This window comes from Hyperoodon ampullatus (assembly GCF_949752795.1).
Source record: "Hyperoodon ampullatus genome assembly, chromosome: 16".
Classification (NCBI taxonomy): Eukaryota; Metazoa; Chordata; class Mammalia; order Artiodactyla; family Ziphiidae; genus Hyperoodon; species Hyperoodon ampullatus.
In genome coordinates this window covers 26884766-27028944 of record NC_136929.1, presented here as the reverse complement: position 1 = coordinate 27028944, position 144179 = coordinate 26884766, and the positions used below count along the sequence as shown (strand labels likewise).

The following is a 144179-nucleotide window of genomic DNA, read 5'->3' as shown; positions in this document are numbered from 1 at the left end:
GCTGGATAGCAGATGCTGGCGGGTAGAGAAATGTATTCTAGTCTCTTATTTCTCTCATTTTCTCTTTATAGCTGGACCTCAACTTATTAAAAAAAATAAAAAGCCCACACCCTTGAGGGAGAGTATTCCTGGGGCTTTGGAATTCAACATCTTTGTCCTGACTTCACCCCTACCAGTTGTGCAACCAGAGCCTTGGCCTCTGTAAGTAAGCATGGTCTTCATGCATGTATGACAGGTTGTAACAAGAGTTGTAGTGATGTATACAAGGTACATGAACGGGCACATGGTGACTTCTCTTCTTTTCTTTTCTTTTTCTTTTTTTTTTTGTGGTACATGGGCCTCTCACTGTTGTGGCCTCTCCCGTTGCAGAGCACAGGTTCCGGATGTGCAGGCTCAGCGGCCATGGCTCACGGGCCCAGCCGCTCCACGGCATGTGGCATCCTCCCAGACCGGGGCACAAACCTGCATCCCCTGCATCGGCAGGTGGACTCTCAACCACTGCGCCACGAGGGAAGCCCCAATATTACTTTTTGACCCAGTATTGGAAACTAGGTTTTGGCCTCCTTCTGGGAACCATAATTTCCATTTATGGAAATTAGATTCCAATCTTATTACTAATATTCCTAGTACCTCTCTCTACCTGTAGGATCACTCCTTGCTATTGCCAGACTCACTCCTACCTAAAAAGGTCCTGGCAGCATCCCCAAATCCCACCATACAGGCTGGGTCTCTTGTTCTGAGACACCTCCCTCTTGTTGATGATTGCCCTCCTAGTTCTCCAGGCATTGGTTTTGGGAGGATCAGAATCTTCAGCTGTGGCCAGCTGTTGCTAGTCCTGCAGCTACACTCTGGATTGCCACATTGATTTAAAGTAATATCTTTCCATAGCTCACATTTAGCATTGTGATGTATTTTATACCCCACACATATTTTTGTATCTTAGGGAAAATGCAATTAATGTGATGCTAGATAAAATTTTTTTGAAAGCTTTATTTTGCTCAAAAGAGTCAAAGTTGTGAGCTATCTATTTAACTATGGCTATTGAATGCCTTGGTTCATAATGTCACAGTGTTTTTACAAAATATTTGTGTTTTTATTTCTCTGGTTAAGAGGGAAAGTTGAGTGCCTAAAGAATTTACAAGAATAAAATATTTAATGTTTAATGGCCTTGAAATAAGTTTTATTCCCCCCTAAAACATTGTTAGTCATAGACACACTTTCAGCTTTATATTCTTTTTTAAAAAATCTGTATTTTAGGTTTATCTTGTATGGGACTCTCTGTGCTTCCTGGACTTGACTATTTTCTTTCCCATGTTAGGGAAGCTTTTGACTATAATCTCTTCAAATATTTTCTCAGACCCTTTCTCTTTCTCTTCTTCTTCTGGGACCCCTATAATTCGAATGTTGGTGTGTTTAACATTGTCCCAGAGGTCTCTGAGACTGTCCTCAAATCTTTTCATTCTTTTTTCTTCATTCTGCTCTGCAGTAGTTATTTCCACTATTTTATCTTCCAGGTCACTTATCTGTTCTTCTGCTTCAGTTATTCTGCTACTAATTCCTTCTAGAGAATTTTTAATTTCATTTATTGTGTTGTTCATCACTGTTTGTTTGCTCTTTAGTTCTTTTAGGTCCTTGTTAAACGTTTCTTGTATTTTCTCCATTCTGTTTCCAAGATTTGGATCATCTCTACTATCATTACTTTGAAATCTTTTTCAGGTAGCTTGCTTATTTCCTCTTTATTTATTTGATCTTGTGGGTTTTTATCTTGTTCCTTCATCTGCAACATATTTCTCTGTCTTCTCATTTTGTCTAACTTACTGTGTTTGAGGTCTCCTTTCCACAGACTGCAGGGTTGTAGTTCCTCTTGCTTCTGGTGTCTGCCCCCAGTGGGAGAGGTTGGTCCAGTGTCTTGTGTAGGCTTCCTGGTGGGTGGGACTGGTGCCTGTGTTCTGATGAGTGGAGCTGGATCTTGTCCTCCTGATGGGCAGGGCTGCATCAAGTGGTGTGTTTTGGGGTGTCTGTGGGCTTAGTATGAGTTTAGGCAGCCTGTCTGCTGATGGGCAGGCTTGTGTTCCTGCCTTGCTTGTTGTTTAGTGTGGGGCATTCAGCACTGGAGCCTGCAGTCAGTTGGGTGGAGCCGGGTCTTGGGCATATACCCAGAAAAAGAACATAATTCAAAAAGACACATGCGGGCTTCCCTGGTGCCGCAGTGGTTGAGAATCTGCCCACCAATGCAGGGGACACAGGTTCAAGCCCTGGTCTGGGAAGATCCCACATGCCGCGGAGCAACTGGGCCCATGAGCCACAACTACTGAGCCTGTGCATCTGGAGCTTGCGCTCCACAACAAGAGAGGCTGTGACAGTGAGAAGCCCACGCACCGCGATGAAGAGTGGCCCCCACTCGCCACAACTAGAGAAAGCCCTCGCACAGCAACAAAAACCCAACACAGCCAAAAATAAATAAATAAATGAATTTAAAAAAAAAGTTGGCATGCTTCACCATCCCTAAATTTATATATATATATATATATATATATATATATATATATATATATATATAAAGACCCATGCACCCTAATATTCATTGCAGCACTATTTACAATAGCCAGGACATGGAAGCAACCTAAATGTCCATCAACAGAGGAATGGATAAAGAATATGTGGTGCATATATACAATGGAATATTACTTAGCCATAAAAAGGAATAAATTGGGTCATTTGTAGAGACATGGATGGACCTAGAAACTATCATACAGGGTGAAGTAAGTCAGAAAGAGAAAAACAAATATCATACATTAATGCATATATGTGGAATCTGAAAAAATTGGTATAGATGATCTTATTTACAAAGCAGAAATAGAGACACAAACGTAGAGAAAAAATGTATGGATACCAAGGGGAAAGGGCAAGGTAGGATGAATTGGGAGATTGGGATTAACATATATACACTATTGATACTATACATAAAATAGATAACTAATGAGAACCTGCTGTATAGCACAGGGAACTCTACTCAGTGCTCTGTGGTGACCTAAATGAGAAGGAAATCCAAAAAAGAGGGGATACATGTATACATATAGCTATATACGTATAGCTATATATAGCTGATTCACTTTGCTGTACAGTATAAACTAACATAATATTGTAAAGCAACTACACTTCTATAAAAAGTCTGTATTTTAATGTATAGTAAAGTTTTTAAAATACATCAAGGTTTGTATTCTTCCTTAAGCAGAATCCTTGAAAGGGCACGTGATGGGTCACAGATTTTGTTTTTAAAAATCTGACTGTGTTAAATAAAATAGAAAAATAAATTAAAGATGAAAATTTAAGTTTAAAATTATATGACCATTATCCAGCTACAACAACTGCAAAGAGAGAAAAGATGCAAGTTTCTCTTCTCTTTTTTAATGCAATAGATGCAAAGTTCTTGACAATAAAATGAACCTAAATACATACTAGATAATAATCAACTCCCTCTCTCCACTCTGGCTCATCCCCAGTCACTGCATGGATGAAACATACCCTCTTCTCAAACCTCCCATCAGAGGAGTAAGAAACATGTTATGTATGGTAAGCAAAAAATAAAGTTCTTTTTCTCTCCTATTGCTTCATCCTCTCAGTAACCCAGGTGTTGTAGCCAGCCCAGTGTTCACCAGAACAGATGACCAGGGAAGCCATCACAGTCATCTGAGGGGTGCCCCTTCCCTAAAATAGGTTTCCCACTGCCTGCCACGTGGCAGAGTTCTGCCACTGGAGATTAATTTGGGGGGGGGGGGTTAGGCTCTTTATTTCCAAGCGTGAGCTATAATAATTATATTAAAAAATTTTTATCTTTCAGAGTATAAGACCTTCAGGTCCTAAAATATAAGACAGAGGGACTTTAAGCTGGCTAGGAGATAGAGCTGAAGCGTAAAGGAAAAGAAGACCTAGATAATAAAATGAACTTATTTGTAAAACAGAAACAAATTTACAGTCATAGAAAACAAACTTATAGTTACCAAAGGGGAAAGAGCGGGAGAGGGATAAACTAGGAGTTTGGGATTAGCAGATACAAACTACCATATATAAAATACATAAGCAACAAAGACCTACTGTATAGCACAGGGAACTATATTCAATATCTTGTAATAAACTATAATGGAAAAGAATATGAAAATCAATATATATAAGATGAATATATATAATGAAATGTATAATGAATATATATCTATAAAAGTGAATCACTTTGCTGTACACCAGAAACTAACAACAACATTGTAAATCAACTATGCTTCAATTTAAAAAAAAAAGAAGAAGACCTAGCCCATTGAGAAGGGCTACAGGGAGAACATGTAGATGGTGGGGGACTCAAAAGGACAAGTGTCTCTTTCCTTCTTTTCTTTCCTTTCTTGCTCTCTTTAGTCTGCTTTGAGTGAGTGGCCCCTAGGACCACCCGATCACACCAGCACATTCAGGCTTTTCTCAGCCAGGTAGTAGCAAGTGAAATTCTATCCTTGTAACTCTTTAGTCTTATTCTCTGTCTTTAAAGCAAAAATCCAGAGAACAAAGAAACTCAATCTTTTTATTTATGTTTTATACCTTGATATTTTAAGTTACACTAATAGAAAAGAAGCCAGAATCCATAATTATTTGGGAAAAAGCATGAGGAAAGGAGAGAGATCTTTATTAAGCTTATGTCAAAATATAACTTGTGGGCTTCCCTGGTGGCACAGTGGTTGGGAGTCCGCCTGCCGATGTAGGGGATGCAGGTTCATGCCCCGGTCCGGGAAGATCCCACATGCCGCAGAGCGGCTGGGCCCGTGAGCCATGGCCGCTGAGCCTGCGTGTCCGGAGCCTGTGCTCCGCAATGGGAGAGGCCACACAGTGAGAGGCCCGCATACCCCCCAAAAAAAAAAAAATATATATATATATATATATATATATATCACTTGCTTTGAAGTTTCTAAAGATGAAAAATTACAGTGCATTGCATATAACTTTGTATCATTATAATAGCTGATTTTTTTCATATATGCTTCTAAACACTTCTTTTTAAAACACTTTTGCTTTAAAGTAATGTCCTTTCAGAACTCATATTGATTATTATTATATATTTTAGAGAACCTAGTATATTTTTCTGTCTCAGAAAAACATAATTGAACATAATGGAAATTGAACACTAAGTGAAAGTTGTGGGAAAGCCTTATTTTGTCCTGAAAGATTGAAGCTGTGAGGTATTTGAGGGTGGGATGCATTTAACGCCATAGTTAGTGCCATATGTACATGATTCTGAACGCTTTACATTTATGATCAGTACAATGATGGATAAGGCAGGCACTACTACTGTCCCCATTTTACAGGTAGGGAGACAGACGGTTGAATTATTCCAGAGCCACAGAGCTGGGGTTTGAACTCAGGTAGTCCAGAGTCATGATCAGGAGCAGTACTTTATGTCACCTCTTTGGGACAACCTTGTGACTATGGAGAAAGGAATATTCGAGGATGAATCTTATTTTATAATGAGCTTCCTCTGCTGGGAAATGTATTTTTTTATTCAACTCTACAGGGAAAGGAAAAAAGCAAAAAAAAAAAAAACACTAGAGTCTATCATTATATTCCCTTGATATACATGCTCATTTGTCACATTTCCCTGATGTTTCCCTAGTCATTATAGGGAAACGGTGGTCTAAGCTTAGCTCCTTCAGCCCAGCCCTGCACTGTGGTTGTGTCTGGACCTGGTGAAGGGAGTTTGCATGACAGACTGGAGAACTTCCTGAGAAAGGACTTCTCACAGGCAGACAAGATACCCAGTTTAAAAAAAAAAAAGCCTTAGCTCTCGGCAAAGAGGGCCAATTCCAAATACAGCATGAGATTTGGCTTCATCCATTTATCTCCTAACCTAGATGCTCATGGAATCATGTCCGCATCCTGCGAGGGCTGTGGGGCTGTTTCAGTAGGAACTTTGTGAGACTTTGTGCTCCTCAGGGCACAAGGGGCACCCTGATTTGATTCTTCTACCTTTCTGAGAAAGGGGTTCTCTCTCCGCCGGATGCAGAGCCCTATGTGACATGCTGATGAGTCCAGCAGCACATGCCGTGGGCACCTCCAGAGGAGCACATTGGTGGTGCTGCACCGGGATGATGGCGGGCTGCCCAGTGAGAGTTGAAGCAAGAACCCACCTCTTGCTTCAAACTATATTTCACCTTATCAAAATATACATGTTCTTGGCTCCAGGTCATGGGGACAGGGACATCACTGGATAGTATGGTAGTTAGAAATGGTGGCTTTGGAATGAGAAAATGTAAGTTGAAATCCTGGATTTGCCACTTGCCACTTCTGTGACCTTAGAGAAATCACTTAACCACTCTAAGCCTCAGTATTCTCATCTATAAAATGGGGATAATGACAGGTTCTACTTTGCACAATGGTTGATTTAAGTTAGGGACTGGCCAAGAGGAAGAACTGAGGATAGTATGTAATTAACTGCATACCATTTAAAATGTAACTATTTTAAAATTTAAAGGCTATTTTTATGTATGGCTTGTGCGCCATACACAGACAGGCAATGGACCGGATTTGGCCTCTGGACTGTAGTTTGCTAACCCCTTTATTAAATGAATGAGCTACCTTGATGCCTGGCACATAATAGTAGTAGCTCATATGACTACCATTATTCCTTAAGGCTCTTGCACTCAAGTAAAGCAAATCTTGAAAGCGAACCCAGAGGCTGGTTAAATTATGTACTTACCAATGACAGAGAATTTTTATTTTCTTAGCAATAGAACCTCCCCCTATTCCCTCAAACCTATGCAGGGATTTTCTTCCTTCCTCCCACCCTTCCTTCCTTCCTTCCTCTTCTCTCTCTCTCTCTTTCTTTTTCTTTTTCTTTTTTGAATGAAGACTTTCATAAAAGTTCTGACACAGAAACTCCCAAGAGGCAGTCTTTGGAAACAACAGATGACATGTTTTTTTTGTTTTTTGTTTTTTGTTTTTGCTGTATGCGGGCCTCTCACTGCTGTGGCCTCTCCCGTTGCGGAGCACAAGCTCCGGACGCGCAGGCTCAGTGGCCATGGCTCACGGGCCCAGCCGCTCCACGGCATGTGGGATCTTCCCGGACCGGGGCACAAACCCGTATCCCCTGCATCGGCAGGCGGACTCTCAACCACTGCGCCACCAGGGAAGCCCAGATGACATGTTTTTTAAGGTGGGAAGGAACAGCTAACTTCTGATTGTCTTTCCTTTCCTTTTTTTTTACTTGTTGGGGTTTCCAAACTGAGAGTGAAAGCTGAATTGTTCAGTACAACAAAAGAAATGATAAGGATTGTGTGTTTGTTGGCAGATGGGTATAGAGTTAAGGAGATGGAGAGATACTTGGATTGGAAAGGGGCCTTGAGGAAAGAACAAGTGTGGTTTAAATAAATATTTTAAAATATTACACTGAAAACTTTTCCCTATTTTCCCCCAAACTTGCATTATTTGCTCATGTTTTGTTAAGCTGGATCTCTTTTAGGGTGAGAAAATAGGGAATGTGAGAAGGGTCTCACTAGGGACAAAGGGCAAAGCCACAGTCAACCATGGAGTCTGGTCACCTGAGTTTCATGCAGTTTAGTTCATTGATTGAGAACACAGTTTAGGAGTCAGATAGAACTGGTTCCAACCTAAAACTCCAGTTTTTTTTTTTCTTTCTTTTTTTTTAATTAACAGTACAAGTTGGGAAAGCTACTTGACTTTTATCAGCGTTAATACATTTGTAAAATAAGTAAAACTCATTGTTTTCCTAATGAAATAATGTCTGTAAAACATTTAGAACAGAATCTGCTAAGGAATGCATGCCCTTGAAGGGCTAATTATTATTGTACATCTTAACAGTGTACACTGGGAGACATTGCTGGTGGGAATTGCAAGTAATCAGGCCAAGCAGCTCCTCTGAGGGCAAAGGCTATGGACTCTACAGGTGGAAGTCAGAGGCAAGAAGACCACAATGGCATAAAGTATCAGTGATGAATGTTTCTGAAACTCTTCTGTAAAAGTCACCCAAAAGCAAATGAGGGAAGCCTGTAGTCCTGGGCTCTGGTGGAGCAGATCGAAACAAACCCCAGACATGGGATATCAGATAAGAAGAGGTTCCATGTTTAGACTTGTTGGCTCACCCCAGAAGTCCCAGTGATGGCTGACAGCACTTGCCTATTGAATCTTTTGGATTAGATAATTCTCTGTGATGGGGGCATCCTATGCATTGAAGAGTATTTAGCAGCATCCCTGGCTTCTACCGGAGAGAAGCTAGTAGCACCTCCTCCGGGTAGGAAAACTGAATATGTCTTATTAGCTAGGTAGCCTAACGTCCCCTGGGGAACAAAATCATCCCTGGTTGAGCAACACCGATCTATGTGGACAGTTTCATTCTCCTCTAAGGACTTTCAGAAATAACTGTACTGGGTGGACTTTATGGAAAACTAAAGGCTCTTCAGGAGCAGATGGGGGACAAGCTGGTGAAACACAAGTTACACATACAGGATACAAAAGCTGAAGGATATGCACACAAGAGTAAGCTGTATAGGGCTTTTTCAGGATGTGTGATTTCTTTTCTCAGTCTCAGCACAGAATTGAATATCCTGAAGTATAAGCTGTTAAGTGTTAGCTTCTGAATCCCAAAAGTCTAGAGACCTTCTAATGCCATCTTTGGCCCTTAGGGCCTTTACATTTGCTGTTCCTTTGCTTAAAAACCTCCTCCCTGAGGACCAGTGCTTCCACAGCCACCTTTTTTTGCTCTACCATTGTATCCTGTGACGGTTCATTTTATGTGTCAACCTGACTGGGTCATGGCGTGCCCAGATATTTGGTCAAACACTATTCTAGGTGTGTCTGGGAGGGTGTTTTTGGATAAGATTAACATCTGAGTTTGTAGATTGAGTAAAGCAGACTGCTTTCCCTAATGTGGGTGGGCCTCATCCAATCAGTCGAAGGTCTGAATCGAACCAAAACCCTCTTTCAAGTAAGAGGCCACTCCTCCTGCCTGATTGGTTGAGATGGACCACCAGTCTTTTCCTACTTTTAGACTCAAACAGAAATATCAGTTCTTGTTGGGTCTAGAGGATGCTAGCTTTCTAACTGGAACAGCTTTCCTGGTTCTCAGGCACTCAGACATGGACCGGAACTACACTATTGGCTCTTGGGTCTCCAGCTGTCCAACTTCAGATCTTGGGACTTTTCAGCCTCTACAATCACATGAGTCAGTTCCTTATAATAATCTCTCTATATACATGGAGATGTATATATGTATAATGTCCTGTTTCTCTGTAGAATCCTAATATACAACTGCCGCTCCCCCTTCCTTGACCAACTCCTCTGCATCTTTCCTCTCTCAGCCTAAATATTATCTCTGAGTATCCTTCCCTGAACCTTTAGATTGACTAGATGCCACTTCTTTGGACTCTAGCCTGCTTAGTGGTCTATTGCAGCCTTTAAAGTTTCCTCAAGGAAGAAACCATATCTTGTTCCCTCATGTGATTCCACGGCCTAGCGTGGTGTCTTACAGAGAGCTGGCAAGCACAAGGAATTTGTTGAATAAATGCTTAATTGCTTCGTAGGAAGTAAGCGTGGCTTGAATAATCATATTTTTATGCTGTTTAAAAATCTCTCTATATTTCAGCTACTACTTAGGAACAAGAACCATTTTATTAACAAAGCACCGTAGAAGTCATTGCTATTTCATTTTTTTTTTTTTTTTTTTTTTTTTGTGGTACGCGGGCCTCTCACCATTGTGGCCTCTCCCGTTGCGGAGCACAGGCTCCGGACGCGCAGGCTCAGCGGCCATGGCTCACGGACCCAGCCACTCTGTGGCATGTGGGATCTTCCTGGACCGGGGCACGAACCCGTGTCTCCTGCATCGGCAGGCAGACTCCCAACCACTGCGCCACCAGGGAAGCCCCATTGCTATTTCTTGAAACCAAAAAAAAAAAAAAAGTGCTATCAGATTTAGAAGCAACCTGGTGAGTGGGAAAGGATCCACTAATGAGGCTGAAACCTACTCTAAAATGTGAACGTTGAAGAGCCCTTACCTCACTTTGGGTCGAATAGTGTTCTCTTCTGTATTTTTTAAAGATTGTATTTGGAAACTATTTTCCCCATTTTATGCCCTGTTATTTATTATCCTGCTCAGTGGATTTTTGCATTAGAGGTCTATTCCTGCCCGGTTAGCCCTGAGGGAAAGGATGATACAGAACTCTCATATGTCTCTGTTACTATGTATTATTACTTGGAAAATGTCAAGGCAAATGCCATGTAAATAAATAAAATGCTCCAGACGCTTTAGCTCTCACTGCTAAGCAGTGGGGGGAAAAGAGCAAATGTTTAAGTTTTAAGAGATAGACTTAATAAGAAGCTGCCATTTTCCATAGCGTGGGAGAAAAAGCATATTCTCCTCAAGCATGTGTAATCTGGCACTGAGGATTAATAGAATACTACTGAGTCTGGCTTTGTTTTTTGTTTGCTGTTATTTGGTTTTGTCACAGCCTGGCAGTCTCAGTTCTATTGAATTTAGTGTATATATTCAGCTATCAAGTAACAAAATTAATCTATTGAAAGGATTTTTATCTTTTATTAGGAGAGGCTAGGCAAAGCTGTTTCATTTTCCATTACTCTGGGGACTCACTTTTGGTTAATCTCTTTCTGATTTCCCCAATCATGTGGAGAATCAGTAAAATCCAGTCAGATTCACCTTCCTCTAAACTCCACATGAGGGAACTCAGTTACTTTCAGACAGGGTGAATCTCCTCCCATGTACTCTCTTTAGGGTAGGGTATGGGGAGCTTCAATCTATTTATATCTTCTGGGCAGCTGAGGGCTGACATGTAAATGTGGAGATTGTCAACACAAAGAACATAGTGTAATTATTTGGAGAAAATTACAGAGTGCACTTTTTCCCCCCAGAAGGGTTGAGAATTGAGTGTTCTGGTGAAATGAACATCTTTGACAATAGAGACTCACCACACTGTCCCGAATGCTACCCGTACTTGCTATACATGGATTACAATCTTCACACAATTAATATCCTAGACCTTGGAAGACACTGTTCTAGTCACATACTATGTGACAGCTACTCACCAAAGATGGCCTCTAACGAACCATGCCTCCCAATATTCAAGATCTTGTACTGCCCTCTTCACATTGAAGCTGAGCTGATCCTGTGACTTGCTTTCCCAATAGAATGGGGTAGAAGTGACAATGTGTTTGCATTTCCGAAAGCCTGAGCAGTCATGTAACAGGTCATATTGTTCTGAAGGAGAGACCTCATGAAGATACTATATAGGAAGGATATATGAAGAGAAGGCACTCTGAGTCTGTATGGAAATAGAGACAGAGACCAAAAAAGATAGAGAGGGAGAGGGAGAGAGAGACAGAGAGAGAGGAAGAAATCCAGCTGCCCCAGTATCCCACCTAAGCCTAGCTATCCCTGCCAAGGTGCCAGGCACATGAATGAAGCCATTTTGGACATTCCATCTTTGAAACTGAATATGCAGCCACTATTTGACTGAAGTTGCCTGAGGAACTACAGGCAAGACCAGCAGAAGAACCATACAGCTGACCTCCAGTCAACCCACAGAATCATGAGAAATAACGGAATGAGTGTTAAGACACTAGGTTTTGAGGTGATTTGTTATGCAGTCATAGATAACCAAAGTAGGAACCCTAAGACCCTAAAATAATTTAGTTCAGTCATCCTTATACTATAGGTGAGGAAACTGAAGACCAGAGCAGCGAACTCATTTGACCAAGTTACCAAGTAACTTAGAAAAAATGCTGGGATTAGAACTCACATCTCTGGATTTCAGTTAAGACGTCTGTTCATTTTACTATGCTGAGTTACTTTAAATACATGAACACTTAAAACATCTCTGTGACCCAGGAATTTCACTTTTGAGAACGTATCATTGGGAAATAAAGAAAAAACATTGTGTCTAAAGATGTTCACGTATTATTTATAATAACAGTTGGAAACAAAGTGTAAGTCAAAACATAGAGGCACAGTTAAGAAATTTGTCTACACTTAAACAAATAGCATGTGGCTATTAAAAGTGATGCCTTTGAATAGCATGAAAAACACATGATATAATGTTAAGTGAAAAAAGTGGAGCACAACGAAAGCAGGACACAAAATGCTTTATGTGTCCTTAAAGTTAGTGTCCTTTCTTTCCCAAAGACTAGACAGATGAAGCATATTGAAAAGGTATCACCAAAAAATTAATCATAATTAATAGGAAGTAGTAAGACTAAAGGATACATTTTCAGCCATTTTTCCTGTATTATTTCCATATTTTCATAAATGTATTGGAAAAAATAAATGTGTACTGTAGAGTAAAACTCTACTGATTTTAATTTAATGTTTTTTATTTATTTATTTTGAAATTAATGTCTTTTATTTAAAAGACACTTTTGGGGTTTCTATGCCCTTTGAACAATACTTGTCATTTTACTGTCCTTTGCTGACAGAGGAGAAAAGGAATATAGTGTGTGATTTATTGCTTCTCCTATGGGTTCTTAATATGATCCTGATGTCAGCTTAATTTAATCTGTGTTTTTCATACAAAAGAATGGAACAAAATAAAATTCCATTCTAGTTATTTATATTCTTTGCTTTTTTCCCTCAATTCTACACAATCAGACTGTAAATAGTATTGCAAATACAAAATGTATGTTGTTCGCTATATGAGAAAATTAAAATATTCAATGATTACTTTAACTTGGTATTCCTCTTCCTATTTTCCATAACCAGTTTTTAAACTTAGAATGGATTAGTTCAAAAACGAAAACTGCCTGTCTCCTTAGTTACTGCTGTTGAAAGTTGTTACTAGCCTCTTATTCATTAATTAATTTACAGGTGAGTTGTTCACTCCAATGCCTACACAACAAACCTATTCTCAAATTATTTATTTTTATTGCTAAAATTTTACAGTTGGTATGATATATTGGAGAATAAAATATTAAAATTAAAGCAATTTTTATTTGTTAGCAACTATTTTAACATGTGAAATCTGATTAACACTTGAAAATCTAATTTAGATGTTCTAAATCAGCTTTTAAATATGGATTCTCAAGTCCCCGTCTTTATTGCTGTTGCTTACGCTTTTAATTTCCCCAGTGCCTGGCTGTAACCCAGAACAGGTTTAAATACAGTTCCAATATCTGAAAAGGCTGATAATTTGAATCATAATACTATGGTGTAATAAGTAAAACAGGGAAGAAATACCTCTTAGGCAGGAAAGATAGGTCTGGGCCCAAGGACAGTCTCCTCCTGCATAAGTATTAGGCAGAAGGCAAAGCCACCTCCTTGTTTTGCACGTAATGAGGTCATGAGGCATGGAGGAATGGCATCGAAAACAGAAACTTTGTAGCATCTGACGAATGGCATGTGAAACAGAAACTTTGTAGCATCTGAGCAAGAAACTCTTGACCATGAAAACTATGGAGCATGCGCTTTGAGGTAGGCGATAGACAGGCTTTGGGTTGACCTGCTGCAACCTGTTTCACGGGACTTGGAGATAAACTACTGTTGGACTATGAGCCCTGATTGGGTGAAAGACAAAGCACCCCCCTCCCCGCCCCACCCCGAAATTCCGTCATTTTTGTGGTCAAGGAGATTTCCCAGCCCAACACATGCGCAGAGGGGGTCTCAAGTTACCCTCTAGTAACCTTGGCCACATTGTAATATCCTTGTAATATCATTAGCATTGCCGTTTTGACCTCCTCCCTCACCCCCTCCCTGTGGTTTTCACTTAGGTGTTCATGGGAAAGATCAAGAAAGGAGCTTGGGGCTTCCCTGGTGGCACAGTAGTTGAGAGTCCGCCTGCCGATGCAGGGGACACGGGTTGATGCCCCGGTCCGGGAAGATCCCACATGCCGCGGAGTGGCTGGGCCCGTGAGCCATGGCCGCTGAGCCTGCGCGTCCGGAGCCTGTGCTCCGCAACGGGAGAGGCCACAGCAGTGAGAGGCCCGCGTACCGCAAAAAAAAAAAAAAAATTTATACCTTAGATTTACTCTGTGTAGCCTACCTTGAGTCTGCATACTACTACATATATAATAACAGTTATCAAAGAAGATATCTGCTAGAAGTTGTAGACTGGACATGATACTCAGACAAGTTCTGGTGCCTGTCCAGTTCTTATTTCCTCCAGGAGAACTGTCATCCACACAGGGGAGTGCCCCTGAAGACAGATTTTAAAAATATGTGACTCTATCCCTCACTACAGATGACTGGATTATAGGGAAACACGTGCTCAGCTGGGCCAGTTATACTCTCTCCCCCCTGATTTTGGAGTTGGGACACAGCAATTTGGGCCAAGTGTGCGTGCCAGACATTGAGGGACATGCAAACTTAGTGTTCTGGGGCTGAAGCTAAGGCAGCCATAGGGCGATTACTCTGCGACAACATGAACTGAGAGATAAGCAGAGAGAACTGATCTTCAGCACGAAGCAGGATAACTAGAGACAATGGGGAAAAGATAGCTGGATTTTCAATTCTGGACAACAGCCGTTGTTCCTAAAAGCTTCCCGGTTCTGGCTCTAGCTCTTGGCCAGCCCTGGCCGTGTTGCTGCCACTGCTCTGTCTCAGAGGTTACACTGAGTCTTTAGAGTATGTTCCACTCTTTTTCTTAACTTACTATGCGAATCTGTTTCTTGCCACCAAAAAAGCTTTGCCTAAGTCAACAGCCTTTTTCGAATTTATAGTAATGTGTAAATGCCAGCTTTGCCAGTGGTATTCCGTAGGAGACACTAAGCTCTTTGGTTGTATGCTTTGAAGGGCAGGGCCCTTATCTTACCAATTATTTATAGGTCATAGCACAGTGCAGAATATAGAGTAAGTGCTCCCCCGAGCTGTGCTTAATTAAATGAACAAGGGCGGCTTAAATGAAAATTTGGTATATCTGCACCACCCATTTTGTGATTTGCCCAATTATTCTTGATACCAATGGATTGTTTTCATATTTTTTTACTTGTTTCTTTACATTTGTAGACTGTACAATTGTCTTCTGCCAGCGTAGCTCTAAAGTGTTTATGTCATTAAATCACACATGAGGGGAAGCTTGTGTTCTCATTTAACTTTCAATCCAGACATTTATAAGGGCTCTGAAAAACAAAGAACCCTCTAGGCTACTGTAATGTTCATGGCCTTTTCCCACCTTGCAAGTTTTCATAGATACCTTATTTGGAGTTTGTTATAGGTCAGATGAACTGAATGGATGAGATTTTCTTTCTCCCAGAGTAAGAGGCCATTATCTTTCATAGAGGATTCAGTCAGTAACAACCAGAATGCCCCCTGCCCTTTCCTTTTTAGTTGAATAAATCACGGTCATGACAGTTCATCCATTTTTCCTTTGATCCTGATCTTCATTGAATCATACTGAACTGTTTTCCACAAACAGTGATTTTTCTGCACCTAGGGGTGGAAATGGTGGCCATAGGGAAGGGGAGGGAAGTAGACAAGGTCAAGGGAAGAGGGGATAGTATTGAATTTTACTATTTGAAATATAAAGAATTCCTGGAGAAGAGCAATGGAGATTAATGTAGGGACACTTTGAAATTAAGAAATCAATTTTTTTTCACTTTTTCTCTGCTCTCAAACAGTTATTGTAATCATCTATCTTTATCCATTGATATGTTTGCTAAGTAGGCATTAACATCGATATATCAATGTTAGACAAGATGAAAGTTGTCTGCTAACTTGTGTCTAATGAGTTCTGAGTCATTTTTTTCATGAAAACCACAAAATCAAAGAAAAAATTCTGGAGCTGGAAGAACTTCTGGAATTACATAATAATTATTCATTTTGTCATGAATATTAATATTTGTTTCAATTCCATCTTATTCAAACATTTCATTTCATTTTGTACATGAGAAATACAAGGCTTCATGATGAAATAACATTAATTGAAAGTTAGTGGCTAAACCCAGATCTTCTGACTCAATGCCTTCCCCGGTACATGACAATAACATTTCCTCAGAATTTTTGATGTTTATTTGTGATGACTAGTATACATATTTCTACGTTTACCTGAGTGTATAACATTAAATATCCTTCAGTCTTGGAATTTGTTCCTCTAGGGATGAATTTATTGCTCTGAAACCAATCTATAAATTAATTCTGCTAGTTGGCATATTCATACATAATGGGCACTTACTCTGGTTTCTAGAAGAAATCTGGTTGAAAAATAATTTTGTGAAAGTTGAATAATGTATGATTAGAGAATTTTGCAGTACTCTTCCTTTCCTGCTTTCTGTCATTATAAGTAAGTTTTCTTGGTTAAAGAAAAATAAGTGAGAGTAAATATTTAGAAAAATGTCTGACCTAACTTAAACTTCAAAGTTTACTTATTTCAAAGATATGAATTTGACATTCATTCTAGGCAAAATCTTGACTGGATATTTAAAAGACTATGAATATTTAAGGAATAACTACTAGGATATCACATGAATTTCCTAAGACATTTGGAAGAAGTCACATCCAACTAAACTCATGTCCCTCTTTCATGGGCTTACCTTATTGAATAGTCAAGAGTATATAATAGGTAGATGACAAACATTTAGAGGCCTTTGCAAAGCATTTGATAAGTTTTCTTATGAGATTTTAGTGAAAGAGATTGGAAAATATGGACTAGATTTAAAACAAATAGATTTGAAAAGAGTTGAATAATTTTATTCAAAATTGTTCAAGTAATAATTATCTTGTAGCTATCATTTATTGAGCACTTACTATGTGCCAGGCATTGTACTAAATATATCTGTTATCTCATTTAATATTTAATGTGATATTTAATGTAACCTACAAGAGATATATTCTGATTTTACAGACGAGGAAACTGCAGGTTAGGGAGTAAGTAAACTTTTCCAAAGTTACTCAACAAGCAAAAAGCGATGTCAATACATGAACATAAGTTGTTTGACTCCAAGACCTTACTCCTTACTACTAGATTAACATAATATTAGTGGAAGAGCCTAGTTTAGTTCAGTTGAATTATTCTCCTTGAATGAAATGTGGAGGGCATACCCCAGTGATTATAATATCATATCATTTTATTGATATTAAACTATAAATCATTTATTTTTATTTCTTATAGTTTTGCTTGATTTATTCCATTAATAACATTTTATTGGGCACTTAGGCTTTGAATGACAGAATCAGGATCTAGAATGATATTGAAAATTGGTATTATGAAGTTGAAATGAACAAGATACATTTTAACAAATATAAATGTAAGAACTACTGGCTCTTGGGTCCAAGAAAGCAAAGTATGAACCTGAGAGAAACAATGTATGTGGCTTAGCATATGTGAGACTCTGATTCATAATGAAAATATATATTTGTTTTTTGTCCCTGGCACAGAGCTCCTAAAACCCTTGGAATTTCTTAAGCAGTGAGAGCAATCAAGGTGTCTTTTGTTATGTTAACGAGGTAACTCTGGTAAGCTCCTAGGTAACCCACAGAGGGGCGAGATGGTTGCCAGGAGAACCAAGCAAGTGATTAGAGGGTTAGAACTTTCAATCCTATTCTGAATTCCTGGGAGGGAGAGAGGTTGGAGGTTGAATCAATTGCAAATGGCCAGTGATTTAATCAATCATGCCTATGTAATGATACCTTCATAAAACCTCAAAAGAATGGAGTCCATAGAGCTTCCAACCGGTGAACATGCAGAGATTCTCGGAGAGTGGACTGCTGGGAGAGGGCATGGAGACATAGCCCCCCTTCTTACATACCTTGCCTTATGCATATTTTCCATCTGGCTGTTCTGGAGTGATATCCAATAAACTGGTAATCTAGTAAGTAGTGTTCTTTCTGAGTTCTATGAATCACTTTAGTAATTAATTCAAGCTGAAGAGGGGGTTGTGGGAACCTCTGATTTACAGCCAGTCAGAAGCCAGAAGTGGGGGCAGTCTTGTAGGACTGAGTCCTTACCCTGTGAGACCTGAGGCTATCTCCAGGTAGATAGTGTCAGAATTAATGACTTGGTCAGAGCTAATGGCTTGATGGTGTAGAAAAAAAACCACACACACACTGGAGCATGTGTGAAAAAGACTTTGGGGTTTTGGTTTATAGTCAGTTCCAAGAGAGGCAACGCTTTGATGTGGGAGCTCAGAGAACTTCTGTGATCACAAGGGTATTATTAGGGGGACTTCCCTGGTGGCGCAGTGGTTAAGAATCCGCCTGCCAGTGCAGGGGACACGGGTTCGATCCCTGGTTTGGGAAGATCCCACATGCCATGGAGCAACTAAGCCTGAGCGCCACAAGAGCCACAATTACTGAGCCCATGTGCCACAACTACTGAAGCCCGTGTGCCTAGAGCCCATGCTCTGCAACAAGAGAAGCCACCACCATGAGAAGCCCATGCAACGCAACGAAGAGTAGCCCCCGCTCACCACAACTAGAGAAAGCCCGCGCGCAGCAACGAAGACCCAACGCAGCCAAAAATAAATTAAAAAACAAAACCAAACCAAAAAAACCCCAACAGTATTTATAGAACAGTGAAGGGGGCAGTGCCAGACTGTTTTCCACTGATTGCACTGAACACCTCTGGAATTTTTAGTTCTAGGTGCTATAAAGTATATGGATATGTGTGCATATGAAATTGCTAAAAGGGCTGAAATCCTGTCATAGAGAAAATAAATGAGGAATGTTTTGGTGGGGGAGAATAGCATTATAGCTATCTTTAAATATTAAGAGATCTTCCAAGTGGAATGTGGCCAGATACTGGTATACTAAGGAGAGGGTTTGGGCCTATGGATGATAACAAAAACAGTTTTTTGTTTTAACAGGAGGAAGACATTTTTGATAGTGCCATTTCAAGACGGCATGGGCTGCCCCATTAGGAGGTGGATATTTAGCCGTAGAGGCATTCAAGCAGACACAAAACAGCAAATGTCAGAATTTTGATCAACAAATACAAATTATCTCCTTCCTAAGAGAACTCTAACTTATGTGGTAAGTCTATAACTTTGGATACAAAGGGCTGAAGATGCCAGGTGTTACAGATAGTCTCAAAGGCAGCCAGGGCAGACTTACTTCTATTGGTATTTCTATGCTGTTCAACCTACTTAATTTGCTGGTGCAAAATATTTTGCATATTTGAAAATAGGACTTTACAAATATTTGCCCAGAATAACTGTGGCTTGCTCTAATAAAATGTTCCTAGACTTTATAAAAATTTAGTAGAGAAAACAAAGTAGTCAATCTGGTAAAAAACATATGGAAAAATATGGCTGTGTGCCATATATCATACGATATCATTTTATATGTGGAATCTAAAAAATGATACAAATGAACTTATTTACAAAACAGAAACAGACTCACAGACATAGAAAACAAACTTGTGGGTACCAAAGGGGATGGGGGGAGATAAATTAGTAGTTTGGGATTAACATATAAACACTACCATAGATAAAATACGTAAACAACAAGGACATACTGTATAGCACAGGGAACTATACTCAGTATCTTGTAATACCTATAATGGAAAAGAATCTGAAAGAGAATATCCTATCTATTTATCTACCTATCTATCTATCTGAGTCACTTTGCTGTACACTTGAAACTAACACAACATTGTAAATTAACTATACTTCAATTTAAAAAATCATTAAAAAAAAAATATGGACTTCCTTGGTGGCGCAGTAGTTAAGAATCCACCTGCCAATGCAGGGTACACGGGTTCAAGCCCTGGTCCAGGAAGATCCCACATGCCGCAGAGCAACTAAGCCCATGAGCCACAACTACTGAGCCTGTGCTCTAGAGACTGCGAGCCACAACTACTGAGCCCGCGAGCCACAACTACTGAGCCCACGTGCCACAACTACTGAATCCTGCACATCTAGAGCCTGTGCTCCGCAACAAGAGAAGCCACCACAATGAGAAGTCCGTGCACACAATGAAGAGTAGCCCCTGCTCGCCGCAACTAGAGAAAGCCCACGTGCAGCAACAAAGACCCAATGCAGCCAAAAATAAATAAATTAATTAAATTAAAAAAAAAAAGAAAAATATGACTATGTGCCACATCTCTCCCAGTCCCAGTCTGGTCCCTTCTTCTTATTAATTTATTTTTGTTTGTTTAATTCAAATGAATTAGAATCAGTAAACAGCATTTACAAAGGAACTTCTGGGAATCATAGTTGTCCTTTTTATTTATTAGATGGTCATATAAACTGCGGTGTATCCATCTGCTAAAAGTCATGTTTTCATGGTGTTTTGAATCAGAGAATGGCTGCTCTTCCATGCGGTTTGATCCTCCTCTTCGGGGAGCACACATTACAGTCATGCTTTTTTAGAGAAAAAGTATCAAAAAGTGGTTTGTCTTGTGACTTTTTGACTTCTCCTCATCCCCTTCCAGCCACAATCTTCTCCCTCCTTCCAGACTCTGGGACTTGAATGTATAATTGCAGCCCGTTGTCTGCAACGTAATTATAGCCTCATTGACTTGTTGCACAGCAGAATGACAAGAGTGCTGGCTGTCAGACAGGGTCAGAGGTCAGCCATTACCCCACGGATTGCAGGCAGCAGCCTCATCAGGATTCTCGGGAAGTCTCTTCTCAGCCGTGGGACGGGTCTGCAGCTGCCTGTGTGCCTCAGCAGATGACTCCTTGCATGAAAACACAGACTGTTTTCAAGACACAACATCCCAAGATGCCATTTGACTTCTTGTTTTCTTATTAAAGACATAACCATTCTGAAGTGAAAGAAGCTATTTTCTTGTGCTTTCCATATAAATTTCAAGCGGGATCTGTACATAGCCAGCATTAAAATATTACATCTATTTTCCTTCATACAGTTAAGATTTTAAAATAATATTTAAAAAGAAAGTTAAATCAGGAGGCTACATTAGGATGGAAACTGCTATGTACTAAACAGGAAAATAACTTGGGCACAAACAAATGAATTGTATTCATACTGAAAATCCTATAGATCCTGTAAATAAAGGATCATAAAATCATGATGTAAGAAAATAAAAAGCACATCATGTGTCAGTTAACCTAATCTTACAGGTGATAAAAGAATATTCCTTAAACAACATTTCTTATGTTTCATCTAGTCTGGATTTAAGTCTCTGATGGGATGCAAACTCAGATATATTTTTAGAGAAGGAATGTCTTAATATTACTGAAAGATCGTTCAATCCCATTTTCAAACATTTGAAATATTTCACATAACTGATATTTTCAAAACTTTAAACAGACATACTGATCTAACTCACGGTAATTTCAATGAATAAATCTGACAGAAAATATAATTGAGAATTTGCTCATCGAGTTTTCAGATTATACTAAACTAAGTGACAATGTTAATGTCTGAGAAGCCAGGATAAAATATAACACGACCTTGAAAAAAGTGTTTAATCTAAAAAAGGGGACATTTAGTAAGGTGGATGGGGGACAATAAAGTTTAAACACAAACATAATGGGGGTGGGGAAATAACCCAGTAAGTTTTGTTGTTAATGCACTAAATAAGAGGTATGAATAAAATACTTTTATGAAACATGTTGATGTGATATCAGGATTGAGTAAACGTGTTAGACATCAGGAAGCATTCCTACTATTCTATTTTTACAAAAAGAGACTATTGTATTTCATTTCTATGACTTCATTTCATTACATTATTCATGTCAGGGAGCTGTAGTGACCTCATTTAGTCACAGTTTAGAGCAGCATTTTAAACCTTAGAAAGCCAGCAGGTCATCAGAGAAAAGTCATTTTTAGGTTTACCAGGCTGAGGTGCAAACATAGAAATCAGGATGTGGTATAACACTGAGTAAGCAAACAGGAAGGGAAAGCAGTAAGAAACCTAAGGCAGGCTGAGTTAGATGGCCGCGGCAGGGTCAGAGACAGAGGAAGTGAGAATCAGGCTGTCAAACCAGAGGTGTGAGCACCAGGGGTCACAGTGAGTGTGTGGGAAGTCCCAGTCCAGTCCTCTGCCTGCAACAGGGGTGTATGAGACATAGACAATTCCAAAGATGTGGTTGTACGACCTCCTTCACCTGATCTTTCTGGTTAATGCTAAGAGAACTACCACCATTACATATGTCCATCATAACAATAAAAGTCTCCTTTATGAGGGCTTACTATGTGCCAGGACGTAGGATAGGGATTCATTTATTCATTCATTCCTTTATTCTATAACTATGTATTGAGCCTAGAATGTGCCTGGTACTGTGATAGTATTAGGATACGATGGTGAGTAAAACAACATTGTCCTCAATCTCATAGCAAGGGTGAGACAGATATTAATCATATGGTGTAGGGCCTTCCCTGGTGGCGCAGTGGTTAAGAATCCGCCTGCTAATGCGGGGGACACGGGTTCGAGCCCTGGTCTGGGAGAATCCCACATGCCGCGGAGCAACTAGGTCCGTGCACCATAGCTACTGAGCCTGCTCTCTAGAGCCCGCGGATCACAGCTGCTGAGCCCGCGTGCCACAGCTGCTGAAGCCCGCGCACCTAGAGCCTGTTCTCCTCAACAGGAGAGGACACCGCAGTGAGAGGCCTGCGCACCGCAACGAGCAGCAGCTCCTCTCGCTGCAACTAGGGGAAGCCTGCGCGCAGCAACGAAGACCCAACGCAGCCAAAAATAAATAAATAAATTTTAAAAAAATCATATGGTGTATATAACCTAAATAAATAGAAATATACATATAATGAAAAGATGTGATAAGTGCTATTAACAATAGAAAAGGACGCCTAGGAGACCTGGGGCCCTGACTTGCTCTGAGAAAGTGCTGCAATGTGAATGATGAGTGGAAAGAGCTAGAGAAAGAGGAGAGAACGGGTTCTCTGGACAGAGAACAGTTCTTGGAGGATGTGAGAGCCAGTGAGGTATCTGGAAGAGTTCCACAAAGAAGACTGGGGATGTGGAAAGAGGCCAGATCACACAGGACCTAGCAGAGTATCTCAAGGAATGACAGGAAACTGTTGAAGGCTTTCAAGTACTGATATAACATGATCTACTTTTTCTTATGATAACCCTGGCTACAGCGTGAAGAATGCGTTGGAACAAATATACAAACTAGTTAAGGAGTCAGTGGCTTGGCTCATCATGAGAAAGATAGGGAATAATAATTTACGCAGTGCTTGCAACCTAGTAGGATCCTCATTTTACAGAGGAATAATAGATAGAGGCTTGGAGAGGTTAATTTCCAAAGTCACTCACTTACAGTGGGAGAGATTAACTCTTTCATGTTTAATCTTTCTAGTTACATAACTCATTGAGGCAAGATTCAAAGAAATGTAGAATTGGAATGGGAACTTAGATCCTATGTAAATTAATTCATTGATTCATTCAGATATTTGTTGAGTGGCTGTTCTAGACACATATTGAAAAAGTCCCTCTTCTTTTTTATTTATTTATTTATTTATTTATTTATTTTTTATTTTTTTTATTAGTTTCTGCTTTATAACAAAGTGAATCAGTCATACATACACATCTGTTCCCACATCCCTTCCCTATTGCGTCTCCCTCCCTCCCACCCTCCCCATCCCACCCCTCCAGGTGGTCACAAAGCACCGAGCTGATCTCCCTGTACTCTGCGGCTGCTTCCCACTATCTATCTACCTTACGTTTGGTAGTGTATATATGTCCATGCCTCTCTTTCGCTTTGTCACAGCTTACCCTTCACCCTCCCCATATCCTCAAGTCCATTCTCAAGTAGGTCTGTGTCTTTATTCCCGTTTTACCCCTAGGTTCTTCATGACATTTTTTTTTTTTTAATTCCATATATATGTGTTAGCATACGGTATTTGTCTTTCTCTTTCTGACTTACTTCACTCTGTATGACAGACTCTAGGTCTATCCACCTCATTACAAATAGCTCAGTTTCGTTCCTTTTTATGGCTGAGTAATATTCCATTGTATATATGTGCCACATCTTCTTTATCCATTCATCCGATGATGGACACTTAGGTTGTTTCCAGCTCCGGGCTATTGTGAATAGAGCTGCAATGAACATTTTGGTACATGTCTCTTTTTGAATTATGGTTTTCTCAGGGTATATGCCTAGTAGTGGGATTGCTGGGTCATATGGTAGTTCTATTTGTAGTTTTTTAAGGAACCTCCATACTGTTCTCCATAGTGGCTGTACCAATTCACATTCCCACCAGCAGTGCAAGAGTGTTCCCTTTTCTCCACAACCTCTCCAGCATTTATTGTTTCTAGATTTCTTGATGATGGCCATTCTGACTGGTGTGAGATGATATCTCATTGTAGTTTTGATTTGCATTTCTCTAATGATTAATGATGTTGAGCATTCTTTCATGTGTTTGTTGGCAGTCTGTATATCTTCTTTGGAGAAATGCCTATTTAAGTCTTCTGCCCATTTTTGGATTGGGTTGTTTGTTTTTTTGCTATTGAGCTGCATGAGCTGTTTATAAATTTTGGAGATTAATCCTTTGTCAGTTGCTTCATTTGCAAATATTTTCTCCCATTCTGAGGGTTGTCTTTTGGTCTTGTTTATGGTTTCCTTTGCTGTGCAAAAGCTTTGAAGTTTCATTAGGTCCCATTTGTTTATCTTTGTTTTTAATTCCATTTCTCTAGGAGGTGGGTCCAAAAGGATCTTGCTGTGATTTATGTCATAGAGTGTTTTACCTATGTTTTCCTCTAAGAGTTTGATAGTTTCCGGCCTTACATTTAGGTCTTTAATCCATTTTGAGCTTATTTTTGTGTATGGTGTTAGGGAATGATCTAATCTCATACTTTTACATGTCCCTGTCCAGTTTTCCCAGCACCACTTATTGAAGAGGCTGTCCTTTCTCCACTGTACATTCCTGCCTCCTTTATCAAAGATAAGTTGGCCATATGTGCGTGGGTTTATCTCTGGGCTTTCTATCCTGATCCACTGATCTATCTTTCTGTTTTTATGCCAGTACCACACTGTCTTAATTACTGTAGCTTTGTAGTATAGTCTGAAGTCAGGGAGCCTGATTCCTCCAGCTCCGTTTTTCGTTCTCAAGATTGCTTTGGCTATTCGGGGTCTTTTGTTTTTCCAAACAAATTTTGAAATTTTTTGTTCTAGTTCTGTGAAAAATGCCAGTGGTAGTTTGATAGGGATTGCATTGAATCTGTAGATTGCTTTGGGTAGTAGAGTCATTTTCACAATATTGATTCTTCCAATCCAGGAGCATGGTATATCTCTCCATCTATTTGTATCCTCTTTAATTTCTTTCATCAGTGTCTTATAATTTTCTGCATAAAGGTCTTTTGTCTCCTTAGGTAGGTTTATTCCTAGATATTTTATTCTTTTTGTTGCAATGGTAAATGGGAGTGTTTTCTTGATTTCATTTTCAGATTTTTCATCATTAGTGTACAGGAATGCCAGAGATTTCTGTGCATTAATTTTGTATCCTGCTACTTTACCAAATTCATTGATTAGCTCTAGTAGTTTTTCGGTAGCATCTTTAGGATTCTCTATGTATAGTATCATGTCATCTGCAAACAGTGACAGCTTTACTTCTTCTTTTCCAATTTGGATTCCTTTTATTTCCTTTTCTTCTCTGATTGCTGTGGCTAAAACTTCCAAAACTAGGTTGAATAAGAGTGGTGAGAGTGGGCAGCCTTGTCTTGTTCCTGATCTTAGTGGAAATGGTTTCAGTTTTTCACCATTGAGGACAATGTTGGCTGTGGGTGTGTCATATATGGCCTTTATTATGTTGAGGAAAGTTCCCTCTATGCCTACTTTCTGCAGGGTTTTTATCATAAATGGGTGTTGAATTTTGTCAAAAGCTTTCTCTGCATCTATTGAGATGATCATATGGTTTTTCTCCTTCAACTTGTTAATATGGTGTATCACATTGATTGATTTGCGTATATTGAAGAATCCTTGCATTCCTGGAATAAACCCCACTTGATCATGGTGTATGATCCTTTTAATGTGCTGTTGCATTCTGTTTGCTAGTATTTTGTTGAGGATTTTTGCATCTATGTTCATCAGTGATATTGGCCTGTAGTTTTCTTTCTTTGTGACATCCTTGCCTGGTTTTGGTATCAAGGTGATGGTGGCCTCGTAGAATGAGTTTGGGAGTGTTCCTTCCTCTGATATTGTTTGGAAGAGTTTGAGAAGGATGGGTGTTAGCTCTTCTCTAAATGTTTGATTGAATTCGCCTGTGAAGCCATCTGGTCCTGGGCTTTTGTTTGATGGAAGATTTTTAATCACAGTTTCAATTTCAGTGCTTGTGATTGGTCTATTCATATTTTCTATTTCTTCCTGAGTCAGTCTTGGTAGGTTGTGCATTTCTAAGAATTTGTCCATTTCCTCCAGGTTGTCCATTTTATTGGCATAGAGTTGCTTATAGTAATCTCTCATGATCTTTTGTATTTCTGCAGTGTCAGTTGTTACTTCTCCTTTTTCATTTCTATTTCTATTGATGTGAGTCTTCTCCCTTCTTTTCTTGATGAGTCTGGCTAATGGTTTGTCAATTTTGTTTATCTTCTCAAAGAACCAGCTTTTAGTTTGGTTGATCTTTGCTATTGTTTCCTTCATTTCTTTTTCATTTATTTCTGATCTGATCTTTATGATTTCTTTCCTTCTGCTAACTTTGGGGGTTTTTTGTTCTTCTTTCTCTAATTGCTTTAGGTGCAGGGTCAGGTTGTTTACTCGAAATGTTTCCTATTTCTTAAGGTGGGATTGTATTGCTATAAACTTCCCCCTTAGAACTGCTTTTGCTGCGTCCCATAGGTTTTGGGTCGTCGTGTCTCCATTGTCATTTGTTTCTAGGTATTTTTTAATTTCCTCTTTGATTTCTTCAGTGATCACTTCGTTATTGAGTAGTGTATTGTTTAGCCTCCATGTGTTTGTATTTTTTACAGATCTTTTCCTGTAATTGATGTCTAGTCTCATAGCATTGTGGTTGGAAAAGATACTTGATACAATTTCAATTTTCTTAAATTTACCAAGGCTTGATTTGTGACCCAAGATATGATCTATCCTGGAGAATGTTCCATGAGCACTTGAGAAAAATGTGTATTCTGTTGTTTTTGGATGGAATGTCCTATAAATATCAACTAAGTCCATCTTGTTTAATGTATCATTTAAAGCTTGTGTTTCCTTATTTATTTTCATTTTGGATGATCTGTCCATTGGTGAAAGTGGGGTGTTAAAGTCCCCTACTATGATTGTGTTACTGTCGATTTCCCCTTTTATGGCTGTTAGTATTTGCCTTATGTATTGAGGTGCTCCTATGTTGGGTGCATAAATATTTACAATTGTTATATCTTCTTCTTGGATCGATCCCTTTATCGTTATGTAGTGTCCTTCTTTGTCTCTTCTAATAGTCTTTATTTTAAAGTCTATTTTGTCTGATATAAGAATTGCTACTCCAGCTTTCTTTTGATTTCCATTTGCATGGAATATCTTTTTCCATCCCCTTACTTTCAATCTGTATGTGTCTCTAGGTCTGAAGTGGGTCTCTTGTAGACAGCATATATATGGGTCTTGTTTTTGTATCCATTCAGCCACTCTGTGTCTTTTGGTGGGAGCATTTAGTCCATTTACATTTAAGGTAATTATTGATATGTATGTTTCTATTCCCATTTCCTTAATTGCTTTGGGTTCGTTATTGTAGGTATAGTCCTTCTGTTGTGTTTCTTGCCTAGAGAAGCTCCTTTAGCATTTGTTGTAAAGCTGGTTTGGTGGTGCTGAACTCTCTCAGCTTTTGCTTGTCTGTAAACGTTTTAATTTCTCCATCAAATCTGAATGAGATCCTTGCTGGGTAGAGTAATCTTGGTTGCAGGTTTCTCTCCTTCATCACTTTAATTATGTCCTGCCACTCCCTTCTGGCTTGTAGAGTTTCTGCTGAGAGATCAGCTGTTAACCTGATGGGGATTCCCTTGTGTGTTATTTGTTGTTTTTCCCTTGCTGCTTTTAATATGATTTCTTTGTATTTAATTTTTGACAGTTTGATTAATATGTGTCTTGGCGTATTTCTCCTTGGATTTATTCTGTATGGGACTCTCTGTGCCTCCTGGACTTGATTAACTATTTCCTTTCCCATATTAGGGAAGTTTTCAACTATAATCTCTTCAAATATTTTCTCAGTCCCTTTCTTTTTCTCTTCTTCTTCTGGAACCCCTATAATTCGAATGTTGGTGCGTTTAATGTTGTCCCAGAGGTCTCTGAGACTGTCCTCTATTCTTTTCATTCTTTTTTCTTTATTTTGCTCTGCATCAGTTATTTCCACTATTTTATCTTCCACCTCACTTATCCGTTCTTCTGCCTCAGTTATTCTGCTATTGATCCCATCTAGAGTATTTTTCATTTCATTTATTGTGTTTTTAATCGATGCTTGATTCATCTTTAGTTCTTCTAGGTCCTTGTTAACTGTTTCTTGCATTTTGTCTATCCTATTTCCAAGATTTTGGATCATCTTTACTATCATTATTCTGAATTCTTTTTCAGGTAGACTGCCTATTACCTCTTCATTTGTTAGGTCTGGTAGGTTTTTATCTTGCTCCTTCACCTGCTGTGTGTTTTTCTGTCTTCTCATTTTGCTTATGTTACTGTGTTTGGGGTCTCCTTTTTGCAGGCTGCAGATTCGTAGTTCCCGTTGTTTTTGGTATCTGTCCCCCGTGGCTAAGGTTGTTTCAGTAGGTTGTGTAGGCTTCCTGGTGGGGGGGACTAATGCCTGTGTTCTGGTGGTTGAGGCTCGATCTTGTCTTTCTGGTGGACAGGTCCACATCTGGTGGTGTGTTTTGGAGTGCCTGTGGCCTTATTATGTTTTTAGGTAGTCTCTCTGCTAATGGGTGGGGTTGTGTTCCTGCCTTGCTAGTTGCTTGGCATAGGGTGACCAGCACTGTAGTTTGCTGGTCGTTGACTGAAGCTGGGTGCTGGTGTTGAGATGGAGATCCCTGGGAGATTTTCGCTGCTTGATATTATGTGGAGCTGGGAAGTCTCTTGTGGACCCGTGTCCTGAGGTTGGCTCTCCCACTTCAGAGGCACAGCACTGACTCCTGGCTGCAGCACCACGAGCCTTTCATCCACCCAGGTATGTGGGGAGTTTCTTGCCTTTTGGGGGGTCTGAGGTCTTCTGTCAGCGTTCAGTAGGTGTTCTGTTGGAGTTGTTCCACGTGTAGATGAATTTCTGATGTATCTGTGGGGAGGAAGGTGATCTCCGCGTCTTACTCTTCTGCCATCTTCCTCTTCCCTCTAACCAAGTGTTTTAATTGACATCAGAAGATCAAAACAAGAAACCCAGGAGACGTTGGGAACCCAGGACCTGTCGGGATTGAGGAGATACAAGGTGATGCAGGAAGCTGAGGAGGAGGAGGAGGAAGAGTCGAAAAAGTCCCTCTTCTAATAAAGCTTTTGAGTGGATGAAAATGGTAATGGATTAAAAAAACTAGCTACCTAAATGTCAGTGATACAATGATAGCAATAAAACAAGGTCATGTGATAGGCAATGATGGAATGGTTCCTTTTGTTCAGTGGTAGCGAGAAAGGCTTCCTAAAACCAGAAAATGAAGCCAGTCTGAAAGAGGGCAACAGAAAGAGCCTTTCAGGCAGAGGGGATTGCTGAGACAAAGACCATGAGATGGGGACAAGCATGACATATTTGAGGGACAAGAAGAACCTCAGGGTGGCTAGAGTATCAGGGAGAGTGGCACAGGATGTCTGAAGAGATCATTAGGGTCCAGGTTCCAAAGGACCTTGTAAGTGTGGGGTTTAGATTTTATTCCAATTGAATGAGAAGCTTTGGGAAGGTTATTAAAGAAAACAAGGTACAGAAGACAGGATATGATTCCAGTTTTAAATGATCACTGCAGCTGCCATGAGGAGGGTAGATTGTAGCAGGCAACACTGGATGCTGGGAATGTCATCAGCAAGCTGCCTCATATGCCTCCCAGATAAGAGATGATGGGGGCACTGACTAGGTGGCAGAGCAGTGGAATTGGAAACAAGTGAATGTTTGAAGACTTCTTTATTATGGAAAATTTCAAATATATACAAAATCAGAGAAAATGGTAAAGTAAAATCTGATATATCCATGACTCACAGTTAACCATTATCAACTCATTGCCAATTTTGTTTCTTCTATACCTCATCAACTTCTTTAGATTTTCTTGCAGCAAATAGTATGCCATTTCATCCATAAATATTACAATATGAATCTCCAGTAGACAAGGGTTTATATTTTGAACAGAACACTAATTTATACCTAAAAGTGAACAATAATTAATTCCTAATGTTATCAAATGTCCCTATCAGTGCTCAAATTTCTTTGTCTTATGAATTTTTTTTCAAAGTTTGTTTGAGTCAAGGTCCTCATGTTCCTATACTGCATTTGGTTGATGTGTCTTCTCTCTCTCTGTGTCTCCCTCCCCCACCCCCCACCTCTCTCTCTCTCCATATATATATATATATATAAATTTCTTTTCCCTGTAATTTAATTGTTGAAGAATTTGTTGAAGATTTTATTAATTGCATTATAATGGTGTCATTTTACATGTTCCTCTATCCCCTGTATCTTTTGAAAACTGGCATTTAGAGTGAGAATTTTAATTGGATTAAAGTTTGATTTTTTTCTTTCCTTAGGCAAGTGTACTTCCCTCAGGAGGCATATAACATCTGATTGTCTCTTGATGCTAGCAATTGCTGATAACCATTGTTCAGATACTTTAATTAATTAGTGGTGCAAAACAGTGGTAATGTTGCTATAATTCTATTATTCAGAAGTAGATTGTTTTAAAAAAATTTTAAAGATAGTGTGAACAAGATCGCTGATGGAATTTTGATAACAGGGCAAGAAAGAGAGAAATTGGGAATGACTCCTAGGCTTTTGGCTTGAAAAATTACATTGAGAGTACTGCCAATTACTGACTTGGGGAAGGCTGAGATAACAGGTTTGGGATATGTGAAGAATGAAAAGTGAAGGATTACATAGCTTATGAAAATTGAAGTGTCTGTGTAAAGAAGGCAGACTAGAATTTAGAAAAGGGATCAGAACTGTATAGCATAGTCAGCCTGCATACTGCTGTTTAAAGATGACTAAGATTACCTAGGGGGGAAGCATTTAGAAGGAGAAGAAAAAAGTTTTGAAGACTTTTAAGGAATGCTGAGCAATTAATCCCTAAGTAGAACCATGTTGAGAGTTGAACCGAAAGGCCAACACATCTCAGAAGGCCTCTTCATGTTCACCAGTATAAACTGGAGAAAAGTATGTCCCGTTTGCTCCACAGAGGAGAAACACGCTAGTTTAGGCTTGCTTCGGGATAAGTAGTACTAACCCACAAAAGGCAAAACAGGCCCTTGTGGCACACACCTGAGACGTGACATCAGGAAGAATCTGTTGTTTGTCCGCAAGGTAATAACCATTGCAAAGCCCTACAGCGAGAGGAGTTATAAACCCCATCCCTACTGTGGTATTGCACTTGGTGTTATAGCTGTGATTATGTTACATGGTGAAAGGCATTTTGCAGATGTAATTAAGGTTACTAATCTGTTGACTTTACACTAGGGAGATTATTGAGTGAGCCTAACCTAATCACAGGAGCCCTTTAAAAGCAGAGTTTTTTCATGGTGGCAGAAAAGAAGTCAGAGAGATTCTAAGTGTGAGAAGGATTGGAGAAGGTATTGCTGGCTTGAAGGTAGAGGGGGCCACATGGTAAGGAATATGGGTCACCAAGGAAATAGAGACCTCAGTGTGATAACCACAAAGGACTGAATTCTGCCGACAATTTGAATAAGGTTGGAAGTGTGTCCTCCTGGGCCTTCAGATAACAGGGCAGCCTGGCTGATACCTTGATTTTTTGCTCTTCTGTGACTCTAAACAGAGAATCCAGTTGAGCCTGCCTGGTCTTCTGACTTCCAGAACTGTGAGGTAAAGAATGGGTGGTACTTTAAGTCTTGAAGTTGTGGTAGTTTGTTACTCAGTGGTAGAAAACTCATATGCCTATGCTATGCTGGGCACTGTAACAGACGGCTACAAGGTATGCGACGATAACTGTGCATGAATCCTGCTTTCAGGCTGCAGGCCTAGGATGGTTCAGTCATTCATTTATGGAAACAGAGGAGGTGGAACTAGATTGTATCTTGAGAGTCCAACCAGCTCTTCTCTTCTGTGTGGAAACAAGCAGCCACAGACCTCGTTCTTTCTTCTGTTCTTCCCCTTCACTGAACACACACTTAGAAGTCACAGGATGAACTGACACACAGCACTTAAACTTGTCTGTATTGATATAGAATCATTGACTTAAGCTGGAATGTTGTAAGATGAACAATATTAACATTTGCTCAAAATCGTTATTTTTAAAAGTATCCAAAATCTACTAAAAGCACAGAATAAGTACACTATCATCCAGGTACAGTATTTTGGTGTTCTCTTCTCAATGTACAAATATGAACGTGAGTGGATGGTGGGCCACAAGGTAGAGACAACCTGAGTCCCTGTATCATGACACGGAAGATTGCAGGCTGATCAGGGACACCTACAGTGGACTATTAAGTGTCAAATAAATTTCACTGTGTTAAACTAAGAAGTGTGTGTGTGTGTATGTGTGTGTATGTAAAAAATAAATGGTAACAATTCTGCAAACTTTGATCTTTATAATCTGAAAGTTTCACGTATCTGATCAAAATCCTCTTATAGGACATCAAGATGTCACTAGTACTTCAAATTCATGTTATAAAAAGAAAACATAAAAATTACATGCAACTTGGCTTTTTATTTTGCAGAAATAAAGTATATCTTTACTTATAATGTGTCATTTTCAGATCACTCTTTGTACCCCTTTATTTTGTTATAAAAATAGTAACGAGAGCTTCCCTGGTGGCGCAGTGATTGAGGGTCCGCCTGCCGATGCAGGGAACGCGGGTTCGTGCCCCGGTCCCGGAGGATCCCACATGCCGCGGAGCAGCTGGGCCTGTCAGCCATGGCCGCTGGGCCTGCGCGTTCAGAGCCTGTGCTCCGCAGCGGGAGAGGCCACAGCAGTGAGAGGCCCACGTACCGCACAAAAAAAAAAAAAATATATATATATATATATATATATATATATATATATATATATTAATGAGATAATTTTTAGCTCTAAGTAAAGAATTTCCAAGGTTATTAAGCAGTTTTTATTTGTTGTTGACCCCATAACACATAGCTAAATTTCCATCCACTTTAATAATTATTTGATCCCCCAAAACAAGCATGATGTAACAAGTATAAACAAAATCTGTGGTCAACAGGTAATATTTTCTCTTTACATAATTAATTGAAAGTAAATCAATAAGCAAACTCACTTAAATGTAAAAAATAATTTTCTTTAATTATACAGTAATGGATATTATGACAGGTTATAAATAAACTCTGTAATAAATATTTAATAGTAAACTAACCTAAAATGAAATGTTTTCTTACTAAAGGCCACCTCTTTCCCATGTACCACACAAAAATATTGAATGACTTAAAAAATATTTACAAGAATTCACAAGATTATATACATATGTTTTAAAAATTTATTTTATTTTCATTTGTTTATTTTTTTTGCGGTACGAGGGCCTCTCACTTTGTCCCCTCCTCCCGTGGTCCCCTCCTCCCCTCCGTCCATATTTGATGAGAACCCACTATGGGTCAGGCGCTGTTCAAAGCTCAGGCATTGTACTGTGAACACGACCCCTGACCACAAAGAACATTAGGTCTAGTGAGTAAAACAGACAAGTAGCAACTTAAGTGACATTTATAATGCGGGGCGCTGTACGCTAAGATAGAGAGCAAAAAGGATGATAAGGAAACAGACGGCAGACGCAGCCAACCCAGACTGAGGAGGTGAGAAAGCCTCTCCCAAAACCTGTCTATGTTGGAGCCCCAGTGCTGCTGGACAGCTGGCCAAGCAGAGTTCAGGAAGTTGCCTAGACGAGAGTACAGCAGGGGTTGCAGGTACAGTGCAGGGCATTGGAGCTGGAGCTGTAAGCAGAAGCCAGGTACCTTATAAGCCATGGACCTTACATACCTTATTAAGAACTTTAGACTTCATCCTGGAGCAATGGGGAGCTAAGAAAGGATTTTAGCAGGAAAACAACACGTTTGGTTTGTGTGGTAGGAAGGTGACTCCTGCTGTACATAGGGAAAGTGGAGGTGGGCTGTCCCATTACCAGTGGTGGAAGGAATCCAGGAAGACATAATGATGGCCAAACTAGGGTATTGGCTGTGGATGTGGAAGAAGTGGACAGATTCTAGAGACATAAAAAGGGCATCAATTGGATTCTGTGAGTTTAGAAAAAGAGGTGGGAGTGGAAGTCCTTTTGTATTATACTTTATAATCACATATTTTAAGACTGAGTGGGTTTCTATTCCACTCTTTTGAGACCAGGCCCTTTTTTTCATGCTAGCCCCTCATCTGATCCCAAACTGGGGATTCTAGTCCTATCTCTGACCTACATGTAAAGAGAAAAGTCATCCAAGCCTCTTGGTGCTGTCCCACATCTAATCTCCCTCTTCCATCTAGGGGCCAGAGCAGCCCAAGTTTGCATTTCAAATATGGTTGTTTTAGTGTATGATTGTTCCTCATTCTTGTTATGTATTAGGAGTTTAAAAGTTACTCATGACGACCTAGAGGGGTGTGATAGGGAGGGTGGGAGGGAGGCTCAGGAGGGAGGGGATATAGGGATACATGTATGCATGTGGCAGATTCACTTTGTTGTACAACAGAAACTAACACAGTATTGTGAAGCAATTACACTCCAATAAAGATATATTAAAAAATAAAAATAAAAGTTATTCATAATTTGAGACAGTGGATCTTAACACATCCCAACAGATGAAGGTTTTTGTGTAAACCTCTCCCCGCTCCTTTCAGACTCGCGCTGTGTTCTCCAATACTCCATGTAACAGCAACCACATTTTAATGCAATGACAGCTATGAAAAAAATAAAACTATCAGTCACTGTCAGATACTTTATAAATGGAGACAGAGGAGGGGTTCTGTTCTCTGTGTAACAAGGACTGAGGAGAAAGGTCAGTGATAGATCATGTGGTTTAGGATTTCCCCTTAAGCAATCTTCTGCTAAGACTTGCTCACAGTGTGGAAGCTTTTGTCTGGACAAGGACTCTGACGACTGCTCCTCCACTGAACGCTACAGAGATTTTAAGTCTCTGCTCTGTACCGTATTGAAGAAAGGAAAGAATGCCTCTCAAGTGGATTTGGAGAAAAAATTAATTTTTGCCATTCATGATGGCGAAGAACTAATATTAACAGTTGTTTAACTTATGAAAAATTAATTAGATGACATAAATATGTATGTGGGAAAAAGAAAATCTATCAATGGGTGGTTTGAGGATTCAGAAGCCCACTTAAATTGATAACAAAAGGTATTTTGTGCAGCAGGTCACATTTGGGGTGGGCTTTTGTCCCTCCTTTGTGCCTGAAAATGATGAATACAGAATTGTTCTTATGCAATTCCCTGGTAGTGAGGGATAGTCATTTCAGTAGAGTTTATCACTATGTACTTGTCTGCTGTTTGGACGCATAGAAGGCAATTGACAAAAATTTAATAGAAAAGTCGGAGAACTGAACTGGAATGTCTGAATACTGAACCCATGTGCCTGGCAACACAGCAGAGTCTCATAATGCGTCCTTCTCCCAGATCTCATGAGAAAAGAACAAACACAGTGATCCAGGAATTCAAACCCATACATGTAATGTAAAAAGGAAACAACAGACTGATGCCAAAAGAAGTTTAGATTTATTTTTTTTAAATCTTGTAGAGTGATAAAACATATTTTCTTACATAATATCAGTCTTAATGGACTATTTAATTTACTGTACTTTTTTTCTGGTTAGCTTCATCTTTTCCATACCAAGAAATATAGGCAGTGGCAATCCCCTTGAATAGTTGCAAATTGGAGCAGAATGGGTTGGAAATGTTTAATGTTGCTTTGAAAGACACATTGTAACTATGACTATCAATTAGTAGTATGTCCTTTTTAAAAGTTCCATAAATCTATTTTTGGAACAATGTGGGATACAGTAATTAAATGTAAATAAATATAGTTTAAATTCAAAATAATTTATTTCTAATTTAAATTCTATAATGAAACAAAAATAAATTATAACTGAGGAAATCTTAGCTATTCTAAGTTAATGATATATTTATCTTTGGTTCCAATCTTGATGCATATGATTGGAATCTTTAGTATAAATTAAATTATATTCTTCAATTAGTACACCATAGATGGTTAAGCATTAAATGAAAAATCTCAAATTCCTGGTACTACCTGACTTTCTATAGCTGATGTCTTTTACTGTTTTCCTTAATCTCAAAAAATATATATATTTTATTTAATTAAAGAAAATAGCTTAATTAACACTAAGCAACAGTGTCTCTAATAAAATTGAAAGAAATTAATGAGTTTGTCCTGGAATTAGAGAGACTCTTAAAAGGAAAGTACAGGGCTTCCTTGGTGGCGCAGTGGTTGAGAGTCCGCCTGCCGATGCAGGGGACATGGGTTCGTGCCCTGGTCCAGGAAGATCCCACATGCCGCGGAGTGGCTGGGCCCGTGAGCCATGGCCGCTGAGCCTGCGCATCTGGAGCCTGTGCTGCGCAACGGGAGAGGCCACAACAGTGAGAGGCCCGCGTACTGCAAAAAAAAAAAACAAACAAACAAAAAAAAAAAAAACAAAAAAAAAAAAGGAAAGTACAAATACAAATACCTAAAGGATAGTCTAAAATCAAGAGAATACTTTCGCCTGCATATTCTAGCAAGCAGGTAGGCATTTATAATCCCAGCTTAGTGTGACTTCTTTTTTGGGGGGGAGGCATGTCCAAGGGCTTCACTGTGGTATGGAATATGGAACATGCAGTATACAACTGATTTTCATGGTGATATTACCATTGAAATTTTATCATACATCTTTGGTTCTACTGAAGAAAAAATATGGATAAAAGTGTTAATTGCATCTGTGCTGTCAATTCTAAGGGCCTGTTTTAATTCACAGATGCCCAAACAGTACCTTAAAACTGAGTGACTGAAATGTGTCTCATTATATTCTGGGCCTTTGCAGTGTCAAATCTACAGAGACAAGTGCACCTGGAGACAAATGACCAGACACCATAAAACAGAAGCTTAATTATGTTCACTTACATTTTCAAATTATTCCCAACAAAGTACCTTGGGTAGGTGCTACATCGATCAAGGCAAGTTTCTAATTTCATATTCACAGTAATGTTCTCCTGTAAACTCCTCTAATAAGGCCCTAACTAAGTTTTCCTTGTGACCTCACTTAGCTGAAATATTGCAGGCTGTGTGTTTTGTAGTGTCTCCAATTAATTTATGACCTTGGTGCTGCCTGGGCACAATGAGACAAGTGAAGGGTGGAGATCAGATTTAATTTTGAATTTCCGGACGGCTGCTGGTTTGTATCTCAACTTGAACATTACTTAAACATGTTATTTTTGGTCAATGACTTTTTATGCAGCATACTGGGCAAATGTAATTAAGTGGGCTAAGTTTTGTTCTCAGCTGTCATCTGAGTTCTTGCATAGGAACTTGGAATCTCAACAGGAAACACCTGTATGGTAGCTGTATACCAATCCTTTCCAGAGAATTAATACATAACGTTGTTCCTGAGCCTCACAAGCTCTTCCCCAAATAGAAATGCTCAGCTGCATTTGAAGGCTGCATTTTTAATTATTACTAAAAAATCAACCTCTTGGCTTAGAAGTGAATCTTTTTATGAGGGTATATTACACTTAGCTATAGGAATGGTCAGCCACATCATTCATTTATTTCATCATTCAATTTTAGAAAATCTGTATTCAACCAACCTGTACTGAATGCCTACTCTGTGTAAGGATTGTGAAGGTATACACAGAGAAATCAGATCTAGGTCCCACCCTCATGAGAGATTAACAAGAAAAATATTATTTTCTTAAATAGAGCCCAATTAATCCCTTCTTAGAGACAACCAGCTGATATTTGGATAGGCCGTTTGTTTTGTAAAAAATCGGTTGAAATCATGCTGTTAAAACACAATGTGAGGGCTTCCGTGGTGGCGCAGTGGTTAAGAATCCACCTGCCAATGCAGGGGACACAGGTCCAAGCCCTGGTCCAGGAAGATCCCACATGCCGCGGAGCAACTAAACCCATGCGACACAACCACTGAGGCTGCACTCTAGAGCCCACGTGCCACAACTACTGAAGCCCGTGAGCCACAACTACTGAGCCCGCGTGCTGCAACTACTGAAGGCCATGCACCTAGAGCCTGTGCTCCGCAACAAGAGAAGCCACCACAATGAGAAGCCCACGCACCGCAATTAAGAGTAGTCCCCACTCGCTGCAACTAGAGAAACTCTGCATGCAGCAATGAAGACCCAACACAGCCATAAATAAATCTATATTTTAAAAAAGATTAAACAAGAATCTTTCTTGCCTACAAGAGAATTATACTTAAAAAAAGAAGAACACAATGTGAGCTTCTGTTTTTGGCAATATAGAGATTAAACATAATTTTAAAACTCAAAGAATCTAGAAATGAAGAATACACATAACAAAACTATTCTTTGAATTTCATAGCTGAACTCCAGATGAAGTTGGAGAAACCCTCAAAGCCAAAAAACTAAGAGGGTTTGAGGGCTTCCCTGGTGGCGCAGTGGTTGAGAGTCCGCCTGCCAATGCAGGGGACACGGGGTCGTGCCCTGGTCCAGGAAGATCCCACATGCCGCGGAACGGCTAGGCCCGTGAGCCATGGCCGCTGAGCCTCCACGTCCGGAGCCTGTGCTCCGCAACGGGAGATGCCACAACAGTGAGAGGCCCACTTACCGCAAAAAAAAAACAAAAACAAACAAAACTAAGAGGGTTTGAAAACAAAAGTGATAACTCAAGTTGAACATGAAGCTGCAGTTATCCTGGTAAAATTTGAGGTTTACCTTACTTAGAGGTTTGGGGTTTTTTTTTTTTTTGTTACTTCTTGAGGTTTGGGTTTTAATAGCTCAGTGGGCTTAGGAAATAAGGCCTTGAGCTCAAGCAAGGACATCAAAATTGAGATCCCAGCATAAAGTTGAAGGTCTTGAAAAGTTGTATCCTTAGTGACAGGGTAGACCAGAAAGCTCATCTGTTGCAATAGAGAAATGGCAGGGATATTATATCAGTGTCCACCTCAGCTCAGGATAGGACAAAAAGTTTCGCCAAGAACCTGCAAGTACTGACTGCCCTCATTCAAGTTTAGTATTTGAATTTACTATAACAGACATATCTAGATAACATTAAGCTAAGAAATTAATTTGACGTGACCAGTGATCAATAGTGCCCTATGCAGTATAAACGAAGCAAACACAGTTCCAGTCAATAGTGATACATGTTTAGCCTAGACCTCACAGCATCCCTACATAGAAATCATCAGGTTATAATAAAAAATTAGTATTCATATCCAAAATATACAAAGAACTGTTAAAATTCAACACTAAGAGAACAATCAATGCAATTAAAAATGGGCAAAAGATCTGAATAGGCACCTCATCAAAGAAAATACATGGATGCCAACTATAATAGCTATGAAGAGATGCTCCATATCATATGTCACTAGGGAACTGCAAATTAAAACAACGAGATACCACTACACACCTATTAGACTGGCGAAAATCCAAACATCGACAACACCAAATGACAAGGAGAATGTGGAGCAACAGGGATTCTCATTCATAGTTGGCGGGAATGCACAATGGTTTAGAAACTTTGAAAGACAGTTTGGGAGTTTCATACAAAGCTTAACATAGTCATACCATATGATCCAGCAATGACATTCCTAGGTATTTACCAAAATGGGTTGAAAACTTATATTCACACAAATACCTGCATACAGATGTTTATAGCAGCTTGAATTGTCATTGCCAAAACTTGGAAGCAACCAAAATGGATAAACAAACTGTGATACATTTCTACAATGGAGTATTCAGTGATTAAAAGAAATGAGCTATTGATCCATTAAGAGACATGGAGAAATCTTAAAAGAACACATGTACTTCAGTAAAATTTTAAAAAGTCCAAAAATATTTTAAAAAGCATACTGCAAACGAAAGAGGCCAGACTGAAAAGCCTATGCACTACTATATATTGATAATTTCAACAATGTAACATTCTGGAAAAGACAAGTGCAAAAGAGATAGTAAGGCATTAGTGATAGTCAGAGATTCAGGGGGAGGGAGGAGGAGAGATGAGTGGTGGAGCACTGAGGATTTTTAAGACAGTGAAACTATTCTGTGTAATACTGAAATGATGGATATATATGACATTATACGTTTCTCAAAATCCATAGAACTGCATAATACAGAGTGCACCCTAATGTAAACTATGGATTTTAGTTAATAATAATGTAGCAACATTGTTTTTAATCAGTTATAGCAAATGCACCACACTAATGTATAATGTGAATAACAGGGGAAACTGTGTGCGTGGGCAGGGGAGGAGGCATATGGGAATTCACTGTACTTCTCATTGTTTTTTACAAGTCTAAAACTTCTCTAAAAAATAAAGTTGATTAATTTTTTTAAAATTACAAAACACATAAAGAAAGAAGCTACCATAAAGGGGAGTCAACTGGAACAGTTAAAAGAGACATGGCACCTTGGTAATATCAAATAAGTGATTTATTAGAATATAAAATTAGAGTGTTTGAAATGTTTAATGGGCAAATATTAAAGTGATCAAGAAATAAGAAAAGATGAAGAAAAAAAAGAATCAGGATTATTTGAAAATTAGCCAATAGGTATTCTAGGAATTGAAATGAAAAACTTAGTGAGAACACTAGACTTCCACTTTTCAGCCAAGGTGGAATAACAGGGACTATATTTAACATCCCACCTGAACCAACTTAAAAAAATGAACAAAATATAAGAAACAATGGTTTTCAAGACACTAGATATCAGATATCAAGGGACACTGATACATGTGAGACAAGAAACAAATAAGGTGAATCCTATGGTTGCTTGAGATTACTGTCTTGAGAAAGTTTCCAAGCCATGGTGCAGGGAAGGGGAACCCAAGCAGAACCCAGCAGGCTCCCTGAGTTCAGGAGATGGAACTGATAGTCCTGGGAGACCAAGGTAGCTAGATACTGCAGGATAGACAACCTGAAAGGAGAGAGCTGTACAGACGGAACACTGGAGTTCTGCAGAGGAGCCCCCTCGAGTATTCAGCAGAATTCTGCCTATGCATGCAGGGAAACTACTGGAGGCTGGAGCTCTTGAACCACTCAGAAGGATTAGAAGTGACAATGCCTGATGCTTATAGAGGGCTGAGAATAGTGTCTGTCCCACTAAGCTAAGTGAAAAGTCCCAAAATTTAAAGGACATTTGGTAAAGTATAGAGAAGAATCTTGCCTCAGTAATATGGAATAAAGAACCCTAGACTGAGCACAGCTTCAGTTTTACCCAACAAAGTTTTTAAATGAGACCAAAATGATCAAACTGTTTCCAAGTAACCTAATTAGATCCCAGATAGAGCTCATAACTGTTTTTGGGAACACAAAATGCCCAGCATTCAATAAAGCAAAATTCAAAGTGCCCTGAATCAAATAAAAAATTTACCAGGCATGCAAAAAAGCAGGAAAATTCCATTCATAATGCGGAGATAAATCAATCAGTTGAAACTAACCCAGAAATGACACAGATGTTTGATCTAGCAAACAAAAACTTCAAAACAATTATTAAAACTGTGTTCCATATGTTCAAAAAGTTGTGGAGACATAAAAAGGACCTAAATCAAACTTCCAGAGATAAAACTTACATGTGTTAAGCAAAAATTATATTGGATGGGATTAATAACTATTAGACACAGGAAAAAAAATATGAGTAAACTTGAAGACATACCAATATAAACTATCCAAAATGAAAACCAGAGAGATGAGAGAATTAGTACAAAACAAAACAACAAAAAAAACAAACAGAGCCTTAGTGAACTGCAGGACAACTTCAAGTGGCTTAATATATACATAATTGGAATCCCTTCAGAAGAGTACAGAGCAGGAGACAAAAAAATTATTTGAAGAAGTAATGGCCAAAAGTTTCCCAAACTTGATGATAATTATAAATTTATAGATGAAAGGATCACAATGAAGCCCAGGCATAAGAAACATAAAGAAAACTACATCAATGCACATCATAATAAAATTGCTCAAAAGCAGTCACACAGAAAAGTCTTAAAAGTGGGCAAAGAAAAAAACACATATTACAGTAGAGAAACAAAGATAAGCAAACTGGAGTTAGAAACAATGTAAATGACAGTGGAATAATATCTAAAATACTGACAGGAAAAAAACAAACAAAACTGTAAGCCTAGACTTCTATACCAAATCAAAATAAAGTTCAAAAATGAAGATTAAAAAAACTTCTTTTTCAGATATAAAAAGGTGAGAGAACTCACTGCCAACAGAGTCTCACCACAAGAAATATTAAGAAGAGTTCTCTTTTTGGTGGAGCTAATGGCAGACTCTAGGAGGGCTCATGCCAAGGAGTACTTCCCAGAACTTCTGCTGCCAGTGTCCTTGTCCTCAAAGCCATACACAGCCAACACCAGCCTCTGCAGGAGACCCTCCAACATTAGCAGGAAACTTGCACAAGCCCCTTAGATACCCTCATCCACCAGAGGGCAGACAGAAGAAGCAAGAAGAACTATGTGGAACAATAGAACAAAAACCACGTTCACAGAAAGATAGACAAGATGAAAAGGCAGAGGGTTAGGTACAAGATGAAGGAACAAGATAAAACCCCAGAAAAACAACTAAATGAAGTGGAGATAGGCAACCTTCCAGAAAAAGAATTCAGAATAATGAGAGTGAAGATGATCAAGGACCTCAAAAAAAGAATGGAGGCAAAGATCGAGAAGATGCAAGAAATGTTTAACAAAGACCTAGAAGAATTAAAGAACAAACAAACAGACATGAACAATACAATAACTGAAATGAAAACTACATTAGAAGGAATCAATAGCAGAATAACTGAGGCAGAAGAACGGATAAGTGACCAGGAAGACAAAATGGTGGGATTCACTGCTGTGGAACAGAAAAAAGAAAAAAGAATGAAAAGAAATGAAGACAGCCTAAGAGACTTCTGGGACAACATTAAATGCAACAACATTCGTATTATAGGGGTCCCAGAAGGAGAAGAGAGAGAGAAAGGACCAGAGAAAATATTTGAAGAGATTATAGTCGAAAACTTCACTAACATGGGAAAGCAAATAGCCACCCAAGTCCAGGAAGCACAGCGAGTCCCATACAGTATAAGTCCAAGGAGAAATACGCCGAGACACATAGTAATCAAATTGGCAAAAATTAAAGACAAAGAAAAATTATCGAAAGCAGCAAGGGAAAAATGACAAAATATATACAAGGGAACTCTCATAAGGTTAACAGCTGATTTCTCAGCAGAAACTCAACAAGCCAGAAGGGAGTGGCATGATATACTTAAAGTGATGAAAGGGAAGAACCTACAGCCAAGATTACCCTACCTGGCAAATATCTCATTCAGATTTGATGGAGAAATCAAAAGCTTTACAGACAAGCAAAAGCTAAGAAAATTCAGCACCACCAAACCAGGTCTACAACAAATGCTAAAGGAACTTCTCTAAGTGGAAAACACAAGAGAAGAAAAGGACCTACAAAAACAAACCCAAAACAATTAAGAAAATAGTCATAGGAACATACATATCAATAATTACCTTAAACGGGAATGGATTAAATGCTCCAACCAAAAGACACAGCTTGCTGAATGGATACAAAAACAAGACCCATATATATGCTGTCTACAAGAGACCCACTTCAGACCTAGGGACACATACAGACTGAAAGTGAGGGAATGGAAAAAGACATTCCAAGCAAATGGAATACAAAGGAAAGCTGGAGTAGCATTACTCATATCAGATAAAATAGGCTTTAAAATAAGGAATGTTACAAGAGACAAGGAAGGACACTACATAATAATCAAGGGATCAATCCAAGAAGAAGATACAACAATTATAAATATATATGCACCCAACATAGGAGCACCTCAATACATAAGGCAACTACTAACAGCTATAAAAGAGGAAATCGACAGTAACACAATAATAGTGGGGGACTTTAACACCTCACTTACACCAATGGACAGATCATCCAAAATGAAGATAAATAAGGAAACAGAAGCTTTAAATGACACAATAAACCAGATAGATTTAATTGATCTTTATAAGTCATTCCATCCAAAAACAGCAGATTACACTTTCTTCTCAAGTGTGCATGGAACATTCTCCAGGATACATCACATTTTGGGTCACAAATCAGGCCTCAGTAAATTTAAGAAAATTGAAATCATATCAAGCATCTTTTCTGACCACAACGCTATGAGGTTAGAAATGAATTACAGGGAAAAAAACGTAAAACACACAAACACGTGGAGTCTAAACAATATGTTACTAAATAACCAAGAGATCACTGAAGAAATCAGAGGAAATCAAAAAATACCTAGAGACAAATGACAATGAAAACACCATGATCCAAAACCTATGTGATGCAGCATAAGCAGTTCTAAGAGAGACGTTTACAGCTATACAAGCCTACCTCAAGAAACAAGAAAAATCTCAAATAAACAATCTAAACTTACACCTAAAGGAACTAGAGAAAGAAGAACAAACAAAAGCCAAAGTTAGCAGAAGGAAAGAAATCATAAAGATATGAGCAGAAATAAATGAAATAGAAACAAAGAAAACAATAGCAAAGATCAATAAAACTAAAAGCTGGTTCTTTGAGAAGATAAACAAAATTGGTAAACCATTAGCCAGACTCATCAAGAAAAAGAGGGAGGGCTTCCCTGGTGGCGCAGTGGTTGAGAGTCTGCCTGCCGACGCAGGGGATACAGGTTCGTGCCCTGGTCTGGGAAGATCCCACATGCCGCGGAGCCACAAGGCCCGTGAGCCACAATTACTGAGCCTGCGCGTCTGGAGCCTGTGCTCCGCAGCAAGAGAGGCCGCGACAGTGAGAGGCCCGCGCACTGCGATGAAGAGTGGTCCCCACTTGCCGCAAGTGGAGAAAGTCTTCGCACAGAAGACGAAGACCCAACATAGCCATAAAATAAATTAAAAAAAAAAAAAAAAAAAAGAAAAAGAGGGAGAGGACAAATCAATAAAATTAGAAACGAAAAAGGAGAAGTTACAACAGACACCACAGAAATACAAAGCATCCTAAGAGACTACTACAAGCAACTCTAGGCCAATAAAATGGACAACCTGGAAGAAATGGACAAATTCTTAGAAAGGTATAACCTTCCAAGACTGAACCAGGAAGAAATAGAAAATATGAACAGACCGATCACAAGGAATGACATTGAAACTGTGATTAAAAATCTTCCAACAAACAAAAGTCCAGGACCAGGTGGCTTCACATGTGAATTCTATCAAACATTTAGAGAAGAGCTAACACCCATCCTTCTCAAACTCTTCCAAAAAATTGCAGAGGAAGGAACACTCCCAAACTCATTCTATGAGGCCACTATCACCTTGATACCAAAACCAGACAAAGATACTACAAAAAAGAGAAAATTACACACCAATATCACTGATGAATATAGATGCAAAAATCCTCAACAAAATACTAGCAAACAGAATTCAACAACACATTAAAAGGATCATACACCATGATCAAGTGGGATTTATCCCAGGAATGCAAGGATTCTTCAATATATGCAAATCAATCATTGTGATACACCATATTATCAAATTGGTGAATAAAAACCATATGATCATCTCAATAGATACAGAAAAAGATTTTGACAAAATTCCACACCCATTTATGATAAAAACTCTCCAGAAAGTGGGCATAGAGGGAAAGTATGTCAACATAATAAAGGCCATATACGACAAACCCACAGCAAACATCATTCCCAATGATGAAAAACTGTAAGCATTTCGTCTAAGATCAGGAACAATACAAGGATGTCCACTCTCACCACTATTATTCAACATAGTTTTGGAAGTCCTAGCCATGGCAATCAGAGAAGAAAAAGAAATAAAAGGAATACAAATTGGAAAAGAAGAAGTAAAACTGTCACTGTTTGCAGATGACATGATACTATACATAGGGAATCCTAAAAATGCCACCAGAAAACTACTAGAGCTAATCAATGAATTTGGTAAAGTTGCAGGATGCAAATTAATGCACAGAAATCTCTTTCATTCCTATACACTAATGATAAAAAATCTGAAAGAGAAATTAAGGAAACACTCGCATTTACCATTGCAACAAAAAGAATAAAATACCTAGGAATAAACCTACCTAGGGAGACAAAAGACCTGTATGCAGAAAACTATAAGACACTGATGAAAGAAATTAAAGATGATGTCAACAGATGGAGAGATATACCATGTTCTTGGATTGGAAGAATCAATATTGTGTAAATGACTATACTACTCAAAGCAATCTACAGATTCAATGCAATCCTTATCAAATTACCAATGGCATTTTTTCCAGAATTAGAACAAAAAATCTTAAAATTTGTATGGAGACACAAAAGACCCCAAATAGCCAAAGCAGTCTTGAGGGAAAAAAACGGAGCGGGAGGAATCAGACTCCCTGACTTCAGACTACTACAAAGCTACAGTAATCAAGACAATATGGTACTGGCAAAAAAACAGAAACATAGATCAATGGAACAAGATTCAAAGCCCAGAGATAAACCCACGCACCTATGGAGAAAAGACAGTCTCTTCAATAAGTGGTGCTGGGAAAACTGGACAGCTACATGTAAAAGGATGAAATTAGAACACTCGCTAACCATAGACAAAAATAAACTCAAAATGGATTAAAGACCTAAATATAAGACAGGACACCAGGGCCTCCCTGGTGGCGCAGTGGTTGAGAGTCCGCCTGCCGATGCAGGGGATACGGGTTCGTGCCCCGGTCTGGGAGGATCCCATATGCCGCGGAGCAGCTGGGCCCGTGAGCCATGGCTGCTGAGCCTGCGCATCCGGAGCCTGTGCTCCGCAACGGGAGAGGCCACAACAGTGAGAGGCCCGCGTACCACAAAAAAAAAAAAAAAAAAAAAAAAAAAAAAAAAAAAAAAGACAGGACACCATAAAACTCTTAGAGAAAACATAGGAAGAACACTCTTTGACATAAATCACAGCAAGATCTTTTTTGATCCACCTCCTAGAGTAATGGAATAAAAACAAAAATAAACAAATGGGACCCAATGAAACTTACAAGCTTTTGCAAAGCAAAGGAAACCATAAACAAGATGAAAAGACAACCCTCAGAATGGGAGAAAATATTTTCAAATGAATCAACGGACAAAGGATTAACCTCCAAAATATATAAACAGCTCATGCAGCTCAATATTAAAGAAACAAACAACCCAATCAAAAATGGGCAGAAGACCTAAATACACATTCTCCAAAGAAGACATACAGATGGCCAAGAAGCACATGAAAAGCTGCTCAACATCATTAATTATTAGAAAAATGCAAATGAAAACTACAATGAGGTATTACCTCACACCAGTTAGAATGGGCATCATCAGAAAATCTACAAACAACAAATGCTGGACACGGTGTGGAGAAAAGGGAAACCTCTTGCACTGTTGGTGGGAATGTAAATTGTTACAGCCACTATGGAGAACAGTATGGAGGTTCCTTAAAAAACTAAAAATAGGGGGCTTCCCTGGTGGTGCAGTGGTTGAGAGTCTGCCTGGTTGAGAGTCTGCCTGCCAATGCAGGGGACACGGGTTCGTGCCCTGGTCCAGGAAGATCCCACATGCCACGGAGCGGCTAGGCCCGTGAGCCATGGCTGCTGAGCCTGCGCGTCCGGAGCCTGTGCTCTGCAACGGGAGAGGCCACAACAGTGAGGGGCCTGTGTACCACAAAAAAAAAAAAAAAAAAAAAAACTAAAAATAGAATTACCATATGACCCAGCAATCCCACTACTGGGCATATACCCAGAGAAAACCATAATTCAAAAAGACACATGCACCCCAATGTTCATTGCAGCGCTATTTACAGTAGCCAGGTCATGGAAGCAACCTAAATGCCCATCGACCGATGAATGGATAAAGAAGATGTGGTACATATATACAATGGAATATTACTCAGCCATAAAGAGGAACGAAATTGGGTCATTTGTAGAGACATGGATGGATCTAGAGACTGTCACAAAGAGTGAAGTAAGTCAGAAAGAGAAAAACAAATATCGTATATTAATGCATATATGTGGAACCTAGAAATATGGTACAGATGAACCAGTTTGCAAGGCAGAAATTGAGACACAGGTGTAGAGAACAAACGTATGGACACCAAGGAGGGAGAGCAGTTGGGGATGATGGTGGTGGTTTGATGAATTGGGAGATTGGGATTGACATGTATACACTGATGTGTATAAAATTGATAACTAATAAGAACCTGCCGTTTCAAAAAATAAACAAAATAAAATTCAAAAAAAAGAAATGCCACATTCTAAAAATTTTTAAGTTCTTGAAATCATCAAAAATTTACTTTGAACTAAAGTACCAATTTTTAGATTACAAAAAGTCTTGACATCAATTATCACAAGCTTTTAATTAATGTCTCAAACAAAGAATAACCATCAGCATATTAATTAACTGACATTTAAAAAATATTAGTATAGTATCAACTTTTAACATTTATTTTAATTGAAGCCACCGCCTTCCATTGTATTAATTAGCATCTGTCATAAAATAATGTTTTACTGAATGATTTTCACACTTTTGTGTTTTTCAAAGTATTATCACTGTCAATATTTTCAACACAGCTATATTTGTATATAATGTACAATTTGTGTGTATAATGTATGTGTGTATATGTATGTATATATATGTAAATAAGTACTTTATGCAATAAAGTATCATTTAGTTAATAAAGCATTGGTCATCACAATATAAAGTTACAACAAAAATAAAGAAGAGTTCTTAAGACAAAAGGAAAATGATACAAGGATCTGTAGATCTACACAAAGGAGTGAAGAGCAATCGAAATGGGAACTACATAGTTAAACATACATCCAGTCTTTCTTATTATTTAAATCTCTTTAAAAGATAATTGACAGATTAGACAAGATAATGACAATGTTGTATGGGTTTTACATCATACATAAAAAGCACAGAGGTCAGTAAGGAAAAAACTGACAATACTATTGCACGTTTCTTATATGTTCAGTGGCATAATATTACTTAGAGATAAACTGGAGACTAAAAAATGTATAGTCTAAAGAAACACTAAAACAACAAAAACCAAGAGAAGGTAAAATCAAATCATTTAAAATGTTTAATCTAGAAGAAGGTAGAAAAAGAGAAAAGAGAACAAAGAACAGATTGGGACAAATAGAAAACACTTAGCAGGAAGAAAGATTTGAACCTAATCATACTGATAGTCACTAAGTAAATGCAGAGATACATCATGATCATGAGTCCGAAACTGAATATGGTTAATGTTAATTCTCCCTAAACTGATCTCTACATTTAATACAAGCCAAATAGAATTCCCAACAGGCTATTTTGTAGAAATTGACAAAATTATTTACAAATTAATATGGAAATGCAAAGAATCTAAAAGAGCCTAAACAATTTTGAAAAAGAAGGACTAACACCACCCGATTTCAAGAGTTATAAATCTACTCAAATCAGGACAGCATTGTATCAAGAAAGAAAAACAGACCAATAGAACATGATATAGAGTCCAGAAACAGACCCACACATATATGGGAAATGGATTCAGATGAAGGTGCAAAGGCAACTCAGTGGAAAAGGAACAATCCCTCTAACAAGTGGCGTTATAACAGTTGGACATTCATGTGCAAATAAGAAAGAAAAGAAGGAAGGAAGGGAGGGAGGGACAGAGGGAGGAAGGAAGGAAGGAAGGAGGGAAGAAAAGAGAGAACTTTAATCCATATCTCACACCATATACAAAACTTAACTAAAAATGAGTCATGAACTAAACATAAAGCATAAAACTACACAGATGATAGATAAACACATGTAAAGATGCTCAACTTTAATCATTAAGTACATGCAACTTAAAACCACAATGACATACCACTACACACCTAGAAGAATGACTAAAATCTGAAGAGATTGACCATAACAAGTATTTGCAAGGATGTGGAGGAACTGGAACACAACTATATTGGAAAACATTTTGGCAGCCTCTTAAAACGGTAAACAGTTAGATATTGAAATCATTAAGAATGATGACAATTGTATAGGATAAAGCGCATGCGCACGCACACACACACACACACACACAAAACTTTTAAGGACTGACATGAATAGCCCTGGGATTTGTAGATATGTTTAACAAAAGCACAGTGACTAATCTTCTAATATGATGACAAGAGCTTCAAAAATGAGGCTTTTTCAGGAAGTAAGGAAGGGCAAGCATCTGGAAGTGCCAATGAGGAGCAAGACATGCACTTAATCATCTCCAGATCCAAAGGCAAGAAGACTGTGGAGAAAAAAGCTCTGCTGGAGAGAGCTTCCAGGGAAGAGTATCTCTGGGGACAGCCAGGGCTCCCTCAGAGCAGGAAGGTCAAGGAAAACATAGGGAAAAGAGACAGAACATATAGAGAATGTTGATGACGACAGACTGTGAGTTCCAAGAAATGCTGACAGAATTGTTTATGAAGAGACGCTGTTTATCTGAGGACTATGAATAGATTTTATTTTGTAAACTGTGTACGAAGGCAGATGTTTATGTGTAAACTGTGCCTGTGGTTATGTTCCCATTCAATGAAGACATTTTCTAGAACACTTACCTAAAACATTAAAAGAGAAGAGGGTTCTGTCAGAATATGCACTTATACATAGTCCCAACCCGGAGCACACTCCATGTCTGTTACTTGTATTTTGATTGCTTGAAGAGAACTTTGAATAGAGTCTTAATACTCACATAATATATATTATACATTAAGTATACTGCAATAAAAACAGTAATCGTGGCTATACCATTTAATTTTGCATATTATTCTGTCCGTCAATTTATGTTTTGTTTTTATGATTCTCATTAAAACCATAACAGTGTTTAAGAATTTTTTTTACCAACTTTTGTTTGAGCAATGGTCATTGCTTAAACACAGGCCTATATAGAACCTGCCAATTATTTGTCAAAGTTCTTAGAATAAGTACGTTTGTCATTGTTTTATTGCTTCTATCATCATAGGTATCACAGTGGGTAGTGAAACTTAACACACCTTTAAAATTGTTCTGAGTTCTAATAGCAGTTTGTAGGAGAAACTTCCCTTCAAAAAAAAAGTCGTGTTTGAAGCCTAAATTCATCCAACAGATAATAATCAGGGGTGTAGTGTATGCTTGACTCTCTACTAGGCAATGAGAATGCAGGAATGAGAAACACAAAGTCCTCAAGGGCCAGAAGGTCACCCTCTGGTGGTGGTGAGGACAGTGAAAGGGATCAGAGAAGTCAACAGTTAACATCAAAATAAATAAATGTCGTAATTAGAGATATGTACAAAGATCCATGGGGACCCAGAGAGAAAAGACAGAGAGAGAAAGAGAGACAGAGACAGACAGAGAGGGGTAGAGAGAGTGGGGTAGGGGAGAATCTCTATTCAGGGGAAAGCTCCTCAATGAAAAGGGATGTAATAGATGGAGCTAAATTTAAAAAACAATTAAAAAAATGTTAAAAAAATTTTTTTTATACAGGAGGTTCTTATTAGTCATCAGTTTTGTACACATCAGCGTATACATGTCAATCCCAATCTCCCAATTCATCACACCACCACCACTCCCACCACTTTCCCCCCTTGGTGTCCATACGTTTGTTCTCTACATCTGTGTCTCTATTTCTGCACGGCAAACCGGTTCATCTATACCATTTTTCTAGGTCCCACATATATGCGTTAATATACGATATTTGTTTTTCTCTTTCTTACTTCACTCTGTGTGATAGTCTCTAGATCCATCCATGTCTCTACAAATGACCCAATTTCGTTCCTCTTTATGGCTGAGTAATATTCCATTGTATATATGTACCACATCTTCTTTATCCATTCATCGGTCGATGGGCATTTAGGTTGCTTCCATGACCTGGCTATTGTAAATAGCACAGCAATGAACATTGGGGCGCGTGTGTCTTTTTGAATTATGGTTTTCTCTGGGTATATGCCCAGTAAGGGGATTGCTGGGTCACATGGTAATTTTATTTTTAGTTTTTTAAGGAACCTCCATACTGTTCTCCACAGTGGCTGTATCAATTTACATTCCCACCAACAATGCATGAGGGTTCCCTTTTCTCCACACCCTCTCCAGCATTTGTTGTTTGTAGATTTTCTGATGATGCCCATTCTAACTGGTGTGAGGTGATACCTCATTGTAGTTTTGACTTGCATTTCTCTAATAATTAGTGATGTTGAGCAGCTTTTCATGCGCTTCTTTGCTATCTGTATGTCTTCTTTGGAGATATGTCTGTTTAGGTCTTCTGCCCATTTTTTTGATTGGGTTGTTTGTTGTTTTAATATTGAGCTGCATGAGCTGTTTATATATTTTGGAGATTAAGCCTTTGTCCATTGATTCGTTTGCAAATATTCTTTCCCATTCTGAGGGTTGTCTTTTCATCTTGTTTGTAGTTTCCTTTGCTTTGCAAAAGCTTGTAAGTTTCATTGGGTCCCATTTGTTTATTTTTGTTTTTATTTCCATTACTCTAGGAGGTGGATCAAAAAAGATCTTGCTGTGATTTATGTCAGAGTGTTCTTCCTATGTTTTCTCTAAGAGTTTTATAGTGTCTGGTCTTACATTTAGGTCTCTAATCCATTTTGAGTTTATTTTTGTGTATGGTGTTAGGGAGTGTTCTAATTTCATCCTTTTACATGTAGCTGTTCAGTTTTCCCAGCACCACTTATTGAAGAGACTGTCTTTTCTCCATTGTATATCCTTGCCTCCTTTGTCATAGATTAGTTGACCATAGGTATGTGGGTTTATCTCTGGGCTTTCTATCCTGTTCCACTAATCTGTATTTCTGTTTTTGTGCCCATACCATATTGTCTTGATTACTGTAGCTTTGTAGTATAGTCTGAAGTCAGGGAGTCTAATTCCTCCAGCTCTGTTTTTTTCCCTCAAGACTGCTTTGGCTATTTGGGGTCTTTTGTGTCTCCATACAAATTTTAAGATTTTTTGTTCTAATTCTGGAAAAAATGCCATTGGTAATTTGATAGGGATTGCATGGAATCTGTAGATTGCTTTGGGTAGTAAAGTCATTTTCACAATATTGATTCTTCCAAAACTTTTTATTTTTTATTTATTGAAGTATAGTTGATTTACAGTGCTGTGTCCGGTTCTTGTGTACAGCAAGATGATTCAAACATATATGTATATATGAATATATTTCTTTTTCAGATTCTTACAGACATAGAAAACAAACTTATGGTTACCAAACAAAGGGGGGTTGGGATAAATTAGGAGTTTGGGATTAGCAGATACACATTACTGAAAAACAAATAATAATCATCATCATGGTAGGAGGGAGATGCTCAGGACAGAAAACCCAATGGGAGAGGAGAGGGGCTCAGGCCAAGAGAGCTGAAGGAGGAGATGCTCTCAACACACTGCCCAGCAAAATGAAAGGAGAATGTGCCAAGAGACCAGGATGAGGAGGCACTAATGCAAATGGCATTACTACCCGGCTGGGAGGCAGGGCACAGCGGAAGACAAGACTTCCTAAGGTCAGTCTAGGGGGAGAAGCAGGACTCACGCCAGCCCACCTGGGGTGGAAAACGGCAGCAGCAAAGTGCGGTTCTTACCTGTGCAGAAGCTCAGGAGGATCCGGCCCGGTGTGGGGTCGTGGCTGTGAAGAGCAGTGCCTGGCAGGGAAGCTGGACTCCAAACAGAAGCCTGAGAATGGTGTCTGCTGCTGGGCCGAGACTCTGGAGTAAATGGCAGCAAAAGTTCAGACCTCTGAGTCCTGGAAGCTCTAGGAAGCAGATGGCACATTGGAGCATTCTGGGTCTGGGCAGCCTCTTCCTGGTGGGGCTACTTCTTGGCACGTTTTCCCCCTGAACCACGGTCTGAGTTTGTCCCCTGACCGGGCCAGTGCACCTTGTGAGTCCCGTGGCGGCCTTGCTCCCGGGTGCACAGCATCGATTTTGGCCCTTCTGGGCCACCATCCTCTGAGGTCTGAGTGGGAACCCCGGCTGCCTCCGAGGTCAGAGCCTCTTCACCTGCACACCGTTTAGAGAGGGCAGGTCAGTCTCCCCAGGGATGATGAAAATGGAGGCTGCGGTGGAGGAAGCTTTCATGCTGCCGAGAAGCTCAGTGGTGCCGGGTCACTGGAGACTGGCAGAATCTGGGCAACAGGACCAGGGGTGCCAGTCCTGCCGGTATCCATAGCAGCAGGGGTAACCTCGTTCTTAGGCCCACCGGCCGCCTCACCCTGCAAGAATTCAGACTGCTGCTGCTTCTCTCTTCCTCCCAGCCTGACTAGGTGGCCATGACGCCAAGTTCTCAGAAACGAGACACTTCGCTGCTAACGCCGGCTCAGGTGGAGCCCGCGGCAGCGGAGCGAGGCAGCTGGGTGGACTCTGGTCGAATCTTCGCTTCTGATTGGTGAGCCGGCTGTCGCAAGACTCTTCTGTTTTCCCAGAGCGGTCCAACCCAGATCCTTCTGGCCGCAAACGGGAGAGTGTGCACTGCCGCTTTAGAACCCGCCCGGGACTGGTCAGTAATATGAATATTCTCAGTCTTTAAAATAGCCCCAAAAGTGTGTGACTGTGTATAGGAGGGTCGAGCTCTTTCGAGTGACCCCAAATCAGCATGTCAGCATCATTCTGGTGGCTCCAACTCAAGAAATCACTTAAAAGAAATGCCGCACTGGTCAGAAAAAAATAATCCCCTAGCTAGGTCGTCCTCATGGAATCTGGTCAGAACACCGGGTCTATGGATGACCCTAGAGGAGACAGCCCTGGGACTCCTCCTGGCATCTGTATCACCGCCTGCCAAAGTGGTATGGGTTTAAGAGTTGAAGCTTGGCTTTCCGGAAGGTGAGAAACGGGATGAGGGCTACGCTGTTCTTGAAATGTTCGGCACTGTCGCCTCTGTAGTTCCCAGGCATTAGCGGGAGTTTTAAAAATTTAGCTCAAGATGTTGAATATGGTTCTCCGTGCTACACAGTAGGACTTTTTTGTGTATATATATATGTGTGTGTGTGTGTGTGTGTGTGTGTGTGTGTGTGTGTGTGTATACATGGAAAAGTGTATCTGGGGTTTTGGAAGTTTGGAAGACTGCTTCGGCCCACCTGGCCCACTGAGGCACAGGCAAGGATTGCCTGGGATTAAGAGTGGTACTGCCCTTAAATATACAACATTTGTATAGACTACATAGTAATCTAGTAATGAGTGTATGCTCATTTATTTGACCTTGTTTCATTCTTGGCCACAGATGTCTAGTTTCTGTTCATATAAATATATTCTGACGCACAGACTTTAACATTTAGACATTTATGTTAGTTATTATTACAAAAAGTTTGCATGTTTAGTACCCAAAACAGAAAAGCAAATGTAAGAAAACTTGCACCTGAATTTCCACACACCCATAGGTAACTACTGGAAATGTTTAAATATATGTTGGCAGAATGGCCATTCACGTAAAAAACAAAAACAAAAAACCCCTAGATACACACACACACACACACACACACACACACACACGTATATATAAACAAAAAAGGCCTACCATGTAGCATGGGCAACCGTATTCAACATCTTGAGCTAAATTTTTTTTTTTTTTTTTTTTTTTTTTGTGGTATGTGGGCCTCTCACTGTTGTGGCCTCTCCCATTGTGGAGCACAGGCTCCGGACGCGCAGGCTCAGTGGCCATGGCTCACGGGCCTAGCCGCTCTGTGGCATGTGGGATCTTCCCGGACCGGGGCACGAACCTGTGTCCCCTGCATCAGCAGGCGGACTCTCAACCACTGCGCCACCAGGGAAGCCCTTGAGCTAAATTTTTAAAGCTGGCTTGCCATGTAGAAAAGGCAGAGTGAGGAGAGGGTATTCCAAAAGAAGGGGGTGCTATGTCCAAAAGTAGTACAGAGTGATGAGGTACAATAATTGTCGTTCAGTATGGCTGGAATATGTAATTAATAGGGGGGAGCAATGGACATGAGGCTCAAAAAGAAGATAGCAATCAATCATGAGGGGCTCTGCCTGCTGTGGGATTTGTTCATCTCTTGGTGACGGATGGACTTTGAAGGATTTTTTTTTTAAGCAGGGAAGGGGCAAAACTAGATTCATATTTTCGAAGATCATTTTGGCAGTCATCATCATGGAGTTACTGACTGCTTGTTTTAAATACATTATTATGGTTAATCCTGAAAATCACAGTGTGAATGAAATATTATTATTTTCCACATTTCACAAATAAATGATTAGGGAACTTGTCTAAGGTCACTCATCTATTAAGTGAAAAAGCAGGGATTCAAACCAGGGCAGTTTGAACTAAGCTCCCTCACTCCTAACCACTACATTTCATTGCTTCTGAGTAAATTCTAGTGAAGTGTGGGTGATCAGGGATGGGCAAAGAGATTATTGAAATAAAATAGGTAAGAAAGTGGTTGATAAGAAACAAATCAGTTCAAGGAATATTTAGGAGGAGAGTTTCCTAGTACCTGATTTTGAATTGGATCCACCAGCATTTGAAATGTGTGAGAAGTATGTTGAGAAATATTTTATATTTTTAAGTAAAAAGTATTATTATTGTGTTATGCTATAACTTTTATGCAAGTTTTCTTGCTCATTCTCTGGGGCTACATTGTGATAACTCAGCTTCTTTGCTGTGTGGTTAGCTTAAGTATTACTGTACAATCAGTGCAGATCACTATGGCCAACTGTGTTATTTTGAATTTATATGAGCTTCTCTAATATGAGACAATGTATAGACACACTATATCATTAAAGTTTTTCTTTTCATAAATATTTATGGTTTTGTTCAGCTTTTATCTTTCTCATAAAATGTGTGTTCCTTTTGGGAAAGAAATATTTGGTGGCTTTAATAGGCTGGCTACCCTAAATCAAGTAGTTTGTTCAGCACTTTCTTGGGCTCATTAGGAACACCTGCAATAGTTTGTTGTTTTGAAAGTTACATTTGCATTGTAGAAGTACTTTTTCTAGTTTTTTATAGTCAGTAGGTGTAATTTTAAATTTATGTATGAAACATTAAGTACCAAGAGTGTTTAAATATCTGGTGATCTGGTTTCCTTCTGATATTTCATTACAGCATGCCTTAAATAATTACATCTAGCTCTGCATAGCTCCCCCTCTAACTCAGTGAAAAAGGCAATGTCACATGACCAACCTAGACATTCCAGCCTACCTGTTACCCATTGTCTGACCAGTCTTAGCTTCTACTTCATACCCTTACTCATTTTTCTTGGTTACAATGACTGCCTTGCTTTTCCTCAAACAAGCCAAACAAGCCAAACATGCCGGGCCTTTGCAATTGCTATTCTCACTATCTGGGATGCTCTATCCTACAGTATGCATATGGCTGGCTCCCTCACTCCCTTCAAGCCTTTGCTTAAAATCTCTCCTGATGACATAGGCCTCCCAAACCACCGTATACGTAGTACTTCTTTCAAAATTCTCCTTCTTACCCTGTTTCATTTAGGTTCATTGCACTTATCCTCACCAGATATATTGTATTGATACATATGCTTGTCTATTTGTCTGTCTCCTAGCACTAAGATGTTGAATAGAAAAAAGCTTACGTCTGTGTGTCTCTCCTTTACTACTCACACAGAACACTTCACTTCAGACACTTCTGATCACCAAATGTGTGTGTGGTTTTCCCAAACCAAGCAATTCTCTGTAACCCTAACATGTGTCCTACAGTTCAACTTGATTCTGCCACTTAAGGTCGGATCCCATAGGTTAAGGGCTCAGCCTTACAAGACAGCCACCTCCTCTCCACCTGCATCGGACACTGGTTGCAAGTCAAGGTTGTCACCTGGGCTTATGACAACTGGCTATGCTTTGGAGGTTCCCACTGACCCCCTCCTCAGTTTTGATTAGTTTGCTGGAGCTGCCTTCAGAAGTCGGGAAAACAGTTGACTTACTAGATTACCGGTTTCGTATAAAAGGATTTAAGTCAGGAACAGCCAGATGGAAGAGACTCATAGGGCAAGGGATGTGGTAAGGGGCACGAAGCTTCCATGCCCTCTCTGAGCTTGCTGCTCTCTCCACACCTCCGCGTGTTCACCAACTTGGAAGCTCTCTGAACCCTTCTCCCCAATACCTTGGGGATTTTTATGGATACGTCATCACATAGGTATGCTCAGTCATTAATTCAGTTTCTAGGCCTTGCTCCGGAGAAGAGAGCAGGTGATGAATGTTCCAAACTTATGATCATGGCTTGGTCTTCTTGGTGACAGGCCCCTATCCAGATGCCCAGCAAGAGTCACCTCATTAGAACAAAAGACACTCCTATCACCCAGGAAATTCCAAGGGATTTGGGAGCTCAGTGTCAGGAACCAGGATCAAAGACCAAATATTAGAACAAAGGATGTTCCTAGTGTTCTTATCACTTAGGAAATTACAAGAGTTTTAGGAGCTCTATGCCAAGAACTGGGGGCAGAGATATATATATATATATGTATTTTTTTCTATTACCTCACCAATGTAATCTCCATTAAGTTAATACCTAAAGCATAATATTCACTGACTCTGAATAGAAAAAAAAATCTATTAATAAATGGACAATAGGAAATCTTTTTCTCCTTAAATACACTGCTTCTCTAAACTTGTTTAAAGTGGTTCAATATTCTTTTTCAATTACCATATCCTGACAACATAGGAGGGATATTTAATGTTAGGAATAATCTATCCAGGGATAATTGCAAATTTTTAAGTTAAGTCAGTAAGGCATAGACTTGGCATTGTTTAGTTTTTAATATACCATTAATCTCTTTGAAAACAAAATGATGCATTTTTGCAAAATAAAAACCATATCAAACCTATCTATCTAGTCTATCTACTAAAACATGAAGAAATTTTAGGCCATCATTAAGAAACTTCTTATATTGTCAGTACACACTTTGTGCCATATGGTTTCTTAAGAACTAAGTATTTTTTCTTGATGATAGCTAATGGAAGAATCTACAGAACCAAATTGCCAAGTTGGCAGAGTGGGAGTGAGAGAAGGAGTTAATTAAGGTTTCATCTGTTGCTATCTGGGCAGGTGGCCATTTCATTAACCCAGACTGAAACTCAGATTGAAAGTTCAAGATATGATTGCTGGAAAAAAGAGTAGAGATGGAATAATATGTTGCTTTTGAGGTACTGTTGCCCAGTTATAGTTTTCCAGTGAGAGGCAATCAGAATTATAGAGCTAAATGTTAGGAGTATATTCTGGAAATAAAAATTTTACAACTATCAGAATATATACTGTCATTGATGCATAAGGGTTGTTACTTGGGGGGGGAGGTGTATATGTCAAGATAAGAAGGTGAGGAATATTGTGTAATAAATGCTTAACCCACTAACTGAATCATTCTTACCCCCATTGTAATAATTTATTTTTCTTTACCTGCATTCATATTCTTCTGTTCTTTGCTGTATGTTTTTGATGAATTCCCTTTTTTCTCCCTCAATCAGTTATGCTAGTTGTTTTTATTTTATTAATTTATTCAAATAATTGACTTTTAGTTAAATCTCAATAGTCTTTTTGTTTGCTTTCCATTTCTTTTATTTCTACACTTATTTTATAATTTTGGTTCTTCTACCTCCTTTGGGTTTATTCTGTTGTTATTTTTCTGGCATTGAGTTGAATGCTATGGAAAGAGAAAATTATAAATCCCATTTTCTTTAATACAGAAATTATAAATTTTATGTTCCTTGATTCAGGTTTTGATTTTGTTAAATTCTATTTGGGTGTTAAATCATGGTTGAAACCAAAGACTGAGAGCCTCTAATTAGCACTCGTCAGTGAAAAGCTTTGGCAGAATAAAAGATTGTTGGAAATAGTACAATGTATGTTGGTTAGCTATTGGCACAAAAATGCTGCACAGCCAGCTACCCCCAAAACTCAGGGACTTAAAACAGTCATCATCTATTCTTATAAATTTGTAGGTTCACTGATCTATGGGCTTAGCTGAGTGACTCTGTTAATCTCAGCTGGGCTTGCTTTTGTGTCTAGGGTTCAGCTAGAGGTTAGCTAATCTAGGCTGTATGCCTAGATGTGGTGGTTGAACTCTACTCAACTAGACATGTTCTTCTCAAGGTGATGGCAAAGGTGCAAAAGAGCTAGCTCAAGAAGGCAAGCACTTTCCAAGTCTTTGGTCACATGACACCCAATACCATTCCATTGCAAGTCATGTGACCGAACCCACAGTCCAAGGTGAAACCACATAGTCCTCTTTTGTCAGACTACAAAATCTCTTGTAACAGGGCATGGATACAGAAAAATGAAGAACCAGAGTCTTTGCTGCTAAAACACACACACATCCCATATATAGCTTGATTGAGTAAATAAAAGCTTGACAGTATGAAGAAAATAAATCTAACCTATGCTGATATAAAAGACACTTTCTATCAAATTTTAAAATACTTTGAATGTTGTAACCATCCTTTTTTTATATCCTTGTCATCATAAATGTCTTTGTTCCTTTTCTTTTTCAGAAGTCCCACTGAATGTTCATCAAGATTTAATCTTATCTCCTGTGAAATTAACTGTTCATCTCAAAGCCACACATGTCAATTGGTGGTGAAGAAAACACCATTAAATCAGCATCTATAATTGGATGTAGAAAATTAGTATTCCATTGTTAGAAGGAAATATCCTAGATGCTGTCTGTGATATTAATATTGATAATTCAATTTTTGTTTCTTGGTATTTGTCAGGTGTGTTCTTTTTTTTCTCTTTCTTTAACTTTTTGAGTCATTTCATTTTAGAAGTGTTTTCATTTTTTAATAGTCTGGTCAGATATCTTTTAGTCAGAAAATTTAATCCACCAATTTTTATTGTGGTTATTCATTTATTTGGAATCCTATCTACCTTCCAATTTTTTCCTTTTCTCTTTGCCTTCTCTTTTTGTTTGTTTTTGTTTCACATTTCCCCTCTTCTTTCTGCTTTCTATTGGACTGGTAATTTTTTTCCCCTTGCTAGTTTGGAAGCTATAGATTATATTTCTACTCTATTTTCACATACATACTTGACTATAACTTTCTCTAACTCAAATGTTTTTCTCTATCTTTTGCTTCTTCTTGTATGAGACAAGGTACTAAATTGAATCTCCCTCCTGTTCCCTATCCACCTCCATCTGATTGGTGTACCTTTGAATGTAATCAATCTCTATTACTTTATGAGATTTCTCTCTTCATCTTTGGTAACTTGCATTTTCACCATGGTGAATTTAAACATGGCTTTATTTTTATTTGACCTGCTTGGCACTCAGTATTCATGGTCTGAATACTCATATATTTATAAAAATGTTTAAAATTATTAGCTACTTGCTCTCTAAATATTGTCTTTTCTGCCAGTCCCTCTATTCTCTTTTTCTGGAGTCCCATTTAATACGTGTTTGAATCCTCTCATGCCATTTTCCATCACTATTAACTATGCTTTTATAATTTTAATCTCTATCCTGCTGCAATGCTCTGGAAGAACATCTCAGTATTTTTTCCTTTTTCACTAATTTTCTCTATTTCTGGGTCCAGTGTAGAGATTTTTGGTGTTTTTTAAAATTTCAATTACTGTATTATTTATTTGTACTATTTTTACTTCACTATTTTTCATTTTCTGTTCTCTTTGTTCTTATCCTATATTTTCCCTTTTTATCCAGTGGACTTATGCCTTCTTATATCTCTTTGAAGATCCTTAACGTACATACTTTAAATTGATTTTCATATTGCTCAATTATTTTTTCATTTTATTAGATTGAATTCTTCTCATGGCTGTTGTTCCTACATTGGTTTTCATCATGAATTTTGGAATATTGTTTTCCAGGTTCATCTTGACTGGAAGTCTGTCATGTTCTGTAGTGTGTCTTAGAACCTCTATCTCACGGTGATATTGTAAATAGTGCAAATCCAGATGCCAGACTCATGGGTGGTATAGTCTCTGCCCTGATTTCTAGGCCCTACTTACTTCCTCTTGTTTCTCTAGTGATACAGTTTTATAAAAGTTCTAACCATCATCGGTTCACATAGATGGTGAGCACCCCTGTTCTGAGCTTCAGCTCACGGCAGGGAGAACTCACTGAAGCTCCAAGTTTTAGGTTGTGTGTTCTGGCATAGTCTCATCTTGTATATGGCACTTTTAATTTTTATTACCAGAGCCAAAACTGTCAGCAGTCTCTACATGTTTCCAGTTTTGGAACCAGCAAATCCCACCTACTGCTTTGTATTTCTTTTCCATTTATGATCAGGAAATTGTACATCTTGTCTTTGAGAGTGGTTTTAACTTTCCAGTTTCTTTTACTTTGTTTCAATTAAAATTCATATGGGAAATGGGTATGAATTTGTGAACTTAATTAACACTGCTCATTTTTTGATAAGTTGGAAATGGCAGAGATATTTAATTAAACTTTTTTATTCTGAATATCACAGCTGCTCTTATTTAGGCAAGTGGTTCTGTGGCACTTGGATAGGCAATGAAATAGAGTTTGGTGTAATTCCTCCACAAAATAAGAATAGAACAGCCTAGCTACTTTTTGAAATACATAGTGTATTGTATATACCCTGTTCAATTCAAATATTTGTCTACTGAGGTTAATGACATTCTATTTCATTTTATTTATTGGAGACCTGGGCTGAATATTTCATTCCCTCCCAAAGACTAGATGTTCTCAATGTAACATTCAGGGAGCAGGACCCAATATGCTCTGAGTATGCTTTGGAACCTTGTTATAAAAGATTAATGATCTTTCATTCAACAGGGTTTTTTTTTGTCTTCCTTCAAATGTTCACGTGACCGATAGCTTATCCATGTGCATTGTACATTACAAATGAACTTGTCAGAAAAGGAATTATAGATGTCCGGGAACCAGAGATAACTTAACCTCAGGACCCATTTCCCATGCCCCACCCCTGGATAATGTGCAGAGTGTTCTTTCCTTAGGAAGAAAAGGTTTTCATTATTGTCAGACAATGATTATTGTAGTAAGTTGGTCCCAGGATTATAGAGATTTTTACATATTTTAAGGTTTACTTTGCTTTTTTGCTGGGAGTAATACCATTGCAATAAATGCAATATGGGTGGTTGTCCTTAAGCCCCTAATGTGAGAATAGCATGTTTGAGGACATGTTTGTAATGGAAAACTAAAGATCATGGATTGGATTGCTTTCCAAAGGGGGATGAAAAGTAGAATGGTTGCAAACACCCTCCACCCAGAGCAACTTCATTTTAGAACATTTCCTATTTCTCTGAAGTTGACAGTTACCATTTTACATAGCATGTAAACCATCTTTAAACAAAAATTCAAATTGTTAAACAGCTCTCATTATTGTACAGAATTTTTAGCAACAAAACCATGGGGAAAAAGTATTTCATGGGTATAAAATAGGAGAGGCAATATTAACCAAAATTGAGATTGAGTTAAATTAGGAGGTTTTCTCTTATTCAATAAGCCCAAACATTAGATGCTCATAAAAGAAGATGATGAGGACAGTCCAAACACGCTCATAGCTCCCCACATACACTGTTAATCAGAGGAGAGTTGTCAGACTGGGAGACAGAGGAGTCAGGAAAAGGGAACCTGGGATTCCAGTCCTCCTAAACACAGTGGCTGCTCCACAGTTTCTGAAAAGAAGGGTTTAAAGCTATTTTTGTATAACACTTTTTCATTCAATATAGAAAAGCATCAGTTATCCATATCAAAGATTGTGGGGAAGGAGGCAGTTGGAGATTACAGGTCCCTCACTTTCTTCCCCCATCTAATGCCACCAGGTGCTACTAGCTGTAAACACAACAGCGCCTGAAAAAAAAGAGTCTGTATATTTTGTGTCCCATAAGCTGTCCTTCAGTCTCACTCACTGAGTGATAAGAAAATGCAAAAAGCCTGTATTGACAAGTTAAACGTTTCAGCCAGTCTATGAAACAAGACAAGAGAAAGATGTCCGAACTTGGGACATCCGAAATATGATCTTGGGAAGATTAAAACAGAGTAGGTCAAGCCACAGTCTGTGTGGGTCACCACCAGTGCAAATGAGCAGATGTATGGTGTCCTTGTCCTAAATTGCTATAATAGGTAAGGTTGACGTAAAAAGCAATAAGCCAGTTTTATAAGTATTCAGATGCACCAAACACAACCAAAAATGTGAGAGAAATATCTAATAGACATTTTTTGGAGGTAAGAATGGGATTATATTGTTTAAATTGGGACCAGATGAAAATCAAAGTGTTCTCCTCCTGCCTAAATGGGAAAGGTTTCAAAATAAATTTGGTAACTCAAAAATAAAGATTTTTACATTAGACATGAGATAACTCTGAGATAACCAATGAGCTAACTTTCTAATAAATATAGATTTAAAAAAATTATCAGTATTCTTGACTGCATGAAATTTTTGTTTTAAATAATTTTGAAATGGTTCTTTATTCATAAACTTGATGCAAGTTTACAAAATTTACCGTACATTGCCAAATAAATCTGCAATGAAAAATAAGGTATCCCCCCAAAAAATCCAGAAAACAAAGCATGGGGGGGGGGCTTGGGGTAGTGGTGTGATGAATTAGGAGATTGGGATTGACATGTATACAGTAATATGTATAAAATAGATAACTATAAGAACCTGCTGTATAAAAAATTAAATTAAATTTAAAAAAATTGAATTACCATCTGATCCAGCAAAATTCCACTTCTGGTTATATACCCAAAACAATTGAAAGCAAGGTCTAAAAGAGATACATGTGCCCTCATATCCATAGTGAAACGGGAGGGAAGGGGGCAGGGCACAACCTAAAAAAAAAAAATCAAAAAAAAAAACAAAGCACGCCAAATGTGCAGCTACAAAAAGTATCCACAAAAAGCTCACAGTTGCCTGTCATTCATAAATAATTTTGAAAATAAATACTTTTTTAAAAAGTCTTTTATTTAAAAAATTATTTATTTATTTGGTTGTACCGGGTCTTAGATGCAGAAGGTGGGCTCCTTAGTTGTGGCTCACTGGCTCCTTAGCTGCAGCAGGCAGGCTCCTTAGTTGTGGCTCCAGGACTTCTTAGTTGCAGCATGTGGGCTCCTTAGTTGTGGCTCCTGGACTCCTTAGTTGTAGCACGCGAACTCTTAGTTGCGGCATGCATGTGGGATCTAGTTCCCTGACCAGAGTTCGAACCAGGGCCCCCTGCATTGGGAATGTGGAGTCTCATCCACTGCACCACAAGGGAAGTCCCATGAATATATATGAAATAACTAGTAAGATTTAGACTCTGTTAATTGGAAATTTGGTGGGCTTATTTTAATGGCCAAGGATGCTGGATTGGCCAAAGAACAGTACTGAAATCTTTTAAATAAGTATCTTTCACTAAATATAATTGTCCATGTTTAATTATTACTCTTTTCTCCTTTTTGACCAAGGCACTGTATGTATATAAGGGAGCACAGGCTCTGTAGACAGACCTGTTGTGTGACCTTCAGCAAGTTATTTAACCTCTCTGTGCTTCATTTTCTTATATATAAAATGAAGATAATAGTACTTATGTCAAGGACTGGTAAATATTAAAAGTTTTAATATGCTTAAAATATACATAAGGTGCCTGGCACATATATATATAAGTTTTAAATAAATAAGAACTACAAAGATAATTGCATTTTACCTTCACATATTTTTTTTTAGTTTTTTTATGAATATTTTCATGTATACTATTAATTACAATATTTCTGTAAAATAACCATTGTTAACCTTATTTTTTGAATATGAGACAACAAAAGAGGTTGTTCAAAGCCAATGAGCCAATAAGAACCAAATTTAGAAACAGAGTTCAGGCCCCCTGGTTTCTGCTCCAGGATGCAACCCCCTGTCCCTTGAAAACTGAGTTTTAATTAAGTCTAAGTCACACACACACACACACACACACACACAAAATGTGAGAGAGAACTTTGGATAAGCAAGGAAAATAATCTCACTAAGAATGAACTTCAAAGAAGAGAAGTTGTTATTACAACACGGCCAGAGAAGTGGACAGAGCACAAGGAGGAATCCAAAGGAGTCCACCAGCTTGTTTCATTTTATTTCTCAGTATATTGAGCACAATGTCCATCTGTGGCTAAGGAAGAGACCCAAGCCCTGAGTCTGTGCTAAGGGGATCCTGAGTCTGTGCTAAGGGAATCTTGAAAGTCTTCCCCAGGGTGGTCAGTACTTTGCTGCGAGGCCAATGGAGCCACAGACCCCGATACCCGCTGGGTGAAGGCAAGGCCGTGACTGTTCATAATTAAATCATTTGTAACCCTTTATCTTGTTTTGGTTCTTAGAAACAAATCAAGGACACCACAAACAGAATGTAAATTGGCCTTTGTAGTCTTGCCCTCTGGTATAATTAGCAGATGTCTGGTCATAAGGCAGACCAGTGCAGGAAAAATCTATTTACGTAATGAAATATGCTATTTCCACATTTACTGGAAAGTGCTTCTTCAAGTTCCTGTGTTCCTCTTGTTGAGATGGCTTGGAAAGGGGGTGTTTTACCATGTTGATTCCAGCATAGAATCCCTGGACCTGGAGTCTTCAAATTATAAAGGAACATTTAAAAAATATCAACAAATGAAATGGAAATGTAATATATGTTGTGAGCTTTCCTAAGGGAGTCTTTCCTTAGATCTACAATCATGAAAACACTGACAGCATGGATTAAAAAAATGCAACTTTAATATTCAATAAATACAGCATCTTTTGTTAGAACAAATGTTTGAAACTTGAGGTATATGGGGAAGAGAGAGAGAGAGAGACTTTCAATTGAAAATGTTGGGAATCTTTCCCTAGTAAACAACAAAGGCAGGCCATTTTCAGATGGAAGAGAAAAAGAGATGAAGGTACGAAGGTTCAGAGACTCATAAAGGAGGAGAGAAACACCGGGAGTATAAACTCGGTAGGCACTGTCACAAAGACTTAGCAAGGTCTGGAAAGCAACGTTTCAGTGCAACTTGGAATTAGAAGAGAGAGATGCTAAATTTTGTTTGGTTACCCAAGTCTTCTCTCATTTCATATGCCAAAGTACACTTCATTGAAAAAGGTGGAAAAGATTTCTAGCAGTATTTTATAGGATCTCTTTATAATCAAAAATGTTCAGAAGTAGAAAGCATAGCCATCTGTAAGCTGGCAATCTGCCAATTAATGTAAAGTTTACAATCAAATTTAGCTATACATAAAGTAATAAAATTTAAAGTGCGATATCATAAAGCTAAGAATATAAAACCAATAATTTAAAAAAAAATAGCAGCTATGCTGAGATTATCACAGCCCTGGTGGTACTGCTGAAATATTAAGAGTAAGACTTGTGTCCATGATCAGTGTTGTTTAGAGTATGATTAAATAAAAAAATTCCAGGCAGATTTCTTTTAAAGCTTAGATAAGATGGATAATTTTATAAAAAAATACTTCTGACTCAAATTGACCCCAATAGAGAGAAAACCTAAAAAGACCAGTTGCCACAGAATAAAAGGGAAAGTAGTTAAAAAGCAAGTGACCTTGATGGCTTCATGCAAGACTTGCTTCATCCTCAAAAGTACACTTTAAAAATCATATAATCTCAATGTTCCTTAATTATTTGATTGCAGGGGAAAAGAGGTAAAACTTTTAAGTTTATCTAAAAATTAGTAAAAGATTTTTTTCCCAAAACTTGACAGATTTCACCAAAAAGAGAAAACTGCAGACCAAGCCCACCTATTACTATCTGAGTAAAAATCTTAGATCAATTACTAGCAAATAAAATTCAACAATGCATTAAAAACTTAAACATTCTTACCAAGTAAGATTTATTCTAAGAATTGAAGAGTGGTTAAATATTAGAAAATCCATTAATAAAACCTAACACATTAACAGAGTTATGATTTTAAAAAAATCTTATGGGCATTTCTGTTCTTCATAGATGCAAGAAAGGCATTGGACAAAATTCAACACCTATCATGTTTAAAAACAAAAGCACTCAATAAAGTTAGAATTGATGAATAAATCCTTAATGTGGCCATGTATATTATAAGCCTCTGTTGAGCTGGACTGAGTTATATATGCTTCTCAGTACTACATAAACACTTTAAAAATTGAGGGAAAGTATTACATGGATTTAAAAAATGAAAAATAGTATTAAAGAAAAAAATTTTTTTCAATATTAAAAAACAGAGCAACAAATCCATAAGATCTTTTAAAGCTGAAGTACACTGGGAACTAGGCAGAACCTGGAGAGGGAGACAAACCCCAAGAGAATCTGAAGTGACATCAGTAGGGCCTGGAGGCCTTCACCAGAGCTCTTCCTAAAACGTGAGTCCATAATGAGTGAAAGGGAGCAAGGGGCGCCCTCTGCCACTTGAACTTCCAACAACAGTGTTTCTTTTGTTTTTTTATTCGCCTCCAGTTTTTGATAGTTTGGGTGTCTCTAGAGTGATATTGATAATTTTTGATATACTGTTTTTCACAAGAATCAGTTTAAGAAGTGTAATGTAAAGAGAAGTCCATACATTATTAATCTTAATACCCTGTCAGTAAGATCCAGGTTTGCTTCCTTCTACCTCACTTAAATATTTTTTTCCCTATTCCTTTGCTGTGATTTACACATTACTCCGAAACTTTTGTCTTCCTGGAATTCTTTTAAAAATTATCACATCTTGTCAATAATTTTTAAATATGACAATTCAATTTACTTTGTAATGAGAAACTGTAAAAGTATTTTGAGAATTTGAAAGTGATATATAAGGAAAATGTTTTGTAAGTATATTTCAATTTCACATATAACAGAAGGTTAAGGATAGCAAAGATGTTGGTAATTTTGCATCAGCATGTATGCTATTTGTCATGATTGTGTAAACACTTCTAATCCATTACTTCATTTTTCTAGCCTCTTTTGGACAGACATACAGAGAAAGGAGGATTAACATTCCTCTGAATACAAAAACTTGGGATATTCTTTCCCTTTAGTTGAGGGAAAAGTGCAAATGGCACAGGAAAAGAATCAATGGTCTGTAACACAGACATCTCGTCAGGTTGACAGTTTGAGTCAACCACAGGGGCAACGCCACTGGATGGTGCATTTCCTGAGAGTGGGTACCACATCTGTTTTAGGCACTGCCATGTCCCTAAGGCCTAGCAGTGTGCCTGGCACATGCTGGATTAGTGATGTTGGATGAATGAATGAATGATTGTTAATGATTTGACAAAGTTGACAACCTTTTCCTCTTAAATATTCTCCCCATGCCACACTGAACGTCACATAATATAACCTTCTTTGCAGAGGAATGTCTTTCCTCAGTCAATGCTAAGTAAGTAATACAGACTGACTACAAAAAAACTCCTATTCAAGTTAGAATGAATGTCACCAAAGCCATTTGACTTAGCCATATCAAAGTTAGGAGTCAGACAAGAGGTTTCCATGTTGAGGAAGCAAATCAATGAGGAATTAAAGAAAGTGTCTAGTTAACAAACTCAAAATTTGTAATAAAAAAACTGAGCATCATCTGAAAATTGTAAGCTTTTTAAACAAACAGAAGGACATGGAGGTAAATGTTTCTAATTAGATTCATTTATCTAAAGTCTTTCGCTTTCCTTAGTAGCTTGAGGCTCACAGCATAAGGTCAATGTGAGATTAGTGATAAAATACACAGGATTGTAGAGTTCGTAACACAGCCTGCTTGGGAGGATGTTACGTGCATGGCCCACAGGCAGGAGTGTTTATTTCAGCCGGTGACAAACATGACAAATGACATGCCACTCTGACATCATTGCTACTGGTCACTAGAAATGCTGGCTGAACATCATCCCAGAACCCAATTCCCACCGGTCCACTGCCAAACAATTTGAATAAATCCAGGCAAGTTTACAATTTTTGCTTTGGCTGAAAAATATTTCTTTCCCTTGGCTGTCTAAATAACTTCAGAGTATTTGAGGGTGGACTGTCACCTCCCATGTCTGAAAAGTACTGTTAGTCTTTTTAAAAACATCTGTATTGAAATATTACTCACATATCATACAATCCACCCATGGCTTTTAATATTTTCAGAGAGGGCTTCCCTGGTGGCGCAGTGGTTGAGAGTCCGCCTGCCGATGCAGGGGACACGGGTTCGTGCCCTGGTCCGGCAGGATCCCACATGCCGCGGAGCGGCTGGGCCCGTGAGCCATGGCCGCTGAGCCTGTGAGTCCGGAGCCTGTGCTCCACAATGGGAGAGGCCACAGCAGTGAGAGGCCCACGTACCGCAAAAAAAAAAAAAAATTTTTTTTCAGAGGTGTGCAACCATGACCACAATCAACTTGAGAACATTTGCATCACCCTAAGAAAAAATTGCACACTCCTGGTCACCTCCCCATCTTCGTACCCCAGCTCTAGGCAAGCACTAATGATTCCCCTCCCGGCTCTGAGGCTTGTTATTTGCTTGTTTATTTGTTTAGTGACACGCTAAACTGTTTTAGTGAAGTTCTCTCTGTTTTAGTGAAGTTCTCTTCTGAAGTGTGAAACCCTGGGTGTCTGAGAGGGCACAGCCACACAGTTATCTGAGATGACAGCATTTTTAGCAGGGTTCTGTTTGAGTGTCTCCTTTCCTGATCATTCGGCCTCATCTGGTATCACACCCACCTGTTAGACACCACCAATTACCAGCTGATTACTCGATAGTTTTTGACAATGCCCTGAGGCATAAATAGCTCTGTAGTCTGATCCGATTAAATTCAGACAAGAGTATATTTTTGAGAACAGTCTTTATCTTTTGTACTCAGGAGGGTACTTCTTAGTTATCTCTGTTTCTCTCTGGTGAACTAGCTGGCCTGTAGTAAAGCTTTTTACTCCTAATTAAGAGAAGCTATTGTTTTCAAGAACACCCTTAGTCTTGAACCTCACCAAACTCTATTTCTAATAATGACTTTATCATTTCCTTTGGAAAAAGCTTCAGAGGTCTCTTAGAAACTGCTTCTCAACCTGGGCAAAATCTCTCACTCCTATTCCAGGGCAAGCTGCAGCAGTTAGCCTCTGGTCCTCTGGTCCTTTGACCTGACTCTCCTGGTGTGGAACTTCTGCTCTATGATTGAGTTGATGTCAGGGTGATTAGGACCCCAGTATTCTTGCCAGCCATGGCTGGAGAAGACCTTCCAGGTTCTAAGTGAGGGCTAGGTGAACCTCTCAGTAACTCTCAGCCAGCCTCCAGTAATACCTGGAATTTATCCTCTGCAACTTGGAGTTGGAGGGAATGAGAAATTCTGGTGATGAAACCAAAGGGGGCCCTGTGGGGTGCCCAGGCACAGAGGCCTTTTATTTTCTAAGCTCATCAGCACAAACAGAGCTTTATTTAATTACAAGTGATGTAACGTATGTACACATTTGTTTCCCTTCCAAGTTTAACTGCTAAAATTACCCTTACAGAGATTACATTGTAAATTGTATTTCATTAGTAATATATTAAATTTGCCTGTCAATTGACACATTCTGTATGGAGCCTTAAAATGATGTTTTGAGAGTTTATTTACAATCATTGAAAGCAACAGTTCTGTCAAACAGGTAATTACAGCTCTTTAAACTCACAACATACATATATTTAAACATTTAAATAGAAATCTATTTTCTTCAAAAGTAATTTTCTACTGCTTTTTCATAGAAATATGAAAAGACAGCATCTGTACTTTAAAAACCTATATTTAACCCAAATCAAGATTTTTCTACAAATGATACCTCTTTCCAAAAAGTTTAAAAGATATCACAAAATAATGTGATGTTAAACCAAATAATTTCACCATGGCCTACTACTTTACTTTTAAGAAATACTGTGCAGTATTTCTTTTTAAACTTTCATGCTAGATTTCAACTGTGTATATGCTATGTAAACATACCAGATTAATCCAAGTCATTCATATTTATGCAGTAGACTGTCATATATGACCAGTTACTATATAAACTGTCATACCACAATTGCAAAATGGTAAAAGGCAATCTTTATGAAAACTTAAGAATACTTTAGTAAAAGGCAACCAACGTCACTCTAATTTTCTATAAAAATTACCTCTCTTCCTCCTACCTTTTTTTCCCCTTTGAATGGTACCTTTTATAGCATATCAACACGCAATGGTATTTATATCACTTTTACTTAAGTTAGCTTTTTAAATGACTATTTTCTTTTCTGATACACTGAATTTATCAAAAGACACCAAGATTAGAGTCCTATGTAGTTTCAGAATTTTGTTCCTTTTTAAGTTCCTCTAGAATAATTTTTGTCATAAAAGGGTAACTCTAAGAACCAGAAGAAAATGAATGATACAACATAGTAACTTGAAACTTGTACCATCCAAAAGGTATCAATTTATTAATAGATTCCTTGAACTTTTCATTTAGGACAAGAAGTCAGAACAACTTTCTGAACATAAACATAAAAATAGAGCACATTTATTAACAGTAGGAAAACTCTAAGTTTATAGAGGTATTAAATCTTACATAATAACATACAGCCAAAAGCATTAGAAATTCACTGCCAGATAGATATTCTGAGGCATTATCCTGAAAACATGTCTGGTACATAGCACAGACATATAACAAAATATGGCATTTATTTCACAGGGAGAAGAGATAGGTTTCATCACAGAAAGATTTACTAGATTTCAGCTTTGATTAATTTTAGAGATATATTTTAAAGATAAAAAAGAAAAACAAGATTCACCCCTAAAACAAAAAAGTCTTTATATACATAATCCATTATTAATACTCTTTATGCTCTTAAAATGTAAAACATTTAGAAACTTTTGAACTCTAAAAATTTTGATCAGTTAACCTATTTGGTCTTAACACACTCTAAATTCCCTTCTAAGAATCACATTGATGTTTTTAGTCCATCAGTCCAATATGGATGGAACAATTCTATTTCTTTTTCTTCTTCTTTGGTGGTTCATCCTCAGTGCTACTCTCTGTGCTGCTGCTGCTATTACTAGAAGAGCTGGAATCTCTTCTGCATCAGAGGACGAGGAAGAGCTTGTGGAGGAGGCTAAAGATGATGAACTGGAGGAGCTTTCATCAGAGTCACTGTCCTCTGAGGAGGACGAGGTAGACGGCTCTTCACTCTCTGATGAAGAATCGCTGGCTGAACTGTCACTGCTATTGCTACTGGAACTGGTTACACTCTTAGACCTTTTTTTCTTGGTCTTTCTTTCTACAGTAGTTTCTCCAACGCTTTCTTGTAATAATAATCTGTTTTCTTTTTCTTTTAAAGCTTTCTTTAGTTCTGCTGTTCTTGAAGGCCTATGTAGGTACTTTCTTTTTCCTGTGCATTCATAAGTCCGATGCCCAAATTCCAGGCATTTCTGACATCTTACATGTTGCTTATTTGCTTCCGCTTGTCTCCGGGCTATGAGCCGATGCATGGGAGTCGCCATCTTCCAGAGGCCTTTTTTGTACCCCGTTTCTTGTAGGCAAGACTCCAGCCTCTATGACCTTCCCTGAGTTCCAAAGGGCAGATTTGAACAGTTGCTAATCAAAGGAGAAGCAGCCAAGAAACCACCTGAGGCGAGATTAAAGGGACCAGAGAAGCCCATCAAGATTAGGAGACCCACCACCTGAGACAAGATGAAGGGAGTACACGCCCTGCACACACCCTAATCTTATCATGTCAGAGACCCCACCCTTGAACCATTGTTTATAAAACCCCTCATCAAATCCTTTGGGGTTGGGACACATAGTGTCCTGAGTCAGGACCCCACTGTGTCCCCCTGTGCCTGGAAAAACAGTAAAGCTATTCGTTTCTACTTCACCCAGAACTGTCTCCGAGATTTGATTCGGCACTGGTTACAGAGAGACCGAGCTTTCGGCATCAGTGACTTGCCTCTCTCAGTGAAATATGGTAGCCCTTCCTTGGAAGCTGAAGGGAGGGAGAGCCCATTTCTTGGCTACATTCACCTGGATTGGAGTTTTTGTCAGGATGAACTGGGGGTAGAGATGGAGCGAGCAGGTTGGCTCAGATGTACAGACTCTCAGTGTTCTTCCTGAGTTTTAGTAGGTTTTCTCACATAAATGTTTCATTTGCTGTATGCCATTAGGACAATTTCCAGACACTGAGTTGGTGTTGTTTTTCTTCTTAAAAATACTGTTCACTGGTTTTGCTTGCTTTGCCGGAGAGAGGGTCCAAAGATCTCCTCCTGCTGTTATGTTGGAGGTGGGTCTCTGATCCCTTTTGAGTCTTTTTCATGAGATTCTTTTCTTTATCATTTGGACTCTGTGTATAACCCATGCTGAAAACAATGGCAAGAAAATTTAGTGTTTCTTTGAAATCCTTTAAGTGTTGTAATTTATTCTATCATTATTTTACAGATGGAGAAAAACCATTATTAAAAGATTTTTTGTGGATAGATAATGAAATTACGGAGAAAATTAGTATAAATAACAATTCTTAGTGTATTAACTCTAAAACCTTTTGGTGCATTTAAAGCTATTTTAAAGATTCCAAGCTGTATCACTCCCTGTGTAAAAAGATAACCTTTTATTTCTGTAGCTTTAGTATCAAAGTTGGAAGAAAAATATGGCTATCTATTGTTCTCATCTCCTTCACAGTCCAAAGTATAAAATTGTGGAAGGGGTTAGAATATTATTAGCATCTTGAAGAGACATTAAAATATAACTTTCACTAGCTTTTCATGTAGAATAATGATATTAACTAATTTCACCTCTCAGTGTTGTAAAGATTAAGTTAAATACAAGTTCATATATGAAAGGTCAAAAAATCTGGTACCTTGTCTGCAGTAGACATTCAATAAATGTTAACTTTCCATTGCTTTCTTTAGAGCCTCAGAAATGTGAACCGAGATTCATTATTTCTCTCATTCTGAGATTATTCTAAAGCCAGGTAATTGAGGTCATGACTGAAGGCAACCTCTCTGCCATTTTACAGTGAATTAAGCTGAAGTTTGTGTTGCTCTGATGATGACAGGAGAAGATTTATGTCTGTTCATTTCTCTCAATTCCCAGCACTTCACTTTCTCTTCAATTCAAATGAAAAGTTTCACAATAATTCTGTTTTAAATTCCCATTGCCTGATGGTCCCACCCATCACATATAGATGTAAATTTACAGTGGCAGATCAGTTATATAAATATTCTAAAAAGCCCTTGTTGTTAGGAGACCCACATATTCATTCATCCATTCAGTTGTTTATTCAACAACTCAAATTATGTGTTAGGTGATGAATCTAATATCTCTAAGACACAGAGCCTACCCTATAAAACTCATAGTCTGTTAGGGGAGCTAGGCATTATGGCATGTGCTATGTAAGGGATTTTTACTAGGCAATTTGGGAGGAAGAGGAGGTGTGAGTTACATAAGAAGTAAAGAAATGATCCTCCCTTCCTTATTTTAAGGATCAGTCCTTAAATATTCAATATATATTTAAGAAAAACATAAAATATATATATTAGTGGGGATGGAATTGGAACATATGTGAGACTTTTTGAAGCATCCGGACAGATCACATGTTTAAACCTATAGAAGCCAGGTTACTGTTCATTTAAGTCAATAATCTTGAATTTGGAGACTCAGCCTTTCATATGTAAAAGTGAAACTATACCTGAAATTTAAGGAGAATAAGTCAGTGACAGGTTGAGGGCCATGAAAAACTGAATTGAGAGAGCCTTTTTCTTAGAGTGGAAAAGGAACATCATCTATTTCAAAGTTATTTCTACATAGTTATACTCATTCTTTTTCCTCATTTATTTCTGGATGAGAGGTAGAGGAATAAAGCATATCATGAGAACTATCCAGGGTGGGAAAAAACAATATGGCCAACATCTTGACCATGTGGATCTCAGGAAAAACTCTTGTCACCCATCAGCACCCTGCTTGGGAACATGCATAAGTTAGGACTGCCTTGAGGAAGACTATTAAACACTACAATGACTATCAGGCCCACAGAACTGAGATAGTCTAGATGCTTTGGTCAGATTTTTGCCTAGAACAATACTATTGACTTTGAAATTAATCTTTATAATCCTTGCCTGTTACATATGAGGAAATTAAGACTGAGAAAGCTAAAGTGTCTTGTCCAAGATCATACCATTACATGAGAGAGAGGTAAGAACTACAACCCTGCTTTTAAAGTTAGATATCATATCCCCAATACCAGGCTGTCTCATAACTGGGAAATGCAGTCTTCACTTCTACAGAATTTTCTAGTGTTATCATATTTCGGATCCCTCCCCCCCTAAACTTTACCCAATTGATTTGACACTACAAGTCCCTATACTCACAATTTTGCATACCAGGAAAATTAAAACTATTGTCTTTACTTGAACTGGTGGGAGCCAAAGAAGCAGAGAAAAAGTAGCCTCTCTTCTAAGTCTTGGATGGTCATAACATTGGAGTCTCTTTAGTGGACAAATAGTGATAGAAATCCAATTCAGCGCACATTGACTGAATGTTCATTAGGTTCATGTCTATACACTGTAGATGCTGAAGGAGAGAAAAAATACAATATGGGAATTTCAACATGTTGTCACCCACCTGATCTTGGTTCACTATCAAATTCATGGAAATGGAACTCTGTAGACAGAGATGGAAGGTAGACCCTTTCAAGAAGAGATTGTTCTAAATATAATTCACCTGTTTTTTGTTTACTAATATTTTCCCAGTTCCTAGCACAGTGGCTAGCATGCAACAGCTCTTAATAATATTTGATGGATAAATGAGTTAATAATGCAAAATCTTTGTTTCACATTTTGCATCATATTGTATTGGTATCCTGTAATGTGTTCCCAAAAGCTTCATCCCAATCAACCTCAAGACTGACTACCAGAATTCAAACTTTACAAAGATTTGCTTGACTTGCTGGTTTCATTTAATCATTCATTCAACATAATCCAAATGCTAGGAGCACAAAGATGACTTGGACATAGGCAAAAATATGGAGGCAATTAAGACATAATAGTTAAATACCTGTAAAGATGATATATTATTAGAAATATATATCAAAATTGGTAACATGGAGATTGAACCTAATGAATTTGCCTAATTGGGATTGGAAGGGATGCTCCTTGGTCACATCTTTACTGAGGTGATAATGGAATAATAAACTGGAGTTTGCAGGGCAGGGGGCAATGGGCAAGATAGACTAATACTACACTCAGGGAGAAAATCGTGCTATTCACTTATTAACATTTATAGAGAAAGAAAATTATCCAATCACTAGTGACCACAGAGCTAATTCATGGTAAAAGAGGAATATATTAATAATGATTACTGTTGATGACTTTTAACTTTACGAACGTTGGCAACTTCTGGTTTTTAATGACTACATGGTAGTCGTTTTTTAATTTCCTTTGAAGGCAAACATTTTAAATGAGAAGAACCTCCTGAGGACTGAGAATATGCCTGGTTCTACAGTTAATATCCAGAGACAAATTTATAGTTTGTTTCTACTCTTAAGCTTTCGATTATTTCCTAGATATTTATTTTATTTTTAACTGATTTAAAAATGAACAACAACAAAAGTCCTGTGAGAGACTGAATATACAAACAGAAAATGGCCAGGCCACATGGAGAATAGAGCTCTGATCTACAACCTTTACAGCAACCAGCCCAGGAAACCAAACCACAACTTCCGTAGCATTTGGTCCCAAACAGCCAGGACTTGCTCAATAAAGGCCAGCTTCCTTAATTTTTGTCACTGCTTCCATCTCAAGGTCAACCAGAAAAAGCCAAACATGCTCCCCAAACTAATCGCATAGGATGCCCCACTTCTAGTTAGCCCACCTCCAGCTTCCCCATTTCAAAAACTTTCAGAGTATACCTGAAGCCTTCCTTGTTTTATCAGAAAACTTTCCCTCTCCCCTGCCTGCCTCCCTCTGAATCTCTGCCAAGTGCTAGGAACGGTGGCTGACTCTGTCCCTACAGCAACCTCCAAATGAACAGCCTCAGCATCTTCTGTTTGAGTGGTCTTTATTTATTTCCACATCTGAATGATGCAACAGCCTTATTGCGTCTACCTGTTCCACCTACATTCGTCTTGTTTAAGTTATAACAAAATGTGTAGTTTCAGTAAAAAGAGGGAGGGTCTTATTTGAAACAATATGTTGTGTTTAGAATCTGGCTGGACTGGCAGAGGTCAGAGGGGCTGGTGCCCTGAATGTCTGGCCACTTCCTAGGAGATTTGGGAGGCCCAGAGTCCCTTGTGTAAATTTCCTCTGCCCCAGGCTTCTCTCTAATGAACTAAAGGGAACACCCATCCTCAGATAAGGCAAGTAAATAGTCCATTGTTTGCTGTAAATTTAAGAGTAACTTTAGAGATTTTATAGGTTACTGTTATCTCCTTAATATTTCTGAGATGGATCCTAGGCTTCAAGGCTGGGAAAAATAAACACTAGGCATTGTGCTCCTAAAAGGGTAGAGGAGGAAAAGTTAGGAGCAGGGCAAGCTTTATTGGGAGGTAAGATGTCTCCAGGCTTAAGTATAGGCCAGAATGCTTTTAATGACAGTGGAAATTTCCCCATACTTTCAGCCTTACTTAGTACTACTTAATGCAGCTGTCGCTTGGTATGGGGTGGGGGACATGAGTTCCAGTATCCCCACACACACCCTCCCCCAGTACCAAAATCCGTGGATGCTCAAATCCCTTATATGAAATGGTGTTGTATTTGCATATAACCTATATACATCTTCCCACATACTTTAATTTTTACTTAAATTTAATTTTTTTTATAAGCGCAGAAAACAGGAAAGGAATGCTCCTTTTCATTAAAACAACAACAACAAAAAAACTAAAAATCAACCCCCAAAGCAAATGTTCTAAGAGCTTTCTAGGTGGCAGGCGTTATGAAATTTCTCCCATAAGCTTTAAATCACCTCTAGATTACTTGTAATAACTAATACAATGTAAATGCTATGTAAATAGTTATAAATGCAATGGAAATGCTATGTAAATAGTTGTCAGTGTGTGGAAGATTCAAATTTTGCTTTTGGAATTTTCTGGAATTTTTTTTTGAATTTTTTATATCTTCAGTTGGTTCAATCCATGTATGCAGAACCAGCGTACTGCTTTTGGTGTAAGTAAACTGAAAGGGAGGAATCAACTTCTAAGTGGAAGCTACTGTATAATTACTAAAGGAATCCAAGGTATAAAGGTTCTAACAGATAGCAAGCCTCAATGTAAATGCAACCCGGATATTGATTATATTAGGAACGTTTGAAAGTTTTACAATGCCTTCCAACTCCTTATAGGACCAGATAGCATTAGGGCAGTTCATACTGGAAGTGTTTCCTCAGGAAACCAGGGCAGATAGAGTGGGAAGAGCCAGCCTAAGAGGCTGGTGGCACTGAGGGGTCCTTGTACACATATGGTTTTCCCTTTACTCACTAACTGTGTGCAAACTTTGTAATGCTTTTTTTAATTTTCAGGGAGTGTTTCTTATTAAACTCTGTAATTACTCTATTTTTTGTTGTTGCTGTTGTTTTATTGGGTGCCTTTGTCTTCAAATTTAGCCCTAATAAAGACTTTCTTTGTCACTACCAAGTATGACAAAATTTGAATATATTTATAAAAAAAATATTTTAACATTGGACCAAAGTCTTTTAGAATGTTAATACAGCCTCAGAGCTTTAGTTCTTAATTATACTGTCAATTAAATTTAAGACAAGCTCAGCTAGGGCCTACTGTGGATGCCATGCTCTATGGGATGAGGGGCTATGTCAACCAGTATGTACACAAATAATTACAAAGTTGTACAGAGCGATAAATGACATCAGAGAGGTAGGAATCAACTGTTGTGGCAATCCAAAGGATGACAATATTACTGTAATAGGGAAAAACAAGTCTGACTCTATACTAGATCTGCCTCTTTTACTTTAAGTTTTGTATTGTATTGCCTTTGCTACAAGTTAATCACTAAAGGGATGTTGCCCATAGCTTAAAGTACACATAATGGCCCATCTCCAGAACCCTGTCACACATGCCTGAGTGTTAAGCTAAAATACTTTTGTTTAGCTCACAGGAAAAATCCTGACCGGGCAGGCCCACCTGTAAACGGCTAGAGGAAAGAAGAAATTAACACATCCCCTTCAGAGTCTGGGCAGAACCAGGAAATATTTGCAACAACTAACTGCCTTTTTTACTTTACCTCCTCACTTCCCCCTCTTTGTTCTATAAAATAAACTAGCATCCAAACCCAGGCAAGATGGTTCTTTGGGACACTAGTCCAACATCTTCTCGGTCTGCTGGCTTTCTGAATAAAGTCACTATTCCTTGCCCCAACAATTCATCCTTTGATTTATTGGCCTGTCATGCAGTGAGCGGTACAAGCTTGGACTCAGTAACATCACTTCTGGTTGGGACACACTGGGAGCAAGCATTTCGAAAGAGGTGATACTTAAATTGAACCTGAAGGCATTGGTAGGTTTTGAAAGACACTGATGGTAAGGATATTGATAGCTGGAAGTACAGCAATGGGAAAGGAAATTAGAAATCAGAAGGAAGAGTTTGAGCCAAAGCAGAGAGCTTGAACGGGCCAGAGCAAGTTTGGAAAAGAAACAGTTGTCAGCTGTCTAGGACACATGGACTGTAGGAAAAGGAATATAAAGCCAGGGTGGTAGATATGGTTCTGATTATAGCTGGAAAAATCATGTGAAGATGTAGTATAATACTATAGGTATGGAGGAAAGTCACTAAAGATTTTTATGCAGAGAATTAACACGATCAAATTTGCATCTTAGAAATACCGTTTTGTGTTTTAGGAAGATGTGCTACATTCAGATTAGACTTATGATAGATATGCATGATCGATTTTGATAAATATGCAGTGATTTATGAGTAGTGATATGCAGTCATGAGAAAATGTGGTAAATCAGCATAACTGCAAAGAACATTTAGGCCTTGGAGGTACACTAATTTTATATATTTATTAGGACTTATCACAAGATTATTTATAGTGCTTCATAACTTGTACTTTTAAAAAAACGAGGGATTTGAAATTAATCTTCTCTGGATTACTGCCTAAGTGGTTTTAAGAAAGAACAACCTGAGGAGCAGCTTCTTACTTTTATAAGTTGTTAATTTTTCTGAAGTATTTATGAATCTAGACCATGTGAAGGTGGGCTTTTGGCACTCAGATTTGCCATTTCTCAGGCCTTTCCACATGCCCTGGAAAGCTGAGTGAGAAATGGGGAGAATTTTTCTCTTATGCAGGTAAAATAAAGAGAAAAATTAGACTACTAATCAGCTCTAGTTGAGTAATTTTTCAATCAAGGATAAGAAAATGTTAGGCGTTGGAATTGTGGTCATATGAAAGAAAAAAGTAATAAAATGTAAACATTTTACTCATATAAACACCTACTGTGCCAGTCACCAAAACACTGAGTTTCTCTGATTTCCCATGGCAGGTTGTGATGACCCCACTTCCACTGAGTTTCCTCTTTGGTCAAATCTGATGCTGTTGAAGAAAGAAGGGAGCTCTGGATCACACGAGTCTTACTGAGTCTTACTGAGCAACACTGAGTGGATCTACTCTGAAGTTCAAGGTCCTAAAGAGATTAGAAGTAAAGGCTTGAGGTGCTTTATTCAGGATTCTAGGAAGCCCTCTATTTGCAAGGTGGCTGGAGTGTCAGAATAGACCAAAACTTCAGAAAGACTCATAAAACCTTTACCTAAAATATCCCTGGCTGGAATGATCTGAAGATCTTATGATTCTGGTGTTGGGTTCTCACAGCCCCTGAAGACCTTCCTTTGCTCCTCTTCAGTTAGCCTGGCTACCCTTTCTTCTCACCCTTCCTACCAGTAAATCAGACACTTGCCCAAGGCCTAGGCTGACCGCTGGATGTATTCCAGCTGCTAAATGGGGTTAACCTGCTCAGCCGTGCAAGTGGATGAGGAGGCCTCCAGCTGGAGCATTTGGGTCAATTGTATCTACTTTTACTCCTTTTCTTGCCACTGAATAAATTTACTAATTGTAGTTCACTTAGAAAGGCAACCTTGCTTTTACATTTTTGATAGTCCAGTCTCAGATGGTGTAAAAAATTATTAATGGGAAATCTCTGTGCCTGCCACTCAATTTTGCTGTGAACCTAAAACTGCTTTAAAAAATAAAGTCTATTAAAAATTATTAACACACCACAATAGCATTTTTAATTATCTGTGATAGTTTTCTTTTTATGACTTTGATGAAAATCATCCAGTAGATAACTACTGCTCATGGATGTATATATAACCATATTGCCATCTGTCAGGGGCTGTCCTGGGAACCAGATTTTAGGATGAGCATTTGTCATAAAAGACAAATGGGTGCTCTTCACAGATCAACTATACCATTTGGCAATGAATGGAATTTAGTTTTTTCTTGCTGTTAATGTATAGAACAGCAAATCAAGAAAGTCAATGTATTTTTTCCTTCAAAATCTGAATGAAGAATTTCTTAAATTTCTTGGAAAATACTAACAAAATTAAACTGTTGGCAGGAAAATTCCTCCAGATCAGTCAAATTCTGTATTTATTTATTCATTTTTTCGGTGTGCGGGCCTCTCACTGTTGTGGCCTCTCCTGTTGCGGAGCACAGGCTCCGGACGCGCAGGATCAGTGGCCATGGTTCACAGGCCCAGTCGCTCCGCGGCATGTGGGATCATCCTGGACCGGGGCACGAACCCGTGTCCCCTGAATCGGCAGGCGGACTCTCAACCACTGCACCACCAGGGAAGCCCTCATTCAAATTCTGTTGTTTCTAATTATATCATAGTAATTGACAATGATAAATATCTGAAGATCTGAAGTGCTTGGTATAATTAAATCCTGATAATGATAAAACAGCATATTATTCATACACTGTCTCTAGTGGAACAAGTGGGACTGATGTACTGAAACAAAAGATATCAGATGATTCACTGATTTTAGATTTGATTTTAAACTAGCTGAAAGGTTTGGATGAAAGATAAATATGACTTAGAAGAGGAGGAGCCTATGTGCTGTTCTCTTTTTACTGCCTCCACAAGAAAAACTCAGATAATTATAAAATGAATAGACCTCATCAATTTCCATTCTACCTTTTAATCAAAGGACTATAGCAGATATTGAAGGATATTCATCTGTTTTCTAACTTAAATGCGGGGTTTAATCAGAAGCTACATCGTGGTTCAAAATGGAAATAAAGAATTCGATGATATATTCATTTCTTCATATAAAGGACTATTATGTTATGAATAGATTCCATACTGTAAGATAGCATAGAAGTTAAAAACTGGCAGGACACATTAGGTCATTTGGTTGATCTCCATACTGAGGACAGCATTGTTTGGTACAATATACTTTTCAGTGTTTTGTAATGTCAAAATATTCTAAAAGACTAAGTCCAAGTGAAAATATCTTGTAACCCTGGAGTTGTGAAGTAACTCAAAGTGATGGGAGATTAGATTACTTCTCAAAGCACCATCTGTGCCCAAAAGTCTACTAATGCATGAAGAAGTCATTGAGAAAAGCAAAGAAATATAAAACACTGCCACAGCAGAATATGGAGCTGGAGAAGGCAATGTTTAAACAACCTGGAGTCAAGAGAAACTCAGACATGCACTCAAGATGTAAAGATATCCCCTAGGGATAGACACCGTAGTTCCTTTAGACCTGATTGAAATGATTAGAAATCACACTGAAATGTGAAATGACTTCTATAGCTATTGTGTGTGGGAGAAACAGGAGAAGCAAAGACTTCAAAAGGTTGAGAGGGAACAGCCGGGCCAGGCCATGTCCTTCCTGCCATGTAAACAGCTTCTGACCAGCCATATCCTCAATGAAGCCCTACTATGGGGATTAGAGAACTATTAACCTCTCCGTCAAACGATATCTAGACATGGATATGCAGACCTACTCTCCCCAGTGCATCTCCTACCCCTTTATTTCCTATTCCTAATGAGGAGCAGAGAATAAAACACCTATGAGGGATTCATGTATGTCTTATAATCCACCTTCACAGTAACCCTATGAAGTAGATGGGTTCCATTTAGCACATGGTAAAATGAGAGCTTCAAGGTATTGAGGAACTTGACCAAGGTTAGGCAGTCACTGGTCTCTCTGATTCCAAAACTTTGCTCCCTCACCAAGTGCATCTATGCGCCCTCTAACATACTTTTATCATGAGTTTTAAAGGAATGTATGTCAATGTCCACATAGGAATTAGTTAATTGTTATTTGCCCCTCTTGTCTGGAGGCTCATGAATATGTGCCCATATTTTAGATTACCTGCTTTATGTATTGAGATACTCCTAGACTCTGGCCTCACACTTGTAGTTTAACTTCTGATTTACTGAAGACACATTCTCAGGCTCTTTTATAGCATGGCTTCCTTTCTCTAACTTCTAAACTCTAGAATTCCTCAAAGGTAAGTCCTAGGCCTTCTTCTGATTTCTCTCTAAATTCTCTTCCTAGATTTTATCTATTTCCATAGCATTATATTTCATCTGTAAAATATAAATCTAGGATGAACCCCATATTTATATTTCTAGCCCAAAACTTTCCCTTAAGTTTGACTCATATATCCAGCTGCCTGCTTGATAAGTCCATTTAGATATCTCACAAGCATTTCACGTGAACCCATCTAAGATAAACTCCTGATCTTTCACTGTCCCCAACTCCCACACTTTCTTCCTGGAATCTTCCCCATAACAATAAAAGGCACCATCATTCCACCCAGCTGCTCAAGCAAAAAATCTAAGTTGAGATGAATACCCAGCCTTGTCCCATTTGCAGCCTTCATTCTGACTTTCCCTACCCTCCTGAGGATGGAGTTTAATTCAAGGCTTCCATAACAGTAAACTTCACAGACTTTTTCTGGAAGTTCTGGACACAGATTTTTCTTTCTCACCTTTCAGTACCATAGCAAGGGGGCTGCCAAGAATGGAGTCAGCACTAATGAAGCAAAGCTGTGAAATGGAGAGAGAGAAGCTATTTTGCAGCTAAGAAACTATTTCCTAATCACATCACACAAGGCACTAGACCAGGTCTGGAATGAATCTAACCCTACTTCTGGACTTTTTCAGTGACTTTTCAATTTAACAGACTTTTCAATACTTAACCTCTAATTGTTTATCTATTTCACTTGAGTTTTCCACTCCTTGCAACCCAAAGCATATTAACACAGTTGTCTGTGTGAGTCTCAAGAAAGTGGAGGAGGGGGAACTAGATGGCAATTACATCAATGGAAAAATTAAAGTCTGAAAATGGATCCATGTGTATGTAGAAATCTAGTATACAGGCAAGGTGAAAGTTTGAAAATCTGGGTAAAAAGGGTGAACAATCCAATAAAACAGTTTTGAGACAATTAACTTTGAATTTGGAAAGTTATTTGTAGACTTTTACTCCTCACTATTAGTAAAAATGCGTTGAAAATGGCTTAAATATCTGACTATAAATACTAGATATATTAATAAATGAATAAACTGACAAACAAATCCAAGAAGCAAATACAGAAACATGTACATATTAACTGGGCTAGGGATGGCTTAAAACAAAAAACTATAAACAAAGTTATAATGGAAGCACCATAAATGAAAAAGACAAATTTGATTCTTTAAATCAGAATTTCAAGATTTTATGTGACAAAAGACATGCTAAGACTGTTAAAAGAAAAATAAACCAGGAGAAAATATTGGCAGAATATACAATAGACAAAGAATTAATATTTAAAACATATAACTTCCACAAATATATAAGAAAAAGACAACAAGATAGAAAAAATGGTTAAAGAATTAAACAGATAACTGACAAATATGGAATTACAAATGATCAATAAGAATGTGGAAAGCTAGTCAAGTTTTCTAGGAATAAGGGAAACTATCAATATTTGGACCAAAACTGAGCTAGCCCTTTTCACTTGCTAGAATGGCAATAACGAACTAAATCAGTCAGTCAATTAAGTCTTGGCCAATGCATAGGTAAGTACTCTGCTGGTAAAACTATAAATTAGTTCTACTTTGTGATCAATTTGTTTCTATCCAATTAAAGTGCACATAGCATATGACTAGCAATTTCACTTTTGGCAATTATTCTAGAGTAAGACACATGATGTTTTCATGTGAACAAGTAATCATAGATGAGGGTGTATTTTGCAGCCTGAGTCTTAACAGAAATACAAAAGAGAAATTTTATATAAATGGAAAGAACTGAACAACTTATGGTATATTCGTATTGTAGAATGTATCGCAGAAGTTAAAGGAATAAGACATAGATTTATTCCTAGAACTTTCTACCAGATGTATTGTTAGAACCACAATGCAATTTGCAGCATGACACAGAGGAGTACTTTTAAATGTATACATACAAAAGAAAGAGAACTCACGAAAGTGTGCCTTATATGTAAATATAAAGAAAAAGAAACACTAAATTATACCTATGGCATGATACATACCCGAAAAATATAGGCATAGAAAAAGTTCTGAAAGGGTACACACCAAATTCGTATTTGTGGTTAAGCCAGAAGATGGACAAAGACTAGAGGTGATAGTCAGAGAGACTTTGTCTAACCTGTTATATTTTAATTCTTTTATTTAACTAAGAAAAAAGCTATTTCTGTATTTCCTATGGAATTAAAATTAATAATTTCTAAAAGAATCTCTTTGGGGATGTTTTCTATACTTGGACAGCATGAACTCGAACTGGAAAATAGAGGCAGGAACCTGTTGCCAGATAGACAAAAGATTATGCATTTTTCTTTATCGTGTTTTGTTTTAACAAAACTATTCTTTCTGGTTCTGCCATGTGCTGTGCTTGAGTGTTAGGGAAGCAAGTTTTGACTGGTGAGAAGATAAAGCCCAGAGGAGCCGAGTGCAGAATTTCCAGGGATGATACTCATGTAGGAAAGTCATTTAGAGTCGTCTTCTGGTAGGCACAGGGGCAGAGAGTGGCCAGGATTATAAGACCAGCCTTTGGAAGGTATTTAACACCTTCCTTGGATAAACAGCTGAGACCCAAGAATCGAAAGGTCCTGGGACAGCATCACTGGAGAAAAGGGACAAGTGTTTGATGACAGCTGAGTTCACTGACAAAGAAATCATTCCTTGCTTCAACTTACTCACTGTCAGCTCTAACTTCAAGATCAACACAAAGTGTGAACGGCATTTGCACGTCTTGTTTAACAAATCCCTATCCCTCTGTTTCCACCTCGGACCCCAGGAATCCATTCTCCACCCAGCGCCCAAAGCGATGATTTAGGAACGCTACTCACTCAGGTCACTCCCGTGGCTTCTCATCATACGTGGAATGAAACTCAAATCCCTCCCTGAGTCTCCAGGCACCACGTGATTCACGCTAGCCCCGCCCTCCGATCTTCTGCGCACACCTCCTCCACTCACTCTACCTCCGCTACCAGGACTTCTCGCTTTTCCTTAAACATGGATGCATTTCTACTACTTCCTATTCCTGGAAATCTGAAATTATTCTTCCCCTAGACATTCCTGTCTTCACTTCATTCACGTCTGTTTACTTCCCTTTCAAATGCTACCTCTTGGGAGACTAGACTGCTTACATTGCTATACTTTTCATCATGGCACTTACCATACCTGATGTTGTATTTCTTAGATGTCTTTCTTGTCTTTGTAATTGTAAGCTCCAAAGGAGCAGGAGATTTGTCTCTTTACTTCTCTCCTGTACAACTAAGTCTAGAATAGCGACTGGGCATTGTAAATTGGGTTTTTAGTGAATGAATGAATTAGTAAACAAAGAATTGGAACTAAGAGACTAACCCAAGGTCACAATCCTGCCAGAGCTAGAAGTAGAATTTGAATTCCAATTTTTTAAACTCAAACCCAGTGTTCTTCCTATTATATAAAAAATGTCACAATTATTTGTTTAAATGATTTTTTCGGTTATTAGGCTATTTAATAAAGGATTATAATGTGAGTAATTTTTTCTTGGAAAAATAATATATGAATAGACTAGGATTAAATACCTGCTTCTGACAGCCACCTATGCCTGATGAAAACCTTCTTTAGGGAAAGGAAAGGGGGTGGTTGCTTGGGGCATGGGAGAAACCCATAATCGGTGGGAGTGTCAAGATTTGAAATCCAAAGCTGACAGGTTTCCAAGTTACTGTGTTCCATCTGCAGTACTTGAACCATGAATGTCCATTAAATAACGAGGTTGAAGAGATCTATGGTACATGAGTATTTGCATTCAGATGATTCTAGGACGTGTCATTTCAGAACTAAAGCAATGGGAATAATATCTTCCAACGTTGAGGTAACCTAAGACTGTAGTAAGAAAGTAGCACTTCTAGAAGATTCCACCTGTCACCTGGTGGCTAATTGTTTTCAGACTTAGTGCCCAGGAAGGGATTATATCCTAAATGTAGGAGACTTTCACTGGTATTGGAAGAAGTTATCAACTTCTGGATTTATAATTTATCTGCAAAATAATTCAAACAGTTCCCTTAAATCTGGATGTTTACCATGAAAACATACCATTGGTCTCAACCAACAACACTTAGCCCAAAGAACTTGGGTCCTGAAAACAGTTGCTTAACACTCTGGGTGTGCAGAGTCCTGGCCCAACTGTACCTTTTCTGGCTATCTCAAGACATTAAATACATCATTGACTAATGCACTGTGTATAAATCCACACATGCTTGTTCCAAGAGTAATCTCTTTCCCTCCCTGGCTAATTTTCCTATGGTAGATTTATTCCGTTTTTGGGAAAATGCATTTACCCCCTTTCCAAATATTTAGGTCAGTGAACTCATTTCTGGAATTCAGAAGTCTGGAGTCTTTGGCAGATAAAAGATGATCCCTTTTGAGACGGTAGCTTAAATACAGTGAGTTGTGCACACGCTAATGGAATCAAAAGGTAAGCTTACACATCCAGACTTATCTCAACATTCTGTGATACCATTTAAAGAGAGCAGTCTGTGTCAGATCTAAGAGGCAGGGACCTTATATTACACTAGTTTATGACTAAGTCAAATGCATATCTGCTCTTTAAATAATATATCTTATTATATCATCACTTGAGAGGGTATGAAGACAGAAGGAAATATATCAAATGAGTTATTGGTATATTATAATAAAATGCACTTGCAGTTAAATAATCTGTAAGGGAAAATTTCCAGAACTCATACTGAGAAAATTCAATTACTAGTCTCCATATATATATATATACACACACACACATATGTATATGTGTGGATATATATTTCAAAATTAAATACATATTGTAATTATCACAAAAATCATTACATTTTATTTCAAACCTGCTAGGTGCCAGATACTCAAGAAACTGAGACTTAGAAATTTAAGTTACTTAGTTTGTAAGAGGGTTCCACTATTGTCCAATATGACTGTAACGTGCAGAATAGCTAATATTTATTGAATGTTTGCTAAAATGAAGTACTCTACCGAGCTCTTAATCCTCAGAACAACTCCACGTGGTAGGTACTATTCATATTATCATCCCAGCTTTACAATGAGTAGATCAAGACTTAAAATGAGTAACTGTGCCAAAGGTTGACAGCTAGCCTGCCAGGGAGATGGGACTCTAACCCAATGCTGTCAGCCAGAATTCCAGGGGTTTTAGAACCTCTTGTGTAGGGACCATTCTATTTCCTTCAGTGGTCAGGATTGCTGCAAAGATTGAGATAGGCGCTCAGGGAAGGGGTGGTGGATTGCCGGCCAAGTGAGACTTCCAAGCAGGCCTACTGTCCCATAGGCTCCCCCTGCTGCACCTTCCTGGAATTACCTCTGATGTTGCTCAGGGAAGCAGCCTAAGCTGGAAGCTTTGAATGATGATGATTCCTGGGAATTATCATTTCCTTTTCCAAACACCTAGATCAAGCAGGGATGATTGACAAAAAGATTAATTACAGCAAATAGAAGGTATAGTTTACCCTTTTTGCGTGTATCTGAGTTGGCCACTGAAAACCTATTGACTCACTCTCATTTTGCTTTCTTTTCTGTCCATTGCTTACGAATTGTATTCTAAGACTGTTGTCACCTAATTTACTTAGTCCATGTTGTGGGAATGCCACTATCATATTCTATGAGGAAATTCTACTCTCTGATGCTGTCTTTGGGGGCTGTGTAATTTAGTTATGCAAAGGTCATGCTTATGGGGTACAGCATTCTCTTCCTTTGCATTCAGGAATTGAGAATTGTATCTAGCTTTCTTTCCTCAATCTTCTAAATTATTTTTACTTTATGTGTTGCCATCAGAGTCATCCAATACCCCTTCTCTCCTTTCTTACTAACAGAATGACACTCTTTAAGTGACCATAGGGCCACTTAAAATAATAATAATTCCCAGGTAGCTTGAGGCTGTTGTATCCATCCAATTTAGATATGTAAGAGCAAATGTGTTGTGAGAAACTTCCAAGAAGACTCTTTAAAGGGATCTTAGAGGCAGACTCATTTAGCTTTCTCTTATTTTTCTTTCTGCTGTCTGGAATGTGGGTGAGATGGTTGGAACACCAGCATCCATTCTGAATCGTGAGGTCACCTTAAATCTGGAAGCAACACATCAAAAATGGTAGAGCAGAAAGATAGGAGAATCTGGGTATCTGGTGACTTCATGGAGCTGCCACACCAACCCTGGACTTTCTGGCCTTAGTCATCTTCTACATTAGAAAATACACATTTGAGAGTTTGTCACTGTTATTTTGGTGTTACAGTTATTCCTAACTTATATAAGACCCTTTGTAAGATAAAAATAATTATAATTTTTTGAGGGAGAGCCAAGTATAGTACACTATCCTAGACTTGTTATAAATATTAAACTGTATAATTCCCACAATAACCTTATGGAAGAGCTAATGTAATCTTCACTTCATAATTATAGACGATAAGCCTCAGAAAGGCTTATTTGAATATTTACTCAGTTTATACAGTTAGGAAAAAAAAGAGCCACAATTTATTTTATTTTAAAAATTTTATTTATTTATTTATTTATTTATTTTGGATGTGCCATGCAGCATGTTGGATCTTAGTTCCCCAACCAGAGATCGAACCCCAGGCCCCTGCAGTGGTAGCAAGGAGTCCTAACCACTGGACTGCCAGGGAATTCCCAGGGCCACAGTTTAAATTCAGATCTATATAGTAATTAGATTCTACACCTTACACTTTTCTCCTTTAACAGTATTGGCTATCTGTGCAGTTTATTCATATCTTTACAAACTCTCTGCCTTGATTCAAATCCTGCCTCTGCCTTCTTGACCTCAGGTCATTTAACTCTAAGCCTCAGTGTCCCTGTAAAACAAGGGACCTATAAAACAAGACTATTAAGAGTCCTTATTTCTTAGGATTGTTTGGAAATCAAGTACATTAATTCATAAAAAATACTTATCAAAGTAGTTCACACATATAATCTTGTTGATAAATATTTCCATTGTATAACTTCATTATTTCTTCATTGTAGTAGCATTAATAATTTGTATGTCTGCCTTACTTAATAGATTCTAAGGTCACAGTGACAGGAAATATACTTTTGTCATCTCTGTGTCCCTTTTAGATTTTACACAACGCTTTGCACTTGTTAAATGCTCTATAAATGTTCGTTGAGTTTAACTTATTTGAAAAACAGTATTGTGGGACACACTTTGCTTGATGGCTTGTTTAAACTTTATTTTTATGATTATTTAGGTGTATTTTATGATCATTTTTGTGATCCAGATAAATAGTTAAGTCTGAAAAATGCAGTTTGCCTGAGTGAAACAGAGGTCAATTATCACTCATTTCTTTAATCTTGTGGTCATTAGTTAATGGGATTTAACCATAAAAGCATTAATTTACAAAACATTTTAAGAAGCCAAAACTGTTTCATTGCCCATATTAACCATTTTGAAATATTATACTTAGGCTGAATTCCATTTTAATTTGTATCGTTGGCTTATAAGAAATAAAGAAAGAGTCTGTGTTATTTAAATTTAGCTATAAAATACAAGAAAATCTTTGTTTTGTCCATGTGGAAAAGTTCTAAAACTGGCAAACTCATCTATTATTCTCAAAACTCAAGTTTTGATGCCAAAGAGCATCACAATAGTTCTTTCTTCAAAAGCCTATTCCATAAATATATCTATCATAAAACATAAATAACTCAATAAAATTTGCATAAATATTTATTTTTCTCTTAGACATATTTCAATAGGACAATCTTGGATTAGATGTGAAATGCTATAAAAAGAAAAAAACTTAAAAGTAAAATATAGTTCAATGTCCCTAAGGATCTCACATTTTAGGGCATAATCTTCCAGAGTTATCTTCTTTATTCGTTAAAGAAACATGTGAACTTTGGATGAGGTGACATATTTTAGCAAAGGAAATTTCAGTGCTGAGAGCATGAACTTGAATTCAAACCAATTAAAACATAATTAAATTTATTTCTCAAGGAAAAAATATTTTGGTAAGTAAACAAACAAAATGTTACTGAATCCCATTCTTTACCACTAGCAGAGGTTTTGATTGTAGCTATTTGATAATCCACAACAGGATTTTTCCTGCTGATACATTTTATACACAGTCAGTAGAAAAACGAGAGAATTCTCTGCTTCACTCCATAGGAGGTGGTAGATGCCAACGTAAACTGTTTATAAAATGTTGTTCTGGTATACCCCTGTGTTGAAGAGTTGATTACGGAGGGTCTTTGTAATCCAGTTATTACATGACTGGGACAATATTTTGAAAATAATAATTTGATGTTTTGCATTCTTCTCTCCCACAAATCATTTTCCTTGGAAGCCATTATGCCATTTTGCCTAGGGAAGCAGGGAGGGTAGATACTTCTAAGGGAAAGAGATTCCAAAACAATGCTCAGTGACCAAGGAGAATGGTGACACCATCACCTCAGAGTTTCTTTAAGCAGCACAGATCCACAAAGACCCTTCAGTTCCTCTCCACCCCATGAGGCTCCAAGGGGCTTATGAGGCAAGTTTTATTTATTTTATTTGCTGGGGGGCGAGGATCAGGGTAGTAGGATAAAAGGTAGAAAACCAAAAAGAAAATATGTCCCTACCACATACTTTGGCTCAGTTATTTTAAGGACATTTCATTTTATTATTTATTTATTATTTTTTTTGAACTGGGTTAAAGTTTTATTTTCTTTTTAACTTTTTGTTTTATATTGGAGCACAGTTGATTAACAATGTTGTGTTAGTTTCAGGTGTACAGCAAAGTGATCCAATTATACATATACCTGTATCTATTCTTTTTCAAATTATTTTCCCATATAGGTTGTTACATAATATTGAGCAGAGTTCCCTGTATTATACAGTAGGAGGGACATTTCACTTTAAATTAATTAAACTTCATATTTATAGCCAAGAAATTCTTAAAATAATTTCTATATGTTTTCTCCTTAGACATTGTATTTTTTCTCTTTGAAAATACAATTTGGGTCTTTTTATATCTTCCATGTTTCTCCTCAAAATGCTTATGTTTTCCTCTACCTTCTTTTTTTTTTTTTTTTTTTTTTAATTTTTTATTTATTTATTTTTGGCTGTGTTGGCTCTTCGTTTCTGTGCGAGGGCTTTCTCTAGTTGCGGCAAGCGGGAGCCACTCTTCATCGCGGTGCACGGGCCTCTCACCATCGCGGCCTCTCTTGTTGCGGAGCACAGGCTCCAGACGCACAGGCTCAGTAGTTGTGGCTCACGGGCCTAGTTGCTCCGCGGCATGTGGGATCTTCCCAGACCAGGGCTCGAACCCGTGTCCCCTGCATTGGCAGGCAGATTCTCAACCACTGCGCCACCAGGGAAGCCTTCCTCTACCTTCTTGAACATAAAAAATATAGTTATAACAACTCATAATAACTCTCATGATACTCTTGTCTACAAATTCTATCAGCTGTGTCATTTCTGGATCTGTTTCAATTGATGGATTTTTCTCCTCATTCTGGGACATATATTCCTGCTTCTTTGTTTGCCCATAATTTTTTTTTTTTTTTTTTTTTTTTTTTTTTTTGCGGTAGGCGGGCCTCTCACTGTTGTGGCCTCTCCCCTTGCGGAGCACAGGCTCCGGAGCACAGGCTCAGTGGCCATGGCTCACGGGCCCAGCCGCTCCGCGGCATGTGGGATCTTCCCAGACCGGGGCACGAACCCGTGTCCCCTGCATCGGCAGGCGGACTCTCAACCACTGCGCCACCAGGGAAGCCCTGTTTGCCCATAATTTTTTACTGGATTCCAGACATTCTAGATTTCACCTCAGTGGGCACTGGATATTCATGTGTGTGTAATATAATATCAGTTCTTGAGCTTTGATGTGGGACACAGTTAAGTTCCTTGGAAAGAGTTTGATCCTTTCAAGGATTGCTTTCAAGTTTTGTCTGGCAGGTCCAGTGAAGTCTTTAATCTAGGGCTGATTTTTTTCCCCCATTCCTAAGGCAATATCTGCCTTCTATAATCTGTGAATTATGAAGTTTTCCCACTATGGCAGCTGGAAACAAACTATGCCTAGTCTGTGTGATTATTCTGAGGTCTGTTATGCCTATTCCTTTCCAGTGGTTCTTTCCTCAGTGTCAGGCTGGGGGAAACTCTCCGTAGGTCTCTTTGCTACTCGGCCCTGAGGACTCTTGTCCTCCCAATTCCATCTTGTCAACTCAGGAAGACCACGGGGCTTCATCCACATTCCCTTTCCCTGCTCTAAATCCTGGTAATAGTTCCAGGCAGTAACCTGGTACCGTCATAGGACTCACCTCATTTGTATGCCCTCCTTTAGGGATCACCATCCTCCACTGCTTATTGTTCAATGTTTGAAAACTATTATTTCATATATTTTTTCCTTTATTTATTTTTTCGTTGTTTAAAAAGTCAGAAGAGTAAATCTTGTTCCCTGGACACCATCTTGGTAAGAAATGGGTCTCTCTTTTCTTAATAGCTAAAAAATAGTCAATTTTATCTGGAAAATTTGGAAAGTCACTATACAAAGCTATGCTTTGTAATAAGATTGTTCGTAGTCTTGAGTTTTTAACACTTACTGAAACATTAATTCATTTTGTCAACAAACATTTGTTAAATGCTTACTATATGGCTGGTATTATGCCAGGAACTGGACTTCACAGACTAAAGTCTCTAGTATTTTAGTCATTACTTCTCTAAGGTACATTTCTAGTTTATTTTTACAATCTTAGAGATTTTATCATCATTAGTATGAATTAATCTACATGACACAGTGTATCAGAATAAATTCTGCTCCTTTCCAAAGTTGTTTGGTTTTTCTTCAGTTATAATTGGCCCTGTGCATGCTAATGAAAAGTTTAATTTCTATATATTTTCACATATAATTACTAATTTTAGTTGAAAACACAGGAGTAGGGAAACACTTAAAAATTCACAGAAAATCAACAAAAAAGATTAAGAGATTGAGGGTGACAAGAATAAAACTTTAAAAAATTAATTTAAAAAAACTTGCACAAAAACCACATTGACTCTTGCCTCAATGTGTGTGTTTCTTGGCTGAGCGACAGTTGAGAAGAGAAGAAGGACAGTACCTCTTAAGTGAAGTTTGTGCAGCAATAGTTGAATCCCAGGTATTGAATGTACTTTTCTATCTAAATGAGGGTCTCTAAATACTCAGCATCTCCCAATTATTTTACCTCCCCTTACCCCCCAAAAAAGTACTCTTGCTTTGTTTCCTGGTTGTATACATAGCATATCTTCATTTTCAGAAAGTCAAACAAAACTTAAAAGAGTATATATTTAAAAAAATAATCTTAAATCTCATACTCTGAAGTAATCAGCATTAATTTTTTGTGACTATCATGTTATATATCTTGTTATATAAATAGCAAGCATAATTTCATATAAAAAGAATAATACATTCTTTAAAATTATTTATGGTCAATTTTTAAAAAAATTAATTAATTTATTTATTTTTGGCTGCGTTGGGTCTTTGTTGCTGCACATGGGCTTTCTCTAGTTGCGGCCAGAGGGGGCTACTCTTCATTGCTGTGTGCGGGCTTCTCATTGCTGTGTCTTCTCTTGTTGCAGAGCATGGGTTCTAGGTGCATGGGCTTCAGTAGCTGTAGCTCGAAGGTTCTAGAGCGCAGGCTCAGTAGTTGTGGTGTACGGGCTTAGTTGCTCCGCGGCACGTGGGATCTTCCCGGACCAGGGCTCGAACTCGTGTCTCCTGCATTGGCAGGCGGATTCTTAACCACTGTGCCACCAAGGAAGCCCTATGGTTAACTTTTGTTTTAAAATTCCTTTCCCTCCCTCTCTCTCACATATATTCCTATTTTTAAATTAGTTAATTAATTAATTAAGGTTACTTTCACTGGAACCAGAGGTTAGGTTAGCCCTTCCAAAACCACATGGAATGAGAGTGGGGAAGGCTTCTTTTTCCAAAGAAAATTAGAGGTACCATTAGCAGAGCAAGGTGGATGGATGCTGGGCAATTAGAAACAGCAAATGCTCACCACATAAGGATTCTGGACATGGTGTAAAGAGACATATTAGCTTTGTGACCTTGACCAAGAGCCTTTAATTTCTCTGAGCTTTAGCTTCTTCATCTGCACCATGGGCTTTTGGAAACTAAATGGAAAATGTATATGAAATGTAGAGTAGGCATTCTTTGATTGCTCACTACACTCCTACCTTTCTGCGCTCATTCATGTTTTCCACAAGTATATTGAATGCCTGTTATGTGCCAGACACTCTACTAGGTGCTAGAAATGTAATGTGGAGCAAAATCAGATGCATCCTGTCCTCAAGGAGCTTACAGATGTGGATACAACAGATACTAATCATAGAAGCACATTCATAAATGTTAAATTACATAATAAAGGGGCATGAAGGAAAGCTACCTGAGGAAGTAATCACTGTCCTTAGATCTAATGAAAGGTCAGTAGTTGACTAGTTAAGGAAGTGGGAGAGTTTTCTAGGCTGAGAAAAAGCATCTCAAGGCCCTGCAGTGGGAAGGGGCACTGTGTGTTTGAGGAACTGAAGAGAGGCCTGCGCAGCTAGAGTGCCGTGAGTGAGAGGTTGTCCGGTGCAGACGAGGCTGGAGACAGAGTTGCCTTGAGGGACCATAAGAATTTTGTTTATTATCCTAAGAACAAAGGGCAGTCACTGATGTGTTTTAAGCCAGGCAGTGAATAATAATGTTTGCATTTTGAAAAGATCACTTTCAGTGCAGTGTTAGAGAAGTGACAGCGGGAAGGTGGCTGGTAAGAGTGGATATGACTAGAACAGCTGGGGTGGTCCAGACCAGAGAATCTGGCCACTTAGACCAGGTTAATATCAGTGAACATTTGGAGAGGTAGATGGATGAAGGTTACATTGAGCAGACAAGAATGGGAGGACTTCATGATGGCCTTGACCTGGGAGGTAAGGGAGAAAGTGTAGGTGCGAGAAATGAGTCTGATATTTTTGTGTTGACGAGGGGATGAAAGTTTTTACCATTCATTGCTGTGGTTTGAAGGTGTAGTGGGGAGGATAGCCAGAGAACTTGAATTTGCTTCTGAATGTTGCTGAGTTTTAGATGCTTTTGAAGAATCCAAATGGTATGTAGTTGACAGGTAGAAGTATGAGTCTGTATCCCAGAAGTGAGATCTGGGCTGAAGACATAAAATGGTGTGGAACATCTCTGTGTGTAATAATTTAAACTACAGCTGAGGAAGTGATCACCTCAGGAGAACAGGAAAAGAAGTCCTTTCTTACCATTTATATTTGCATATATTAAAAATTAGCCCACAAGATGTCATGACAAAAGCTGCGTTGTAAGTACTGCTGAAGTAATAAAAGTACTTATAAGTACTATATATAAGTACTCGATATACATATTCACATTTCATGTATGTTTATGTAAATATTATATGAAATCACTATATTTAAGTATGTATAACTAATGCTTCATCTAAGTACTATACTTTTTATAACTATTACTTTGAAATAGTTTCCTTACTCCATATTAATAGTCATTGGTTCACCTCTTGAAGATTTAGCCTATAGGTCATTTTTTTTCCCATTACCTTCGACGTTAATGATGCCATTCTAGTTTTGTAAAACAATGCAATATATGACATGCTTTTTATGTCTAAAGAGTCTTTAGCTAATCCCTTGGTAATACACTTTTGATAATTATTTTTGTGGAAGTTATATTCTTCAAGGATTTATGCACTGAGACTTGGCTGTAGATTTATTAATGATTTTTAATGTCCTCTCTTTGCATTACCCTGTGCTGGTGGTCTATCATACACAGTTTCTGCTGTGTTTTTCTTTTCCCTTCATGACAGGCCTGAGAGTGAAATTAATACAAAGATTTATAATTTCCTGTTTTTCCTTCCCTGTACTATCTTTTTGTAACCTTTAGCTCATATGCAGCCATTTCTTTAAATACATGAATTTGTAGGGATTTATACTGCATACAAAATTGACAGTGCACTGACCTTAATGCTTATTTATAGTACTGCAATTTGCAAAAATTTCATTGCAAACAATGGACTTTGATGGTTATGGAAAACATCCAGAAATGCAATCTAGAACCTTTGGATTAAATAAGAAGCAAGATGAGTAAAGTAGATCATACAAAAAGGATTTTTTGAAGTGTCATTTTTAATCTTAACAATTCATGTGAAATTTGCCTTTTTGTCTAATGTAATCATATGAGTTTTAATATATATATATCACACTCAAATTATCAATATTTATTGATACAATTATGTAACTTTATCTCTCAAAATCTTAAAGTAAAATTAACCTGTCAGGAAGATATACTATATGTATCTTGTAGTGCTTACATATTCTGTGGCACAGAACCAATGGGGTGTAGGCCTCAGTGTTAGGGCACCATATACTGCTGTTGGTTAAATTGTCCTTAGGAGCATTTAACTTTGGCTAAAAGTTTTATCTACAGCAGCAAAATGGGATAAAGATACTGTAAGTGTCTGTTTCATTCAGGCAAATGATTTGAACATAGACTCATAGTAAATTAAGTTTCATTTCTAGGAATTGCAGTTGTACTTCCAGATTATGTTGCCTAGTTTTTTTGTTTTTTTCATTTTGTAGCATAAGTTCTTCAGTGACAAAGGTTGCTAGCTATTTGGTGTTTTAGCATGCAACACAGTACGTGGCACATAAGAGGTGATCAGAAAATAAATGTTACATAAAGGAATGAAGATGGATAAGTGAATTACCTGTGTTCAGTATGCTCTAGTTGTAGTGCTTTCTGACCCACTTTTTAATTGGCTACTAATATATGGAATCCATTTGGGCAGAATTGAAAGTGTTCTTAAAAATAAAATTCAAAATTTCAAGTGTATTTTATGGATTCTCAGAACATGCTAACATAGCCTCATAGCATACAGTTATTGGACATTAGGGGGGAAATGGTGTTTAGATGATGGAGAATATCCAGTTAAATTTCTAAATTAATTTTTCTTATAGATGTAAAAGGTTGAAATGCAGGCCTCAAGAATAAATGAGACTGTGGTTTTCTAAAGAAATGAAATTCATTTCTAAATATCTGCTTCTTATTTTTTCATAAACTGTACTAAATGTTGACATTACTTTGGAGGTTGTCTCTACAGCTTTATTCTTAATTACTCTGAATTTTTTTCTGTTATCCTTTATTGTGTATTATCTTTAAAAGTTGTTGCAATTCTTGAATAGTTGCAAATTTTCAAAGACTGGACTCTAATCATTCAATTATCTCCTTAAGGTGATTGTCTAAAAAAGGTATCTTCTAATTTTAAATATAGTTTTAAATTAAGTCAGAGGAAACAAGGTTTGAAGTAAAGATATTTTCTTAAGTTAATTTTAATTTTGACAGCCTGCAGCTATTAGCTAATTATGGAGAGCTGCCTAAAAGAAAAACTCATTAGTATGTGAATAATAAGACCATGTTCCTCATGTTCAGTTCAGTGTTCTTATGAAAAAAATCTTGCAAATAAATATATCCACAGTGTTTTGAATTCACCAGTGTCTTGAATTTACTGGACTTTCAGATTTTACTACAAAAGAGAGTTTTCTTCACAGTGAATTACCTATCCCACCAAAGTTCCATGTTAATGCAAACTAAAGTTGAAACAGATGGAGTAACAATAGGTCAGTCATGTAGCTGAGATTTTGTGAAGCTTTGGAAACGTATAGTATATCTTGATGTTAAAAAGGATTAATTTAGGGCTTCCCTGGTGGCACAGTGGTTGAGAGTCCACCTGCCAATGCAGGGGACGCAGGTTCGTGCCCCAGTCTGGGAGGATCCCACATGTCGCGGAGTGGCTGTGCCTGTGAGCCATGGCTGCTGGGCCTTCGGGTCCGGAGCCTGTGCTCCGCAGCGGGAGAGGCCACAACAGTGAGAGGCCCGCGTACCACAAAAAAAAAAAAAAAAAAGGATTCATTTATATCATTTTTATATCTTTATTATGTCTTCATAGGGGTCAATCAGTGAAGTAGATGAAAATGATAATATATGAAGCTTTTACTGATTTTATGAGACATTAATCCATGTTTAAAAGCATGTCAAAACACTTCCACTTCCAGGAAGATGTAGTAAATACATTTTTCATCTTCATTCCCCTAAGTACAATTTTAAAAAAACTTGGCCATTATACATAAAACGAACACAAGAAAACTGAAAAGTAGAAAGACCAGTTAGGGATTTGGGGACTCAAGGAATGATGCGTTGGTCAGTTCCCAGGCTTTTTTTTGGCCTCATACATTCCAGACTTGGGGCTGGAGAAACCAGAAACCAGGGATACCAAAGAGCTCAGACAAAAAAGAAAAAAAAAAAGAAAAGAAACAACAAAAAACCCCAAACCAAAAATTCAACAAAAGTCTGCTTTTTCTAGCCAAGGACCAGGAAAAGGACAACCTAGCTAGACAGAAAACCTTTACATAATAACCTTCTATTACAGGCAAACAACACAGATGAAACTGTGGCTTCACTCCTACCCCACCAGCAAAGGTTGAGTCAGGCCCCTAGATTTCCACTTTTGCCAGGCTATAATAAGGTGCCTCCAAAACTTCATCCTCTAGAGAAAAACAAAACAAAACTCATGTTCACACAAAACCTACACACAGATGTCCATAGGATCTTTATATGTGATAGCTAAATCTGGAATCAGCATACATGTCCTTCAGTGGTTGAATGATTACATAATTTGTTGTATGTCTATACCATGGAATAGTACTCAGCAGTAAAAATGAATAAACTGTTGTTGATACATGTGACAACCTGGGTGAATCTTCAGAGAATTATGCTGAATGAAAAAAGCCAATATCAAAGGCTACATTCTAATTAAAACATTCTTGAAATGACACCAGCCTAAAAATGGAGAAGAGATTACGGTTTCCAAGGGCTAAAGAGGGTACAGGAAGGAGGGGAGGGAAGTGAGAGTAGCTGTAGAAGGGCCACATGAGGGATCTTGGTGGTGATGGAAATGTTCTCTGTTTGACTGTATCAGTGTTGATACCCCAGTTGTGATATTGGACTATAGCTTTGCAATTTATTGCTATTGGGAGAAGCTGTGTAAATGGTAAGGGGTTCTCTCTGTGTTAGTTCTTACAACTCCATGTGAATCTATAATTATCTTAAAATTAAAAGTGAAATTAAAAAACTCAGGTGAAAAGTAGACATTTTCCATGAATGAGATCAGATACTACAATTCCTCGCACAAAGAGGAAAATTTCCCACTTACATTGATTCTTTAACATGTTCCTCTCATGAGCTGTTTAAACCTCTAATACCTGGTTTGGCTCCCCCTGGATTTGAAATGTAGTGGGGATAGGTGGAGATATGGCGGTCTTAAAAACTAGAGGGGCCATGTTGCCAAGATCTCTCCTTAAACTTCCTTAAAGATTCCTTGGTTGTCGTTCGGCCAAACTTTTAAGTACCTTCAAATCCCAGTTCTCGGTTATCCACTCCCTGCTGTCTTAACCAGCTTCCATCTTGAAGTAGTTTGAGGCACTCTATGAAGAGTGCACAGAGAGTCAGCCCATTAAAATAAAGATAAAAACCAAGAGTTGGGGCTTCCCTGGTGGCGCAGTGGTTGAGAGTCCGCCTGCCGGTGCGGGGAACGCGGGTTCGTGCCCCGGTCCGGGAGGATCCCACATGCCGCGGAGCGGCTGGGCCCGTGAGTCATGGCCGCTGGGGCTGCGCGTCCGGAGCCTGTGCTCCGCGACGGGAGAGGCCACAACAGTGAGGGGCCCGCATACAACAACAACAACAACAAAAAAAACAAAAAAAAAAAACCCAAGAGTTGCAGGCAGGGAGAAATGGGAGAGAAGATATTGTATTAAAAAATCTAAGTCCCCCACCACTTTTTTGGGTAAAAATGAAAAGAATTTAATTTTGGCTTTCTGGTATCTTTAGCAAAGGGGGCACCATGATGGTTTACATAACTTCCATCAGGACATAAAAGTGAGTATATTAGTTTATCAGGAGAGAGAACCTTTTGCTAGGAATAAATTCTGAATGCAATTTATTGTGTGGCTCTTAACTAGTGATCTTTAACAACAAAATTATTTTTTTTACAAATGTGTTTTTACAAAAACTGCATATTATAAACTGTGTGGCTGGTCAAAAAAAAAATAAAGAATAGAACCAAAGAGCATTAAACAAATGATAAGGCCATACATTGAATAAGGCCCAGGGATTTTTCCCATGGTGGATAGAGAGGGGAGGGTCTAGACTGAGTCACAGACTCAGGGCCTCTGGCTCTCTGGTTGTTACCCTGAACTCACATCTCATCATCATACACTGGCGTCTACAGTCAGCTTAGTGTCCTCACCATCCCCTGCCTGGTAGCCTGACAGTCACTCCTGTGTCCCTGCAGCACAACATATCCCTTGAATAAGGGGTCTTCATTACAGTTCTCCTCTGCTTCTCTACATCCCTCTTTCCCCTGGCTTTCAAAACTGGGTCCTTCAGGAGTCATCACTGTCTACACAGATCCCCAGCTACCCAGGTTGCTTTCACTTCCATAACTCTGGTTAATGTAATTTCTAGAGCACAATGCACAAGACGACTCTATATATGGCTTATTATTTTTCCATGCATGTTGATTATATATTCCCAATGAGACTGCAAATGTCTTGAGGGAAGGATATATCCACCTATCTACTGATCCACCTCTTTGCTTATAGGTGCAGTCTCCAGAGTGAGTCTAGCTGGATTCCTGGCTCTGCCACTTGCTAGCTATGTAACCATGAAAAAATTGCTTACTATTTCTGGGTCTTTGTTGCCTGATCTGTATGGATGTGGGGATAGTTGAATTACATACCTCAAGGGTTTGTGAGAATTGAATTAAATTATACATGTATTGCCCATAGAACAGTATTTAGCACATTGTGAAACCTCAGTAAGGTTATCTATTGTCATCTCTTCTCTGTATTACTTAGCCGTGTGTGGGAGAATCGTTATCCAACCTTATATAATTAAAAGAATATCCTAAAGACAGAGCCTGCAAGCTTCTCACCAGAACATAAGTCCTCCTTTTCATTCTGTGTCCTCAGCTGGACCTTATTTCCCAACTCCTTTTGGGACTGAGGGTTGGCCAACAGAATGTGAGAAGGAGTGATATGTATCATCTCAGACTTGATTCATTAAAAACTTCCCACATGTACTCCTCCATACTTCTGGCCAGTTAGAATGGAGGTGATTTGAGACGTGGGAGTCACGTGTTGAAGATGGCAGAGTCTCTGTCAGCCTGTCACACCAAACTGTTCACCTACCTGGTCAGTTGTGTCAGGCTGCAAGAAATAAACTACTCTTGAATAAGATCCATAATGCATTTCTTGGGTCTGTTTGTTAGAGCATGTTATACAACCCTGCTGTTTCTCACGATGAGGAGCTCTAACAACTGTGCATGTGAGAAGCAGCTTGACATAAATCAATGCCTCTATCTTAGCGTATCTGCCCAGTTGTCTTCTAGAGTGGGCCTCCCATCAAACAACTGCTTATTTCCTGTCTACAACATGTCTACATGCATGGCTAATGTCTCCCACTCAGCGATCTCATGGGATTGCATCTGTGTCTTAATTTTAGCTCTATTAAATAAGATTGCCTATCTTTCTTGAGTTTATCTCAGGATCCTCCGAAGCAAAAATTGCCATTTGCTGTGCAGCCCCAGTTTTAAGTAAGAGCATCCCAAACATTAAACACCACCCCCAAAATAGGTTTAGCATTTTTCAAATGACTTGATGACATAGACATGCATGTGTGTGAACGTGTGTATTGGTTTGTTTGTGACTTTCCTAGGTCATCTAGCACAGGGCTGGCTGGGCTCAATAACGTATAAATTCACTGATAGGTTGAACACAGGCTACTCCATCTTCCCGTAACTGCCAGAGCTGAAGTAAAGTGTTCTGGGTAACAGAGGAAGTTTATAGGTTGGAAAAGGTGGGTATGCTTGAGTAATCACTACTTTCTGTTCTTGGAAGCAGACTTATTCTGCTTATTCATGTTTCTCAATTCTCTTTCACTGCTTTGCTCATTCAACAAACTTGGCTTTGTCTGAGGTGATGGGCAAAGATGCATCAGTGCACATGACATTCTTAGGAGAGGTGCTGATGCATCTGCCCATCCTGTGACTTTACTGAAGAGCCTATTCAAGAGCCACTTTATGGGATATTTCTACACGGGATTGGAATTTTAGGATAAGAAAACCTGTAAGATAAGCCATCAAAATAATACTGAGTGAGAAAAATTAAGTTCCAACATGGAAAAAAAAAAAAAAACAACCTTTAGTCAGGGTCAGAAGTGGATGCTTTCCTTGAGATATAAAAGTTTGTTAGCCCTTTTAGCACCTCTCTGGTTTGGGAACTAAACTCCCTGCCCCGGAAAGTGAAGTACATGAGCTATTTCTTTCTGTGAGGCACCTGAATTATAATAAAGTGACTCTAGAACTACTACCTGCGTGACTCAGTCCAAGCTGGAATGAGGGGAATTGTGCGCCCTGTGATTGGGAATTCTCAGATTCCTGGAGTACTGTCAGAATGACAGTATCTTGACCGATAGAATCTTGTTTCTTTGCTGGTGCTTGATGGAGGGTGAACCAGCACTAGTAGACAAAGAAAGTCGAGGTTGAGCAATAGTCACTCTCCTTTCCTCCTCCCACTTCCCTTCAGAACTGCCTTCTCCAAGTCCCAGCAGACGTTAGTGTTTGTGGGACGACATTGCAGATGGCTGTGTCAGGACAAATTTGTGAGTTCCTGAGCTCCTCTCTTCTCCCTTTCCTTCCCTTCTCTGCAGCTGACAGTGTTGGAGAAAAAGAGAAGTGTCCTGATGGTTGGGACAAAGCAAGAAACAAGTCATGAGTTTGCTATTTTTTGAGGGGCTACTGCAACATTGCACAACGTCGCTCATTAGGCTAGTAGTCTCAGTATGACACAGCATTTTTTTTGTCCCTTAAATGCAGCCTTAGAATTTTTAATACCACTTTAAGTAACTCATCATAAGACTGAAAGCTTGATGTCTCCTGATCCAACAAAACACGTGAGTCAAGTACCAGCTGTGTAGTAATACTTTTAAAATTCAGGATCTTGGTCCTGAGGCTTGAGATAAAAAACAATTGATATATACCCATTTGGAAATTTATTAAATGCTGTAACTACATATTCTCCTACAGTACTTTTTAGCTCCAAAAGTTAGTTCTTAGAGAAATCATAGATAGTTATTCTAGGAGTGGGCCAAATCAGGTAGGCCCACTGACAATGGAGAAAGGTAATCTATTTTCAACCTCAGTTTGAATGTGGATTCCTTCTCAAATAATCCTTTGAGCTTACTTGTTGGACTTTGAAGGAAATAAGAGGAATACTATAAAATATGATGTATAAGCATGTGTATCTAAACATTATTTAGAACTCATTGAAAATAATCTAAGTACCCACCAGTGTGATACTGGTCAAAAGAATTATATTAGATTCACAAAATGGAATGTGTTGGATTCATTTAAAATAATGTTTTATAAATATAAATTTATTTAAGATATTTTATTATTATTATTAAAAATTGAAATCAACTTTTAAAGTGTTTAACATAAGAAAAGGGTAGTAAACAAAAACTATATATTAATGTGGTAAAATAATATTACACATGTATGATATTTTATTAAAAATATAAATATATATATTAAAAGTTCTCACTATATTATCATAGAAAAATACTATCTCAGTGTTAATGATTATCACTTCATGGTGGAATTACAGATTTTTTTCTTTCGTTTTCTTACATATAGGGGTGTGTGTGTGAGTGTGAGTGTGTGTATGTAAACATGTATTGCTTCTGCCACAAAGATAAATTAATATTAAAATATTATAGATTTCAGGCTGAAATGGGAGAATAAAGCTGGAGCTCAGAAGCTCTATCTATAGCAGGTAACAAAAATGAATCAAACATAGTAATATATAAATAAAAGTATAAAATATAACCAACAATCAAACAAGTTCAAAATGTGATGTTTGAGACAAAAACCGCAATTTCTCACATGGAGCCGAGCATAGTGGCTCCTAACTTTACCTCCACATTCAGATAGTCATACTGTGTAGAAAGTCGAATCATCAAAATTCTCAGCATTCTCATTAAGATCTGTACCCACCACTACCAGTTTACAGAGCTGGAAGCAGGCTGAACTGGGAAGATGATAAAGTTACTCCAAGAAGAGTTAAGGACAAATCCTGTAGAGAAATGGCTACATTAGCAGAGCCAATAGAAATGGGTGCAAAAATCACTGGAGAGCCTTGAGATTATCCAGGACTTCCTGATGAATTTTGGAAAAAATTCAAAGCCCCAGTGCATTCCCTTTCAGGACTAAAACGCTTTCCAAACTAGGTGAAATGATCCAGAACCTTTAAGAAAATCCCAAAGGAGAGAGAAGAGCTGGTGACCTTCAATGAAGTACACACACAGACCCGGCTGAGTCCTCCCCACTCCCATTTCCCTTCCTCAACATCATCAGTGCCTCTAGGCTACAGAAGAGCAGATGGAGCACTGCTCAGCCTTCAAGATGGTGAAGAAGGACAGACAAACAGGTTCTAAACCTAGCCTGGTGGGGATCAAGAAAAATTTAAATGCTTAAAGGAAAACCGCTCTACTCATAACCCTTCTGATATCCAATGTGTGGGTTTTCCACACCAAGCAGTTCTACGATTCTCTGTAGTCACCAGTTTAATTCCATTGTGACCCTAACTATCCAAAGTTAGCACAGATCCCACAGGTCAATGGCTCAGTCCCACAAGACAACCCCCAGCTTCAGATGCTAATCACAAGTCCCCAGGTTACCTACACTTCTGTCCAGCTTGGCTACCAATCAGAGATTCCCACAACCTCCTCCTCAGTTTCTATAATTTGCTATAAAGACTCACAGAACTCTGGGAAACACTTTACTTACATTTGTGGGTTTATTATAAAGGCTATTGTAAGAAATACACTTGAGGAGGCAGATGAAGAGGAACACAGGGTAAGGTTTGGAAGGGTCCTGAGCTCTGGAGCTTCACTCCTCATATAGTTGGGGTGTGTGCGTTCACCAATCCAGAAGCTCCCTAAACCCCATTGTCTAGGGTTTTTATGGAGATTCCATTATGTAAGTATGATTAATTAACTCAATTTCTACTAGTGATAAACTCAATCTCCAGCCCCTCTCCCCTCGCGAGAGGTCAGGGGATGGTACAGAGCATTCCAGCCCTCTAATCACATGGCTAGTTCCTCTGGCAAACCCAGTCCTCACCCTGAAGCTCACCAGAGGTCACCAGCCACCAGTCATCTTGTTAACACACAAAAAGATACTCTTACCACTCTGGAGATTCTAAGGGTCTTAAAAGCTCACTCAAAAAATTACAAGGGTTTTTAGGAGCTTTGTGCCATGAACTGGGGACTTAGACCAAATATATATTTCTTCTTTTTTTTCTTTAGTATTTATTTGGCTGTGCTGGGGCTTAGTCGCGGCATGTGGGACCTTTTGTTGCAGCACGCGATCTCTTAGCTGTGGCATGTGGGATCCTGTTCCCTAACCAGGGATCGAATCTGGGGCCCCTGCATTGGGAGCGCAGAGTCCCAGCCACTGGACCAACAGGGAAGTCCCTATATTTCTTATTATATCAACATTACAATACTATATCCAAAAAATAGGTCTGGGTAAATGTAGGAGAAATTCCTTTTAATTATGCTTATCCATTTTGCCTTTCTCTAATATTTCATATTGAATTCATTAGCTAATTCTGTCAGCTCTACTTTCAAAATATATCTAGAATCCAACTACTTCTCACCATCTCAACTACTAACGCTCAGGTCCAAATCTCCATCACCTCTTGGCTAAGTGGGGACTGGTCTCTCTACTTCTGCACCCGCATCCCCTAGAGTCTTGTCTCAGTGCAGGATGATAACTATAAAGATGTTGGTCAGTCTCCTTCTATCTCATTAAATGGTGTCCTATCTTACTCAGAATAAAATCCAGGGTCATTACTAGGGCCACAATACCCTACATGGATTTTGTGACTTCTTGCCCTCTCTCTGCCCTGCTTACTTCCCTCCAGCCACACTTGCTGATTCACACTTGGAGCATGCCAAGCACGCTCTTACCTGAGGCCTTTGCATTAACTATTCCACCACCCTGGAATGATCTTCCTCCACATGTCTGCGTGGCATTTCATGACCACACTTCACATCTCTGCTCCAATATCACTTAATCAGAAAGGCCTTTCTCGATCACTCAGAATATAAAAGCACCCACTTTCTCTCTTTACCTCATTTTAATTTTTTCATAATATACACCATATCCAGCTATAATTAATATATATGTAGTATATATTTTTATATGTATATTAAATGCATTATGTAAATACTACATTTGCTGTATATCAATATATAAAAATACCTATCAAGAGTATATAAATATGTATACATGTTGCCTTATCATCTGACACACACGCCCACACACACAAGAATGCAAACAAACTCCATGTGAACAGGGACTTTGTTTTGTCAGTGTTATAACTCCCACGCTCAGCACAGTATCTGGCACATAGTGGGTGTCCTCACTAATTATTTGTTTAAAGAATACTCAACAATTAAGGGAAACCAAAGATATACAAAGAATCTTTAAATATCTAGTAAAACATATCCATGTAATAGTAAACTATTTTTGATTGAAGGATTGGCAAGAAACATGCAGGTATCCTCATAGCTTTGCCCACATGAAAGTGAGGTCCAGAGATATGGTGTCATTTGCTCAAGGAGGTACTGAGGTGTGAAGGAGACCCTGCCTGGGCTTTGGAGTCAGGCAGAACTGGAATCCACTACTTCCCAGCCCTGTGACCTTAGAAAAGTTATTTATGCTCGTTGTCCCTTTACTTTCTCATGTGGAATATTTAGGCTTCACACCTTGCAGAACTGTCAAAATAATTAAAAGCAATACTGAATGCATGGAATTTTTCTGTTGCTATAGAATTAAGACAGGAATCTACAAATGAAAACAAAGAGGTATTAAGACTCCCATTGTAAAGAGAGATGAAAGCAACTGGGTCCTCCTTCCCAGCCCCAGCGCTTACTATTGGGTTGGCCAAAAAGTTCATCCGGATTTTTCCATACCATCTTATGGAAAAGCCTGAATGGACTTTATGGCCAACACAATAAATGCAGCAGAGTTAAAACTGCCACCCCAAACAAAACCATTCTTTACTTCCAGAATGGGAGAGGAATCAGAAGAGGGAAGGCCACTGGGGACGTGGGCCTTCAGGGGAGTTTAGTGTTAGTAATGAAAGATTTTACTTTCCCACCCATGAAGGAGGAGGAGGGGTGCTCCTACCCAAGTGATAGAAAGGCTCCCACAAAATCATAGACACTAAGGATGTCCATGGAGGGGGAAACTGGTGTCTACTCCCTGGCTGGATGCTTACCGAGCCATGGAATGTTCGGGCCCATCATCTCGCTTTGCTCAAGTGAAATAGAATATGGTGAAGGAGTTCAGCATCACCTGGAATTTTAAATGTTGCATCCACGACACTGGTGACTGCTCTTCTTCCCGAGATGACAGGATGTTCAAAGCTTATTGGTGCAGAATATGCTAACATGGGTAGTGGATCTGGGGAAAGACAAGGATATCCAGCCCTGTTCTCCACAACACTTGGAAGACCTCAGTGGTTCCTGTGGCTCCATATGTAGGAAAACAGAGTTCAAAAGAGGAAGCAGAAGATTCAAAGTTGACCAAGAGGCCATGACACAAAAAGACGGCGCTTACCAGGGAGGAATGGCCAGAGGAAGATGTGTATGCACTACACTTTGAGGGTGTTTTTAAAGATGGGCAGGACTCAGTGAGCTTCATGTCATCTCAGAAAAACCACAGACAGAATTTATATCGAGACAGCATATCAGCAGAGGCCACCAGCAGTGATGGAACCAGACCAAGTCAGAGAATGTCAGAGGTGCCTCTACACCACTGATGTGGGTGGTTATGAGTGGAGATCCCTCCCTCCTCTTTCCCCTTCCTCACTCCTCCTTCTTTTCTTCCTCCTCCTCATCTTCCTTCTCTTTAATATAGATATATTAGAAAGAGAGAATGTCAAAGACTGATTTGTGAAAAGTTGAACGGAGATTTGTGTGTGGATGGGTGTTGGGGACTATGTAACCAGGGTTGGCATAGAGGAATACGGTAGGAGGCAGGATAGATACTCCTGAAGCCACAGTGATAGTCTCAGAGGGGAAACTGCCAGGCCAGGTCCGGCTAGTTTAGGCTCCAGCATATGAATAGGTGTTCCCACCTTGCTGAAGCTGTTTGCATCTAATGGAGGACAACTTAAACTTTCAGAAGACTCTAGTCTAAGGTACTCTTTTTTTTTACTATATATGTATTTAATAAATTTATTTATTTTATTTATTTTTGGCTGCGTTGGGTCTTCATGGCTGTGTGAGCTTTTCTCCCGTTGCGGGGAGCAGGGGCTACTCTTCGTTGCGGTGCGCAGGCTTCTCGTTGTGGTGGCTTCTCTTGTTGCAGAGCACAGGCTCTAGGCATGCGGGCTTTAGTAGTTGTGGCACATGGGCTCAGTAGTTATGGCTTGTGGGCTCAGTAGTTGTGGCGCACGGACTTAGTTGCTCTGCAGCATGTGGGATCATCCTGGACCAGGGCTTGAACCTGTACCCCCTGCATTGGTAGGTGGATTCTTAACCACTGTACTATAAGTTACTCTTTTTTTTTAAAAGCTGATGTGCCTGTCTTAAGACTTCATTCCTAGCAGAAAGTATTTAAAGTAATCCTTTTAAGGGAATTCCCTGAAGGTCCAGTGGTTAGCACTTGGTGCTTTCACTGCTAGGGCCTGAGTTCTATCCCTGGTCAGGGAACTAGGATCCTGTAAGCTGTGTGGTGTGGCCAAAAAAAAAGACAACATTAAGAAACAAAAGTAATCCTTTTAAAATATAGTAGAGAAGTTGTGGCAAATTCCAATTAAAAATGATAACTTCTGAGTAAACATGTTAGCAAGTAGAATTATTTTGATAATATTTTCACCAAATCTTTATAAGGTAGAATATAGAGTTATTTAGTCAGTTGAGCTTTTTTGAAAACACAGTTTTAAGTTCTGAATAATGGAGCATAATTTTTTGTAATTCTAGCATAAAGACATTTCTCTATATAGTTATGCAACAAATCAGACAATCCCATAGTCCACTGAGGACTTTAACTTTGTTTCACATGAAAACATGGACAGTATGTCAAGTTCTAGATTAGGTATATAGCTTGTGGCTATAGAGACCAAATGAGATAGGAGGTTTAGGAAAGTATTTGGTTAAAATTGACAAAAGAGTTAAGTAAGTGCTATGTCATATATAAAAAAAAAGTTTGGTTTTCTGATCTGAATTATTTGAATTAATTGCACAAAATGACAAACAGAAAAAAAGTAAGATAGAAAAGTGAAAAGAAAAGCACAATAGAATAATTCTTAATTTAGATGCAGATTTTATTACTATCTCCTTTCTCTACGCCAGTTTGATCTTTCTTCATATCACTCGCACTTTCAAGTTTAACAAGAAAAAGTGAAATGTACATACAATTCAGATACCTTTTCTTCTGAGCCAGAGAGACAAATCCCTTCCATTAAATTCCTGAATTAAGAGACAGGAAATTCACCATGTAGGATAATGTGTTCACCTCTTACTCACAGAGAATGGGCTTTGATGAATAATCAGCTGGACAGCAGTTGTGCAATCACTTAGAGGACATCAGAAGTCAGTGCTGGGAAAGCGGAAGGAAGTCTGAAGAATATGAGAGGGGAAGGCTCCACCTCCCCTCCTGAAATCAGGATTTACCGGTTCACATAAAGGTAAGGTATTTTGGTATTTCTGGCTCAGAAATATACAGGAGGTTGTGCAAAAAAAAAAAGTGAGTGGGTCCACAGTCATTAATTTTATTTAGGAAAAACAAAACAAAACTAGAGAAAAATTTTAGGAGCATCTTTACACAACAAAGGTTTAAAAAAAAGAAAAGTGCCCTTTGCTACTCTATCGGATGCAATATTCAGAAGCATTACAAGATATTGCTGTCCCTCTGCATGATGATTTAGGGAAGTGATTCATTTAAATCTGTAACCATTTTCCCATTCCCTTTTAGATTCTCATTTTAGCATCATAGTGGAGAAGCTTAAAAGTTCTTACAACTCCCCTTGCTGGCAGCAAATAAGAAGTGCAGCTTTAATATGGAGAACTTCAGCATATATACCCTGAATATAACGGCTAAATGTTAAGATCAACTTTTTATTTATTTTATTTTTTTAAGTTTTTAATTATATTTTATTGTTATTTGATTTCATAGGCATACAAATTCAGTCAGGGCAAAATTAATATGTGCATTAGATTTCATTTCTATATAGGAGAAAAAGATATTTGAATTCAGACTTTTTTTTTTTTTTTAATGATAAAAAATTATCTCTCACAGTTCTGGAGGCTAGAAGTCTAAGATCAAGGTGTTAGCAGGTTTGGCTTCTCCTGAGGCTTCTCTCCTTGGCTTACAGGTGGCTGCCTCCTTGCTGTGTCCTTGCATGGTCTTTCCTCTGTGTGTGTGTGCATCCCTGGTGTATCTTTCTCTTCTTATAAGGACATCAGTCCTATTGGATGAGAACCCCATCCCGAAGACTTTATTTAACCTTAATTAACAGGCCTTAGCTCCAAATACGGCCACAGTCTAAGGTACTGGGGGTTAGGACTTCAATAAGCCAATAATGATTGTCTAGTGTGTAGAAAGGTCCTGAGCTGGGCTGGAGACTGAATCTGGACTCCTGGATGACTCAGCTGTTAGTGGAATTTCCTTCTGAAACTTTAAACAGCTTGATGACTGTCTTAGACTTTTTTTTTTTTTTTTTTTTTGCGGTACGCGGGCCTCTCACTGTTGTGGCCTCTCCCGTTGCGGAGCACAGGCTCCGGACGCGCAGGCTCAGCGGCCGTGGCTCACGGGCCCAGCTGCTCCGCGGCATGTGGGATATTCCCGGACCGGGGCACGAATCCGTGTCCCCTGCATCGGCAGACGGACTCTCAACCACTGCGCCACCAGGGAAGCCCCAGGCTGATTTTTGATCAAGGAAATACACTTGTGGTATTTTTCTAATCCTGTATTCCTGTCCTTTCAACTGCATCTGTTTCAGTGTTTGCTCTATCAGTGCTTCTGCATATTAGATTTCCTGACTCAATGTCTTGAAGAGGAATATTTTGTTTCACATCTCTCTTCATGATGTCTCCACGAAAGAATTTATCCAGAGTTTTTGTTTTATCACCATCAAAAACATTGCTATTATTACTTAAAGGGTTGGATGTTACTGATTCCTATTTCTATCTCCTTAAAATCCCTTTGGATTTTTAATCTGCAATTCCCAGTGTTTGCCAGTTCAGTACCAGCTGCAAATTAGTTAATGTGCAGTTTAGCCTTTCTTTGAAATCAGTAATTAAGATGTAAAGTAAGACTGAGCCCAGTACTAATTCCCTGGGCTTCCCACTGGGACCCCTCCTGAGCTCAATAACTCTTTTACCACCACCTCTGGGTTTATCATCTTCCAGCCAAGGCTCAAGCCATTTCACTAGGTATATAATTAAGTTGATTTATGAGGGTGGGTAGATTAATTTTATTTTGTAAATGTTGTCTGATATATATATTTATTTTTCTGAGCTTCATATTTACGTATGTTGAAATATTATAGCCAAAGAAGGAAGCATATTTTCAGCCAGGCTAAGCCTGATATTTTCTGATAGACAATCACTTAGTCTGGAGATATACATAGATGGTCTCTTAATGTTATTAGTTCTATCATCTAACTGCAGACAAAGTTCAGCCTCTAGAAAAAAAATTACAATTCAATGACCTTTTTTCCTTCTATCTTAATTATTTTTTATATCTTTTCAGTTTTCTAGTATCTTTCCACTTCTTTAGGATAAAGACAATGAAAAAAAGTATCTCCATTTTGGTAAATTTATTCACTTATTCCCTGATCAACCATAGAAGAATCTTTTGTTTTCGGGTCTTAGGCATCTTCTATTAGCTGCCAATTATCTATGTCTCAGGCTGACATTCAAATAATTAAATATTCAGGTGCACTGATCTTGCCACCAAGGGTTTTATGAGCGTTTGAGAAATTTGTTTAAGTTTAATTGGGAAATTAAGCCATGGGGCAACGTTACTGCAAGGCTATACTGCTGTGTTCTGAGTAACTAGACTAATCTAGGTCAGAAAAGCACAATAGGACACACAAACACCCAAAGAACTCAAAATCGTGCTTTTGATGACTGCCAAATTTTGAGATACTTTCATCTTCCCATTCTGGGACTCTTTCTTCTTTGGGCGTGCAGACTGGGCTCTGGTTTATAACCTAAATCTTCTTAATGATTTGTAGCCCTTGCCTCTTTCCTCTGGCTCTTCTTTCTCCCTTCAGAACTTACTCAAGGATTTTATTACTTGTGTGTTTGTGAAACATATTGCTTTTTTTGTCTGTAGTATCAGATAACACTCCTAGCACTCTGAGTTAGATGTTGTTTCTCTGTTTCTGGGAAACACATCCAGACAGGCAGTAAACATTTTTATTTCACTATAAATCCTTGAGAGTTTATCATGTATACAAAACTGTGGAATGATGGATTATTTTTTTTCCCAGCTGATGCTTGACCACCTCTTGGCAGAGAAGACCAAATGAATGGTCCTTTCTCACTTCATGTTTTCCTTAAGACCTGCTTAACATAGCTGAAAATTATCAAAAAATTAAGGAAAAAATGGAAAAGAAGAGAAGAGAAGAGAAGGGAAGGGAAGGGAAGGGAAGGAAGAGAAAGCATGAGAGTATGTAAACTTATTTCTAATCTTTTTTTTGTTTTGTTTTGTTTTTGTTTTTGTTTTTGAAGATGTTGGGGGTAGGAGTTTATTGATTTATTTATTTTTGCTGTGTTCGGTCTTCGTTTCTGTACCAGGGCTTTCTCTAGTTGTGGCAAGCGGGGGCTACTCTTCATCGCGGTGCACGGGCCTCTCACTATCGCGGCCTCTCATGTTGCAGAGCACAGGCTCCAGACGCGCAGGCTCAGTAGTTGTGGCTCACGGACCTAGTTGCTCCGCGACATGTGGGATCCTCCCAGACCAGGGCTCGAACCCATGTTCCCTGCATTAGCAGGCAGATTCTCAACCACTGCGCCACCAGGGAAGCTCCTATTTCTAATCTTGAACTCAAACTTTCCCAGTTGTTTTCTACCATCTCTACAGTCACTAGGCTTTAAAAATAAAAATTAAAACCTCCTGAATTCTCCGTCTTAGTAAGTACAGTGATTAATTGAAGACATTAAATTGCTTTAAGAGACAATTTTACACATTTAAGATTTCTGAAATCATGAACCTCGTGAGATGGATCCAGAAGTATTAAATTCATGTTTTAATGGAAGCCTCTAAATTAGGAGTTTGAGTAAAATTGAAGAGAATTTTGTCAGTGTTGTTCCAAGCTCTGCTATTCTTTGCGCATTAGGTAGCTACCTGTCTCCATCTGATTTAAGGAGCTTCTGTAATACTGATTTTAGTCTTTTATTATTGCATTCTTGTTTTTAACTATATACTGTTTTATTCTTCTCCCCGCTATTTTACATTGATAGTGACTTAGAGCAAAGCTCTACTACACCTAAAATATACTATGTCAGAGTAATTCACATACTTCTTTGTTTCTCCATGCATATTATATAAACACAGCATACACATACATAGATAAAATATATTATCTTGAATATTATTTTAATCATAATAGGCTCATGTTTATTCTGTGTACATTCTCTTACTTCATGGTTAAAAAATCATCTTGCAATCGCTTATTTTTCAGATAATATGATAAAACCAGATTAGCAACATGGGGATAAGACTGTTCTTAATAAGTAGCTAGAATTTACTTATCTGGTGAATAGTCATTATTTTCTACCTCTAGCTGTATCAGATGGTTTCAGGCACAGAGCTATGACTGTAAAGAATTTTGGCCCATGAAGTCAAATTAAATTATGATCCTACACGTATCCTAGATGGATATGACATGAAAATGACATTCTTTTAAAGCTATGGGGCAACTTAGACATCAACTACCCTTTCAACTAGGAGGTAAGATAACTGAAGTTCAGGAAGTAAATTCCTCAGCCAAGGTAATACAGAGTGCTCGAAGCAGCGACAGAACTGGGAGAAACTAGAACTAGAGCTGGTCAGAGTGCTTTTCCGTTCTCCCTCCATAAAGATGACTACTTCCTATGAGTATGATAGAAACACTGAAGGAAATACATGGTTGTCTTTAAAGAGGAAATTCCTATGGGTCTTGCCAGCCCCAAAGTAAAACCTCAGGAAATGTACACAAATGAAGAAATAAATCCATATGCTACTTGTGCGTTATCAAATAATAGGGAGGTTGATAATTATTGAAAGTCTTTGGCTATAGCTCAGAGAAAAATGATCAGAGTACAAGCTACAGAAGTAAATATCCTGGATTAATCTGTTTGATATTAAAATCAGCTCTAAAGAATCCACTATTTTAATATGCAAACAACTTAAAACATGAAAACTGGTTTTAAATGTGTTCATTCTTTGCATTATATAAAACATTTTTTTCTAAAAATTCTTCAAATCTGGGAATTGTGTTTTAATTAATAACTTGTTCTCCTATTAAATATGTGCAATTGGGACTTCCCTGGTGGCGCATTGGTTAAGAATCCGCCTGTCAAGGCAGGGGACACGGGTTTGAGCCCTGGTCCGGGAAGATCCCACAAGCTGCGGAGCAACTAAGCCCATGCGCCACAACTACTGAGCCTGTGCTCTAGAGCCCATGAGCCACAACTACTGAGCCCACGTGCCACAACTCCTGAAGCCCGCGTGCCTAGAGCCCGTGCTCCACAAAAAGAGAAGCCACCACAATGAGAAGCCCGCACACTGCAAGGAAGAGTAGCCCCTGCTCACCACAACTAGAGAAAGCCCGAAATCAACAACGAAGACCCAACGCAGCCAAATTAAAAAATAAATAAATTAATTAATTTAAAAAATATGTGCAATTAATTATGGAAGAAGTCCAGCATCATGGACACCATTAGATGGCAGTATGACACAAAACTATTATTTCCACTGAAAGTTTAGAGCACAGTTCACATATTCATCTGCACTGCATTGACAGTAAGTTTTTAAGTTTAAAAAAAATGAAATGCAAATTGGAGATTCTGATACAAGAGAATGAGACAGAGCTCAGAGGGAAAGTAAAAAGACTGAGAAAGAGCAATAGGAACATGAAAGCTGATGACAGGGAAAATATATATTCCAGGAAGGCAAACAGGACCTCTGTCTACCCCACTGGCTCCATGACCATGTGATGCAAATATTGCAAAGTTTGGTAAATTTTTTTGGACAAAATTTTTATATTGAAAAATAAAGGAAAGGAAAGTCATTTAATTCCTCTGAGACATTCTCTCTAACTTCAAACTAAAAAGCAACTCATATTCCATCTATCATTAAGTGTGTCGGGATCAAAAATTTTGAGTTCCTAAGAGTTGGATATTTACCTAAGTATAATTTTGTATGCTAATAATTTAGCATATAAGAGAGAAATTTTTTTAAAGAAAAAACTTAAGTTTAATAAATCTGTTTTAAAAATAATCCAATTCTTTCTTGGAGACAGGTGTTATCCTATACAAAATTGGACTATAGTATATGGTATGTGACTTACTCTAAAAGTTTGACATCCCTTGTAGATGGCCTGCATTATGTGTTAACAGGAAGAAAAAAATTGAGAGAGTGACAGAAACATTTTTACATCCAAAAATTATTTTGTATAATGTGCAATAAACACCATGTCTAGAGAGTATTCTTTGCTGATATAGAAATACTGTATTTCTAGGTAAGGATGTAGCAGGAAGCAAGGCTGGAAGGCTCTACTCTTGTTTTACTTGGGCAATGGTGGATGTCAGTTTTGAAAGGCACAACATGACTACTCCATTTTAACACTTTTCACTCCGCTACTCCTTCCTTTGTATGGCCAGCTCCTGACATAATGAGAGAAAAGTAGCCTATTGGGACCAGCTCAATTCCGTGACATGTTTTAACAAGGCAAGCTCCTCATTAATATCAGGGGCTTTTTGGAATCCCAGTGGTACCCTCTTATAAGCATAGTTTGTCCAGTACCCAGATCTGCAATAGTATATACTTTACTGCCACATTCTTCCTTCTTCAGTTCATTCCTCATAGTAGTGGCTAGTCTGGTTAGTATTTTAGCCCACAGTCATAGACTCTGTTAAATTGAGAGTGCTATCGTTGCTGTACATAGAGATTTTTGAAGCTAAAAATTTTCCCCACCCTTTCAGAAAAAACACAGTAAGGAGCTGCCTTATATTCAGGGTGCCCGATTCTTTCATGCTCCAGGGCATATTGTTATCACCAGCTGTGGTCAGGGAAAAAAAAAAATCTCCATCTCTGTGATGTAATACAGTACAATTAGGCACATAATGTAGATTTTATGCTTTTCCCTGAAACATCTGGCATGTACTACTTTCTAAAACCAAACCTTGGAGAGCCAGGCCTCCTGTAGCATTTTAATATCAATGTGCCTTTTCACACATTAGTTATCTAATGTTTGTGCCAGTTTTTGAAAAAAATACCACATCCTAAATATCATCTCTTGAATGAGTGCAAATTCAAAATGCCTGCCAGGGGGTTATGTGTTTGGGGGAGAAACTAATATCTGCCCTAATCTAAATACCAAATGAATTTTAGACTGTCATTCTAGCCCAGCATTAGCATCGGCCCTTGGGAAAATCATTGTTTATGTATTCTTTTCAGATACTAAGAATTAAGAATCAATCTATTTAAACCTTGTTGCTAATATTACCTTTGTATAGCTGACATATTAGGGAAATGTGTATAGAGTTATTACTTTTGTCCAGAGAGAAAAAGTTGGCCATGAAAAGTTTTAAACAAATTATCTCCAAGTTCTCAGGAAAAAAGAATTGAGTCACTTGGGGAAAAGATAAAATGTTATACTGAAATCCTTGTGAACAGAAAACTTTCTCACTGAGATTCAGGAGCTCTTCAAGTCAGGACAGTGGGTGTGAAAGTAACTGCTTTAGCAAGGTAGCAAAGTGTACTTTACCTGTTACGCCATCTTCATAGGATTCCATCTTCCTGTAAGATCCACCTCAGAATCAACAAAAGATAAAAAGAAACACAGATTACACAAAAGTAAAACCAAGAATAAAATGAGAGAAGAAAAGTTTATGTGATCCATATAGTCTGAGGATTTAATAATATAGTAAAATGTTGATAAAACATTTACAAATGTACGTGCAAAATAGCTTGTATTGGTTTATAAAGACTGTTAGTTGGCATTTAGTCGTTTCCATGAATCACGCTGAAATTTTAAAAAGAAAATGATGAAATTGTTTGAACCAAGTACAACGTAAGCGAACTCTAAAACGTTAGAAAATTAAAACAAAAATGTTATACCTTGCCTAGACAACTATCCACATGCCCAGATAATAGCTTTAAGATTTATTGTTAATAAATTTAATGGAGAGATTAATAAGTTTAATTAAAGAGATACTTATTTTAACATTAGAATGTTGCTATTTTGGTAGAGGTATTGCAAAGAACTTAGGAAATTGTTCTTGAACTCTCAGGGCCTTGGTTTTCTCATTTATAAAAGTTGGTTACAGTGAGATGGTTTTTAAGATACTTTCCAGCTCTAAAAAATTGAGTTCATGGATTTTAATGTAATTCCATATGATTGTGTAGTGAACGACTTGCTTTATAAGAATATTGAGTTCATTATTTATACATTTTGGTACTTTCACACCCTAGTGGTTCTTAATAAAGGTCAAAAAGCATTGGTCACAACACCATAATATAAAACGTGTTAGAAACAGATGGCAGCACTGGATATGTCTAAGTAGAAGGACAGATGGAGCAGGACTTAGAATCTGACCCTGGAAGCTCAGAAGGGGTTGAATGACATGACTTATTTTTTTCCCTCTAATTTAAGAAGTAATTTGGTGTAAGGACAAAGAGACCACTTCAACTATATGAAACAACATATAGACAGGGAAAGAATTGAGTTCCAGCAATGTGGTAGACTGACTTAATATGAACTACTTCCCCTTAACGAAAACTCACTTAATGCTGCATAAAATATACCAGTATTGTTTTAGTAAAAATACAAAAATGAGTTAGAAAGAAAGACAAGAAAAGTCCTAGCTGCAGAGTTAAGGAGAGTAACCATAGGCAAGTGTAAGCATATAAATGAAGGCTCTGGTCCTTGGGACACTGACAATCAAATCTAGATCCATGAAATCAAATATAGAAGCATGGAAGGTAAAGCCAGGAGCCTGGGAGGGCTGCCTCTTTCTTAAAGAAGAGCCTGGGAAGAGTCAAGAATGCTTATCTCTGAAAGAAGATATAAATGTCCCATGAGAGATAAAAATCTCAAGTACAGAGTCCAAACTTATACATCCATGTTGTGTACAATTCCCAAGTAGAGAAGTTAGGGGAATATCCAGTCCTAGACTAACAAAATTTCTGGGGCATTCTGTGTGAACAAACACAGGGATTTTCCATAATGCAAAGTGTACAAGACCTCCAAAGGAAAAACAAACAAACTATGAAAATACAGTAATAAAATACTAACTGAAGATGAGCTCACAATAAAAATTATAAACTAAATAAGGAAATGATAACCATAAGGGAAAGTCAGCAGAAACAGAAAACAAGAAGCACCTCAACAAAACACAATCCAAAGTTTAATACAAAATATGTATACGTCAACAATATTTAAATCAGGTGTTTGGCTTCTTGGATGGATGGATGTGGTCTTGGATGTCACCTCTTCCAAACTAGAGCCTTCAGGAGCCTCTCTTACCCCCAGGGTTATAAATAAACTGGTACTTTTTTTATAACAAGAAAAATATCGTGAAGTTTTCTATTTTGCAGCATCCACCATACTGATTCTTGGGGAAATCTTTCAAGTTGCTCTCAGGTTAATACTAACACAAATGTAAAAATTTCCTGTTGAATCTATGTTTATTTGAAATGCTGTGAACAATTCTAATATTTTGGTTTTTCCTGAAATTCTATTTTTATTCTTGAATAAGCCTTCCATTGCTTGCTTTTTTTTTCTCTCCCTCCCATCCTCCCTATCCCACCCCTCCCCCTTTCATTGCTTGCTTTTTAAATCAGTATTCTGGAAATACTTTTGTAATCATGAAAATCATTATTTTCCCGGCTTGATAGTATATCCCAAAGATCTCTATACCTGATCTCTAATGGCAATATAAGGGGTATGGCAGGCTCAGTTATGAAATGATATTTTTATTAGTACATTGTCTTAATTTGATGATTAAAATATGACACTTCATGAATATCAGGGTTTTCAGACATTAGTACATTAGAAAACAAAGAGTGTGGAGTTAGAGGTAATCATAGGTCTTCCCTGTATGTCTGTAGAAAAACAAATAACCTTTCTTTTTCTTCAAAAATATCAGCATGGAGCCCAGAGGGGGGGCACACTCAGCTCTCGGTGAAAGGAGGAGGCAGGGCTAACAAGGGGCTGCCTTCAAAGATGGTTGAAACGCAGGAGGATTTTCATCACAGGTTTTTGGCATTGGAAGGTCTTTGAAGATTTTGGGATTTTCGCTTAACAGGTGGTCTCCGAGCCTGCTGCAGTCTGCTGACCTGAAGCCACACAGCTCTGCAGAACTCCTACTTGCTTGGTTTTCTGGAGGTAAGGCCCCAGGAACCTCTCCCTGTTTTTATCCAATGATTATTTTCTTATGGGAGGGTTACGGTTTCCCTTCCGCACCTACTACCAACTGCCCCTCCATCGGACAGGGAAAGCCCCGAAGGAAAAGCGGTAGCATGGGAAGTGCCCACTAGATGGCAGAATTGATTAAGCAGATAACGTGTTAAGGCTGTGATCTCAGAACAAAAACAGGATGGAAAAGGAGTCCCAGTATGGCTCCTAACGGGCCCACGGGTGCTGAGCTAATCATGGCCGCACTGCTTTTACCTTCCAAAAAGAAAGTGGTACTTTAGAGAAGGACATCATCGTGTCTGCCAGTTAGCGGTGTGAAACGCTGTGGTGCTGCCCATGAGGGTAAGAGAGGCCCCTGAAGGCTCAAATTTGGAAGAGGTGACGTCCAAGACCGCATCCATCCATCCAAGAAGCCAAACACCTGTTGTTGAAGTTCCCAAGGAAGATACTGAGAACATCTCTTATTTTGAGAGAATGTATTGTCTACAAACTCGAAATTCTGTTTCAAATTGTCCCAACCGAAGCAACAGAAAGGAGACATTATCTCTTCAGTTAACAGCTCGGATTTACACTGGCACTTTTTGCATTGCTTTGTCAGCATCCATTAGCTTGACAGAGTACCTCAAGACTGAAACAAACATTATGGAAAACTATGTAAGAATTCAGCATTGGGAATGCAGGCTGAATTTTGTTCAGCTCTAATTTGGCCTCATCTCACATCCACCCACTTATATTGGCTTGCTACCTGTAGCCAGCTTTATTTAACAGCAGTTTTATGCTATTTAGAAGGTACACAGAGTGCTTTAGGGCCTGAAGTTTAGACCCATTCCCATCTATGACTCTCTGTTTTCACCAATAGCTTTTGCGTCAACAGCCCTGGGATTCCAAGTGATGAAGAAACTCTTATAAAATGTTACTGAATGCTTACTCTCAGGAATGGGCCTCCATTATCTCATTTAATCTTTTCAGCAAACCTAGAACCCAGATGTTTTTATTATCAGCTCTGATTTGGGGGATTTTTGGATGAAGGAACTGAAACATAGAGCAGTTGAGAAACTCAGATCATATAAAAGGGATTTCCTTTTGCAATGGGTAAATTTTATTCCTTTCTTAGTTGAATTTGAACACGATAAACATTGTACCTCTATTTAATGGTTGTGTATAGGCTCAATTTTAATTTTCCCTTATTTGTAAATAAACAGTCACCCAACCTTATGCTTGTTCTGAATAATGGCTGGTGTACACTGTGGGATCTCAATTATTTTAATTAATTGGGATCTAGAACATAGAGCTTATGTTTTCTGGACAAATGTGGAATGATATGTTAGACTGTACATAGAAAGCTGAGGGAAGAAAATGAAACTTGGGCATGAGTGGTTATGTGAACCCAGCCTAATAATAGTCAGTTGTCTTTCACTTTGGCAGTTATGGAAATTAGTGGTATTATAATTTCTGTGTCTGTTGATGGGATAGGTTATTGAGTGATAATCTTATTTTAGATTTTATATTTCTTCTATAACAACGAGCCAACAGCTGAAGAGGAATCAAGAACTACCATTCTTGCTATCTCTCTTTTTGTTATTTTTTTATTTTGGAATAATTTTAGATTTAGAGAGAAGTCACAGAGACAGCACAAGAGTTCCTGTCAATGCTTCATCTAATTTTATCTCATGTTAACACATCACTTAACATGATATATTTCTCAAAGCTTAGACACTAACTTTGGGAAAATATTATTAACTAAGCTACAAACATTATTTGGATTTCACTAGTTTTTCCACTAACACTTTTTGTTCCAGGATCTAATCTAGGACACCATGGTTCATTTTGTATCCTTCTCTTTTTATCCAGTTACTGCTGAAATGTGAGGTAGCATCATGCACTCCATCTTCTGCTGCCCATTTGCTTTGGTGTGAACCATCTAAGCCCAGATATTTAATGCAAACCTCCTGGGTATTGGGTCAAATGGGAACTCCCCTTGATCAGAATTAGGCCTGGGATACTCAGATTGTATCAGTGCTTTTAAGCTCATTCCTAACTTCTCTGCTTCCCTATCTCACTGAGCTACTTAAAAAGAGACCTTTTCATCCCTTCTGTTGAAAAAAAAAAAAAACTCCAGGTAGTACTTTGCCATTGAGAAGAAGCAAATGAATTTTTATTTATTTATTTATTTTTGACTGTGCGCGGGTTTTCTCTAGTTGCGGCGAGCGGGGGCAACTCTTCGTTGCGGGGCAGGGGCTTCTCATTGCAGTGGCTTCCCTTGTTGCGGAGTTTGGGCTGTAGGCCCGCAGGCTTCAGTAGTTGTGGCATGTGGGCTCAGTAGTCATAGGTCGCGGGCTCTAGAGCGCAGGCTCAGTAGTTGGGGCACACGGGCTTAGTTGCTCCGCGGCATGTGGGATCTTTCCAGACCAGGGCTCGAACCCGTGTCCCCTGCATTGGCAGGCAGATTCTTAACCACTGCACCACCAGGGAAGTCCAGCGAATGGATTTTTAAAGCATTCTTTGACCCTGTTCTTTTTCATTTGTGTTTGGTTTATGCAATGAGTGAAGCACTGCTTCTTTAGGAAAGATAGCAAAGAAGTCTCCTTATCATCAAGAGATTTTGATATATAAAATCCAGTTATCCTTACTTTGCTTGTCTTACTTTGTTTCCTTGTTACTTTTCCAGTATCATGAGTCATTCAGTATCTACACAGCCAAAGATGCTGCAGTTCTCTATTGGTCATGCAAAATAATTGTTATCTGGAAAAAGAATAATACAGAATGGAGAAGAATAATACAGAATTAATGTAAATTTCTAAAAAAGGATCTCAGGACAAAATAACTTTAATTTTATATGCAACAGGAGAGAGCTTTGTACACTGACAACCACTTAGAAACAATACACTCAAGAGTCACTTGGGTGATATGAAAAGGTTACATTTTTTATTATTAGTAGTAACTTATTTTTTTGGTATAATGAATGAGGCTGCCTATATGTGATTGAAAAATAACTTTCTGGTTTTTCAGCTGCCGTCTCTGTGCTGTATTATGCCCGTGACAGTCACACAGATAGGAAGCTTATATTAAAACCAGAATCAAAGGCAACAGGAGTGGGAATCTGCCTTCATTAATGAACCATTGAAGCTTCTCTCCAGCATGGATGAACACTAAATCACTGGTTAGATCTCTGGTGATTTCCTATTTGAGAGATGTGAAGGAAATGGTACATTCAGACTAACAGCACAGCCTTAGAAACTTGTCAAAATACTTTCAAACATGCAGGCTTTAAAATTATTTTTAAAATTATCTTTATAGAGCTACTGGAAATATTCCCACCAAGGATTTGATTTGGCCATGACCCTGGAAGGAGCAAGTCACTGCATATGGAAGCATTGGGATTCAACTGATAAGTCTTCTCTTGCATTTTCAACACTTTGGTCACAATAAACAAGGGTTCTTTTTTCAAAATTCATTTTATTGAAGTATAGTTGATTTACAATGTTGTCTTAATTTCTGCTGTACAGCAAAGTGATTCAGCTATACATATGTATACATTCTTTTTCAGATTCTTTTCTATTATGTTTTATCACAGGATGTTGAATATAGTCCCCTGTGCTATCCAGTAGGACCTTGTTGTTAATCCATTCTATGTATAATAGTTTGCATCTGCTAATCCCAAATTCCCAATCCATCCCTCCCTTTGCCCCCTCTCCCTGCAACCACAGGTCTTGAATAAGGGTTCTTTTAATGGCTCAAGATAGAGCTGAGAGCTAAGTGACATAAAATTATGAGTCTTTCTCCAATTGAGTAGATGATTATGTTGACTATTCTCTTTTGCTTTTGAATACCTGCACTGTAGTTGTACCATCTATTATATCATTTTTTAAATACAGAGTGCTCCACGTTGGGCTAATTTCTGGTGCACATTAAGAGACTGGTAGCAGATCTTGATGCCGATTGCGGCATCTTGCAATTAAGATTTACATTATAAAGATAAAATTCACTTTTTGGTTCTTTGTAAAGAAGTTGTGCCTTATTTTAAATTAAGTCAAAAATATATATTGAGCATCTGTTCTGTATCTGTTTAGCTACACGCGTGGTTTTTTGCAATTTAATTATCATGCATTTGTGGTACACATTCTGTGTACTATGCAATATGGGGGTTTAAGGACTCATAGTCCTTAAATTTTTTAGTATACAGCTGGGGAGAGAAGGAAGGAAAGTAAATAAGATAGGGCAAGATGAAAAACATTATATCAATTATTATTTTGTTAAGCTGTAATCAGTTGTGGAGAGGAAGAGTTTGGTTTTAGAAAGTCTGGAAGAAGAGTCAAAGTAATTCCAAGTGGACATAATATGGCGAGAATAAAATTTCAGAGTTACACAATTATCAGATGTACCTTGGAAATTATAGTAGACCTATTTTATATGGGCACATAAGGAAATAAAATTACAAGAGTGAGGGCAGATCTTTAGTGCCATATTAAGGAGTTTAGACCAGGTCTTGAAAGCATTGAGAAGTCACAGGTTTTTAACAGGATGACATGATTAAAGTAGTATTTTAGAAGGTTAATTTAAAAATAAACATGATAATGTTGATATGGAAATTAGTTAGAAGTGGGATAACAAATTGGAAGGTTTTTGCAATAGTCCAGCTATGTAGCCAAAGGGCCTGTACCACAGGGGAATTGGAAACATAAGGAAAGAAAAGGATGTGAGAGGCATTTCAAAGCTAAAATTGTCAGATGAGATTTTGCACTTAATAGGATTTGGGAAATGAGGTAGGGAGGAGAGTTGAAAATAGTATGAAAGCTCTGAGTCTCCAAAACTGAGACAATCATGATAAAATGAATTCAAACTAAGAACAAGAATACCCGGATTACAGGGCTGTCATGAGAAGAAGTCTAAATAACAATCAATAGGGTGAGGAGGTGATTAATTCATTATGAGGAATCTTGAGTTTATTGTTACCCCAGTGGAGATGGTCAGAAGTACCATTCTCAATTATCTCCATGGGTATAAACATGGAAATCTACTATTAGGAATGAAAGGATAGAGACCAGCATAGAATCAGCTGTGAACATTACCAGAAACATGATCCAAATGTTCAAGTTCATTTGGTGGTGGGTTGAATGAATAAGGAAGGCAACAAGGCATCACACAAGGAGAAATAAAGGAAGAGTATTTATTGAGTGTGTATGCAACATACCAAGTGCTTTCACACACACATTTCATTTAACATAATCATTATGCTAAGTGACAGGATCCTTACTTTAGAGGTGAGAAATGTGGCAATCAGATATTTTAAGTGAATTAACCAAGACTTCTCAATTAATAAGCATCAAAGCTGTTTTTCTGATTCCAAGGTTATTGTCTTTTTTTTTCTTTACGGTACGTGGGCCTCTCACCCCTGTGGCCTCTCCCGCCACGGAGCACAGGCTCTGGACGCGCAGGCTCAGCGGCCATGGCTCACGGTCCTAGCTGCTCCGCGGCATGTGGGATCTTCCCGGACCGGGACACGAACCCGTGTCCCCTGAATCGGCAGGCGGACTCTCAACCACTGCGCCACCAGGGAAGCCCCCAAAGTTATTTTTTATTAGACAGATACCTCTTAAATATTTCTTCTACTTGATATATTTATGTAAAATGGAACAACAGAACTGTTGTCTATTCTGCTCAGACAAAAAGTTTTAAGAGTCATTTCAAATTAACTATGAAATTCCTTGATCTCAAAACTTAAAAATCTTTGAATGTATTATTCTAACATGGCTCTTTCATAAAGACCACACTCCCCTACTGAACTGATAGCAACGCTTATTTTAAAGGCTTTTGATGCTTAAGATCATGCCCAGACTTTCAAAATTATGGTTGCCATTTTGTTCCATAATATTGTTTGTCTTCTGTGAAATCCTGCCACATTCAATAGCCATATGTATGTTAATGAAAGAATAATCATGACAACTAATAGAAGACAAGAGCCATGTCAGTGTAGGACCATCAGAGCAAATCAAAAGAAAACTGCATAAAGATAATATGAATCAAGATCTGAAGCTTCGCGGTTTTTAACTAGTTTTATGTTAATGAAACAATTATTAGAACACACAAAACCCTTCCTTTTTAATTTGATAAATTGAGTGGTAATGTGAGTTAATTGAACCATTGGTGAGATAATAAGATGCAATTGGTATGATTTATCAGAGGATGACATGGTTACAGGCATTGCTTCCACAGAAAATAATGGCTGTTATTACCACTTCCTGAGGTGAGCAGGTAAGTCATAAACCTAGTTATTGCTACAGAGGTCAGAAAGATGAGGGGTACATTTTGGCTTTCATCTAAGTGACTATTTTAAGGCTGTCTTTTTAGAGGCACACATACCAATTTTGTACTTATTTTGCATTTCTCATAAACAATATCAAGACTGTTTGTTTAGGCTATTTCATAATCTTAATCTATTTAGCTAAGTATTGAAGTGAAAACCCCCCAAGTCTCCAAGAGCTTTGAGTTCTAATGTTGGTAATTAAGGGGTCATCTTTGGTCTTCCTTTCTAAGTCGCATTATCTTGTGGAGATATTTTCACAAGCTGTTATTCTACCAGAATAATCCTCTAGGGTTCTGTAGCTTAAGAAGCAAGGCCTGTGCTTTCTCATACGTGATTCAGAGAGAATATTACAGGCTACACACCTTCTAGTGGGGGAGAAAGAAAGAAATGATCACAAAGCCCATTGGATCGTACAAAAAAATGACATTCACATTGCTATATTTTTTGATAGAGCATTAAGATGTTATATCTTAAATGACTTCAAAATAAATAAAATATAAAATCAATGTCATTAGATACCTGACATATATTTATATGGACATGGGATGTATTTCTGCCACACAGAGATACTGGTAAAAACACTCAGTATGTAAGTTCATACTATGATAAATAAGTTCAGGATCAGGGGATAAGCTTGTGCCTATGCTAAGGAGGATATATCTTAAAATACCAATTAAATCTCCATTCTCCAGTAACCTTATATTCATTTGTTGGATTTCTTGTTTTTAAAATTCCATTTATATACATCTAGGCAATTTTTTGTGCACAAACACACACACACATTCGTTTAATTCTTACAACCACTTCTGATGTTGGCATGATCGATCCAAGTTTTAAAGATGAAATAAGATGTAAGGTGATCAAAAAATGAATGTAAATAATGAGAAACTGTTGAGAGGGAGAGACAGGACAATCAAGGACAACAAGTATGAACCAGGACTGCCCTGGGACCAGAAAATAGTCATCCTAGGTAAGAGGCTCATCAAAATTAAGAAATTTTACCAAGGTAATACAACTGGAAAGTGGCAGAGCCAGAGTTTGGTTCCATGCCTTTAGGACTTAACCTCTTTTACTACTCTTTCCCAGTAGATTTGGTGATTTTCTTGTTTACTAATCATGACATGATTAAAGGGAAACAAGTCAAGAGAGCCTCCCTGCAATATATCAGTGCTAAAGTAGATGCCATGTCTTGTTTATCTCTGCATATCTAACTTGAAACACATCAGGTCTTCAATAAACATTTGTGGATCTGAGCCAAATCGTATTGCTTGACACTTCATCACTTTGGATGCATCCCCATTCCTTCAGATGGTAAGGATTTTTCTGTCTTTGAGAGTCAGTGAATGATTAGACCAATACACACATACATAGGGAGACACATACTCAGACCAGCCATTCCTTCATTGTCTGTTAATCTTGTATACAATATCCTGGACAGAAATTTTCTCCAAAATGATGATGACTGTCAGATAATTTCTAGGCTTAGAAGGATACAGAACACTGTCTAGGAAGGTAGCAAAAAATTAACTTTGGTCTTTCACTATTTCTTCAAATGGCCAGTCCGTATGCCAGTTTTTACCTTGTTCATTTTAACACCTTCACTGGCTGTACAGACAATGCAATTTGGAACATTTTCCTTTTATAAGACCTTCTGGTCTAGGTAAACATTTTAATTTAGTTAACCGTATTTAACAATGAAACACAACATCTGTAAATTAGAAGCTACGACGGGGGCTTCCCTCGTGGCGCAGTGGTTGAGAATCTGCCTGCCAATGCAGGGGACACGGGCTTGAGCCCTGGTCTGGGAAGATCCCACATGCCGTGGAGCAACTAGGCCCGTGAGCCAGCACTACCGAGCCTGCGAGTCTGGAGCCTGCAAGCCACAACTACTGAGCCTGCGCGTCTGGAGCCTGTGCCCCGCAACAAGAGAGGCCGCGACAGTGAAAGGCCCGCGCACCGCAATGAAGAGTGGCTCCCGCTTGTTACAACTAGAGAAAGCCCTCAAACAGAAACGAAGACCCAACATAGCCAAAAATAAATAAATAAATAAATGGATAAATTGATTAAAAAAAAAAAAAAAGAAGCTACGACGAGGCCACTCTTAGTACTACATTAGGCCACTGCCTCATGAGATGTGGAAAATATTAAGGAAAAAGAGTCAGACATTGTAATCATGACACATTGAATAAAACCCAGGACTATATCAGTAACTTCATTTTCTGGACCTCAGATTTCCCACCTGTAATAAAGTCAATAAGCTAAGATCATATAACATTTTAAAATAGTTCTAATACTCCACTGTTTTGTAAACCAGATGCAGTTGGTTGTGCAATATAATCCTTACCGTTAACACACGAGGACACTTACCTTGCCTCCGTCCCTTAGCACAAGTCACCTGGACACTGAATGTTGTTCTCTCTCTAAAAGAAAGAAGAGTTTCAAACATTAATTTTCCATATTGCTATCATACTAAGAGCTATAAATAAAAATTAAATTTAAGAGTTACAACATGGAAAAATCTCCACTTTCTTACATATTTAAATATTAGGAAATATCTCTGGAAGTAATTTCTGGAGGTGTTTTGCTACGTTATCAGGTTGTCAAGATGACACATTCCCATTTAATATTTAATTCTATTATTTCTCAATTGTTCCCTCACCCCCTTCCTCATTCTGCAATGATTTACTTTGAACTCTAACTTGCCACACTACCTAGCAGTGGTGGGATGTTAGGTATATTTCTTACATTTTCTGAACTTGTTTATGCATCTACAAAATGGAGTTGGTGACATCTCCACCTGATCTCAGAAGAAAGGGTTAAGCTTTCATCTTAACTTTGCATGTAAATAAAGCTTTTGGACCATCATTTTAAAATTAGAGAGCCACTACACTATCGCCCATGATTTATGAGTCAGATCTTAGCTACTTATTCCCAGGCCAGTTCTTCCTAAGAGTTCTTGGACACTTCCAGGCATCAGTAAGAACTTGAGATGTATAGTTCCAAAATGTTGAAGGATTTTTTTACCCACGTTTTAAAGATGGCATATTTACAAGTTACAACAATTATCTGTTGTTAATCATGTTATCTTCTGTTCACAACAGGACAGGGACTGCAAATACATAGGTTAAGATTCCAATTTCTTTATTTCATGTTTAGCTTGGGCCATATTTGTTGTCCTAGAAAATGACTTATTTATAAATAGCTTCTTACATTTGGATTCAATAAGTATGAGTAATTTTTGACATCCCATCATTTCCAACACTATTAGCAGTCAACACTTAAGAGAAGTACATCCTTCTGGATTGTGACAATGCAAAGTTAGCTATGTTGCTGTGGTTGAATCGTATCCTTACTATGTAGCAGAAGGAGTAGCGAGCAAGAATGAATTCTTCACATTATGATGAAGACATTAGATTGTAAACTTCCAAAGGGGAAAGAGGATTACCTCTTACTCATTTTCTTTTTTCTTTCTTTTTTTTTTTTTTTTGTGGTACGCGGGCCTCTCACTGTTGTGGCCTCTCCCATTGCGGAGCACAGACTCCGGATGCGCAGGCTCAGCGGCCATGGCTCACGGGCCTAGCCGCTCCGCGGCATGTGGGATCTTCCCGGACCGGGGCACAAACCCGCATCCCCTGCATCGGCAGGCAGACTCTCAACCACTGCGCCACCAGGGAAGCCCCTCTTACTCATTTTCTGCCTCCTACAAATACATAAGTCACGGTCTTATAGATATTCATCCCTCAGGTACTTATGGAATTTGATGTTTCAAATAAGCAAGTTCAGAGGTCATAAAACTGAATTTAGTTTTGTGGTGAATTATAATGCCTTGACTTCAGAGTGAGTGCTGAACATAGATAAACTTTTCTAAATCTTAAAAGCTTTGAAGTCAGAAAACTTTCAAGACACGGAAGACGATTTAGTAAGCTCTCAACATAAGCAACTGGAAGGCAAACGTGTTTAACACCAAGTTTATAATCTGCAAATCTTATTGGCAAGTCAAAGATGTTTAAACAAACATGAAACAATACAGACACCCATAGTTTTAAGGTTTCTTTGTCAGTATTCAATCAATATTCATGAGTAAAGGCGGGCCTGGCATATGACAGGAGATAAATAAATGGTGACTCCCATTATTATTATTAGGCATCTTTCCAAAGGTTTATTTTAAGAAAACAACCATAATTGCCATTGATAGAAAAAAATGGTGAAAAATGTTCTATTTGAGCACCTCAATACTTCCCTACTGCAGGAAAATTCTATCTGCAAATTCTTTGTATCAAATACTTTCTGTTGAAATCAGACTAATAATGTGATACTAAGTATCAGTGAAGTAAACTGATGTGATTTGAGCAGTATGTCATCAAATGAACAGTGCCAGGAACAGCCTCCAAGTATCTACATTAAACCATTAAACTGACAAAAGCATTTATTTTTTCTGTCATCATGAGCCCACATTCAGGAAGTTGATAGGGTTGCTTCCACCTAGAGGTATGTATTCATGAGCCAGGCTGGGCTTGCTGGGAATGTGAGAGGTACAGCTAGTTGTGTTATGTTGTGTTGATGGTATTTTGTGTGATTTGTTCTGTATCTCCAGTGGCCTGTGGAGAGATTATGTTTCCAGTCTTCTCGTACCCATAAGATGACATGAAATATACTGATGACTCTATTGCACTGTCAGTGCACAGCTACAGACCCACGATCTGACTTCAGAAGGTGGAAGCTATGCATCAGCTTGCTCTAGAGAAACCCGATACATGCCTAAAGATCTTTAAAGGTGATATAGGGCTTAAAACTCCAAAAGAATGTTTCTATGTTGCAATGTGATCTATAATGATAGATGTGCCAGACTAAAACCTAGCAAATGAGATCTAGGTGGTAATCTAAACTTCTCAAAAAGCTGGAGACAAAGTGACAACTAATGGTCATACTTGTTAATTTGAAATGCAAGCCATATTCCTGGCATCAGTTGACATTTCTGCTTTTAATTGAAAGAAGTATTGATATGATATAAAATTCAATTAAGATGCATAATAGACAAATGGACAGAATAGAACAGAATAGAAAGCATAGAAATAGACTCAGATATACATGAGAATTTAGGTTACAATAAAGGTGGCAACTCAGATCAATGAAATAAAAATGGATTATTTTTTTTAAATGGACTATTTTAATAAATGCCTTTGGAGCAAATGGATAACTATTTGTGAAAAAGACAAAGTTGGGTCCTTTGTATTATACATCAAGATAAATAACTAAAAGATGTAAATGTAAAAAGGGAAACCATAGAAGTCCTAAAAGAAAGCATGGGTTCATTTTTTTTTAATAACTTTGGACTGGAAAAAAGTTTTTCTAACTACAACCCAAAATTCAGAAGCCATAAAAGAAAGGATTGAAAACTTTTGCTACATAAAAATAAAAAAATATCTTGTCAAGACAAAAACAAAACAAAAACAAAAAACTCTCCATAAGAAGTCAAAAGACAAATGTCAAATTAGGGAAAAGTATCTACAACTTATACCAGATAAAAGGGTTAATCTTCATAATATATAAAGAGCTACTAGAAATTGAGATGAAATAGTCCAATAACCTTATAGAAAAAATGAGCAAGCCTCATACAGACAGTTTATAGAAAAAAGAACCCCAACTGGTATTAAAAATACGAAAAGAAGATAAACCTTATTCATAATGAGAGATATGTAAAATGAAACTAGATATCTTTTCTCACTTTTTAGATTGGCAAAAAACCAAAAAGTTGTTAACATGTTCTGTTGACAAGGCCATGGAGAAGCAGGTACTGTTACACATTTCCGGAAAAACATCAAATGGTACAAACTTTATGGAGGTAAATTCGGCAGTAGTTATCAAATTTACAGATGCATTTACTCTTGAACCCAGAAATCCTGTTTTTGGGAATCTAGCCTAAGATACACTGCTGGCTCAAATAACACAATTATATTACACTCTGATGTCACTTATAATAACAAAATATTGGAAACAAGGCAATATCAACTATGATATAGTCACAAATTGGAATATCATGCAGCTGTAAAGAAGAGGTTTGGATATTTCTGTATATAGAATGGCAGAGATACAGAATACATTTTTGGATGAAAAAGCAAGGTCCAGATCAGGTAGCATGCTATTTTTGGTATATGAAAACAAGGAAGGGTAAGACTATATTATATTAACATATGCATAAAAATATTCTGGAACATAAAAAATCCTAGGAAGATGAGAGAGACTAGGAAGAATAGTGGTAGGGGCATGAGGTGTAACACTTGTTAATAAAAAAAATTAAAAGAAAACCTGAAAACCATAAGATTTAAGAATTTTAGAGATGCACAGAGACATGGCTTTATTTAAGGTGAAAATTTCTTGAAGACAATCTAATAAAATGTGCTAATGCTTTGAGTACTGTGTGGTGCAAAAAAAAAAGTAATTAATAGATCATTTAGTAGCCTGTTGAATTAGACTTGAGAATTTTACACAACTTCATGGTAATCTTATCTTATATGACTCTATCTTAGGCACGTTTCAAAAATACTCCATAAGGAATACTTAACTACCGACACTTTACTCTTAACCATAGGAAGATGAAGATTTGGCCTCCTTCTGAAGCTCAACAAGAGTTTGAGAACCTCTGATGATTGAGTCATCCTTAGGATTAAAGATACCCTTCAGTGTATCTATTCAAGACGTATTGAGATCTTACTAAAAGACAACCAATGCTATAAGTGCCAAGAAAGTATAAATAAACACTGGACTTTAAAGGATTCCACAGTATACTAGGTATCCAGATATATTAATAGCTAACTAAGTATAATGGGACACATACTTGGAGACATAAATGAGAGGTGACAAGGTAACTTGCAGCATATCCAGAAAGTAAATATCTGTTTTAAAATCAACATTTTCTTTTATTTTATAATTGAATTTATTTATTTATTTATATTATTTGGGTATAGTTGTTTTACAATGTTGTGTTAGTTTCTACTATACAGCAAAGTGAAGTAGAGTTCCCTGTGTTATACAGCAGTTTCTTATTAGTTGTCTATTTTATACATATTAGTGTATATATGTCAATTCCAATCTCCCAATTCATCCCACCCACCCCCTCATTTCCCCATTGGTGTCCATACGTTTGTTCTCTACATCTGTGTCTCTATTTCTGCCTTGCAAACCGGTTCATCAGTACCATTTTTCTAGATTCTGCATATATCATTAATATACGATATTTGTTTTTCTCTTTCTGACTTACTTCATTCTGTATGACAGTCTCTAGGTCCATCCACCTCACTACAAATGACTCAGTTTCATTTATTTTTATGGCTGAGTAATATTCCATTGTATATATGTGCCACATCTTCTTTATCCATTCATCTGTCGATGGGCATTTTGGTTGCTTCCATGTCCTGGCTATTGTAAATAGTGCTGCAATGAACATTGGGGTGCATATAGCTTTTTGAATTATGGTTTTCTCAGGGTATATGCCCAGTAGTGGGATTGCTGGGTCATATGGGTAATTCTATTTTTAGTTTTTAAAGGAATCTCCATACTGTTCTCCACAGTGGCTGTACCAATTTACATTCCCACCAACAGGGCAAGAGGGTTCCCTTTTCTCCACATCCTCTCCAGCATTTATTGTTTGTAGATGTTTTGATGATGGTGTGACTGGTGTGAGGTGACACCTCACTGTAGTTTTAATTTGCATTTCTCTAATGATTAGTGATATTAATCAGCTTTACATGTGCTTCTTGGCCATCTGTATGTCTTCTTCGGAGAAATGTCTACTTAGGTCTACTGCCCATTTTTTGATTGTGCTGCTTGCTTTTTTTGGTATTGAGCTGCATGAGCTGTTTATATATTTTGGAGATTAATCCTTTGTCCATTGATTCGTTTGCAAATATTTTCTCCCATTCTAAGTGTTGTCTTTTCATCTTGTTTGTAGTTTCCTTTGCTTTGCAAAAGCTTTTACATTTCATTAGGTCCCATTTATTTATTTTTGTTTTTATTTCCATTACTCTAGGAGGTGTACCAAAAAAGATCTTGCTGTGATTTATGTCAAAGAGTGTTCTGCCTATGTTTTCCTGTAAGAGTTTTATAGTGTCCAGTTTTCCATTTAGGTCTCTAATCTATTTTGAGTTTATTTTTGTGTATGGTGTTAGGGAGTGTTCTAAATTTATTCTTTTACGTGTAGCTGTCCAGTTTTCCCAGCACCACTTATCAAGAGACTGTCTTTTCTCCATTGTATAGCCTTGCCTCCTTTGTCATAGATTAGTTGACCATAGGTGTGTGGGTTTATCTCTGGGCTTTCTATCCTGTTCCATTGATCTATATTTCTTTTTTTGTACCAGTACCATATTGTCTTGATTACTGTAGCTTTGTAGCATAGTCTGACCTCAGGGATCCTATTCCTCCAGCTCTGTCTTTTTTTTTTTTCTCAAGATTTCTTTGGCTATATGGCATCTTTTTTATCTCTATTCAAATTTTAAGATTTTTTTGCTCTAGCTCTGTAAATAAAACCAGCATATTAAAGAGGTCCTTCATATCCTGTTTTGTCCACCCTGATCCTCAGAAGTCTTAATGCTAAGAGTGAGATAGTAGACATACAATATCTGGAGGCCACATGCATAGTGTTTCCTGCTCAACAAGTTGTGCTTGCTGCACAAGTTTAAATTCAGATTCCACCACTTAACAGCTGGGTGAGGGTGACCATTGCAGCCTCATTGGAATGACAGAGAACAGTGCACTGAATCAATTAGTGAAAGGATGTTTACTTTAATGAAAAAAACATGTGCTTCACATTGACAGCAAAAGAGAAAAACTTGAAAGCAGTGACACTTTTTTTTTTTTTTTTGGCCATGCTGAGTTGCTTGTGGGATCTTATTTCCCCCACCAGGGATGGAACCCATGCCCCCTGCAGTGGAAGTGCAAAGTCTTCACCACTGGTCAGCCAGGGAAGTCCCAGCAATGACACTTTTACCCTAGCAGTGGGGACTAAAGGTAGAAGACACAGCATAGTGACCCTAGACATAATCCATGTGCACAAGCATTTTTGTACACATGGAAACAACCTTGTCAGCCCAGGCATATCTGGCTGAAAAAGATACCCCATGAGAGAAGTAGGAGAAAAGCTGATCTGCCCAGATTCTAAAAGTATTGGCTCTTTTTTCCTTTGCCTCTAGTGAAACCATAAACATCTGTTCTGTAAATCCATGTGAACTTATAAACATGCAGAGAATTAAAGAGATAGTAGAACATAAAAATGATTAGGAAAATTAAAGGGACTAGATGAGTTTCAACTAGGAATTCTAAAAATACACACTAAATTCCATGAATTCGACTGCTAAGGATATTGAGGATGTAAAAATAGGTATATAAGGTAGCTGGAGGGGCAGACAATATAAAATAATGTTGTGAATGAATTTTGAAGTTGTCATCATTATTGTAAGATTTTACAAAAAATAGCTTATCCAAAGTTTGAATTAAATTAAATACAAGTCAAGGAGTACTTATCAAATACCTACCATGTGCCATGTATCAATATAGTCTTAGGTGCTACGGAAGAGGGGGATCAAATGACAGGATGTGGTCCCTCCTCTCAGGGCACATGAACAAGATGGGGGACAAACATGGGACAATTAATAAGGCAACATGGTAGGAGTGTTAGAGTTACAGATATAAGCAAAGTGCTGTGAAAACAGGAAGAAGCAATTACATCATTACAAAACAAACACGACTTCACAGAGAATTTGGCAAATGAACTTGGCCTTGAGGAGTAATTGGAATTCTAGAGGCAGAAATGCTGGAAGAGGGCCCTCTAGGGTAAAGAAGGAAATGTGTAAGTATAGAAAAATATTGCATGTTTAAGGGCTGGGAATACTCTAGAGTGACAGAAACCTGGGATGTAAGAAATAAAATAGGAAATTAGTATGGAAATAAATTGAGACCAGATGATATAGTGCCATATGTACATCCTAAGGGGTTCGTAAATAATTGCAAGATGAACACAGAGCTTTTGAACTGTATTGAGAAAAGACATGATAAGCTTTATATTTCTGACATTAGTATGAAGGCCAACTAATTGATCAGCATGGAGGCCAGGCCAGAAGTCCATGAAAGACTCGAAGTCTGAATAAGAACAGCGAAAATGGAAATTGAAAGGGAGAATAAAATATTCAATGAAATAACAACTCTTCCTTCAATTTTAATATCTATAATAGAACTTTCACTTTTTAAGAAAAAATTCTATCAACTGAATTTTAAGTTCCACAATTCAGGCAAAAATAGAAATTTCACTTTTATATACTTGGCACATAGTAGATGCTTAATAAATGTTTACTATAAAGTTTGATTGATTGTATTACTGATGGCATTTCCTTTGTTTGTGTTTGTTTAAATATTGGGTATCTTTAAAAAAAAACTAAATTTTATAGGAAGATCAAGAATTTTAATGAGTGTGGTATTTAGCCTTAGACCAGAGGTCAACGACCTTCTTTTGCAAAGGTCCAGATAATAAACATCTGAGGATTTATGGACCATATGTTTTCTATCACAAATACTCAACTTTGCCATTGGAATGTGAAAGCATCCATAAATAAAGTTTGGCTATGTCCCAATAAAACTTTATTTATAAAAATAAGTGGTGGGCCAGATTTGGCCTATGGGCTGAAGTTTGCCAGTCCCTACCCTAGACCAGTCAGAGGTTAACTATCTCATCTACAGTTAAAGGATTAAAACATTTATATATCCAGTTTTTGAAAGGTCATAATTCTTGGTAAGTTCTTATGTTAATTCCATGTTATTACAATTAGAAGTTTATAGAAATTTAATTTACATATAATAAAATTTACCCTTTTTTAGTGTAAAATTCCATGAGTTTTGACAAATGCATACATTTATATAAATACTACTACAATTATGATATAGAAAAGTTCTTCCTTCATGCTCCTTAGTAGTTAACTCGCCCCCAACTCCCAGCTTTTGCCAAACACTGATCTGTTTTCTGTTCCCTTTTGCTTTGCCTCTTTAAGAATGTCATATAAATAAAATCATATACTATGTAGCCTTTTGAGTCTGGCTCCTTTCATTTAGCATATGCATTTGAGATTTATATAAGATATTGTGTGTATCAGTAGTTTATAACTCTTTATTACTTTATTTCATTGCGTGAATATTCCCAAGTTTCTTTATTCATTCACCAGTAAAAGGCTATTTGGATTGTCTCTATTTTTTTGCCATTATGAACAAAGCCATTATAAACATTTGTGAACAGGTTTATGTTTAAATATAAGATTCCATTTCTCCTGGATGAGTACCTAGGAATCGGATTGCTGGTTGTATGTTGTTTGTTTAATGTTATAAGGAACTTCCAAACTGTTTACAAAACGTTGTACCATTGAATTCCTGCCAACAGTGTGTGAGAGTTCCAATTGCTCCATATCCTCTCCAATGCTTGGTATTGTCAGTTCTTTTTATTTCAGTCTTTCTTTCCAGTAGGTGGGTAATAGTATCTCACTGAGATTTTAATTTTTTTTCCTAGATAACTAGCAGTGACGAATGTATTTTCATGTGTTTACTTGCTATCTACATATCTTCTTTGTCAAGTATCAGTGCAGATCTTTTGCTCAATTTTAAATTGAATTTTGTTTATTTATTGTTGAATTTTCAGAGTTCTTTGTGTATTTTGGATGTAAGTCCCTTATCAGATACATGTTTGGCACATATTTCCTCCTGGTCTGTGGCTTGTCTTTTCATTTTCTTAACAATATCTCAAATTATTACATTTTGAAATGTTATCACTATGAGTATTATGATTAGTTTCACATGTTTTACATTTTTCTGAAAGAAAATTCAACAAATGAGAATATGAGAATCTTTTTTTGATGGACAATTTAAAAAATGATATCCATGAATATTATAAAACCAAATAGAAATTTTTATCATGCCACAGCTTTATCTTCAATCTGAACCTTAGTCATGACAATAAAGTCTAGATTCACAGATATTCTTTATCATACATTTAATTTTGAAGAACTTTAAATCTTTGAGAAGTGAAAAAGGAAACCAACACATCTACAAAATAGGAATCAATCTGCCTGCCTTGGCTTTCGAAGCAAAGTAAAAGGGAACATTTTCAAATAGTGAGCTGTCTCTTTTATTTATTGATCTTCAGCTAGAAATAAAGCTATAGTAAAATGCTCTCTCCATATCTTTCTCGCTGTATAAAAACAAGGTTACAGATCAATTGATTTACCATCACCATTGTTTAGGTACCTTCCCTACTATCTCTATTGTGACACAAGACATGGAGTCATATAGATCTTTCATTAGGAAAGTCATTGAAAAGCTAAGGCTCACTGCATGTTTAAATGGTTTGAAGCCCACTCATTAAGCCATTAACAAACCATTAATATTGCTTACCCTCAAACCTTACAGATAAAATAAGTTATTGCAATTTTATCTTCCCAGTGCACCTTTGCAAAGTGAACAAGTACATTATTTTGTTACAATCTGACTTAAATATTTAGAGACATGCCAAGGAATTCAGGTATCTAACTATTAACACTAATAAGATTTATTGTGTGTATTCCTTTAGATGCATACCCTGGAGAATAAAGAGTGGGAGAGCAACACAGAGGCATTACTTAAAATTGCTTTTTTCTGTTTTTTTCAATTTAATCTGTTCTTAATATTTTCTACATGTTATTACTACTATCAATAACATTCATTTCAATAAGAAATTTTCTTTGTGATGTTCTTAACCATACAGGAAAAAGAAAGAAAAAAATAACTCTGTAAGGAGAAGTTAAGAATTTTAAGACTGTTTAACATCTTTGTACTCAAGCTTTAAGTACAAGTGAGTAAATGATCATGTAAAACATCTAACCATCCTCTACTGGTATGTTTCCCTTGAAATTCGAATGGGTCCTAGTTATTTCAATAATAAGACAAAATATGTTGTATGCCTTGTACAGAGTAAAACATAATTGAGGATATCTGCTCTAATCTTTCCATCGGGTGAACTATAATGAACATACAATTTCTTGCACATAATTTTTTTAAGATTTCTTTTATGTCCAGAAGGAAAAATGTAAATACTTGAACAAGAACTCCATATATTTAACGGCATATGTGCAAGAAGGAATATGAACAGAGTTGAATGTGCAATCAGGGAAAACTATAAATAGAGTTTCCACGTCATATAAAAGAGAATCACAAAACCATAGGGGCTGCTGTACAGTACGTAAAATGTGAATGACCTTTACAGACTCATCTACAAAGAGGAACAAATTGATATACATCTAGCAACTGTACTGAAATATTGCCATTCAATGTCACTCAAATGTCTACTTTGGTCAAATCAGGGTTGAATTTTATTTTTCAGTTTCCAACTATTTAAAACTTTTAGCATTTAGCATTTAGCATTTCTTGGGCCATAGACATTAAGTAACGGGTCATGTGACATCTCATTGAAAAATGACACTTGGGTCCATGTAATATCATTACTTCTATAAAATTCATGTCTGCAGTTTACAGAATAATTTATAAACTGATAATCAGCTTAAAGGGCCAACCATAGAAGACCTAAAATGTCTGGTTGTAGTTTGCATTTATTAAAGTCATTTATAACAGCCCAGCCTTCCTCCATGGCTGCTCAGAGGAGCCTGGGCTGGTTTCTTACAGGCAGGTGAATGTGAGAAGCAGGGAGCTAGTGCCTTGGGCCATACCTTTCTGAGGCATTTTAATTATTTTCAATATGCAGAGAGGACAATGACACATGTCCAAAGAATCGTGAGAATACCCCTTTGCTGCAAATATGTCCTATACCTCGAGGCATTGGAGAGTGTGGAAATGAACTTTGTAAGAATTAGGAGTCAGTGCACCATAGTATTGAAAGGAGAGGAATGCAGAGACACAGGGCTTTTTAAGTGTGGCTAACCTGCCTGTTCTTTCTCCATGTGTCTATTAAATCTTCTCGCTCTTATCCAGAAATATGTGTGCCTGGGATTCTGTTTTTGAGAAGGAGGGACAGGTTGAGGAAAGGTAAGATGATCACCTTATTTCTTTGTTAAATAAAGCCGACAGATAGGACTAGATTACCCAGAAAGCAAGAAGATGCATATCTGTAGACAAGTTCACATTTTCTTTGTGTTTTCTCAAGATTGATCCAAAAGAATGATGACTCACAGTAGATAGTAGTAGATAGACTAGTGCTAGAGAAAAGACAACACATAGGAGGACCAATAGTCCTTGGGTTGGCTCCTGGATCTCCCCAGAGCATTTACGTTGCTCAGAAAATTTCACATGCTACTAAGTTCTGCTCCAGCGTTCTCTAGAGCTATCCTAACCTAAGAAGAGAGCCTCTGTGGTATTTTCTTGAGATAATGACAGAGACTCACAGTGATCTGGGAGAGAACAGAGGCTTGGAATATGGTGAGTGTTCTGTGGAGGAAATCTCAGAGCATGGTAACACTCTCTTCACAGAAGCTTTCTCTGGAATATAAGACACCGGTCAAAGTTTGGCTAAAGGACAGTGTTCCACATGGGGGCCATAGGCAGTGAAGTGCCAGCCCTGACTTTCCCTCCTTGACATCAGTATGGTTACATTCTATACCCAAGTGAGGAACTCTGGGCTTCCCGGGGGTTTTAGGGGCTAACCTTGGTCATCTGGCAGTTCTAGGATATGCACAGTTAAGGAATGCCTGTAGAAAACTGATTTGACTTTACAATTAAGAGACATGAATAGGTATTTCCAGAATAGTCTGGTATGACCATGCAGGGGAAGGTTGATCAAAGTAACTTTATAGTTCCCCCAAGGCTATCTCTGGATGTTAATGGGATATTGACGCAGAGCTGACTGGGTCTCCTTTGTTGCTAGCATTAGAATGTCTCTTTCATCATCCAGCAGCTCAATGCTATTGTGCATTGGCTTAGCATTTTGGCGTGAGAAATTAGCCCATGGACTTTATCATGGAACTTCCCCCAACCAAATAAGTCCTCTGGCCACTAGATTCCCTCACATACTGGCAGTACCCTAAAATCAAAATAAGAAAATGAAAGAAAATTATCTACCATCTATCTATCTATCTATCAATCTATCAATTATCTATCTATCTACCCATCCTCTTTCACACCTGTCCCTCTTGTCATCCCCTTTTTAATACTGTAATGGCCTCTTAAGGACCTAAGGTAGCAATTTAATTTAAGTAGTTCTCATAGATACAAATAACCCAGAAAATATTAGCAGAACTCCCTCTCCCTTTTTGTTTATGTAAGTCAATAATTTTAAATTAGATACTCAAATATTTGTTCTTTTAGATATTTATACTAAGAGAAAGAGAAGCTAAATAAGAGGGATTTTTGTCTAGTCCAAAAATTTTTGTTACCTAATTATAATTTTCCTTAACTTCATATTTTCTAAACAATATCTGCAGTTGGGAAGACTGCATAATTTGCTATGCCCTAAAATATTTTCAGTTTTCCGAAAATATTATTTTCATGAGAATGCAGTTATCATAAAGTCAAGTGATATAAAACAGGATCTCTTCATGCTAAAATTGTATTAATAATTAATTGGAGGGAAAGTATTTCACCATGATAAATGAGACTGTATAGAAGGAAAAATGCCGTCTGTGGCAGAAATAATATAGTAACATGCTGTTAAATACAAGCCATCATATTAAATTTTACAAAGCACAAAGATATCAAAATTT

The 144179-nt window shown here is 38.0% G+C and overlaps 1 pseudogene across 1 annotated transcript; it reads right to left on the bottom strand.

The window, feature by feature from the left end:
- Positions 1-72915: 72915 nt before the first annotated feature.
- Positions 72916-73427, bottom strand: LOC307065192 (annotated as a pseudogene). The gene has a single exon. The product of its transcript is annotated as an uncharacterized misc_RNA (transcript).
- Between the last annotated feature and the right edge of the window lie 70752 nt (positions 73428-144179).